Here is a 144,179-nt window from a genome sequence, read left to right as displayed (position 1 = left end):
CCAGGGGGGTGAGCAGTCACATGGTCAGGAAGTTAGTTGACAGCACAAACGTTTGTCTTAAATGTTAAGGGTGTACAATGGACTGAGCACCACCTGAGATTCTTCACAGGCTTTGGGGTCTTTGCTAAAAGCAGGAGAGGGACAAGGACTGAAGCTGAGCAGCATTTATTTAGTAATATTCTCAAGACATCAGAAAAAATTACTATTCAGACTCACCTGCAGTGTACCTGAACTGCTTAACATTACACTGAAAGTGACACTCACTTTATACAAAATACCAAAGACCCTGAACTCAGGTTTGGTTGGTCAATCTACAGGTGTGAAACAAGCATATAGGGAGAACTTATAAGGCACTTGGTTTTCTGGAAATGGCCTCTCTGGAAACACTCTGGTGCACTAATGTAATACACGTACAAAAGAAGACAAGACGCACTGGTTCATGCAATTTAAATTTTCAAGTCAAATCTGGATAAAAATGATATTGATTAAAACCTTCAAAGTTTGATTAGGTTTATATCACATTTTTGTTTACAACATTTAATGACTGCAATTAGGTGTGTAGCTACAATCTACTCTCAATCTATAATAAACTCTCTGTTAAACCCAGTCAAGCATTGGCGTTGGAGCTTTACAGCTGCCATCTTTGAAAATATTTTTATTTTTGCAAGACATAAAACATCCATCAGATTTCCCCAAACAGCACACACAACATAAATCAAGAACTGATTGCTTTGCCAATATTTACCTCACTATCTCTACTTCCCAGACCAAACTGAGGTCACACACAACATATGCTGCATAAGCTGACAAAATTTCACACACATTTCCTGCTCTGTAAAGCCACGTAAAGATTAATTGCGATAGTCTTGGAGAAGGCTGAAAAAAAGTTGGACCTTTTCTTGAGTTTTTGCGACTTTGAAATGTGATGGAAAAGCAGAGCATGATACATTTCACATTCATGTTACAATTTACATTTGCTTTCAGCCTGAGAAGCACATTACTCTGAAAGTCTACAGTCACCACATTTAGTGGGATTCAAAGATTTCACTACGTTTTCATATAAACTCAATATACACTGTAGCTGTCTACTTTGTTAGGTACACCAGCTCAACTGCTTGTTAACGCAAATGTTCATCAGCCAATCACATTGCAACAACTCAATATATTTAGACTTGTGGGCGTGGTCAAGCAGCTCTGTTGAAGTTAAATCCAACCATCAGAATGGCAAAGAAAGGTGATTTAAGTGACTCAGAATGTGGCATGGTTATTGTTGCCAGATGGGTTGGTCTGAGTATTTCAGAAACTTCTGATCTGCTGGAATTTTCCCACACTACCATCTCTAGGGTTTACAGAGAATGGTCAGAAAAAGAGGAGCTATCCAAAGAGCAGCAGTTCTCTTGGCAAAAATTGCTTTGTTGATGCCAGAGGTCAGAAGAGAATGGCCAGATAGTTTTGTGCTGATAGAAGAAGAAGAAGAGCCTCTCTGAATGCACTACAAGTCACCAAAGAACGGGAAACAAAATTGGAGAACAGGATTGGAAAAACATTGGCTGTTCTGATGAGTCTCAATTTCTGCTGCAACATTTGGATGGTTGGGTCAGAATTTGTCGTAAACAACATAAAAGATTGGCTCATCCTCCCTTGCATCAACAGTTCATGCTGGCGGTAGTGTTGTAATGGTGTGAGGGAAAACTTTCTTGGCACACTTGGAGTTCCGTCATACCAAGTGAGCATCGACTAAACACCACAACATGCCCGAGTATTGCTGCTGACCACGGCCATCCCTTTATGACCCCAGCGTACCCATCTTCGTGCCCCTAACATGCCATGTCACAGATCATCTCAAACTGGTTTCTTGAACATATCAGTGAGTTCACTGTACTCAAATGGCCTCCATAGTCACCAGAACTCAGTTCAAGAGAGCACTTTTTTGGATGTGAAGGAATGGGAGATTCCCATCATGCATGTGGAGCAGAAAAATCTGCAGCAACTGTGTAATGCTCTCATGTCAGTATGGACCACAATCTCTGCTTATTAAAGTGGTTGGTGAGTATATACCAAACAAATCTCTATTCAGTTTTGTTAAATGTACTTTTTTACAACTGTAGTTTTGCATATTCATAAAACTTGTAAAGTCTTTTATTTTAAAAAAGTACTTTTACACATTATTTGCATAACATGTTAAGAAACAAAGATATCAGTGTGTTTTTTTTCTGCCCCACACCACACAGTTACAAAATCGCACAGTTAAACAGCATCACTGACCGTCTCATCCTATTAATAGCTAAACCTTTACACTGTCCTTTGAAGCACAAACCCTGGAAACCACATCAGATATCCACAAGAATCAAAGTCTAAACACATGACTGAAAAAAAGATCACAACACTACAGTACTAAATTAAACATTAACAGTCCCATGATCCTTTGCACTCGTGGAAATATTCCATTCTCAGAAAAGTCAAGTAGAAACTTTTTAACAACGTGTTCTATTATGCAAGTAATGCACACAGCCCAGTAAAAACTAGGTTAAATTTATTAAAACATAATTTTAAATGAGGACATTTACAGTGCACAGTAATAGACCCTTGGTGCTACACTGGCCTATTTGCAGTGTTGACCTGTCGCCCACTTAAAACATTCGGTGGCTTACAAAGCAAACAAAAAAAATTTGAGGCTCAACTGCTGAAATCCTATGACAAGCAAGAGGGAGAAAACCTTTTCCCAAACACTTTTCCCAAACCAATTGTTGTTAAATGAAGGGATGATGCAACAAGGGGAAACATGTCCCAGTTCCAGTTTCTTACTGTGTTTTTGGCATCAAATTAAAATGAAATTATATGTTAAAAATGTATGATTCTCAAATAGATTGACACACCTATTTATTGGCTTTTGTAATCTTAGCATTTAAATATATCTTTTAAATTATTTGCATTTAATTATGTATTTATTTACATTCTAAATGGGGGGACAGGGTCGTAAATCAAGACTTTTTCTTGATTTAATCTTAAATCAATTTAAGATTAATCTTTTCTTTTCCTCCCTAACAAATCACCTCTTAATCTATTATACATTTTAGTGCAACTTTTTTTACTTTCTTGTAGCTGACATATTTATATGTGAAAGCAGTAAGAGTAAGTGGAACTAAAATCATTAATGTGTTCCACTAAGCTCTGGAATTTAACCAACATGCACGCTATAAATGCATGCTATCAAATTGGTCTCTGAGCGTGGGCCGATTGATGTAAAATGCAGGCACATGAAATAAATAACACACACACACACACATATATATATATATATATATATATATATATATATATATATATATATATATATATATATATATATATATATATATATATATATATATATATATATATATATATATATATATATATATATATATATAAAAATTTGTGGGTCTAATGTGGTGATTTGCTTCTAAGAGCATCTCATAAAACGTCTGTTTTTTACATTCAAACTACACCTTATCACAACGCAAAATATTGCTGGCATGGGGTCAACTAAGTGTGAGTTAAAGCTTCCAAACGGGTGTCACAGAACAACAGACACTACACTTTTTCCTTCCCTCAACCATTTGTCTCCTGTTATTTATTTCATGTGCCTGCATTTTACAGCAATCGGCCCACGCTCAGAGACCAATTTGTATTTGCAGGGGCAGTGGGAGAGAGGAAGTGACTTGCTAGACAGCACTTCCTTAAACCCGTCTCCCTGTCTTGACTGTGGATGGCCTGAAAGAATAGTCAGGAACATCTGGAATATGATAGTCCCTTCATACAGCCACATCTGGAGTACAATAGCCCTCACACTGAAGTTACAAAAACACAGTAGCAAGCTGAAAAGCCTCCTCGTCGTCCCGAGGCCGCCTTTGTTTTCACAACATGGCATTAATGTGCTAATGGGGGGTGGGGGGGGGGGGTTTCAATAATGTCTAAACCCAGGGGAAAACAAACAGTGGTGGGTAGGAACATACTTGTCTTTCAGTGAGGTCGAGGTTGACAGCAATCTCGTAGCGCCTTAGTCTGGTTAGGTAGTTGTGGTGGGCGAACTCTGCCTCCAGCTCTCGGATTTGCTCCTTGGTGAATGCCGTCCTCTCCTTCCTGGGCTTGCTGCTCACGTCTGACTTGTAATTCCCATCCTGGGACTCTGAAACCAAACACCACACAGGTTTGTGTTGCACTCAGAGCAGATTTATATGCAGCAAAAATAAAAATAAGGCAAATGTTACGTGGCAGGTGCAAATCAGCAGGGGGAGAAAAGGGGCAAAGTAAGAGAAACAGTGAGAGCTGTCAGTCACACTTTATTGTTCAGACATTGTTTATGAATACTTTAAGTGGCTGGAAGGACTCGTGGGCGGCAACACGTGTGTCTGCGCGACGGCAGCTGTGCTATTACAATAGGCTGGCTCTTTTACTGTCAACATGGATGTAATTTGGCTTGAAGAAGTCTGCTGCTCCAGCTTTAAATTTTATATCAGGAAAGGAAAAAGTGTCTGAAGTGCTGCTATTTGCATTTATTTTGATCCTATTATTTTTCAACTGTGTGTCTTTTGATTGCCATTAAGTTTGCAGTTTTCAGAAAGCAAATATACTGCAGTCATAAGATCAGATGTTAGATATGTAAAATCCAGGAAGCTGCAAATGAACGTCTTCAAAAATGCATATATCAGTAATACAAATATGGGCAAAGTGGGAACTTGGAACAAATTATGCACTTCCTTAAAAAAATATAAATTCCTAGCTTGTGACATCTCCACTTTAATTCATCATGCCAGAAAAATACTTTTTGTTTTGGTATTTCCACAAACTTTCCGAAGAAAACACATACGGCTCATTTGCCCTCCAAAATTTTCCTATTGTGAGCAGTCTTTGTGGTTTCTCTGTTGGACACGCTTCAGTTGCACATTGCAGTTGAAGGCAGCAGCGATTGCATGCTAATTCATCTGCGGTCCTGTTCTGTCGTGTGTGTTAATCCAGCAGGTCTACGTCAAGCCAAACTGTAAATAGGCATGCAGCTCAGAGCCAGACTCACAAACGGTGCAAAGTGTGAAGCCACATAAGAGAGGAAACTTCAACTTTAACTCAGATTTGTCCCATCGGGGACCCCTGCTGGTTCTGTTTTCCTGTCATAAAGAGAATCTTCCTTCTAATTAAGTGTATATTTTCTCAAGCAAAATAACTCCCTTGAGTCTGAAGAGAAGATGAGAGGTAAACTGAAACTGCCCTACAAAAGTTATATTTGTATGGTAGTCACACAGTTTTAGAGCCAAGGACAAACAAAACATATATAAGACTGCAAGAATTCCCTCACGGGTTTTATGAAATGAAACCGATCATTGCTTGACCCGCAACTTGTGTCCAGCTCCCCCTTGACCTTGCCTTTCCCTCTCTGTAATTTCAGTCCTTTTGCTACAGTGTGTGTCTTATTGAAGCAGGCCTTTCAGATGTGTTCATCCACTCTCTCTGGTAAACACAGACATTGTGTAAAGAGAAATAAAAGTATAACAGAGCCAGCTGCTCCAGACCAATAGGCCTGGAGCTGAAACAAGCGGCGAGCTTTTATGACCCAGCCACTACACCACAGCAATTAGGTTCTCCCTGTAACTTTCATCTCTCCACAAAAAAGCAGGAATAATATGAGAAAAATACATGCACCCAGACAGGGCACATCGTTGAGGGTTCCCAAATGAACTTAGCGCATTACAGGAGTGACGCTTTTAAAAAATAATGTAAGATTGGATGGATAAAATAATGATCGGGTTATTTTTCTTATGCTGGGAACATAAGCACTGGTTGTTTTCCCTTTACTGAAAAATGTATTTATTTTTTTAAATTTTATTTTTATGCACAAAAAAGGATTCAAACACATCAACGATGCCGCAATGTTTTTCTTAAACTGCTTTAAAAGAAATTTTGAATGCCAGCAAAACGCCTTCGGCACTTCACTCGTCTGTTTTACAACTCTGCCTCAACAAAATAAGACTTGAAGCACCTTTTATTGTTCCCCACAGAAAATCTAGTAACTTTTAAAGGACGACCACTCCCTTGACAGTACTGTGCAAATGTGACTGAGAAACTCAGCAAAGGCCCTCTGCCGTCACTGCAGCTGAAAGTCTGCTGCAGGTTCCCCAGAAACCAGACACACGGACTCATCTCATTAGCTGACCCTCCGTCCTTCCTTAAGGAAACATTCACAGTTGGGTATTAAAGACAGAAAGCCGAGAAGCTTCATATTTGAGCAAAAAAGGGGGTAAACTCTAGCATGGAAGTGAGCTCTCGGGTTTTGTTATTATTTCTGTATCTAAATTCAGGTTTCGCTCAAGTTTCTCGTCCAGATGGTGAAACCTAATCAGAGCTCTATCTCATGCAACAGGCAGCGCTCTGATATTTAGACAGCTGAATGAGTCAGCAGCCTAGTTAGCCCCAATAATCAGCATGATTGGTGTTAGCATTGGGAGAATGCACTGCACATGTAATGAGTATGCAGTGACTATTGTTGCAGAGGAAGTGGGATCTGGAGGCAAGGGCTCAGTTTTCCAGTGATTTGACAAAAGAGGAAAGGGAGTAGGAGGTAGAGTAATGACTTAATGGGTTAAATGTACTATTTCAACATTTTGCATGTGGACAACTGGACATTTAGTGCAAAGGAAAATAAAACATTGAAATCTTTGTCTTTTTATGTTGTAAAATGGCAAATATTTCAGTTCACTTATGGAGTTTCTAATAATCACCGCAGAATTTGGATTGAAAACTAAATTAGTGCCAGTGGTGTTTTGTTTTGTATTATTATTTAAAGTCAGTCTGAAGTTAATCCTGTTATATTTCCCCAACTTTTGGTATATAAACTTGTTGTCAGCTACAGCAACACCCAACCAGTCAGAGGGAGAAAAAACACACTCTCCAAGTATCCTGTGGAGATGTGGGAATATCACCGGTCAACTGCGGATGATGCACTGTGAGTACAGAGACCTTATCCAAAGGGTGCAGGATTAGCAATGACAGGCTGCAATCCTCAAATGGAAACAAACTGGCAAGCAGACTTTCTGTGAGAAACTCTCACTGATATCACTTTGCTAGTGAGATTTCTTGCGACCCGACCCCGGCCATTTGTCATTGTGTGATTGATTATTGTGGTGCCTGCAGGTTGCAAAGGTTTTGCAGGTCATCAGCTGGTTTAGCATCAATTTAAAAATTGTATTAAAAAGGTGTTTATTTATTAATGATTTGTGAGAAGTGTGCTTTTTATAATTATCTGTGGTTTTGAATTTTTAAATACATTTGTATGAATGAGGCCCGATTTAAGAACAATAAAATGATTATACATGCATAGTTCAAGGGTGATTTTTGGGAGAATCACAAATGTAAAATTTAACAAAAAGGTGTTGTTAAAGCTCACTGCCCTCGGGACCTTTACTGCACTGAACATACAACTGCCTGTAGATAAAAATAAAGGAAACTTGTAATGGTCTTTTAAATTTTATAGGAATTAAGTGGTGTTTTTTTTTTGTTGTGATAATAAGATCATTTAAAATCAATGAAAAAAGATCAAATATTAATATGATTAGCTACATTCATTTTGTAACAGTAGGAAGTTCCCTATCTAAACTTGGCCTTTGTTAAACATGACACTCAAATATTTTCACTTTCATTTTACTTCAGTAAACCTGCGATTTCTTTTAACTGCAGTTTTTAGTAAATGAAAACAATTTGCGTCCGCCCGGTTGTTTAGTGTGCCATGAGGCACCGGTGTAGTCTTTTACAATCCATGACATTAATTCTTTACTGCCCTCTTTATTCTCAGCTCTCTAAAAAGTGTCGCAACAAACCAGATGTGATTTTTAAACAAAACATGCCAGTAGTCAGATGTGCCCGCACACTTATGATGTGGCCTTTGCTCCACGCTTCAGTCCGCCTGTCGCCTCCTGCCTTGCTGCGTGTCAGCCGGCACCTACAAACTGCTTTCCAGACGTTTTTTTGTTTTTGTATCAGAGCTGCAGAATTCCCAACAGTCGTGCTGTTGAATGATTTAGAGTGATGTGTACAGATGTTTCTGTTATTCTTGAGCTCTGTGTGGAATTTCTTAAACGCTGATATTTATGTTAAAATGTTTATCCAAGTAAAATAATGAACAAAGAGATTTTAGAAATGCCTCCAATGTATTTTACATGAAGTCTCGGGTTGTGCAATGTGTCAGCTTTAAAAAACACACGAATGAAATCTCTGCCTTTAGAACTGCTTCACTTCTCGCTTCAGAAAATCCCAGCTTCTCTTACCTGAACTGTCACTTTTCCTCTTGCCGTTTCTCTTCTCGGCCTCAGCAGGTGACAAAGTCTGTCTGCCAAAGTCTGCAGGCACACAAGAGGCCCCTGTAGGGGTGCTGCCACTGCCTAGACTGGGGGTGCTGGCGCACATACTGGGCCCACCGGGGTGGCCCAGGTCTGAAGGCGTGGGCCCATTGTCGTGGGATGAGTGGGAGTGTGGGTGGCAAAGACTGTGGCGAGTACTGCTGCCAGGTGACGGCATCTGCGGGATATGCCAAGATGTATGGTGCTGAGGTGGGTGGTGATGCTGCTGGGAGGGCAGGTGGCCGCGGTGAGGGTGGTGGTGGTGCTGCCCAGGAAACAGGCTGTCGTCACCCGGGTAGCTGGAGATGATACAGGGCGAGGGTGAGGAGGTAGAGGAGGAGGACGACGAAGAGGCCAGGTCAGGGTAGGAGACGTGGTCCGAGCGTCCGTGAAGCGCCAGGGGAGACTGGGTGAAGGCGGGATGTAGGGCCTGCGCCGGGGCGTGGGGGCTCCGCAGGCAGCCGAACAGTGTGTGATCCATTGTGTGCAAACACACACACGGCCCTCCAGGAAAGGCGAGAAGGGCAAGCGTAAGAGGCAATGTTACTAAATCAACCAAAAACAGAAAGATCACAAGCGCATATCCAAGATGCTTCCCTTTCTCCCTTGACTATCCCAAAACTTTTCTCTTCAGTTACAAAAAAATAGTCAGAGCAGCAAGTAAAATGTGTTTTGAAATGGGTGTCCTGTGGTAATCCAGAGCATGCGGCCAGTTGCCAGGCTGTACAGGATAAACAGTTAGCCCAGGACAAGTTGCAGCTGAGTCTCTCAGATGTCAGGAGGAACACGGGACTGGAGCTCTAGGCTGGGAGCAGAAGGAGGTTCCTAGGAACTGCAGAACGAGGGGAGCCAGCGCAGGGGATGTTATAAATAGGGTGTAACGTGAGAGGGAGGCTGGGTCATAGACTGCATACGCGCTACTGACCACATACATATGATCACCCTCCAAAAAGCACAGCATAATAAATCTGTACTATTAAAATGGCTGAGCCTCAGGAAAGAAGGCAATTTATTTTGGACTTGGATCTGACCTCGGGTGGCCATCTTTTTTCCTACAAGAAAACAGCCTTAATGGTTCATGGGTGGGGCTGGGGGAGGGAGAGGGAGGTCGTATGAGGGGAAGGGAGAGAGTGTGAAGAGAGATCGAAGGAGAGGTGTCAGGGGTTAACTCAGCGTGTCACCCCATCTTTGTCAAAAGTTGGTGGTAGTGGGCAGGATGCTTGTAGCATCCATTAAAGGTCACTTTAAACCATCACTATCACGATCATGTGATGTTAAGAGAGCTATTTTGTCACTGCGATGCAGACTTGCAACTTATTGGCAACAAATATGAAAAGTTTGGTTCCAAAATAAGTGTTTGAGTGAAAGGAAGGCTAACGTTTTGCCCATGCTAGACTTAGAATGACCACGGTTCCTTTTTAATGTAGTGTAACCAATCATTTTGTGAATGTGACTTTTTTTTGGAAATGGTGTTTATCTCATTTTGAAATGAAACACATCATTAAACCGATATGGATACATTTCGACTTTTGATACGAGGTCATGAAGGTCACGAATCTGCTTCCTGAAATAACAAACTTTATTCCACTATTTTTTTATCACCAATAATTGCTGTGGCAAATGTGGAAATGCTATTGTATACAATTTTAGATGCCAACACATTGTTTTTGTATAAACTATGCTTGTAACAAATTCTCTCTCTCTATATATATATATACATTTATTTTTATATATATATATATATATATATATGTATGTATATATATATATATATATATATATATGTGTATATATATATATATATATATATATATATATATATATATATATGTATATATATATATATATATATATGTATGTGTGTGTGTGTGTGTGTGTGTGTGTGTATGTATAATATTAGTATGTGGAGAGTATTCGAGTGTAGAAAAGGAAATGAACAGAAGGAAAGTTGTTCATAAATTCTTTGCTCCTAACATTAGTGTCTCTCTTTAAATTTGTTTGGCTATAAAAGAAAAGTCATTCTTTGTGAGAAGTAGGGGAAAAATAGCAGCTGGAAAACAGCTGTGAATGTGTCACTGGTTTCTTTTATTTTCTCTAATTATTCATATCCAGAGCTCAACTAAAGCTCAAATAAAATCAAATAAAATTCATTTATTTTTCTCCTGTCAACCTCATTTAAGACAGAAAGTCTTGGAAGAAAAAGATGAGACATAATAATGATTTGTAGCTGTATGGTATTGACCTAATGGGGGAATTATAAAAATGGTTCTATGCAATTAAATTTTCTTAGTCATGTAATTTAAAATGTAACATCTATTATGTAATGTAATCATATAATAGAATTAAATTGTAACTTAAGGGTTTTACATTTTTGGTGAAATACAGGTGAATAATCATCTGATAGATATCTCCTTTCCTTCCTACTTCTGTTTTCTAAAACTCAAAAGCACACTTGCACACTGCCCGCAGTATAAATGAAAAGAATACACAGTATAAATTAAATCAATATAATCTATAAAACAAAATTAAAAGTCAAAGCTGCTTCAGAGCTTTCATGGCTCGGCCAGGTTTTAGAGGGAGACGGTCATGATGACTCCACGCTCTGGGGATCCAGTCAGGCTGTGCCATGGGGCTCTGTGAGCCGCCTGAGAAAGGAAATTAATTCCTCTTTGAGGGAAAATTACTTTAACAGATAGCATGGCGGAGGCAGGCTGTAACTTTGCCGCTGTCGCTCCCCCCCAGTCCCTCCAAAGCCTCTGAAGGCAGCAGAGGCAGCGCAGCAGAGGAAAGGCACCTTAGGTGAGTGAGTGTCAAACTCTTCTACTGTTTATCTTACAAATTAAGGCTATTAGCAGGTTAGCCCAGGCTATATATTTGCTCAGGGTCTTGAGCAGGTATTAATACACACGTGTTTCCAATCCTATTGCTGGTCTCGCTGCACCGATGGCCTGTGGTGTGGGTGTTTTCAGTCGGTCCGAGTCTTTGGCCCTTGTGAGCTTTATGAGGCAAAATGTTCTAGTGTGTGAATAAGTGCGAGAGTGTTGGTGTGTAAAATAGGGATACACTCATAGTTAAAGCCGACATCTTTTATTGTTAAAAAAGAAGGATCAAAGAGTCTTATTGCCCTCATAAAAGCAATTAAATATTTCAGACATTTATATATATTTAATTAGCTTTTCTTTTTTTAAATTAAATGTAATCCCTGACACTGGTTACATATTGTGCCTTTAAGAGCACCGAACCCTAAAAGTAAACGTCATTAGTTTGTATTCAGTGAAGATTTTCAGTGTTGCATGATGGTTTAAATGCATTTTCAAATGTGTTTCAACTCTGAAATTAAAAAAAAAAACCCAACTCTTATTTGGAAATAAAAATGGCCCCATTTGATGATATTCTGAATACTGGCACAAACCGTGGTGCTGTAAATCCACCGCTACCTGTGTTGGCCTCCAAAAGCACACGTTTGTCTGACTTTTAATGTGATGACATGTGACATGACGTTTTAAGGTGAGTGTGTGTGTGTGTAAAGCATAAAAAGTTCAAAAGAAGAGGCTACCAAGAGGCTGTGTTTGCAATGATCTTAAAGCGGGGCTCGGGACAGCATGTTTTCTCTACAGTAGACAGAAACTGAAGGTAAAAGACCTGCTGCTCAACCTGTGGCTGTCAGTCAGTCCCACAGGCAGGACAGATTACAGCAACCACAGCTCAGTGCCACCGTCACCAAAACAAACATGCAACTACCACTTTACTCCTTTTCTTACACTAATTTAAGGAGTGTGTGATGGTGTTTAAAGTTAACATCGTCATTTGCTGCTAAATTACCAAACTTTGTCTAATTGCTGAAATGTTACCAGCCAGCAACAGTGAAAGTTCTGGCTTTAGCCAAAAGATAAAACAGTGAAAAAGTATATCTGCATTTCTTTAACATGTTATTAAAACTTCTAAGGGTTCTTTTTTTCTTCTTTTTCTTTTCTTGTAGGCAAAATACAAAACAGAGCAAAAATTAGAAGAAAAGAATAGAAGGAAGTTGTGTAGTTGGATTTAAAAGCCCCTGAGAGCCTGGAAGAGAAAAATCTCAACTGGAAATGCAAATAGGCCAATACAGAGGTACACGGATAAGCACACAAGCAATGATATGATCAAAAGCAAACAGAGCTAACAACAAAAATCCAACAGAGCCATAAAAGAAATAATGTGTTGAAAGTTTGTTATACGCATTAAAGAAATGAAAAAATGAGAGAAGGGTAACTGTATGTTTTCATATTTCCTTTATTCAGCATGTAAATTAGCCTTATATGGCACCTGGAAGTGAACAAAGATGTTTATATATTTGTTAATATGTAACAAATATGTCGTTATGGGGCTCACGTGTTCAAACACGAATTAGAAAAACACAGACGTAATAATGTAAAATATCTTTTTTAGGAAAAGTTATAATTGCTGCCTGTATGTCCACATGCAGCAACTTTAGAGTGTGTTACAAAACACTATATATTTATATACTGCATTTAAAAAGAAATCTGCTGGCACACCAGCTTACCAGACTTTATGATAAAACTAAATCCTTTCAGTTATTCTTGCTGCCACTTGCTGCACTCAAATCCCCAAATTTAACGGGCCCGGATGTGTAATATGCTTCACTACAGAAAAGCTTTGATGCCAGCTCTCTCGGCTTCGGAGTCTAATATGAGCATTTAAAAAGGCCCAGTGTATGCGTAATCAGTACTAAAGATTTTCCTCTTGTTTTAGTCTCCGGCTAATATGGAAACACTTCAGAGTGTATAACACTCAGTGAGCCTCTAAAGCGTGCAGCCAAGTACAGACGTGATAACTGAAGTGTCTTTGTAAATAAGTAGAAACCTGCAGAAGTTAGAACACTGATTTCTCCTGACCCAAGATGGAGTGAGTACAGTGATTTTTTTTAAATAAATTGTATTATTATCTCTTTTAAAACAATTGCAAGCATTAAATGTGTTAGAAGACAAGCAATTTTCATGATTGTAATCAATAGAAAATCACTTTAAAATTAGTAGCAGCAAGTAGTTTTTACTCATTTTTGTCCGGCTCCTTAACTTGAACATATTTTTAGGACTCAGATTCTTAATAAGGAGACAATACTTAAATGTGCTACAGCTTCGTTGACAAATACCATATCACACTGAGCTGATTTTGTGAGTAATAACAGAACAGGGACAGTGGCTGTGTCGGGATGAATGTATGCGGGTGGTGTGGAAGCTGTCGTCGCTGCTCATTTCCTTTCAAGCTTCAGCCGCAGATTTACAGCAGTTGTCAGGAATATTGTCCGTATGCAGGATCGCGGGATGTCAGTGATATATGATGAAGAGAGACAGTAAAAGTTGTCTCCGTTTACAGCTCAATTGCATAAAGGGAACGGCAGCCCTCTCAGGGAGTGACAGTGAGACAGCATAAAGAAAAACCTGTGACGGCTTTAAAATCATTTTGTCATTTTCATCTGACTAACTCTGGCTTGAGATGGGCAAAGTACATTTGTGCTTTTACTCGCATGAGATTCGACACATTTCTGTTTACATGATGGGGAAAGAATGTTTTGTTTAAACTCTGAGAAGGAAGGTTTTTCTGCTTAAAATGCACTTGTTAAACATAAACCTTTTTACTTTCAAAGTATTTTTTTTAATATTACTGCTGCCGGGAACATTCGCACACTCCACTTTTTCCTGTTACTTTTGTTTTGTTTGAAAAAATGATTTGGCTCCTTTGACAAAAATGTACAAAATTAATCTGATAGATTCAAAACACAAGCTAAAAACAGGCTCATTTTCTCCCCCCGAAAAGGTGTTATTTCAAACATAACACAGCGCTGATGATAATGCCTCTGCCAAAAATGTGTCTCTAGAGTCTGTTATGCTCCTCTAATGGTGTCATCTAACTCACTTGCTGCTCTTAGGTGGCCATTTTCTGTGTCTGTAATGGCCGTGGACAGCCGGGGTGAGATCATCATCTATAATGGGGGGGTTGGTTGGAAATGCCTGGTGTGATGGTTCCCCTTTGCCTCCAGCTTGAAGGAATTGGAGCCTGAGTAGACGTGTGTGATGCTGTGCAGGGCCCCCGCACCCAGTCAGACCACACCTCAAACAGCCCGGGGTCGCCACACTAAAACCTCCATTTAGATCTGGACCCAGTACAACCGCCAAAACCAAAAGCGGCACCGGCTTCAGCCAGCCGCAGTGCTAAGCTCGTTTCCTCCCAGACTAAATTTGTAAACGCCCTCCTTCATTTCACCCCCTTCACACTCCTCACCATCTCCAAACGAGTGGGAATGGTTGCCAGGCGGGGAACAACTCCAGACTTCTCAATTTGTGAACCGGCCCATTAGTGATTTTTTATTTGTTCGATTTGATCGCCTGCCCACCTACCGCCCAACCAAAACCACCCTGCACACTACACTTCCTGCTCCACACTATAGCACATAATGCTGCAGGCCTGGTCCAGTCGCTGTGGAAGAGCTCTGGTCGTATTGCATCACTCTAGCATCCCTCTGATGGTCCAGCTTCAACATGCTGTTTCAATAAGGCAAATCATTCAGAAGAGTGAAGTCAACCTTTTATGATTTAACGGCTTCCTTCTCCCTTTGGGTTCTTGGGGGTTTCTGGACGATTCCCAGAGAATTTGTTCCGTCGACTTACCATACGGGGGACCGACTTGTTTTCTGACTAATGCAAGTCAACGTGTTAGGGCTGGTAAATCTCATTAACACCTAATCCAGTGCCATCGGTCTGATTTCTGCTCAGCATCATCATTATTTTCATAGTGGATCAATGATAGTTTCATTTACAACACTGTCTCTTAGAAGCTACGTTCATACAGGACTGATTTGCAACAGCTTTAGAAAAAAACTATTACATAACGCAGAAATGTTGTTCAATGAGTTGCAAAACTGTTGGTGTTGAACTTGTTTATGGGTGATGGATTTCATTTGCTTTCTTTCAAAATACCCTCCAGTGAAACATCCTTCACTACTCAGCTTTTGTACTTTTGTGCTCAGGCACTGGCACCTCTTGGATATAATTAGAAGGATAGTGTGGTTTAACAGGGAAAAATGTCCACAGCAACTTCAGCCAAAAAGATGATCTTTTCCTAACTTTAGTCTAATCTTTATTACCAAATCAGAAATGGATGGGTATGTATGCATTGGTAATGTCATCCAGTGAATCAACTCCCAGGTTGGTTATACTTGTACTTTAACCTGGTGCTCTAAAAGCAGGCTTAGATCACATTTTGAAGCTAATGATAATAAAGTGTAAAGTACGGCAACATTGCATTTGAATTTGAACCAACTTTTTTTCACTTCCAGTTGTGTAAGTAAGGTCAACATCAATTTTCATTTTGTCTTTATTTCAGCTGTTAAAGCATTTTTTTTTGTTCTGTCCCGAGTAAACCTCTTGTGTAGGGTGTGTGGGTGTGGCTGTGATTGGCTGATGTCTTACCCTCCTGTTAGCTTTGTTGCACCTGTTAAGGTGGGACAAATAACACCAATATCATCATTAATACACTTTCTTCACATTATTTTTCTTTCTTCACATTTCAGTCTGACCAGATGTCTAATCAATCAAAATAACTGGAAACAGCTGTTTGAGTTTGAAGAGGAATTAGCTGCATTTTATTTTATACAGCCTGACAGTGCCCCACGTTCTTGTTTTGGTGGATATTTATCAATGAAAATAGCACAACTTTAGGAACAGAGAAATTACAACAAGAAAGTAAAAAAAGTGAGACTTATTTCATTAATATATTTGTACATTGTGATTAAAATATGTCTCTTTGAAAATCCTTTCATCTTTAGCATGTATCTTTGTAACATATGTCTGACATATTGTTCCTTGCATGAGTTGTTCTTTTTATCTTTCTTTGTCTTTTTTGTCGAATAATTAGATTTTGGTAAGTTTGTTTGTTGCAAAGGTACTACGTAATGGATGTCTGTGGGATTAAATGCCATTTTGCCATGTTTTTACAGCCGCACACTCTACTGGTGGTCTGAATAGTAAGAGCTCCGCATGTCTTTGCATTATGATCAAAGCAAATTTGTTGGTTTAAGCTTTTGATCATGAGCATCTGCAACACTTTCAAGTGGTTTTAGTCTAGAAATAGAAAAATGCATGTAGAATAGCAAGATAGACTGCAACCATAGCATCAGTCTTAAAATCCAAACTGAATACGTTGCTAACATAGTTCAGTCACTTCTTGTGCTGTGATTATCAGCCGTATTATATTCACTTACACGTACGTGTCTTGTAGTTGTATTATCGGTGTGTTTGACTTTATATCCAGTGTGTAGACCACACTGTGTCTGATCCATCCTTACTACCAAATCTCTCCACACTGTGACCTGAGGACCTATAGGTCCTGCAGCCTTCCTGTCCATAAGGTCACAGGAAGTGCAGCAGGAGAACAGTGACCTCCACTGGTGGGTTATGAAAGTGATCTGCATACATATGAGTGTGATTTTCATGTTGAAACATGGCAATACAAAGATAAATGAATGTGTTTTTTCAACAACAAGACACCCAGCACTGTCTTAGTTTCCTGTGTTTGTGTAAACATGTGTTGCTTATACTGAGCTTTTCAATGTGAACCCAGTAGCAGTAAGCACTCACACTCCATGGGTGGCTGGCTTTTTTTCTCTCTCTGTAGCCTTTCCCCTTTTCTGCACTTTCAGGTGGCGTCTGGGCTGGTTCTACCTTGTGGTCTAACTGAGGGCAGAAAATATTATTTGGTGCAACTCTGGCCAAAACTAATCTATTTTTCCTCGTTGGGAGAAGAACGTTCCAGTTAAGTGAACAGTCACCTGAGATTTTTCCAACTACAGAGTCTCCCTCAGTTGATTTGAATTCAGTAAAATAAAGCCTTTAAAACCGAGCACTGTGATCTAAGCCCTGCTTCAGAGTCCTTTGAAAAACTCGCTTGTTTGTTTGATTTTGACAGAACAATCTAACCAAACGGACTCTACAGCCACACATATGATATCTAATCAATGCATGTTGCTTGGCCAATATGATCAAGCCCTTTTTGGTAGCACCAAGTTACCCATGAACACCTTGGTTAGTGGTGTAGCATGGTTCAGTCAGTTCATGCAAACTTATCTCAGGCTCCCATAACAGAACCAACTACATCACTCTGATCCAGAGACTCCCGAGACTCGGGCAACTGGTGGGATTTTTTTGTCTTTCTGTTCCTTTCCTGATGACAGACTAAAATATCTTACATGGTGGGTGTCACTCCTGAACCTACGGCATTTAGTTCATTTTAATCAAACTCTGGTTCATTTGTGCAGTAATCGCACTCGCACTGATTCCTAAGAATTGTTTACTTCTGCCAATGATTCATCATGAACTACAGTAAGGTTGATGCTCCCGTCACAAAACTCGCATCACCTCAAAAACGTTTTTCTTTTCCACTGAAGCAGATGTTGTTTTCAAACTCCATTGCATTATATTTCACACCTCAAACTTTCTGTAAACAATTAAACAAATTAAAGTAAACTGCAATAATTTACAGGTTGCAATAAAATAAACTGCTACCTCTTTTAAATAACAGGAAATAAAAACATTGTTATGGTGTAATATTTTACGTGTAGTTTTTTTTTTCTTTACTGTGTAATAATATTCCACATTGCTATCAATTTTTTCAAAAAATGTCTCTCTGTGCAAAATAGGTTTAAAAACATAAACAACTGTGGGATACTGTTTGTCCGTGATTTGGACAGCCCAGCCCAGCCCCCCACTTTGGGAACCAATGGCTTAATTTAACAGTTCATTGTGGAGGTGGAGGCCTCTGACTCTGGTGTGGTTAGGCCCACACGGTAAGTTACATTCCTGCTCTTTCCTTTCACAACATCGGACTTCTGCTGAGCAAAGCAAAAATATTGGGACCTGCAAGCTGTCAGCTGTGGAGCGGAGGCATTGGTCAAATGTTGAAATCGTTCCTATCTGCAATCCGCCAGACAACTAAACTCCAGACAGGCAAGGTGGTCTCTGTTTTTTGGTCACTTCAGGTTTAACCTTACCTACTCCCCTGGTTCTTGCAGAATTAGACCTGATGCCCTCTTATGAAAGTTTTGTCCAGAGGCTAAACTTTTGGAACCTAAAGCAATCCTACCACCATTCCCACTGTCGCCAAAGTGCTTGCTCTGAGGGGGTCATCTGATTGTTGGGGTCTTCTGTTTTCTCTGTGTTCATTTAGTGTTTTTACCTTAAAATAAAAAAATGCCTTGAGGCAACTGCTGTTTATAAAAATAAACTTGGACAAATCTTCTAAGTCGGCTCATCTTTTGGTCTAAATAAACTTTCAACCTCCACTAAAACGAGTAACTTCCTAGTTCAACATGTTTACCAGTTACATAGACATTAGAGGACTTCAGTTAATTTCTTAGGTGTGGAGAGTCTTTCCTTTAGCCTTTAGAGCTATTCTGAGTTTGACCTCTGGGTTTCATCCTACAAATAATGGCGAGGACCTGGACGCTGCTTTACAATGTGTTTTTTTCCTAAATCCTTCTGTTTGGAGTTCACAGTTACCCTGGATCAAGTGCGCCAAACATACTACTACTACTTTGCCACCAGACCCTTTGAGACCTCCCTGGGCTACTGGAAAATACTCACCTGCAATCCTGAGCTGGCATGTTATGTTTTCACTTACCTGAAACTCAACAGCCTCCATACCCTCCACTGCTTCCTGTATTTCCTGAAAAAACTCCCTATTCTGCCTGTTCTGGGAAAAGAAAGAAAGAAAAAAGCTCAAGTACTCAAATCAAAATCACTGCTAAAAAAAACCCTCAGTACTACTCTGGCCATAATTAATCCATTTCTCATCTCTGCTGTCTGGAAGAAGACCATTTCTGTTCTGTTAAAAGAGGCTCACCTGAGATCCCCCCCCCCCCCCCCCCTCCCCCTGATCTGAATTACAATAAAAGAAACCTTTTTGAAAGTCTGTGGTCTGGCTCATGCTTCAGAGTCCTTTGCAAAAGTTACCTGTATTGGTAGTGACACACATGGATCCAAATAGACATTAAAGAATATCAACTTGGACCATTCTTTTATGTTTATATAGAAAGGGGCTCTAATTTTAAGCTAGGTCTTGATATTTACACTTAACTCATTTCTAATCCAAATTAATAGACAGAAAATGCGGCATCGGCTAGTGAGCTCTGGTATTTTTTGTTGTGCACTATGCACGCTTCTCTAGAGAGAACAATATTTCGATTTCTGGCCCTGAGTGGTGGTGGAAAATATTCAGATCATTTACTTAAGTAAAAACACACCACCACTCATCTCAGATTCAACCTTGATAGCAACAAAATTAAAGTTCCTACAGGCACAATAGCCCCTGATAGTATTACAGTTCATTATTTTATCATTTAGACTGTTATTTTTCATGTACAGTTAACTGAATAAGATATTTCAACACAATAACACAGCAATATATGACCCACAATTGAGATTCTTATTCCCCTAGAATTAAATGGAATTTTATTACTTTTGTCAAATTCTGATATAATTATATTTACCTACAGATAGTTATCAGTAGCTACACTAGAATAAAGGGGTAACAATTCAAGTTTTTACAGGAAAGAATAAATAATTGTACTGCATTTCATTTTAAGAAGTCATTAACCAGGTGTTTTACAGGAAAGAAGAAACAAATTACCCCAAAGTTATTATCAGAGTGCAATCGGATAGTCAAAAATCATGCATTCCAAAATAATGCATAATTACAGAGGAAGAGTAGGAAGCTAAATCGATCCATAAGACAAAAACGACCTTATCTACAATGTGACGGGGAAATATTGTCGATTTTTACACTGAAACATATGGAAGTTATGACTTAAGTTACTTACATTACATTTTTTTTTCTTTCCTATAAAACATCTGACATTTCTCATGCTATAAAGTTATTGACAGTCTCATTTGTGTCTGCAAAATCTGAATTGTTACCACTTTATTTGAGTATATCTACCAGTATTAAGTATAGGTATTTGTATGTAAATATATTTTAATATATTAGTCATGGACCGTACTTTAAACTACTACTGAAATGTGCAATTATCCATGAAAATGACTAAGCTGGCTGACGTTTCTTTTGTCTTTCGTTTATGTTTTCAGTTTTTTTGAATTGCTTTCCTTGTTTTTCTTTACACTGAATGGCCCAGCACATAATTTCATTGTATTTTGGGTATAACGATCATTAAAGCGTCTGGACTTCTTTAAGTTGCTTGAAGACGTTTCACCTCTCATCCAGGAAGCTTCTTCAGTTCTGATCCTGAATGGAACTGTTGAAATATTCTTGTCTGTATCCTACGTTCATTATTTATATAGATACCTGCCACTGTAGGCAACATGTCCAGTGTCTGTTGAAGACACTGAAGTTTAGATAGACTGAAACATTATAATTACTACATATTTTAGCATGTGAGAGCTTGTCGTCTCTGTCACAATAATATCAGTGAAATTAAAATGTGATCATAAGCCTAATCTTAAACCCATATTTTAAAAGTAAACGTTGGCTTATTCCACTATATATTTGATGTATTGGATTAGATCTTTTATAATACAATATTTATGTGAAGGTTGCCAATCACTAAAAGTGCAAATTGTTAGATGATTGTGAAGAGATATAAAACGTTCCTCCTCTGGCATCTCCTCTCTGTGTTCTGACTGAGCTGAAATTCCTCACTCTGCTCAGTTTACATCACAGATTGTTTTCTGCTGAAGGCATGTTTAAAAATTCAACACCGTTTGCTTGACATTTATCTGCCTGCAAATAAATAGCGTGTCTCCCCAGCAGCTCTTGAGTCAAGGGTTATTGCTGCTCGGTGTCAGTCTGATTTAACTCTTGCCCAATAGAAACCCCGTGACCTCTGCATATTTTGCACTCAGAGGGGTCACTGGCTGAGCCTCCCGGGAGCTGTTCTGCTCTCGGTCTCCTCTCACGCTGGGAAGTGGAGTTCCCAAGCATTTCCCCTGACTGTGGTCCAGAACAATCCCAAGTCGTCGCCCAATCAAGAGACTGGAGAAACAGCCTTTTAGCTTTGTGGACATGACGCATGGCCAGGACAATAGGAGGATACAGAGGCATGCTGTAAGGGTGCAAATACCAGCAGGGTTAAATAGGTTGTCATACAGCGTAGCATCGATTTCCTGAATTTTATGTGGTGACACTTTAAGCCAGCTGAGGTCCTCTTCATGTTTTGCCCTATTAAAAATGATGACCCATAAAAGAAACCCTGATAATATATAAAATGTGTTGCCCGTGGATCGTTTCCATGGGGAGTCACGCTATAAACTGACCAGAGCTGAGCCTTTCTGTTGCCTGCGTGTCGTGACATCTGTTGAAATCATAGCCCTGTATTCAACAGGACCCTGTCCTCGTCCTGTTTGCAGTTGCTGTGGAAACAGGGTAGTGTGCAGGAGGTAGTGCAGGGTTTGGTCCAAGCTCGCTGGGACTGAAGAGGAGGCGGCGGTTTGGACGGGATGGACTGCATTCAGTTCCAGGGCTTTCCAGAACCTCCCAGGGGCTTCATTAAAACAAAAGGAGGAGGCGGAGGAGGAGGAGGGACTTCCTGTTGGAATGCAAGAGACCAACCATGACCGCATAGGAACTGCAATGTTTAATGTGCACTGAAGGACTACACTCAACAGTAATATGGTATATATCTCTAAAGATAATGATACCTACTCTGAGCACAAACCTGCTGTAATACAGAAGTATAACAACTTTGACCTCTAGTGAGGAATAGTAAGGATTACATAATTATCAATTACACCTATTTCATCTAAATTTAAAGTCATACATAAACTAAATGCTGTGTTGGATATATATGTTGGCTCATAATCGTCTGTCTTTCTCCTTTTAAAGTAATCTCCTGGCACCTCATGCAGACTCATAAGTCACCTTTTTTCACCTTTGAAGGCAGGGCTGATTAATAAACTTTTTGTCGTACAATATTTGCAAATTATTTAGCAGTTATTTTATTGTATGCTCACACACTGTTCACATGCTTTTTTTGTTGATTTAAAGCTGCTTCATCATAGCCGCTCTTAAAACTTAAAAAGGACCATTCTTTATTTGTTGTGTCACAAACCACAATCAGCTAATCGTTTCTTTACAATCTCTGTGAGTCTTTGGAAGAATTCAGTCATCAGCTTGAAGATAGTACACTGAACAGCAAATATTTATTTCAGTGTAGTTGTTATAGCAGTAACATGATACTAATTATCCTCTATAACGTTTGTCATTTTATAAACAAGAGTCATCGTTTGTCTAATGAAATGCTGTTAACATTGCATGGCCTTTGTTTACACTTTGTTTGCTTGAGAGATAAAAAGTCTGCCTCAGTGGCATCTGAGCCTAATAAATTCTGGTATTTTGCAGACAGGGAGCCAGGTCCAAAAATGAAACCAGCCATTGGAACACAATCCTGTTTGGGCCCAAGTCTTGGAAAGAGTTTTGTAGAATTCAAGTGAAATGTGACAGTACACTAAGTTTTCCACTAAGCCCTTGGCAACACTTTCTAATCCTGGGGCATTAAATTCTGCCATCCTGTTAGATGCTCCTGGTGTTGTAGGGAAACTAAGAAGATGTTAAGTAGTGCTCTGCCAAATGTAGACACTCATTGATACTGGGTCTATTTACATTAAGCCTTGATTTTACTCTGTTGTGGACTCGGACACAGACAGCTGGATGGCTGAGTAGTGATTCCTGTTATACTTCTTTGAAGTCCATTGTCTGGTGCAGCCTGCACGGTTGTTAGAGGGGTGGATGTGGGCTAAGATAAATGTTGGTGAGTTAAGCGACCATGATTTGTGTTTTGCACTTCATTTCACTGCTTTTTGCTTTTGTCATCACTTGCAGTTTATGTTTAGGTATCACAAAATACTTGGTTAGTTTGATTGGTTGAGTTAAAGTGTGGCCCTTCACAACATTAAACCTACAGGATGAAAAATAATCAGTACCCATCAAATTTAAATGGGATGCCTAGGGATCCTTTAAAGTACAAGCGTCCATAAGTGACAAGCAGAGAGTGAGTTACCTACCTCACTACAGCTCGCTTTTTGTTCACTACAGTGTGAGAATGAATGAGAACAGGCAGGGTGCGGTCACCTTGTTCCAGCGATTTCCTATAATTTATGTTCCAGTGCATTTGGTATCACAACATAGGGCTGCACAGAGGGGAACACACACATTTTAACAGTTTCTCTTTCTGCTTTTTTTCCACCTTCCACTGTGAGCTGGTTCAACTTAGACAGGTGCAACAGCCTGTAGCTGCAAGCCTTCACCAACCATAATTACCCGTTATACACTTTACATGCATTCTGAGGGTGTTCATGCTTTGTTGTCCTGCAGTATTGACCATGTCAGCTTGATAGCTTGATGAGTAGCTTGAGGGGGACAAAAAGGGATTTCATGTTGCTGTTTTCCAAAACAAAATGAGCCAGAAAGTGAGAGGCAGAAACATCAATACAGAGCATTATTTCATGATTCACTGGTGATGATAACTACATATACTCCCTGCAGATATTTTGTAGGACATTTGAGACAGAAAATGTTGCGTGCTTGTGCAAAATGTGATTACACAAAGCTTAAAATGACTCCATACTAAGATAGAAAATGGTGAAAAGGAGAGGAGAGCCAGAAAGGGAGAGAAGAAGAGAACAACACCTGGGGTTTGACAGTTGCGTTACTGCAGTTCATCATCCGGCAGGAAACAATGGGGATGTTGTCGGTCTGAAGCAACAGACTCACTCAGGAACCAGAGTGGGAAGCCTGCCACTTTGGATCCCAGATAGTTTTCCATAAAATTGATTTACGTCTCTATTTTTAAAGCTGCAATGTCAAGAAAGTGTAACAAGAAAAATAAAACGGTTCACAAGTCACACTGAAATTAAAAGCAGTGGGTGTAAAATGCCTCGGCCACCGTGACCTGACAATGTTCCTGCAAACCACTGCAAAACCATCAAGGCCCTAAAAAAAAAAAATCCCATCACTGTGACAGAATTGGACATTTGGATAAAGACTGGTCTTGAACAAAAACTCACTGTTACTGTAATTTTGGATGTTCTGTGAAATGAATAAATAAACTCTGAATAAATAAACTCTTTAGTTTAAAATTCATTATGTGTGTTTGCTGCATGCTTCACAGCTATTTGCCAAGTATACAAACAGCTGCATACAATGAATTCCCTTTGAGGTAACTGTTTATTTTTACTTGTCCATCACCAGATAACTTTCTCAGCAATTTGTCCAAAATTCCGCTACATTCTACAGAGACCAAATTATTACAGTGCAAACACAGAGAGGAGGTACAGATTACATGTTGGTGTACATGACACATGCAAGATAGACTTGACTAATACTGTGAGGATAATGTGCTAATACACCATAAGACACCATGTGGATGAAAAAGCGTGCTAAATGCAATGTGAAAACAAATGTTCACCTGACTTTGCATGTGAAGTGAAGTACACTCTCACTGTTTCCATGGAAATTAAGAAGAGACATAGCAGCTGGTTGCTGATGCACATGCATCTTCATTAATTGATCATGAGCATGTGTGTGACTGGCTCTATAAAAGCAGAAGGTTTGGCATTTTGCTGGTCTGGAGCATTCAGGTGTATGGCTTTTTGCTTCTCGTCAATCTGGGAAAGGTTTAAATTTCCAAGAATTTGAAGTCTAGAAGGGAAAAAAGATTATTCACGAGTGGAAAACATTCAAGACAGTTGCCAGTCTTCCCAAGAGTGGATGTCCCTGATACTTCACCCCAAGGTCAGACTGTGCAATCCTCAGAGAAACTGCAAAAAACCCAGAGCTACAGCTCAGATTCTACAGGCCTCACTTGGCATGCTAAATGTTAAAGTTCATGACATAAAGCCCTTTTCTCTCTAAGAAGAACATAGCAATACATCTTAGATTTGCAAAGTGACATCTGAGCAAACCAAAAGACTTCTGGAACAATGTCCTTTGGGCACACAACACCAAACTGGAGATATCTGGACATAAAGCACAGCGTCACATCTGGTGAAAGCTATCAGTATATTAGCTGATAGGCTGCCTATCAACACAAACACCTCATATGATGATGATGGTGATGACGACTGGGGCACATTGCAGTCACTGAGTCAATCATGAACGTATTCTAGAGTCTAATCTGAGATGATATGTTTGACAGCCAAAGATTTATAAGTGAATAATGAGCATTAGTACAGCAGCAAACAGAACAGCTGAAAAAGAAAAGAGTCAAGTCAGTGCAGTTTGACTCGACCGTTGTGTGAATGCCTGCAAAACTCAGTTAAGTGAGAGGCTGTCATGCAGAAAACCATAGTTGAAGTTAGTCCTCCCTTTTTTCAAATGTTGCTCTGACCCAACTTAATTATCACAGACATTTTGACTTGAAATGGACGGATGGGGAACTACAACCCTTTACTAAAAACATAATATCATAATCAGTTTGCTATCCAATCTTGAGTGTGGGCAACACAGAGACAGGTTACCTACCCCACAAAAAATGGGCACTCTACATCAGCTGATGGCTCAAATGATCTGCATCCAGTTAATGGACACTATTTAAGGCACCTACCAGCCGTTTCTGCTCATTTGCAGGCCGCTTTGCACCGCTACCCCAGCTCCTCATGTTTATGCTGTGTCCGACTTAACAGATGTCATCACTGTCGTCACCGAGGCCCGCTATGTTGCCGTAGATTGAAACAATCTTCTTTTGACTATCAAACTTTAAGGGCTTGGTTGGCGCGGACGGCTGGCATACAAAACGCACAACTCCAACACCCGAGAGCTAGGTTCGCCTCACTTGTGTGGTTAGATTCATGCAACAAAGTCACTATAAATTTTCTAGTTTATGTCTCCATTCCTATTGATTACTTACCCTGTCATTTACAGATATATGTTATCGTGGAAAATGGCCAAAAAGAAGTCCAACAATACAACAACAAAGAAACACAAAAAGTCAGATAGTTAGACAAACGTCAAAGTTAACCAAACATATCTGAAAGCAAAAAACAAAGGCGGACAGTTAAATTATTACCCAAACTATCCAATGTAAACATCCATCCTAGTTTACAGACCAACTTCCTGCTTCACGATCATGTATTATAATAAGGAATGACCGTACTGACAAGTGCAGTTGCTTTTATTCTGTCTCCAAATGTGGTTAAAATGTGGTTTAGATATTCTAGCTAAACTTGGATTCATTACAACATACCTGATTGTCTGTTTGTGTTTCTTTTCCTGCTAAACCATGTTTCCAAAACTATGAAAACACAACATACGACCCAGTTTATAATGAACCAAAACTATTATTATAGACAGTCTATTAGGAAAATTGCTAAAATTTTCACCCCTGAACCAGAGTGTGAAAGTTAAATGAACATTAGAAATATCACAAAGTGCAGCTGTTTGTGTGATCACAGGCTCCATTTTCTCTCCTAATGAAGTGTGTTACACAACCATGCCATGTTTATCTTCCACCTGATTGATCCTTTATAAAGCGCTGATTACATCCGACTAATTAGGGAGCGCTGAGTGGGAGGCAGATCGCACACATTCACACTCAAACTTGCAGGAACACACACAAAGTTTAAAGACAAAAGCACAAGTGCATGTGCAAACGCACACCGGCGCGCAGATTTATGAATTAACAAATAATGAAAAGTGCACAAGCGCTCACTCACACGTTGCATGGATATATTTGCACTGATTCCCTGCCTCAATCTCACACCCACACAAACACTAACATACACATTCCTTGATTCTAGTTCTCCTGGGATGTGTTTACATGCCACCATCACTTCGTGGTCTGGCGTGAGGCATCGAAAGTGATCAGAAGTGGGACCAACAAAAAGCCGGGCCAAGCCAGAGAGTAAATAAGTAATAAATCTATCCCACATCAGCGGAACGTTTCACTGTAAACACGCTCTTAAAAGCGAGCGTGTTGTGGCATCCCGTGCTGATGGGAAGATGGCCGACATTCCTGCTGCTCTCCACAAGAAAGAGCAGGCATAGAAGAAGAGCTGTGAGTTTACGGGGGTTTTGGCCAGTTTCTCCAGAGCATCTGGCCGCTTTAATCACAACAAAGCACAATCAGTCAACGTCAGAGAGATTGAGAGGAGGAGTGATGAGGGGGTTTGGTCCGGGACTTACAACGTGTGAGAAAGAAGGAGAGAGGAAGACAGGCTGTTGTGCCAGAAACTGTGTTGCAGCAAAAAATGTTTTCCTCTGGGATCCCTGCGATTATATTATAATGAGGGAAATTAATGTTCAGCCCACTGTAAACTGAAAGCTTCCACACATAACCAATGGATATGTGTGGTTTATAATAATATCAGAAAGGAGCATGTTTGCGATTTGTTCTGAGGAATCGATTCATCATTTTAATCACAGTTTGTGAAATGTACTCAAAATATTTTTTACTGTTTGAAAAGGGGCATGTTCTGTTTTTTTCTTCGTTTTTTTCCATGGTGACAAAATCAAAGCTCTGGGGAAACGTAAGGGGTAAACAAAATTTTGCACAATGATTTTTCCTGTTTAAAAATGAAAACCACTGATAATTCAGCTGAATTAAACATATTCTATTGAAACAGCACTATTAGTGTTTGCCGCTTCTGTCACATTAGTGAATGGTCGCCTTTTAACATAACCACCAGACAAAAGGAACAATTAGCCTTAGTTTGGAGCCACTTGATGAATCCAAGTCAATTATCCAGCTTTCTTGTGACCATCTTTTGGTCTCTATCAACTCCTGAGAAAGACTTCTGACTCTTTAGTTGTGTCATATGACAGCTAGTGCCAAATTATTTAGTCTGCTGTGTGGCATGATGGATATCAGCTCATTTGACTCAACGTCGTATGAAAATGTTATGCAAAACATTTGCTATTTATTTAAACCCTAAATCACACGTTAACCATCTTAGTCGTGAAAATCCCCAGAACGTGAGCAAGGTTGAAGCTTTAACCAATGAACTAAATGTATTCAGTTAATTATACATCATTTATACTGGATCTGATAGCCTATCAACTTGTCAGGAATAGCCAGCTCTAGAGCTAAGTCACATATCTGAGAGCTGTTCGCCATTACGAGGATGTATTTCCCAGCTGGTTAGCAAGTGGTTCCTGTAAATCTGACTGCTGCACCAAAAACCTCCTTACGATTGTTTCGGTCGCTGGCAGGTTGCCATAGTCACCTGCAGTTTGCATGGAAAATACTGATTTTTCTGCAAACTCTCATCAATGACGAGTAATGTTCATGCCTTCAAAATAAAAGTTGTGCCTAAGCATTGATGTCAACTGTTTTCAAAAGTTGCAGCTTGTACTTTGTACTAAAAGTCTGTGTTTCTGGCTTGTGTAGCAGTGGCTGCTAGCGACCAAAGCTGTCCCGAGGAGGTTTTTACCAACTGGTTTGGGAATACAAATTTCCATAATGACCGGTGTCAATGACCAGTCTCTAGGCCTGCGTAGTTGTGGCCTTACTAGTCCTAAGCTGACCTTATGTTGACATACAAGTTCAAGGTCACATGACTGCAAAATCTCAAAAGTGGTTTTGTACATCCTTTTGTCCTTTGTTTTTTCTGGTTTAAGGCTTGAACTGGCCAATGTGCATCAATAATCATAAGGTTTGGTAGGTCTTGGAGGCACCTTGTGTGAGGTTGATCGCACACTTCTGAAAGTGGAAACAGAAATATATCATTGTGTACAGCCAGGCTGCTGAGACAAAGATTAAAAAGCTCATTCAATCAAGAACTTTACATGTAGATTGAAGTGAAAATGATTGATTCATTTAAGAAGCGATTAAAAAGAAATATAGACAGAAAGGTTTAAAAAAATGAAGTAATAAAGAAAATGAGCTCGTAATATTAGGCTATTAACCTACGTATTATATAAAGTTTGATCAAATACAGGACACAAGTCCAAAGTAAAGCAAAAAGAGATAAATAATAACAAATGATTGAGGGAAAAGAAAAGCCTTTATTCACAATATTATTTACTGTATATTTTTTTTCTGTATGTGGAGCAGGGAAATTATTTTACTGCTATTGTTAAATAATTGTCATCATTACCATTGCATTAATAATATAATCTGGAGTTTATATTGCGTTTAGAGGTTTAAACAGTGTGTCTTTCAGAAAGGCTAAAAGTAACAGGACAGGAAACAGGCTTGGAGAGTTTTGCAGAAGTGAAAGTTATTTTGAGCAGCAGGCTAAGACGAGGCTTTAACAATGTAACAGATAGCTTTAAGATGGCCTTAAGATGTTTATGATGATGTTAATTTTGTATATCAGGTGCAGTTATGACTATTTTATACACAATGCATATCTGTGCTTATTAAAGAGTTGGAGCTCGGTCAATTAATTGGGGGTTGGAAGCTTTGTTCGGCGCGATGTCCGGACAATCTATTGTGCAAGTGACTTGGAGCCATAGAAGGAATTGCAGTACATGCTTACAAAACACTTATATATCAGGTCATTTCATATTAAGGTTTTAGTAGAAGTTCTTGGTTAAAACATTTATTTAGTAGAAGACATACATATAGTCTCAGTGAGCCTCTGGTCTGGTGAAAGGTCAGAAGTGCAACAGGTGAATTGAGAAAGAGCATTTGAGGACGAGACACAGACAGTTAGTAGGTGAAGAGGTGACACAAAGAGCATGTGAGGTCAACATACACACACACATGAGTTAGATTTATTTAGAGGAGAGATTAGTCATGTCTCGGTAAGAAAGAGGAACAATTCACTTTAAGACAAGAACGGAAAGTACCAGCCATGAAAATAGAAGATGATCTTCTGGGTTAAAAGTCATTGTGGTGTTGATCTGATCTATGTATAAAATGTATCTGTGACGCATGAAGGGGCGTCAGTAAATCAAACCCTGATGCTATAAAATATCTGTTCATGCTTTGAGGAAGTCGAAGCTCAATTGCTGTCGGCATACAGAGTTGTCTTCCCACACGTGTGTATTCATTAAAAATCATTGTTTGACCAAGATCCTCTGGACCAATGGTGGTTTGTACTCTCCCTCCTCAATTTTGAACCTTAACATTTGGGGGCTTCGTCCGGTGGTTGAGGAGGGAGAATTGGAGGTGTAGATGGAGAAATTTGTGGTCTGAGGTGGTTTGTTTGTCTATTGTTGAATCATGCAGCCTTTGCAAGGAAAGATAAAAAACTCAGCTGACTATAAAAATGTTCTGTTATTCTGTTACGGGTCCGATGTTATTATTAATTTCTTATTTTTATTCTTTACAGTCTCCTCAAAATTCAGTTTTGCTGATTAAACAAGTGATGTTAAAAGAAACCCACAAACAGTTCAATGTTGTCCTTAAAATTGTATTACAGTGTTGCTGCTATTTAATATTTTAAACAATATCATACCATTTAATTTTTGTTGTGTTTCTTTTTCTGAATTCACTTGTACCAAAGCATATTTGCACCACTGAGTACATTTTATTTTATGACATTTCTTTGTAACTGTGAGTGAGACTGTTTAGCAAAATAAGAAAATCTTGACTTAATCTGTATATATACACTTGTTTAATTCTGCCTTTTGGAAATGTTCTGGCTGCGTTTTGCCTCTGTGCTGTAGACAGATTCAAGGGGTCACATATAAGCATAGCGATCATTTTACTGGTCAACATCAGGTCCATTTAATAGAGATGGAAAGAAGCTGGGATTTCTGGGGGAGTTGAAAACTGATCCCTCTCCCACTTGTAAAAGTTGCACACTTAACTGGACGCATGCAAGGAGGTGAAATTGATCGTAGAAGAGTGGGTGTGAAATATATGCGCAGCGCTCAGCCACCTGGAGGTGCACACACATGTGAGTGTGTGCGTGCGCATGCATAAAAACGTGAGTGACATCTAAGACACCTTGCAGGCTACACACACACACCGCTGAGAGCTGGAGGTGAAGCGAGGAGCAATAACCCCAATAACTTCTACGGCTCAAATTAGAGGTGCACTTTTAAAGGGGCCTCCCACGCAGCTATCACCACGTTCACTACTGAAGACCCTAATTATCAGCTTCGTGAGCCCTGAGTTCACTCCAGATACTGAACCTCATATGTCAACAGACAGGCGACCACGCCCCCACCCTTAAGAATGGGAACACTATCATAAAAGGCCTTGATGACATAAAACAAAGCGATTGACTTTGACGTGGGAGGAGATTTTAGCTCATTTGGGGTTTTTCAGAAAAGGGAACCAGCTCTGAATTGATCTCGTGCTTTACGGCCTGCCCCCCCCCCCCCCCACTAGGTTCCCTGGATTTATTTCTGCGTCTGTAGAGAAGGACATAAATCATCCTCGGACTCTCTTTCTTCTGCTCCCTCTTTCTTTTTTGCCCCCCTTCTTTCTCTCTGAAGCGAGGGATGTGGCTGTCTGCAGCACAGAGTCCGGCTCTCTCCCCTCCGGAAGAATTAGGCCCACAGACATTACCACATTGTATTTTGCAGTGCATAGTTTTTCAAAAGGGGGAACCAGTCTTGGCTCCACCACAGTCCCAGTCCTGCGGGCCCCATGGGCCTCTTTCCCTCACTCTCTAATTAGATTAGCCGGGTCCCCAATCTGGCAACCCAGGGCTCCAATCTGGCAATCCGGCTACCTTTGCGGCGGAGCAATATCTGCTCTTAAGAGGAGGAAATGACCTAAATGTTGGTCAGTATGGTATTCTGTTACACCCAATGGTGTGCTGACAAAACAACTTGGGTAATGAAGACGTTAGAGGGCAAGGGAGAGAGAAGGGAAAAGAAAAAGGATTTACAGCCGAGCTCTATGAAAAGTGCTGGGCCAACCGAAGGCTTGTGGTTGGGACAGCCATTTTGGGAGGAGAGCTGGCAGCTGAGGGAGCCATCACAGGTCGGGTGTGTTCCAAAATAGCCAATTAGGTGCTTAGAAGCTGTTGCATATCAATAAATACCACCAGAGCATGTCGCTACTTGGAGGTGAACAGTCAATTCGCATGTGAAAAGCAAAAGTGGATCTTTTAGACAGGACGAATACTGAAGTCACTGAAATATTACCTTTCTGTCTGTCTTTTCTGTCTGCTCTTGCGCAAGTGCTTCAGCATCTTCAAGTGCCTGACCAGAAGGCCATAAAATATCACAGCAGCATCGGAAAGGAAGTCGTCAAGCCAACTGATGAAGCCAAAGTTAAAGCCAAGGATATGAACAATTTAGGAGCCTGAAAGTCTTACAGGACACTGTATTTCTGTCAGTACGAATGCTTAACTCACTGCCAAAGGAGATGATTAAGAAATGTAAAGAAAACACGAAGTGAGTCTGTGCATAAAAAGAGGGGGGAAAACTGTTAAAAGCGAACGAGGACAGTCAAACAGCACAGAGCTTCCCGCAGCGAAACACATGTGCGGACAAGACTAATCCAGCAGTGCACTAAATTCCACAGGCAGCCATCTAGATGGGACGTGACAGTATAAAACAGAAGAGAACGTCTGGAGATTTCACTGACAGGAAGTGAGTGCTGTGAATGATTTGGCCTCATAAATCATTTTTTGGGGAGAGATGCAGGGAGCTTCCAAAACCGGGAGTCTTTTTCATGCACAACTGATTAGTTGATCCCTCAAAAGGTGCTGCGCAGAACGGTGTTGTGTGTGCATGTTGCAGCTCCCACGCTATAACACAAATCAAGATGTTATGGCAGGTCGCGATGACTAACTTGCTGTTGTTGTGTTTGAGGTTTTCGTTGTGGAGAAAATAGTTAGAGTCATTCACCGTGGCCCGGAGGGAGCCGAGGGAGTCCTGAGTCGGAGAGACATGTTCATGGGAAAGATCAAGGGGGAATTTGTCTCTACGGTGTACTTAGTCTGTGAATGCATGTGTGTGTGTATGTGTGTGGGAGTGCAGCTGAGTTTGAAATTATGGCCGCAGTAATTCAGATAAATTTGAAAACAAATCATTTGTTCTTTGTTTGGGACAGCCATTCACAACAAGCTTCTGTTTTAGCTTCTTTTTAAAAAATTCTCTCTCTATAAAAGTTTCATATTGTGGTGGGTTTTGTTTTGTTTTAAGCGCAGAAAAAAAACTATATTTAGACACAAATGAACAACCCTGAGACGGACGGGTAAAAGCTTGTCGTTTGCCAGGTAGCACAGATTACAAGGAGAAGAAAGAGCCAGTTTTACAGGCAAATGTTAATCAGGACAATTCAAAAAGACATTGCCGTACAGCTCAGAGTAGATAGGATGCATCCAGATAGGATGATGAATGGAAATATACTGCTCTTTATGGTTGATGACATTGTGAACACTGGAAAGGCAGAAGTCTGAATGCTTTTAGTGGGAAGTTACCAAAACGACACTGCACCTTTACCAATCTAATTTCATTTGGATAGGTTTTGAAGAAAAAGAAATCAGTATATGTGTCTTTACGTCTTTTATTGGGGTTACAAAAATAAGCACCTGATGGTCTGAAAGAGAAAAATAAAACCTATCTCCTCCTTTCATGGAGTTTTTAACACTATGACTATGTCACATTATGTCATATGTATTCCTTTTCTTCCAGATGTTATTACTGCAGCCACTGCTTTCATTCAGGCTTTCCTGTAGGACCAAATCTTGAAAGCTGCTATTTTGGGGCAATTTAAATTGGAAGGCCTTACAAAAATTAGCAGTTCTTGTCAAAAGTAGGAAAACTCTTTATTCCTAGTAGAGTAAGGCTTAGGGATAGCGGGTGTCTGCTTCATCCGGTCTGGGTGAGGGGAGAATGGAGAGAGAAGCACTGAGGCACAATAAACAAACACTGGGCACACTGATTGGGCCAACCACAGATCAGAAACGTGCCGTTTCTGAGGTGGAGAGCTATGGAAAGCAAGAACCAAGAAGAAAAAAAACACAAACAGCAGAACAGAGAGAAGACACAAAGTTAATGATACGGTAGTGTGCATCATTGGAGGTCCCCTGGAAACTGAGGTTAGGAAAGAAAGATTTACTCCTAGTCTTAAAAGTAAACACATCAAAAGAGCTGATTCAACAGGAAACAAGCAGGCCTGCAATCTCATGGTTTGTTTCAGATCAAACATGAAGTGAAGTTTTCTTTTGGTACAAATTCCACGCAAAGGCGCAGTGATGACACAAATATGGCTGTATTTTTGTTGCTCTGGGTGACAACGGCAGAAGTGAATAGAGATCTTGAGTTCCCTCAGACCTCTCTCTCTCTTGCCACGTCCTTCAGCTCTCTTGGTGGAGACCAAGGGTTTCCCAAGACAGCCAAGAGGTGTAATCTCACCAGCGTGTCCTGAGCCAAAATGGGGCCTCATCTCCCTAAGATATCCCTGAAACACCTGACCTAGGAGGTGCACAAGAGGCAGCCAAATCAGATACCTGAACCACCTCAAGTAGCTTCTTTTGACGTGGAGGAGTAGCAGGTTCTACTCTGAATCCTTCCCAAATGACTGAGCGCCTCACACCCTATGAAGAAATCTAATTTAGCCTGCTTGTATCAGCAATTTCATTCTTTCCATCACTCCCAGAGTGCCAAAGGTGAAAGTTGGAACGTAGATCAACCAGTAAATCAGCAGCTTCGCTTTCATGCTCAGCTCTCTGTTCACCACAACAGACCGGTACGCCATCTGTATCACTGCTGACTCTACATCAATCCATGTGTTAGTCTCGTGCTCCACTCTCCACTGACTCATGAACAAAACTCCAAGATAACAAACTCGTCCACCAGGTGGGCACTCTGGCCTTATCCAAGTGAAAACTGTGACCTCGGACTCGGAGGTGGTTTTGCTCCCATCTGTTTCACACTCCGCTGAAAACCACTCCAGCACAAGCTGGAGGTCATGGCTCAATAAAGTTAACAGAACCATATTCATCTGCAAAAAAGGAGAAATGATCTCTCGAACCCACCAAACCCAATACCCTCCACCCACAGGCTACACCTAGAAGTTATGCCCAAGGTCATGAATAAAATGTTAAAATTTATTTCAAAAAACTATTGTGAAACAATAGCTTGATGCTATGAGATTTTCTCATAGACTATGGGGTTTTTATGATGCTACTGATAATAAGAAATTGAGGACTATATAACTGCTGCCAGTTGCCGGCAGCTGGATCTGCTGGATTCAGTTTTGCTTTGTTATAAGAGAAAAAAGGGAGAATTTGAATAAAAGAGAGCAAAATTGTAGGACACTCTGAAAGTTTGCTATTGTTACTTAATTCCAGTTACTTAATTCTTTCCATCACTGGAAAGAAGTAGGTCACCTTTAGCTGTTAGGGCTGAACATTTGGTTCCAAAATGGTACAAAAGAAATTCAGTGACTCTGTTTGCATGAATAACACAAAAAAGCAAACACTATGCCCTCTGTCGCCAATCAGAACATAGTTCTGCTGGAGGTTTCTTCCTCTTAATAGGAAGTTTTATCTTCTCACGCTCACCTAGAGCTTGCTCTCAGGAGGTTGTGTGATTGTTATTGTTGTGTCTTTACAAAGCCCCCCGAGGCAACTATTGTAATAAACGACACTGAATTGGATTGAATTGTGTCCAGTCTGAACACACTGTAAGAACAAAGTGCTCTTTTTGGAATAACATGGTACTTTGAGCTATTTACAAATTCAACGGGGCCTCTCAATTTAGCAGTTGAGTGATTATGAGGATTCTAAAACCAACAAAGTGAAGCTAATATGGTTTCTTTTTCTAGTTCCTGTTAGTTTTCTTACTACAGCATTTTCACCAAGTTGAGCTGTTTCAGAGACATTAGGATATGTTGATTTAAAAATAATTATTGTTATATAACCACAATCAACATAACTCTGCTCCAGGATGTTCCTAATTATAAAAATATTGTGACGGTAAAAGATTTTTGCACATTTGCTGCCTGTCATAATTAGTTACTTGCTAAAAGATGAATGGGTTCACCTTTTTTAGTCCCTCTTAAGGCTGAATTGTTAAAAGGTTAATAGTTGTGCTTGTTGGATTCAAATTACCCACTGCTAATTAAACAGGCAATCCAACATTTATTAATATGGCCATGTGGATTATTACAGTGTGTGTTCACATGTGTGTGTGTGTGTGTGTGAGAGAGAGCTGTAATGGATGGACGTCCTGTCTCACCCACTGAAGGTGGGCTTGATTGAATGCCGTCGGAGGAGTTGAGGAGCAAAGAAAACAACCCAGGAGATGAATGCAGAAAGGAGCCACCGAGCCCTGCTGATATTTCATCATCTGAATCATGTACAGAGCTGCAACATGGCTGTCAGCATGATGGAGATCCTATCGAAGGGTGGGGGGGCTGAGCTCGCATCACAAAAGTCAAATCCACAGCTGCTTCCAACTAGCTCGGCTCTGCTTCAGCTTCAGATCCATTCACTGAACTTTACTGGCATCGAAAGCAACAAGAAATCACGTAACTCCAGATAAAGCATCTTTTTGTGCTAACTCTAATTCTGTTCTAATATGAGCTTGTATCAGCAAGTGTTTCAGTAGCTGAACCATAAACAATCAGTTTCTTCCTTCATTCTTTCTTTCTGTCCTCACTGTCTTTCCCCCCTTATTCCTTGTTCCCTCTTCTTTCTTCCCATCATTTCCTTCCCTTTATTCTTTTGTTCTTTCTTTGTCTTTTCTTCTTTCCTTCATTGCTTTTATCTGTCCCTTCTTCCCAGTTACTTTTTTCATTCTTCTTTCTTTCTTCCCCTCTTTCCTTCATTCTTTCCTATCATCATACTTTGTTACTTTCCTTTGTTGTTTTTTTCACTGTTGCTCTTAGCGGCCACCCTCATATGTTTTTTTCCTTCATTTTTTTTAATTTTGTCTTCACTTCCAAATGTTATTGCTTTTCTTTCTTGCCTGCTCCACCAAACTATTAGTATTTCGTGTTTTTTCTTTCTTTCTCTGTTCCCACTTTCCTCGCATTTTTTAATCATCTTTCTTTTGTTTCTCTCTTTTGTGTCTCTTTTTCTTCCCGTCAAGCGTTTTTTTGTTCAATAAATGTTTAGGCTTTATTGTTCTGCCCTGGCTTGTTTCTTTAGATCATTGCTTCCTTTCCTTTGTTCTTTGTTTTACATTTATTTCCTTCTTTTTCGTTTTTTCAGAAATCTCTTTATTCATTTTTCTTTTATTTATTTTTTGCTCCTTGGATTTGGCGCCACACCCCTGCTTTCTTTTCTGCCAAAATCTTGTTTTTGATTCATTTCCTTCCATCCTTTCCTTGTTATTTCTTCCTTCTTTCTGTCTTTTTATGGTTCATTAAACCTTTCTTCCTCTGCCTATAGTTTCTTTCTGTTTACTCTGCTTGCTTATTATTATTTTCACTACCCAAGCCTTTGCTGTCCGATCACTATTTCCTTTTCCACCCTTCAATTGCTCACTTCACTCATTTTAATCCCTAATCCTCTCATCTCTCTTCTAAATAAATAGTTTTCACATTCTTTCATCTGTCACATTTCACCTGCTCACCATTCTGGACATCCTTGTTTATAACATCAGACCCAGAAGAAACCCTACAGAGATGTACACAGAAGATGAGTCATTCCCTCCTCTGATGGAGCACCCATTAACCCACAGCACCCTCCGCCTCCAAACACAAATAATCAGTGCTGATGTGCGATTGCGTCCTCCCACTGCCATAATTGAAGATAATTGTTGGACCTAATTTGGACCAATTCTCCCTATTGCTAAACTCTTTCTTACATCTAATCCCTCTTTCTGGCACTCGTAATATACACAATGTTTGGATGTCAGACCTGCTGACTGATAGAGTCTGCAAAGAGCACAAGTAAACACTGGATAATGCCAGTTTTTTTGCTTAGTTTAGTTAGAAATGACAGGATCTAAAGATTGTGAAGATTAATATAATCTATTCACGAGTATATGCAAATATAAAATGGAGAAATGGCATCCTAAGAAGCAAATGAAGTTGCACTCCCTTTGTTTGTGCCGTAATCTGAGCCTCTCTATGTTTTGGTAGCTGGTCTGGCCGCCCATGCATGCAAATAACCTTCGCCATGTTTATTAAGAGACTGAAGAGCAACTTTCTACTGGGTCAAATAAATAAATCAGTCAATGCATGTGCACCATTTCTCTTTCTGAGTGTCTGCTGCTTTGTTTTTGTATGGCCGTGGTATGTGATGAGCAGAGGAGATTCAGATGATGGGATTACATTACTATACATGAAATATGAGCTTCACAACAAATATTATTTGGTCTGTCAGCCAGGCGGACACCGAAGGTTTGTGATTTGTAACAAATCACAGCCTTTGAAGGTACTGATCTGTGCTGGTGTGGACTAATGGTTGGGGATGGATTTTAAGCATACTGGCACAGGTCTACACACACTTTCTGGCTGTAAATGAAATGGAAAACAAAGTGTGGTTGATATGGATGTTTCTTTTGCCCTGATGTGCTAGTGCACTTATGTCAGAATGTTGCACAAAAGCAAAAGGCACTCGTCTTTGCCCTTGATGTTTGAACCAATACCAGTATCGGGTCATGGAATTTAGTATTTGTGCTTTTTTTCAAATAAAAACCTGTAATTTTTCTCTCACATCTGTGAGGTCACTGTCACTGTGTTTCAATATACACAATATAAAATAGGAATGTTAAATGATTAATTTTTATGGTTATTTACTAAGGTTTTGGATAGAAAATGTTTGTTTGCTGAAGTGGCGTGCTGACTAGAAATGTCAGTGCAGTCAGCTAAAAATGTTACGTTAAAATGTCAAACAACACAGTGAAAAAGCCTCATTTCTCTGACAAGCTCTCCAACTACCTAATTAATGATCAAAAGAACATATCAATGAAGCTGTTGATGTCTCATTAAAAGTTTCATCATCATCCTTGGGTTCGATTTCTTATATGTTGGTGATATGCTAAAGTTAGCTGCAGGTCCTTCTAGTAAATTTGGCTTCCAGGTCATCAAATACGGAAGATTCTCAGCTTTTAGATACACGTGTGTTTGACAACAGCTTCGAGCTAAATAGCCAGATATTCCCTCCAGGAGTTGGTTGAGGCCAAAACTGAAGCCAAATAGAAAGTAAATACTGAATTTCATCCACTGGACATAAAAAAAACCCACACAAACAAGTGAACCAGGTGAATTTTGTTTATAGTTGTGGTTGGTTTTATGGGTGCTCTACAAACGTTATGCTGCTCCACACAGGTGGAGTCAGTTCATCTCAATGTCAAGCGCAAAACATAGGATATGCTTTTTTTCAGCTTCAAATAGTTGACATTAGTGGTACATGATGTGTCGCAAACATTAGCAAATCAGTTTGTGCGCTTGATTTAAATATTCTCCTCCCCATCTGAGCCTTGAGAAGGAACTCCTATAAAATACATATGCAACAGGGTCAGTTACAAAAGTAGCAGAGCTGCTACCTCTCACACACAATCTTGGCCTTGTGCTTTTTTTGTTAAAACAGATAAGACTTCTTTTTTTCTTTTTTTTACACCAACGCCTAGTTTATGCTTGTAAATACGGTTTTGTGGCCAAGACATATTTCTGCCCTCTAGTAGTCAAAAATCCCTTTAAAACAGCTTTAAGTACAGACTGGAAATAAAGTTTAGTATTACCTTTTTGAAAGACTTTTCCTGTAAAACATGGTTCAAAAAATTTTTTTTAATTTAGCACAAAACAATCACAGTCAAGTTGCTTATGTTGGAGTTCAGGATTTCACATTCAAAACACACCAAAAAAGGCTAATATCATCTCTCTTTCCATTCTTCACCTAATGTCAAAGAAACAATACCAAATAGAACAAACATCAATTTACAAAGAACATTCAAGTACATTTTATTCCTAGCATTTTACAAAAAGTGTTTTTCCACTCTGCCATCACACACATTAAACTGCAGGCTTTGAGTGAATGCTCCAGTAATAATACTGTAGGACATGACTCAGAACTACTTGTGAATCCAATTTTGACTTTGGCTCTTTCTTTCTTTCTCAGCATTGGATTCTGCTGCATTACCTCTGTGGCTAAGAAAAAAACCTTAATTTGAGCATACTAAGTAAAACGCTCCCTTCATCTGCAGCGAGCTGTGGCAGATCTTCACAATATTGCCACTCAGCACCAGGTGCAGTGGTTCACCACAGCACCGCCATGCACCCCCAGACCTGTCCACATTCGTGCACCCTGGGTAGCTACTCGAGGCTGCATCGAGCAGAGCATCAGATGAAGCCTCACAGTGACTGACTGAATCTCCATTTCCACCAGAAAGTTTCAGACGTAGCTGTCAGCGAGATCCCACGTCCTGCTGAGTCTCATTTTTAAGGCGAGCCTCAGCTGTGTGTGGAGCAGTGACAGCTCGGAGGGGGAGAAATGTGGAATTCATCTAGCCCTCAGGAACAGTCATCTTGGAGGGATGGAGAAAATATGTAGGAGTGGGTACGGGGGCTGGAGAAGACAGCACAATAAAAGAAATACAATAGAGCGAAACCTGCCAAATTCTACTGTACGGTAACTAAAGACGCAAGACTGAGTGGAAGTTATTCCCCCGCAATGCTGATCGCTGTCACCACTTTTTAATGCTGCAGCATTTGCTTGTTTGCATTCCAGGACAAAGAGGATTAAGATACAGATAATAAATTTCCTGTGAAAGTGCTGAAGAAGATTAGAAAACATTAAAAGACTTAACTCGATTTTTTTATAGTGACCAACAGATCCAAAGATTTCCCTCTGTTCTGCTTACTGAAGTCTTTAAACTAAATTACCAAAAAAATAAATTAACTTAGACTAAACTCAGACTAAATAAATTAGTATTATCTTTTCTGTTAAAGGTTTTGATGATCCTGTAAACGTCTACTCTTCACTCATATTTAAGGGTTTGTTTTTTTATTGCTACATCCATGTTTTTAAAAGGATTTCTTGGCCTCAAGAAAACAATGTATGTGCAATTTTTACAATTAGGAACTCAACAGAGATCAAAATATGTCTTGAAGTGAAACTGTGGCACTGAACAAAAGCAAAAATAAACTCAGAAAGGTGATTTTATCATACACAGGAGAAAAATACAATGAAACAAAATTGCCTAACCAACTTTTTTTTTTAACAGTAATATGCTTTATTATGATATCAGCTGAATCACAGGTATGTTAAACACAAGACAGCATTCATTAAACATTTTCAGAGTGAATTTTAACAAATGAAATACAGATTTTTCTGTTATATGAGACATTGCTGGACATTGGGTGCACAGATATAGGCAATTTGCACAACACCCTAACTGAAAGCTGAATTTGCATCTTGTGCTTTAAAAAATGGGAAAAACTTAAACCAGGATGTCCAAAAGACTTGAAAACAGCTTTGAAAGTGCAACATAAATGCACAGCAATAGTGTCACTGAATTCCCCCGTTCTGGAATTTCCCAAGATGACTCTTTGATGTCTGTAAGCCTCCCCTCAGAGCACCAAAATCACAGCTTAGCTTCCCGGTTTCTTTATAAACTCTCTCCATGATGTTTACGCTGCAGTGTCTCAGGGGTGGATTGTTTCAACATCCGTCTGTTACCGTAGTCTGATGACTCTTTAAGGGAAGCATAATCTGAGTATTATAGCACCTTTTATTGCAGCTTGAATGTGACACAACAAACTTGCATGCAGTTGTTTGCATTTGGCGGTTTGAGCAGGGAGCATTTGTTTTAAATCCACCATGAAATTGAAACATAATATCCAGCAGATGGCACTATTGTCCACAGATGTTCCTCTTAGGGTTCAGGTGCTCTAATGCGAAGTGACTTCATGTGCCTCTAATGTTAGTGTTGCATGAACTAATGGGAAGAAATCAAAGTGCTGCAGCTGCTGCTTTAGGGTTTTTACTACAGCAAAAACAAACACATGTTGAATCCAACAAATCAGAGTTTGCTTTACAGTCCAGGATGCCAGACATTGTGGGTTTGCAGTGACTTAACAAGGTCCAGTTCTTGAACACATTCATGCCTGCATTATTTTACTTGGCATCTCATCTCACGGAGCTTCCTGACCTGTCCAAACCCCTCATATTCTCGGTCTGCTCTTTTGACCTCCTCGCTCTGTTTGTTTTCAAGTATCCAGGAAGGAGAGCTTTTTTTGTACTTTTTCTCTCTGTCTCCGTGGCCTGTGCTTGGATTTGCAGAAATACAATTGTCACTTTTACTCTAATCCAGATTTGGGAATCCTTTGACTGGGATGAACTGAGACACCTGGAACCTAAATTTACAGACGTCCTATTTGCTGTCACACACTGTACAGGCGTTAAGGGGGAAAAAAATCTGGTTGTTCAGACGGGTACAAGGCAATAATCAGAGCTGTGGTTGGCTCAGCTGGCTGACCTACAGACAGCCAAACTGTGGGATCTGGATTTGGTCTTCCTCTCTGTAGCACCAGCAGTGGCGCTATCTAAACAGCTCCAGCCAAGGTTTGTGTCTCTGGTTAGCATTAAGTTAACTGGACACAGACAGAGCACATTACAGCAGCTAAAACAACCAGAACTCATCCAGTCTGGCAGCACCTACAACCGTAACACTGTAGGTTAGTCACAGGCTGAAGAAATTAAAGAACTGGATATGTTTTCTTCTCATTTTAAAAAATAAGATGCAAAGGAAATGTTAAATGGATCAAACTATTACAATCTCGATTCAAAGAAGTGTTTTTAGCCTTTCAGTAAAGATTTGAAAGTAGAGAGGGGAGAGCTAATGAGGATAGCTTTTCTGTCCACTTAGTAAAACATCTTTATGAGTTTCAGTTCAAATATCAGCATTAAAATATTGAATATAAACCAGTCAGAGAGACTTAACACAACTGGGACTTAGGTCATATACTAAATGCTAAATTGCTGCTGCTGTTGTTAACTTGTTCTGTTTTTCTGCCTTATCCCTTGTCTGCATCTTGTTTTGCTAGTAGTAATTCATCTCTATGTAATTGTGTTTGACTGTAGTGAAACATATTTTTCATTGGCCTGTTCTTCTTCTTATTTGCAGTTATTTAATGGGCCGTTATCAGAATCAGAATCAGAATCAGAATACTTTATTGATCCCTGGGGGAAATTATTTTTTGTTACAGTGCTCCATTTTAAACCAACATTAAGACAAGACAGACAATACACTAACTAAGAATAGTACAATATATACATATATATACATACATACATACATACATACATACATACATACATACATACATAAGTCACTCATAAATAAATAGTTGGAAAAGAAACATGTGTAGTTGTAGCAGCAAACAGTGTGTTAAGTGGATGCGTTGTACAGGGAGATGGCCACAGGCAGGAATGATTTCCTGTGTCGTTCAGTGGTGCTTTTCGGTAATCTCAGTCTCTCACTGAACGTGCTCCTGTGACTGACCAGCATGTCATGGAGTGGGTGGGTGGTTATGTTTTATATAGTCCATTTAATTAAAAGGGACAGTGGTCATCAAATAACACCCTGAATTAGCCTGCAGGGTTTTTAACTACTATTGTAAAAAGATACACTTAAAGGGCATTTATTCAAGTATTTACACAGGACAGATTCACCAAGTAAACGGTGTAAAAGAATATGCAACAGCTCTCCAACACCATAATAGATTTTATCTGATAAATGACCAAAGTACAGTACAGAAATGCCACAAAAATGTGCAGTTGCAAGTTTAAATAACTAGAAAATCCTCTTTCACTATCACAAAAGTACAGGTTTGTAACAAGCCTGACCAAAAAATCCAGCATTTCTTAGTGAAGGAGGTACAATCTGCCTTTCTGCAGACAGAAAAGTAAATCCAGTGTCTCCCTCTAGTGATGGAAGTATGTCTAAACACCCAGACTGAACTGGTCTTCAAGTTTAATCGCTCTGTCCACCAGGTGTCAGCATACTCAAACAAATTCAGTATTTACACATTAGTTATTCTGTCATCCCATCCAGCTTGGCCTTCTCTCTCCTGCAGTTTCAGTCATTCAGACTGATTTTTCACACTCGGCCTCACCCACCTTCCTCCCACTGTAAGATCAGACCCCCCCTTTTTTTCCACATGTTTCACCACAGCTGAATCATGTGGCCTTTCTCAATAGTTTGATCCTATTGTGTGTCTCTGTTTCAAAAGAACAAAGAAAGTATCCTTTTTGTTTAGGGACTGAACTGAAATTAGGACAGCATGTCTCCTGTGAAGGTGGGAAGTGGTGGCTGTATTAGGAGGAGCCAAAGCTGTCAGTTGTTGAAGTTGATGTAAATGTTTCACCAGCTTCACATCAAAGCATCATTACAGAAAATGCATGTTTTACATTTTCTGTAACAAAAACTGAAGAACTTGATCAAAGGTAACTGATTTTTACAACTAGGGAGAGACTAACATGGTAATAATCATGTAATAAAGTATTTAAAAAAAACTATAAATAAAATACTATTTATAGTATGCACAGCCCTTTATGAGGAAGTGTAGCCCAGGTTATTTGTTACAACTGAAATATACGTTCCCATGAACACATCACATGCAAGCAATTAAAAAACAAGACAGCTTTAAAAAAACACACTTGCGTGTGTGTGTGTGTGTGTGTGTGTGTGTGTGTGTGTGTGTGTGTGTGTGTGTGTGTGTGTGTGTGTGTGTGTGTGTGGTTATGTCTGTTAAAAACATGAAGATTGTGGGCTGCAGATTTCACCAACAAACAAGACAACAACAAAAAATACTCACCCAAACAACACAAGTGAAACAGGAAACCATATGTTCTAACCACATTTTTTAAATTAGTTTAAATTAGAACTAGGTTCAGATTATTGTAAGAAAGTGGCATTTGGCTGTGATGGTAAACTTTGGGGTAAAAAGCCTGGCAATACTTTTTGTTTGTCTGGCACACAGCAGCAACGCATGGGTGAAGAACCTTTAGTCAACATTTGAAAACTGCTCATTCAAAATGACAACAAAGTCAAAGCTGCACCTATCCAGGCCCCCGGCAGATAACCTGCCAGGTCTGAAACGCTGAGATAAGTGAAGATAGAGAGTTCTTGAATACTCAGGAGTGCACCATTACTCTACTCACCCAGCACTTAGAGGGATTTCAATTCTACTTCTGCCGCTTCTCTGGATGCAGATTTTGTCTTCATGGAGTTTGATGGTTTCAGCTTTTCAGTGAAAAAGGCTGCCTTCTCCTGCTGGTGGATATTAAGTTGATTGATGAGTGGAAACTGGAGTGAACCAACAGAATAGAGTTAAGAGATTTAAAACTAGAACAATGAGCCATTAAAAAAGTAAAAAAAATCTCCAAGAGGCTCAACGGTCCAAAAGAAAAAAAGAAAAAAGGTAAAAATTCTTTGAGGATTAACATTTAAGAAAAAAGAGGGGTTGGTACCTCAGTTTACATGTATTATACATCTTTAGACAAAGGTTTAAACAAGTTAGTGCAGCCATGCAACACTTTAACAATCTTTAATTGGCATAAGGAGAGAAACTCTGTGAACGGGTTCTTTCTGTTCATACATAAAATAATGCTAATCAGGCCCAGATCTCAACACATTAATAATGCATGATCTCTCTGCATCTTTAAAAACATTCTCCTCCACCAAAACACCAAAAAGTGAGTATCTGCCAGAAGATTTGTGTTCATCCCATAATATGAGCTCCAGAGACAAGTCTGGGTTTTCGTACTTTTTGCACTTTACATATTGTAGCTTGCAGCTCTCATCACATGTCACTGCGGGTTACGGTTGCCACTGAACTGAAATATAAGTATATGTTTTGAGGAGTTCATTACAGGGATCTGAACGCAAAGACGGGGCTTCTCTCGCCTCAGGCGACTCTCTATCAACAGCTGGAATTCCAGCGAGCTGTAGAGGAAGGAGAAGTGCAGGAAACTGGAGATGCCCTGGAAGTGTGAGAAGTGTATGCAAAACGGCCAGGTCTTTGTGACGACCTTAGGAATGTTCCGGCTTCGACAGTCTTTAAAGGCTCTTTGATGTCCAAGGTTGTTTTTCCTTCTCGCCACTCTGGTGACAGAGAATGAGCCTGAGAATGACTCACATTTTATATACACATGAACATCCTCTGTGCTTTAGCACATGCACATGAAAACTTTAATGACTCATTTGTTAAATAATCTATTAAATAATATAAACTGTGGTTACTGTGTTTAATATTTTCCATTTAACATTCATTAGTAATGTTTTTGTGCTGTTGCTTGGGGTCCACCGCATTAGGTGCCCTTCCAAACCAACTAGTCTTAAGTGGAGGTGGGTTTAAAGTCCAATGAGGAGTATGCACTAATAACCACGATCCGAGAAGATGCAGCACCTGTTTTGTGTCTAGTTTAGAGAAAAGTCCATGCACGTGGAAAAATTAATTAATTCAGGATGGTTAAACTAAATGCAGATATTAAAGAAGCACAAGATCAGATTTTGCATGGTTGGATCTTAACACGGTTCCAAGTAGACCTTCAACATGCAACAAGAACAAATGGGAGTGAGAAGAACATTTTTTTGAGCATGCAATTTATTGAAAACAACCCTTAAACTGAAACAGGGTGTTTTACAGTTGTTCAAAAATTTAGGGCCACACCTCCAAAACCCCCCGTAAACCCCCCAAAACAGAAACCAAAGTTCCAAACATCAACTCAGTAACGCCACCATTATTGTTGATCACTTCAAAATTTGCTGCAGCATGCTTGATGCGAGCGTTTCTATGAGGTGACTGGGAACATTTCTCCAAGTGGTGAAGACGGCCGCACGAAGGGCTTCTACTGTCTGGAGCTGTTGTCCATTTTTCAAAACTTCCCTTGCCATCCATCCCCAAAGGTTCTCAGTTGGATTTAGATCAGGGGAACACACAGGATGGTCCAAAAGTTTGATGTTATTCTCCTGGAAGAAGTCCCTTGTCCTGCGGGCAGTGTGTACTGTAGCGTTGTCTTGCTGAAAAATGCAGTCATTACCACACAGGTGATGGCCCTCAGTCATGAGGGATGCTCTCTGCAACATCTGGGCATCGCCAGTGGTTGTTTGACGCACCTGCTCCATTGTTCCACTGAAAGAAAAAGCACCCCAGACCATCACGGCGCCCCCTCCACTGTGGCACATCTCAGGTGGGATCTGCTTGTCATGCCAGTAATGGTGGAAAGCATCAGGACCATCAAGGTTAATTTTTTTCTCATCAGAGAATAAAACTTTTTGCCACCTTTCAATGTCCCATGTTTGCTGCTCTCTTGCAAAGTCCAAACAGTCAGTTCTGTGGCGTTCAAGGAGGCGAGGCCTTTGAAGACATTTTTTGTTTTGAAGCCCTTCAGTCTCAGATGTCGTCTGATGGCTATGGGGCTGCGGTTGGCACCAGTAACAGCCTTAATTTGGGTCAAGGATCGTCCAGTGTCTTGACAGACAGCTAATTGGATCCTCCGGCTCATTGCTGGTGAAATTCTTTGGGTCTTCTGCTTGACTTTTTAGTTCTGTAACCCTCAGGATCATTAAAGAAATTCCAAATGACTGTCTTACTGCGTCCCACCTCAGCAGCGATGGTGCGCTGCGAGAGACCCTGCTTATGCAGTTCAACAACCCAACTGTGTTCAAAAAGGGAAAGATTATTTGCCTTTACCACCAGAACGTCGTGACAGTGTGACTACCTGGCAGAAAGTGACAATGAATCCACATTTTTATACAGATTTGGCCTTTTAAAGACATGTGGTCTTAACTTTCGATCAGCTGTAAAACAGCCTGTTTCAGGTTAAGTGTTGTTTTCAATAAATTGCATGCTCAAAATTTTTCTTTGTCTCATTCCAATTTCTTCTTGTTGCATGTTGAAGCTCTACTTCAAGCCTTTTTAAGATCCAACCATACAAAATATGATTTTTTGCCATTTTTCAAATGGTCTTAAACGTTTGATCGGGACTGTATTATAGACAGTAACTGTATTAGATGTACAAATGTTAAAACTGGACTGTGAAAAGGTGAAGTAAGTAGCCTGGCATTTTTCTTTCTTTCTCTTGTTTATCTGTGGGAAGGAAAGGCAGTAGGATGCACTATAGAAGACATCCTGCTGGGAATTTTTGGGTTCTGGCTTTCATGTGGCTATGACTTTACATACCAGCTACCTGAATGTTTCTTTTAATTGTGCACCATCCTGATGTGAAATTAGCCTCCTTCAGAATACTAACACACTCTGATCCACTATAAATATTGGTCTTTTGAATGGTTTGAGAAACATTACACAGAAAAATGAAGGTGACGACTTAACCTCCAAATTTCCCCGATATCAATCTGATGAAGCATCTTGGAAAACATGCTGGAAAAACATGTCTGATCCATGGAAGTCATACCTAGCATCTCAGAGGATTTAAAGGATCTGGTGGTTACTTTTTGTTGCTTCATATCAAAAGTCATCTTCTGAGGATTTGGAGTCCATGGCCTAACAAATCTGACCTATTACAAGGGCTGTGAGGTGGGGCCACAGGTGGTTTTAATGCTGAAGCTGTTCACTATAAAGGCCGGTGTTTCTGGTTAATCTTGTTAAGGTATGATTTCAAATGGATTTAAGAACAAAGCAAAGATGGAATGAAAATGGAGCAAAGTCAGGGAACATTTTTATGGTGTTTCAGGACAGAAGCCCAGCATGAACACTGCAGCACAAACAAACCCCCAAGATAGGGATCCCAGTACATCTTAAGAGGCTGTGACTCTATTACTGTTCTGTCCAAGAGACAAAATTCAAATTGAATGGCTTTGGAGAGAAGAGGACCTTCACAGATGCACAAAGCAATCTGTCTGAACACAGAAATCAAGACATAAAGATTTTACCAGCTACAGTATTAACATTACCTTAACTTTTCAACCATTTTGAGCTAAAGAGAAAATCCAAAGGATCCTGTAAGATCTTTTTTTTTTTTTTATTTTACAGCCAGTAAAACAATACATCCAGGCAGCCTGTATGATACTTAGATGATGAAAGGTTAAATATAAAGAAATACCAATCTGCTGTCATTGATATCTACTCTGTTCTTTATTCCCTGCTGTCAGTTTTCTGTATATATCCATGGAAGAGCAGGGAAGCTCCAGAACAAAGCTGCACTGCATAATAATAACATACTATTAATGAATGCTAATTATTCCAAAGTCTCTCCAAGAAGAACATGGGATTCCACCAGCTCACCAGAGTTGGCTCACTGAAGGAAACACGAGCTTCTTCTGCACTAAGCGGCTTCACCGGAGGGCGTCACTGATGCATGTGGTCGCAGGCAGACTTCACGGACTTCAATTACCAATCAAGTTTCTCTGAAAACAGTATTAGTAATATCTACTCTCAAATGTTATTTTTTTTCCTGACATCTTTGAATGACTTATGTTCAAGAAAGACTCACAGAACAACACAGATTTGACATATTCATTGTTTTATTCAAGTACAAAAATATTAGCAGCTCCGTGTTCATGTTTCAGTCATAAAAAGCTTCATCCAGTGGTAAAGGCAGCGAATTTGACACCCAGCTTTTTTGGCATACGCGCTGCAGTTCACATTTCCACAGTAATAATTCAAAGCGATGTGGCCTGTTATTGCATATCTGTGACAACCGCAGCAAAATAACTCTTAAAGCGATTAAAAACCAGAACTGAACTGATCCGACAACAAGAATCATCTGCAGCCAAAGCGCCACATATCTTAATCATCAGTGCGACAGAGCGACACTGTTTGTCTGGGGAACACAAACTCTGAAAAATAAAAAATAAGCCAACTGATGACATGGTTCTTTTTTACTATGATGAACCACAACAGTTTTTTTTTTTTATATACACATGCACACACGCACACACAGATAAACAGGCCAACAACAGAGAAAAAAGTCTCTTTTTCAGTCTGCTTCTTGATGATCTATACATTTACACATTTAACCTTACAGTAATTGATTCAAGGTTACAAAGAAAAGTCTCAGACGATCTCATCCCAGGAGTGTTCATGAGTCACAGCGTGGTTTCCAGTTGTGCTGATTCCTTCATGCCTGCAGAAGCTGTCCCACCAGGGCAGGGCTCCTCTCCCGAATTAAGGCTGACGCGATCTCGGCGACCCGCGACGCTGACCTCTCCCAGTGCTTGGTGCCAGAGAGACAACAGGAGGAGAAAAACAAAAGACAGTGAGGTCATTTTTTAAAGAACATTCAATTAAAACAAGACAACAACACACTGCTAGTGTGAATAAAGTCCCAACATAACAGTTCAAATAACCATTTGTTCACTTTTATGTCTCTTCTCAGGAGACATGAGTGTGTTTAAGTCATCACAGGGTTTGTAACCTCAAAACTTCAGCCAGAAGCATCCAGTGAGCATTAGCAGCCAATTCAAAACAGTTGGAAACAATGTTCAAGCACACCCATGTTGTTCCACTTGCAGTAATGACAAAAGAAAGAAACAGATCTGTTAGTTGGATTTGTAACATCAGTGGCTTGGCTGTGCTCTGCTCTACACAGACACGAGTGACAAATTCGATGTTTAAAATTTACACGCACGCTTTCCACAAGAATTCCCCTAACGAGAGAAAAATCTAAACACGGCATGAAGTGCGTGGTATTCTGAATTCACCACTTTAATTTGATATTAACAATCGCAAATTCTGGTGGTGGATTTTCTCGACTAGCGTGTCAGTTTCACAGCTTGTTCAATCAACAGCCGAAAGCAATTTTCAAAAAAGGGCGAAAAGATCAGAACGGAACAGAAGTAAACCAGTTTCTTTTTTCAGAAATGTGGTCAAGCTCTCTTAATGTGAACCGATAAGATCTCCTTTGATATTTATGGTGCATGATATTGGACAGATCTGCAGTAAACCACACGTTCAGACAAAAGGAGACCAGTTTGGCCCTTTAAGGCGGGCTCCACTGTTGTGGTTGTTTTGCTTTCGTGATTCCTCTCGTCTGTATCTGTTTCTTTTTTCTATGCAGACCGCCTGCGCAATGCACTTTAAATGGTTCTCACTCCCCTGATTTCATTCCTTTTAGGCTGCATTGACTCCCTACTTTGATTTAGTTTCTTGATGACGTCAGTGAGTGACCTGTTTTCCATTTTTTCAAAGGGAATGGAGTTCAAGGAGCTTCGCTTTTTTAAAACCATGGCTTGTTTCCTTACACAGATTTATGCTTCATGCTCAACCTGCCCTTTTTCATATAGAAACTGTGGACTTCATTATGGCTTTTGATGTAGCTGATGTAGCATTAAGCATTAAAGACAAATGTGCAACAACACGCAGCAAAGAGTATACTCAGAACACAAAACAGCACACACAGAGAGAGAAAAAGAAAAGCAAAGGTCTGGAAAAGATTAAATTTTTGTAATGCAGTAAAATGTTTTCTACTCAAACACCAAAAAACATTCATGTTTTTTGTTTGCTACAGCACCTGCAGCTTATGGCTAAAAACCACCTCCTTCATATTGCGCAGCTCGCCCTCGTGCTGACAAATCAGCACTGAACTGTTGAGGCTGGGGGTGGAGGCACACGTCAAGACCCCAAAGGATCCAGTGTTTCCCAGCAGATAATTAGACTGTAATGAGATCTTTCAGCTCCTCACTTTAGGGACTGCCACTGCCTTAGTTTCACCAACATTATCTCAAGCGTCACCTCCTGTCACACTAATGCTTTGCATTAATCTTCTCTGTTGTCTTCCTCTTTTCTTTGCATGAAGCTTTTTTGAATTTTTTAACTATTGCCACCATCTATAAACCATGCATCATCCTCTACCTTGACTACCTCTTCTCCTTGCATCTTCACCTTTCCAACTGTACTTTGTCTTGCTTCTACTTTTGTTCCTCTTCTCTCCATTGCATACCTTCAACCTACATACACCATGTTACCATGAGTTGAACAAAGAACAAGATGGCTGCTAGGGTGCAGACACACGGCTTGGCAGGTCCTGTGCGTTTGCCAAAAAACCCACCTAAAAAACCATCTAAAAACCCCTGGATCTTGACATCAACTTGTCTTTTTGTTTTTATACATTTTTATCTTCTGTGGAGTTCGACATGTCCAAGAAAGCTGGATAATTATACCACTTTCCCAGCCAAATGGAGTCAACATCTTTTGTTCACAAGATTCTTGGATTTTGGTCATGCCAGACCACCCCCAGGTAAACATGAACAATCAGATATACCACAACTGTCGCTGGAGATTCTGAAACTTTTTCTGATGCTACTTTTGGCTGGTGATATAGAACTAAATCCTGGACCTAATTCAAACATCAGTGATTTGGACTGGCTACAACTAATTAGCCTAGTTAGCCTAGGCCTGCCTGAGCCTCCATTTCAGCTTCCTGGGCCTCCATTTCAGCTTCCTGGGCATCCACCTCAGCTGCCTGGGCCTCCATTTCAGCTAGCTGGGCTTTCACCTCAGTTACTCGGGCCTCCACCTCGGCTGCCAGGGCTTACACCTCGGCTGCCAGGGCTTACACTTCAGCTGCCCGGGCCTCCACCTCGGCTGCCTGGGCTTACACCTCAGCTGCCTGGGCCTCCATTTCAGCTAGCTGGGCTTTCACCTCAGTTGCTCGGGCCTCCACCTCGGCTGCCAGGGCTTACGCCTCAGCTGCCTGGGCCTCCAACTCAGCTGCCTGGGCCTCCATTTCAGCTTCCTGGGCCTCCATTTCAGCTGACTGGGCCTCCACCTCGGCTGCCTGGGCTTACACCTCAGCTGCCTGGGCTTACACCTCAGCTGCCTGGGCCTCCATTTCAGCTAGCTGGGCTTTCACCTCAGTTGCTCGGGCCTCCACCTCGGCTGCCAGGGCTTACGCCTCAGCTGCCTGGGCCTCCAACTCAGCTTCCTGGGCCTCCATTTCAGCTTCCTGGGCATCCACCTCAGCTGCCTGGGCCTCCATTTCAGCTAGCTGGGCTTTCACCTCAGTTGCTCGGGCCTCCACCTCGGCTGCCAGGGCTTACGCCTCAGCTGCCTGGGCCTCCAACTCAGCTTCCTGGGCCTGCATTTCAGCTTCCTGGGCCTCCATTTCAGCTGACTGGGCCTCCACCTCGGCTGCCTGGGCCTCCACCTCGGCTGCCTGGGCTTACACCTCGGCTGCCTGGGCCTCCATCTCAGCTGCCTGGGCCTCCACCTCAGCTAGCTGGGCCTACACTTCAGCTGCCTGGGCTTCCACCTCAGCTGCTCGGACCTCCACCTAGGCTGTCTGGGTCTCCACCTCGGCTGCCTGGGCCTCCACCTCGGCTGCCTGGGCCCCCATCTCAGCTGCCTGGGCCCCCACCTGCTGTACCCAAACTACAGTCTCCGGTAAAGGGTTTCTCATCATTAAATGCTCATAGTATTGTCAACAAAAGGACAAGAAATCCTGCTATTAAAATTTACAGAGGAACAAAGATCTGCAAGACATTTAATCAGGCTAAAGTAATCTGGGACACTAAAAATAAACCAAAGGGGCTTCTATGTGGACACATTAACATTCGCAGTATGTTACCAAAGCATGAGCAACTGGAACATATTCTAAGCAATTCCAATATTTCTATTTTGGGTATCTCTGAATCTTGGCTCACAAGTTCTTCTCCTGAGTCTGCGGTTGTCTTTCCAGAGTACACAGTATTCAGAAGGGATAGAATTGGAACAAGAGGAGGAGGAATACTTGTGTATGTAAAATAAACACCTGGATTGCTCTTTACTTAGTTCACCAATAGATGTCGAAATAGAACATATTTCTGTTAAAATCACTCTTTCCCCAGAAATGTCATTTACGTTGATCTGTTTATATCGCCCTCCTTCAGCAAAGAATATTTTTTATGAACAACTACAGATATTACTTAAATATCATGCTATAAATAATAAGTCTAATGAAATAATTGTAATGGGAGATTTTAATGTCAACTGGGACTGTGAAAAGGACAGAAAAACACTCAAGGACATAATGGAGACTTTGAACTTTACTCAACACATTGAACAACCCACAAGAATAACAAGACACTCTAAAACTAAAATAGATCTGGTTTTCAGTAATAAGCCCGAGCGAATTATTAAATCTTATAATTTTATCACTGGTATTTCAGACCACAATTTTATATTATTTTCTAGAAAACTTATAAAATCACAGGTTAAGAATGACTTTCAAAGTTCATCTAATAGGAGATCCTTTTATGAATTCATACCAAGAAGTCAGCGACAAAATGTAGCAGAAGCATTAGCATCAGTTAACTGGGAGCCTTTATTGTGTAGTGATGATCCACAATTCTGCAGCAGTCACTTCACTGACATTGTCAAGGATGTTATATCAACATACTCCATTAGAGCTCGACAAAAAATAAAGACAACATCTAATTTGCCCTGGTTAAACAAAGAGTGCAAGAATTTAATGAAAACAAGAGATCAATTACTAAAGCAGTTCCTGAAAACAGGTCTAACTCTGGATAGACAGAGATTTACTTCATTGCGGAATAAAGTAACAAGAAGTTTGAGACAGGCCAAAGCAAAATTTTTTATAAATATAATTGAAAGAGCCAAAGGTAATGGTAAAATTATCTGGCAACACTTAAATAAATTACTTGGCCGTCATTCAAACAAAAGTAAAAACACAATTGAACTTTATGTAAATAACTCTATTGTTAGAGAGCCTCTATCTATTGCCAGTAACTTAAACACTTTCTTTATTTCATCTGTTAAGGAGATCAGTCAGAGCTTTGACTCAGTCATATGCTCTGATAATGTGAATGATGTTGGTCAAAATTTGTTCACCATCACTCATATTTCAGACACTGAAGTTGCTAAACTAATTACAGGTTTAAAACAATCAAAAGCACTTGATGTATATGGTATTAACACAAACTTCCTAAAGGAACATATGGATTTTCTTGTACGTCCAACAACTCATGTTTTGAATATGTCTTTCAAACACTCCATTGTTCCAACAGATTGGAAAATTGCTGCAGTTACACCAATTTTCATAGCAGGTGTGAAGACTGACATGGCTAATTATCGCCCCATAAGCATACTCCCGGTCGTATCTAAAATAGCTGAGAAGTGGGTGGTTAAACTCCTCACTGCTCACCTAGAAAACACCCAACCCTCATTACATCCATTGCAGTTTGGCTTTCGGGCACATCACTCCACAGATACTGCCCTGTGTATGTTAGTGGAGAACTTGAAGAGCTTGCTGGACAAGAGTCCCTGTGTTGGAGCTGTATTTTTAGATCTGAGGAAGGCTTTCGACTCTGTAAACCATCAGATATTGTTATCCAGATTGACTCGGTTTAATATCTCCAGTCAGGCTCTTCAGTGGTTTGCCTCATATCTCTCACACAGGAAACAGTGTGTGGTGTTGGATGGGGTTAAATCTCCATATTTAGACTGTGATACAGGGGTTCCTCAAGGATCTGTTCTTGGGCCCTTATTGTTCTCTCTTTTTATCAATAACTTACCTGAAGTCTGTCCAAATATATTTACTCAAATGTATGCAGATGATGCAGTTATATATACGCAAGCAAATAGTGTCCAGCAGGTGGCAAAAGATCTTACAGCTGCTTTAGCATTAATGCATAGCTGGCTGGAGGACTCATGCCTAATGTTGAACACCTCAAAAACTGTCGGTATGTATTTTTCAAAACGCCCCTTAAACTTGAAGCAGTCAAACATATTCCTGGATGGAGTAGAGCTTGAATTAGCTCCAGAATTTAAATATCTTGGGGTCATTCTAGACCCAACATTGTCCTTCAAGAGTCACATAAATAAAGTGTCCCAGGTACTTAAATTAAATAATCGAAATTTTAATCATATACGTAATAATTTAAATATGAATGTTGCAAAAACTTATTTTTACTCAATGATCATCTCTCATATGGACTATTGTTTGACATCCTGGTCACTTGCTTGTCCAACAAGACTTAAAACTATTGAAAACATTTATAAAAGAAGTTTAAAACTACTTGACAAAAAACCGACTTCCCACCACCACTGTCATGTGTTAAAAAAACATAAATTACTGAACTTCAATAACTTAGTGAAACTTAAAAGAGTGAGTTTAATATATAAAGTCTTACACTCCCTTGCTCCACCACCACTAAAGCAGTTCATTAGGCATAAAGAAAGCTCAGACAGGACCACTCGAGCTACAATCCGAGGAGACTTGTTTATACCCCACAGACGGACAGCATTTGGGCAGAACGTCCTTTCTGTCCAGGGTGGCCATCTGTGGAACAGTCTTCCTCAACCCATTAGAGAATGCTCGACATTCAATTTGTTTAAGGCAAAGGTTAAAAACTGGTTATGGACAAATCAAGTGTGTGATCATGTATAAGTTGTATAGTTTTAATGTTTTATTTGGGAACAGAATGGTGTGTATGTGTAAGTTTGGTGATGGAGTTTTTATTATGAATGAATGATGAATTTTTATGAATTATTATGTCTATTTTTATGCTTAAGGACAACAGATGGAAATTAGCCCTTGGCTATAATCTGGTATGTTTACATTCATGTAATTTTTTTTTTTTTTTACATTTATGTTCATTAAACTGCACTGTCCTAAATAAATAAATAAATAAACCCCACCATGTTCTCTTCCACCTGCTCAGATCACAATGTTGTCTATGAACATCATAGTCCACAGAAACTCCTACCTGTCCTCAACTGTTCACCTGTCCATCACCATCGCAAAGGAGCTCAGAGCAGATCCCTGATCGAATCCTACTCCCACTTTAAACCCATCTATCACTCCTACTGCACACTTCACCACTGTCTTACTGTGACTTCCTTGTGCAGTATCACAGTTCCTCACTTGGCACCCTATTATCTGTGCAATTGATTCTGACCATCTCTATACCTCTCAAATACATATCAGATCCATCTATCACTGCTTATCTGGGTTTAGGGGCAGCAGTCTAAGCAGAGACATCCAGACCTTCCGCTTTCCGGCCACCTCCTCCAGCACATTTAGGGGGACACAAAGGCACTTCTGAGCCAGCTGAAAGCATATCCTGGGGGTGTCTCAGGTCCTCTTCCTGGAAAGGACACGACTGGAACATCTCAAATACTCGGAGGTGCCCAGGAAGCTCTGAGTCCCAAATGGCCAGCTCCTCATCCCATCTCTGAGCCCAGACACCCATAGGAGGAGGCTAATTTCCAATGCTTGTATCCACAATCGTATTCTTTCTGACACTACCGCGAGGTGAGTGTAGGAGCAGAGCTCAACCAATGAATCGACTGTTTTGCGTTCGTGCTCAGGTCTTTCTTCACCGCTACAGAGTCCACATCATTGCTGACACTGCACCAATCCATCAGTCGATCTCCTGCTTCACTTTCCTCTCACTCATGAACAAGACCCGGTGATACTTAAACTCCTCCAGCTGTGGCAGTAAATTTGTTTTTGGCCTGAAGTGGGCACATCGAACTCACAGAGATTGCAATAAGAAGACATTGTGAGATATCGCCTGGATGTTCCCAAGAAAATATCAGAGACTATACTGGGTCCAGATGTTCTTCTTAATCCTGGTACTCAACTCATGCATAGTGCAGAGGGAATTTTCTGCCTTGGCAGAGGTATGCAACCCTTGTTATAATAAGTAATCACTAGCTCAGCCCTTCAACCTTTAGTTACTGTCTGTAAAGCTTTCCAAAACATTGCACATATTTGCAATGTTTGCGGTGGAAGACATACCACCAAAAGCTATATAATCCACTCAACATATTGTCACTTAGAAACCCACCATGCTTTGTTCAGGAAGTCTTTATCATTATTCCCACTTTCGCTTGTCTTGTTTAAGATCCAAAAACAAACCTATCAAAGTGCAATACTGTCAGACAAAAAGAATGGTCAAACCTACAATGCAGAATCCAGGTTTTAGTAATGGCAAATTATCCCTTACAACAGATTTGAATCAGACTTGCAGTATTTCAGCAAAATAACACCAACCAGGCTGACAGCTATTCTCCTGGGTCTGCAGCCGCTTTCATCAGCCAACTCTCAAAATGAAGGGTTTCTTAGAAAGGAATAAAAACATTTAGGAGGGCTTTTCACAAAGCTTTTAATTTTCTAACACCCACATAGAGGAAAATAAAAATATATTAAAAATATATCCTGCTAAAATGACAAATCATCTGTGATTTGTGATCTGGAACATCCTGTTTAGCACATATTTGGACCTGGCTTCTAAATACATTTAGTATTACAGATTGGTGTCGGCAGTTTAACGCATCTGGAGCAGAAAATAAGCTTTCTGTCATGGTCCTGGGCCATGTGGGCCCAGTATTCTTAGTTCTTTGTATTTTTGTATTTCGTTCCTTATTTAGGCCATGTCTTCTGAGTTGCCCTGTTGTGTTGTTCCCTAAGTGTTTTCCCTTCATGGCTCTCTCCCCCCTGTGTGCCCTCTATGTATTGATGAGCCCTCGTCTCCCTTTGTGGTTGTTTCATCTCCAGTCGTTGTTTCATGTCGGAACCTCTGTGCCTCTACATGTCATGTTCAGTTCACCCCGCCCTGTCTCGTTATGATTATCAGTGTCACCTGTGTTCCCCGTGTGTGCCCACTTTCCTCGTTTACCCTCTGTGTATTTCTGTCTGAGTCTCCCTCTGTTCGGCGTCGTGTTCTCCCTCATGTTGTGTGGATCTCCCTGTGTCTACCTTCGAGTATTAGTTTACGTTTTTCCGGTTTAGTTTTGCATGTCCTGTATTCTGTCCTGCCAGCATTAAAGCTGTGTTTCTTAAGTTCATCCCCGTGTTTGTGAATATTGCTATTGGGTCCTTCTCCTGCCTGCCACACAACGTATCATGACAGAAGAACACGACCACAACATGGACCCAGCAGTTCACAACCCCTCCGCGGACTGACAGTACGACGCGACCGTGCCGGACCCAGCGACACAAAGACTGGAGATTGTCCGGACAGTGGAGTCGCTATGCGACAAGTGGCTGCACTGTTCCAGTGAGGAGGAACGGGAGGAGTTCGCCCGCCAGGTAGGGGTGTGCGTGTCTGTGTTCCCCTGGTTATGGGAGACGCTGCACCCCCTCGTCAGCGACCTTCTCGTCTCCGCTCTCCGACTCCGTCCGCAGCAGCAGCGGCCCGGTGGGCGTGCACCTTCACCAGAGCCGTGCCATCGCGCCGTTGCCCCGCCGCCTCATGAGCCAGTGGCGGTCAGAGTCGGAACGGTGAGGCTCACCACGGACACACCATTGGCTCACACTTCATCAGCTTCCGCATCTTCGCCACCGCCTGCCTGCACGGAGATGCCCGAGGCTGTTGACTTCGGTGAGGAGGAGTGGCAGCAGGTGTTGCGGGCTTATCGGGAGGACGAGCTCCGGTGGAAGCCCTGGCTCATCTCGGAGCAGGACCTCTCACCTGCTGCACAGCCTACCAGCCGCTCGCCGTCTCCAATCCGCTTAGACTTTACTTCGCCTGCCTCATTTCTGGCAAGGATGTGGGCGGACGACCGGGAGATCGCCGCTACATCACCCCCTGCATTGGTGCCATCAGCGCCCATCGCGCCAGCTACCAGAAGGGGGCGGCGCCGGCGCCGCCGTGGCACCGCATTAACTCCGGAAATCATGGAGCCCGGTCTCTGTGAGCAGCAGCAAGCAGCTTGCACCCACGTAGAGGAGGAGCTCCGGGGAAAGCCGTGGCCTACCCCCGATTGTCAGCACATCTTTCGGGGAACACGCCTGGCTCTCGGGGGCCCTCGGAGCCGCCAGGGTCTGCAGCCTCTCACAACTCAGTTAGCTCCCTCGCAGCCCTTCACAGCTCAGTTAGCTCCCTCGCCGCCACCCTCAGTTCAGTTAGCTCCCTCGCCGCCACCCTCAGTTCAGTTAGCTCCCTCGCCGCCACCCTCAGTTCAGTTAGCTCCCTCGCCGCCACCCTCAGTTCAGTTAGCTCCCTCGCAGCCACCCTCAGTTCAGTTAGCTCCCTCGCAGCCACCCTCAGTTCAGTTAGCTCCCTCGCAGCCACCCTCAGTTCAGTTAGCTCCCTCGCAGCCACCCTCAGTTCAGTTAGCTCCCTCGCAGCCACCCTCAGTTCAGTTAGCTCCCTCGCAGCCACCCTCAGTTCAGTCTCCAGTAGCTCCAGTGCCGCCTGTAGCGCAGGCCCCAGTAGCTCCAGTGCCGCCTGTAGCGCAGGCCCCAGTAGCTCCAGTGCCGCCTGTAGCGCAGGCCCCAGTAGCTCCAGTGCCGCCTGTAGCGCAGGCTCCAGTAGCTCCTGTAGCCCAGTCCCCGATAGCTGGTCAGCTTAACATTCAGCCAGGGGTCTCAAATCTCTCTGGCTCTGCATCAGCTCCTGCTGGGAGCTCGGATGAGCTCATCCAGGACTCCGCGGCTCCCACGCCGCCATCTACCTCGTCAGCTGGAGGGTCCGAGGGGCCCGTTCAGCCTCCTGTCTCCGCTGGAGGGTCCGAGGGGCCCGTTCAGCCTCCTGTCTCCGCTGGAGGGTCCGAGGGGCCCGTTCAGCAACCTTCCTCGTCAGCTGGGGGTTCGGGAGAACCGCACCAGCCTCCTGCCACGTCAGCTGGAGGGTCCGAGGGGCCCGTTCAGCCTCCTGTCTCAGCTGGAGGGCCCGAGGAGCCCGTCCAGCACCATGCCACATCAGCTGGAGGGCCCGAGGAGCACATCCAGCCACCTTCTGCTACGCCTGGTCCAGCCTCAGAGCCTTCGTCTGCTGCAGCCTCAGAGCCTTCGTCTGCTGCAGCCTCAGAGCCTTCGTCTGCTGCAGCCTCAGCCTGTGCTTCGCCTGGTCCCGCCTTGACTGGTCCCGCCTCGACTGGTCCTGTGCCCACCGGGCCTCGGCCAGTACGCCTGACACTGGAGAGCCGCCGCCGCTGCCTTGCGCGCGGCCGGCCCCCTGAACTGCTCCGTCGTCTCCTTCGCCGCCGCCGCTGCCTTGCGCGCGGCCGGCCCCCTGAACTGCTCCGTCGTCTCCTTCGCCGCCGCCGCTGCCTTCCGCGCGGCCGGCCCCCTGAACTGCTCCGTCGTCTCCTTCGCCGCCGCCGCTGCCTTCCGCGCGGCCGGCCTCCTGAACTGCTCCGTCGTCTCCTTCGCCGCCGCCGCTGCCTTCCGCGCGGCCGGCCCCCTGAACTGCTCCGTCGTCTCCTTCGCCGCCGCCGCTGCCTTCCGCGCGGCCGGCCTCCTGAACTGCTCCGTCGTCTCCTTCGCCGCCGCTGCCTTCCGCGTGGCCGGCCTCCGGACCAGCTCTGCCACCTGTGCCACCCGCCTGGTCGGCCCCCCGACCGTGTGACCCGTGAACTCTGGTGCCTGTGGGCTCTGGGTCGGCCCCCTGAACTTTATTTTGACTATGGTCATGTGCTCCCGTGTTTTCTGTTGTTTATTTTGTTTCCCGTTCTGGTCCCTCCGTCCTGGTCCCCCGCCTCCCGCCCTGGGTGGGTTGTTTTCTGTTTTTGTTTTTGTTTCTCGGGTTTGGGCTGTCGGGAGCCAGCCCTTTAGGGGGGGGTGATGTCATGGTCCTGGGCCATGTGGGCCCAGTATTCTTAGTTCTTTGTATTTTTGTATTTCGTTCCTTATTTAGGCCATGTCTTCTGAGTTGCCCTGTTGTGTTGTTCCCTAAGTGTTTTCCCTTCATGGCTCTCTCCCCCCTGTGTGCCCTCTATGTATTGATGAGCCCTCGTCTCCCTTTGTGGTTGTTTCATGTTTCCCCAGCCCGTTATGTCTGTGTTTTCCCCGTGCTCTCTCTCCTCCTGTCGGAACCTCTGTGCCTCTACATGTCATGTTCAGTTCACCCCGCCCTGTCTCGTTATGATTATCAGTGTCACCTGTGTTCCCCGTGTGTGCCCACTTTCCTCGTTTACCCTCTGTGTATTTCTGTCTGAGTCTCCCTCTGTTCGGCGTCGTGTTCTCCCTCATGTTGTGTGGATCTCCCTGTGTCTACCTTCGAGTATTAGTTTACGTTTTTCCGGTTTAGTTTTGCATGTCCTGTATTCTGTCCTGCCAGCATTAAAGCTGTGTTTCTTAAGTTCATCCCCGTGTTTGTGAATATTGCTATTGGGTCCTTCTCCTGCCTGCCACACAACGTATCATGACACTTTCTGTCACTCTGTCCTTTCTTGACCTTAAAGCCTAGCTCCACTAGCCAGCTTGTGCAGGGCCTGGATGGGAGTGCAACGAGGTGTGAGAGCGATGAGCGTGGAATTGGGCCTGACTGTGGTTAAAGGGAGCAAGAAAACCTGGGATCCAGAGCTCCTAGAGCACTCCTCAATAATCAGAACCAGCAGGAGGAGGAATCAGATGACATTGATTTTCCACACCAAGAAACTGAAGGGGGAACTGAGGTATTGGAGTACAGATCACCAATTTTAGCTTCATTGATTAAAGTAACATAGGTGAAATGGAAGAAAATAAATAAATAATATATGGAATTAAAATATGATGAATGGGCTCCAGAGCCATTCTGTCATATGCCACCGCTTCTTAGTATGCCTTTTGATTTTTCTGAGGAATAAGATCAAGGGTGCCATTTTTCTTTATCGTGTACCCAAGCCATTCTTCTGTGGTTTAATCAATGGTACAATGAAACGAGGAGATTGGGCAGTACATCTGTAAGCAGTCAACAGAATGTGGCTGATAGCACAAAGTTACTCATATAGACTAAGGAATATGCACTGGTTCATCAGTGCGAGAAACCGAAAGTTTTGGTAAATGTGATTGCGTCTTTTCATTGTTTATTAGATGAAAGCATTCCTTCAGTTGTTATCTAAAACCAATTACATGTTCACACGGAAGGTTTTTGAAATGCTACATGTGTTTGGATGATCTGAAATACTGTGGGTATGATAAATGTGATGAGCACGATTATCAGCTGATTACCACCCAAGTGTACGGGACGAGGACCCTGGGAAAGTAGTTTTCTAGAAAACTTATAAAATCACAGGTTAAGAATGACTTTCAAAGTTCATCTAATAGGAGATCCTTTTATGAATTCATACCAAGAAGTCAGCGACAAAATGTAGCAGAAGCATTAGCATCAGTTAACTGGGAGCCTTTATTGTGTAGTGATGATCCACAATTCTGCAGCAGTCACTTCACTGACATTGTCAAGGATGTTATATCAACATACTCCATTAGAGCTCGACAAAAAATAAAGACAACATCTAATTTGCCCTGGTTAAACAAAGAGTGCAAGAATTTAATGAAAACAAGAGATCAATTACTAAAGCAGTTCCTGAAAACAGGTCTAACTCTGGATAGACAGAGATTTACTTCATTGCGGAATAAAGTAACAAGAAGTTTGAGACAGGCCAAAGCAAAATTTTTTATAAATATAATTGAAAGAGCCAAAGGTAATGGTAAAATTATCTGGCAACACTTAAATAAATTACTTGGCCGTCATTCAAACAAAAGTAAAAACACAATTGAACTTTATGTAAATAACTCTATTGTTAGAGAGCCTCTATCTATTGCCAGTAACTTAAACACTTTCTTTATTTCATCTGTTAAGGAGATCAGTCAGAGCTTTGACTCAGTCATATGCTCTGATAATGTGAATGATGTTGGTCAAAATTTGTTCACCATCACTCATATTTCAGACACTGAAGTTGCTAAACTAATTACAGGTTTAAAACAATCAAAAGCACTTGATGTATATGGTATTAACACAAACTTCCTAAAGGAACATATGGATTTTCTTGTACGTCCAACAACTCATGTTTTGAATATGTCTTTCAAACACTCCATTGTTCCAACAGATTGGAAAATTGCTGCAGTTACACCAATTTTCATAGCAGGTGTGAAGACTGACATGGCTAATTATCGCCCCATAAGCATACTCCCGGTCGTATCTAAAATAGCTGAGAAGTGGGTGGTTAAACTCCTCACTGCTCACCTAGAAAACACCCAACCCTCATTACATCCATTGCAGTTTGGCTTTCGGGCACATCACTCCACAGATACTGCCCTGTGTATGTTAGTGGAGAACTTGAAGAGCTTGCTGGACAAGAGTCCCTGTGTTGGAGCTGTATTTTTAGATCTGAGGAAGGCTTTCGACTCTGTAAACCATCAGATATTGTTATCCAGATTGACTCGGTTTAATATCTCCAGTCAGGCTCTTCAGTGGTTTGCCTCATATCTCTCACACAGGAAACAGTGTGTGGTGTTGGATGGGGTTAAATCTCCATATTTAGACTGTGATACAGGGGTTCCTCAAGGATCTGTTCTTGGGCCCTTATTGTTCTCTCTTTTTATCAATAACTTACCTGAAGTCTGTCCAAATATATTTACTCAAATGTATGCAGATGATGCAGTTATATATACGCAAGCAAATAGTGTCCAGCAGGTGGCAAAAGATCTTACAGCTGCTTTAGCATTAATGCATAGCTGGCTGGAGGACTCATGCCTAATGTTGAACACCTCAAAAACTGTCGGTATGTATTTTTCAAAACGCCCCTTAAACTTGAAGCAGTCAAACATATTCCTGGATGGAGTAGAGCTTGAATTAGCTCCAGAATTTAAATATCTTGGGGTCATTCTAGACCCAACATTGTCCTTCAAGAGTCACATAAATAAAGTGTCCCAGGTACTTAAATTAAATAATCGAAATTTTAATCATATACGTAATAATTTAAATATGAATGTTGCAAAAACTTATTTTTACTCAATGATCATCTCTCATATGGACTATTGTTTGACGTCCTGGTCACTTGCTTGTCCAACAAGACTTAAAACTATTGAAAACATTTATAAAAGAAGTTTAAAACTACTTGACAAAAAACCGACTTCCCACCACCACTGTCATGTGTTAAAAAAACATAAATTACTGAACTTCAATAACTTAGTGAAACTTAAAAGAGTGAGTTTAATATATAAAGTCTTACACTCCCTTGCTCCACCACCACTAAAGCAGTTCATTAGGCATAAAGAAAGCTCAGACAGGACCACTCGAGCTACAATCCGAGGAGACTTGTTTATACCCCACAGACGGACAGCATTTGGGCAGAACGTCCTTTCTGTCCAGGGTGGCCATCTGTGGAACAGTCTTCCTCAACCCATTAGAGAATGCTCGACATTCAATTTGTTTAAGGCAAAGGTTAAAAACTGGTTATGGACAAATCAAGTGTGTGATCATGTATAAGTTGTATAGTTTTAATGTTTTATTTGGGAACAGAATGGTGTGTATGTGTAAGTTTGGTGATGGAGTTTTTATTATGAATGAATGATGAATTTTTATGAATTATTATGTCTATTTTTATGCTTAAGGACAACAGATGGAAATTAGCCCTTGGCTATAATCTGGTATGTTTACATTCATGTAATTTTTTTTTTTTTTACATTTATGTTCATTAAACTGCACTGTCCTAAATAAATAAATAAATAAATAAACCCCTCCATGTTCTCTTCCACCTGCTCAGATCACAATGTTGTCTATGAACATCATAGTCCACAGAAACTCCTACCTGTCCTCAACTGTTCACCTGTCCATCACCATCGCAAAGGAGCTCAGAGCAGATCCCTGATCGAATCCTACTCCCACTTTAAACCCATCTGTCACTCCTACTGCACACTTCACCACTGTCTTACTGTGACTTCCTTGTGCAGTATCACAGTTCCTCACTTGGCACCCTATTATCTGTGCAATTGATTCTGACCATCTCTATACCTCTCAAATACATATCAGATCCATCTATCACTGCTTATCTGGGTTTAGGGGCAGCAGTCTAAGCAGAGACATCCAGACCTTCCGCTTTCCGGCCACCTCCTCCAGCACATTTAGGGGGACACAAAGGCACTTCTGAGCCAGCTGAAAGCATATCCTGGGGGTGTCTCAGGTCCTCTTCCTGGACAGGACACGACTGGAACATCTCAAATACTCGGAGGTGCCCAGGAAGCTCTGAGTCCCAAATGGCCAGCTCCTCATCCCATCTCTGAGCCCAGACACCCATAGGAGGAGGCTAATTTCCAATGCTTGTATCCACAATCGTATTCTTTCTGACACTACCGCGAGGTGAGTGTAGGAGCAGAGCTCAACCAATGAATCGACTGTTTTGCGTTCGTGCTCAGGTCTTTCTTCACCGCTACAGAGTCCACATCATTGCTGACACTGCACCAATCCATCAGTCGATCTCCTGCTTCACTTTCCTCTCACTCATGAACAAGACCCGGTGATACTTAAACTCCTCCAGCTGTGGCAGTAAATTTGTTTTTGGCCTGAAGTGGGCACATCGAACTCACAGAGATTGCAATAAGAAGACATTGTGAGATATCGCCTGGATGTTCCCAAGAAAATATCAGAGACTATACTGGGTCCAGATGTTCTTCTTAATCCTGGTACTCAACTCATGCATAGTGCAGAGGGAATTTTCTGCCTTGGCAGAGGTATGCAACCCTTGTTATAATAAGTAATCACTAGCTCAGCCCTTCAACCTTTAGTTACTGTCTGTAAAGCTTTCCAAAACATTGCACATATTTGCAATGTTTGCGGTGGAAGACATACCACCAAAAGCTATATAATCCACTCAACATATTGTCACTTAGAAACCCACCATGCTTTGTTCAGGAAGTCTTTATCATTATTCCCACTTTCGCTTGTCTTGTTTAAGATCCAAAAACAAACCTATCAAAGTGCAATACTGTCAGACAAAAAGAATGGTCAAACCTACAATGCAGAATCCAGGTTTTAGTAATGGCAAATTATCCCTTACAACAGATTTGAATCAGACTTGCAGTATTTCAGCAAAATAACACCAACCAGGCTGACAGCTATTCTCCTGGGTCTGCAGCCGCTTTCATCAGCCAACTCTCAAAATGAAGGGTTTCTTAGAAAGGAATAAAAACATTTAGGAGGGCTTTTCACAAAGCTTTTAATTTTCTAACACCCACATAGAGGAAAATAAAAAAATATAAAAAATATATCCTGCTAAAATGACAAATCATCTGTGATTTGTGATCTGGAACATCCTGTTTAGCACATATTTGGACCTGGCTTCTAAATACATTTAGTATTACAGATTGGTGTCGGCAGTTTAACGCATCTGGAGCAGAAAATAAGCTTTCTGTCACTCTGTCCTTTCTTGACCTTAAAGCCTAGCTCCACTAGCCAGCTTGTGCAGGGCCTGGATGGGAGTGCAACGAGGTGTGAGAGCGATGAGCGTGGAATTGGGCCTGACTGTGGTTAAAGGGAGCAAGAAAACCTGGGATCCAGAGCTCCTAGAGCACTCCTCAATAATCAGAACCAGCAGGAGGAGGAATCAGATGACATTGATTTTCCACACCAAGAAACTGAAGGGGGAACTGAGGTATTGGAGTACAGATCACCAATTTTAGCTTCATTGATTAAAGTAACATAGGTGAAATGGAAGAAAATAAATAAATAATATATGGAATTAAAATATGATGAATGGGCTCCAGAGCCATTCTGTCATATGCCACCGCTTCTTAGTATGCCTTTTGATTTTTCTGAGGAATAAGATCAAGGGTGCCATTTTTCTTTATCGTGTACCCAAGCCATTCTTCTGTGGTTTAATCAATGGTACAATGAAACGAGGAGATTGGGCAGTACATCTGTAAGCAGTCAACAGAATGTGGCTGATAGCACAAAGTTACTCATATAGACTAAGGAATATGCACTGGTTCATCAGTGCGAGAAACCGAAAGTTTTGGTAAATGTGATTGCGTCTTTTCATTGTTTATTAGATGAAAGCATTCCTTCAGTTGTTATCTAAAACCAATTACATGTTCACACGGAAGGTTTTTGAAATGCTACATGTGTTTGGATGATCTGAAATACTGTGGGTATGATAAATGTGATGAGCACGATTATCAGCTGATTACCACCCAAGTGTACGGGACGAGGACCCTGGGAAAGTAGCAAGAATGCCGGGTGTCTCTTTGCAAATGGAAGACAGCTACGGCTATTAAACCACAACTAATCGCTCAATTATAGAAGTCTGTCTTCTAATAGACAAGCAAAAAAACCCCCAAACATTTTAATTTGAACACAAAAACACACAGAAAAAAATCAAGTCAAGATCACCAAGGAGGATCAAAGTTTTAAGCCTGCCTAAGACCCAGTGCTGAATTATTTCCACTCCAGATATGCAGCCTTTGAAATATGAATCACGCTTCATAAAACATCATTATTAAATCCAGTAGTTTTCTTGCACAGTGGAACACAAATACGACTTTAGCTCTTCACTGACTCGTGGCACAGCTTTAAGTAGTCACAACTGCCACTCAGGCTTCAAATGCGGTTGAGGAAAAGGCATAAGAAAAAGGGTAGAATTACTTACTACAACAACAAACTCCAAGCCCTCAGAGACATTTGCATATTAAACTGCTTTCAGGCTGAAATCTATATGACTTAAGTGTGAGGAACTTGCAAACTGATGGAAGAGCCGCAGTTTACTCCAGCAAGTAGATTTTCTTGACATACAAGAGCTGGTATGTCTGTTTAGCTGCCGCTGGCGGGGGTGCCACAGCTCGTGTCTCCTCTTTCCACTGTGGACCATACAGGATGAATAAAGCAGCTCACTGGCTCATTGTTATGGGCACGCAAACATCCATGAGAGGGATTACATGTGTTGGGACAGATGCCTACAGAAGACTGAACACATGCACAGACCGCATAGACACTTTAGTGTGCATGAGCCTATGCATGCGCCCACATACACACACACTAGGAGGTGGAATGTGATCCTGGAGGATTTGCATGTCTCCAGATCTTCATCATCATCAGAACCCATGTCCTCCAGCGTTGACTGAGATGGTTTTCCACTGTTTCAGACCCGGCCTCTCCAGTCGTATGTAGATGAATAAACCAGTTAACTCGAAGCTGAATTTTTCTCACTGTGGCAGAGCTGAGATAAACAGACTGGGAGTGGGCATTTGGACTGACATGAGATGAAACCTCAAGCCAAAACATAACTGAGCCCCCGTGAGACGAAACCCACAAGCAAATTAGTTTGATTGATGGTCCTTTATGAGCTAATAGGCACTCCTCACCTGTTTACAATGTGGAATTAATCATCAGATGTTCCAAAGGCAGAAAATCCACATGTGCCAAAGTCTAAGTGCAGACAGCAGGAGGGTATTTTATTTTATTTTAAAAGGGCTGGATTTTACGAGATTCACTTTATTATTATTATTCGTGAGGGAACCTCACTTTCCACTTCATAATGATTAACTGCCACAAATCCTCACTTAAAGCCAAAAGTATCATCATTTATTCACATTAGTGGAAGGACGATCGCTAGTGTATGTCATATTAAATAGGAAAGCAACACATTTACATTTTGAAACACTTTTTCCCCCCAACACTGTCTGCTACATCCATTAGTGACACGTCCAATCTCTCGGTGGCCAAAATGGCATTCATGTAGTTTTTCTTCACAGATTTTATATTTTAGAACAGAGAGAAAACAATATATGAACTGGTATCAAGGGGAAAATACCACTGGATACAAACCACAGCTGGAGAGAGTTGTGGAGAGCTTAAGGGTTTTCTTTTAATTTTTAGGCTTGTGCTACAAAAACGCGGATTTCAGCTGCGGCAAGCAGGCCCATTAGAAAATTAAGTTACAGCTTTGTTTTGACACATAAACAATGCGATCTACTGTATAATCCTATGACGGTGCAGTAACTAAAGGGAAAATGTTCCCAATCATTCCCATGTGTACAAATGCAACACATGCAACAGGCCTGTTATTCCACACGGCAACCGCAAGTTTACAGAATGGAACTTCAATCATTAGCTTCTATTTTTGCTTACTGTTTGAAGGAAAGATTTTGACAAGTCGTGAGGTGACAGGTCTTTGAAATACAGTGGGGCAAAAAAGTATTTAGTCAGCCACCGATTGTGCAAGTTCCCCCACCTAAAATGATGACAGAGGTCAGTAATTTGCACCAGAGGTACACTTCAACTGTGAGAGACAGAATGTGAAAAAAAAATCCATGAATTCACATGGTAGGATTTGTAAAGAATTTATTCGTAAATCAGGGTGGAAAATAAGTATTTGGTCAATAACAAAAATACAACTCAATACTTTGTAACATAACCTTTGTTGGCAATAACAGAGGTCAAACGTTTACTATAGGTCTTTACCAGGTTTGCACACACAGTAGCTGGTATTTTGGCCCATTCCTCCATGCAGATCTTCTCGAGAGCAGTGATGTTTTGGGGCTGTCGCCGAGCAACACAGACTTTCAACTCCCGCCACAGATTTTCTATGGGGTTGAGGTCTGGAGACTGGCTAGGCCACTCCAGGACTTTCAAATGCTTCTTACGGAGCCACTCCTTTGTTGCCCGGGCGGTGTGTTTTGGATCATTGTCATGTTGGAAGACCCAGCCTCGTTTCATCTTCAAAGTTCTCACTGATGGAAGGAGGTTTTGGCTCAAAATCTCACGATACATGGCCCCATTCATTCTGTCCTTAACACGGATCAGTCGTCCTGTCCCCTTGGCAGAAAAACAGCTCCATAGCATGATGTTTCCACCCCCATGCTTCACAGTAGGTATGGTGTTCTTGGGATGCAACTCAGTATTCTTCTTCCTCCAAACACGACGAGTTTATACCAAAAAGTTCTACTTTGGTTTCATCTGACCACATGACATTCTCCCAATCCTCTGCTGTATCATCCATGTGCTCTCTGGCAAACTTCAGACGGGCCTGGACATGCACTGGCTTCAGCAGCGGAACACGTCTGGCACTGCGGGATTTGATTCCCTGCCGTTGTAGTGTGTTACTGATGGTGACCTTTGTTACTTTGGTCCCAGCTCTCTGCAGGTCATTCACCAGGTCCCCCCGTGTGGTTCTGGGATCTTTGCTCACCGTTCTCATGATCATTTTGACCCCACGGGATGAGATCTTGCGTGGAGCCCCAGATCGAGGGAGATTATCAGTGGTCTTGTACGTCTTCCATTTTCTGATGATTGCTCCCACAGTTGATTTTTTCACACCAAGCTGCTTGCCTATTGTAGATTCACTCTTCCCAGTCTGGTGCAGGTCTACAATACTTTTCCTGGTGTCCTTGGAAAGCTCTTTGGTCTTGGCCATGGCGGAGTTTGGAGTCTGACTGTTTGAGGCTGTGGACAGGTGTCTTTTATACAGATGATGAGTTCAAACAGGTGCCATTCATACAGGTAACGAGTGGGGGACAGAAAAGCTTCTTACAGAAGACGTTACAGGTCTGTGAGAGCCAGAGATTTTCCTTGTTTGAGGTGACCAAATACTTATTTTCCACCCTGATTTACGAATAAATTCTTTACAAATCCTACCATGTGGATTCATGGATTTTTTTTTCACATTCTGTCTCTCACAGTTGAAGTGTACCTCTGGTGCAAATTACTGACCTCTGTAATCATTTTAAGTGGGGGAACTTGCACAATCGGTGGCTGACTAAATACTTTTTTGCCCCACTGTACATGGGGAAGAAGAGGAGAGCATCAGTGGACCACACAATAAGCGATCCTCAAACTCTCTACTTCTAAATGCCACTGATGCAATCAACCTTTCCATCTTAAAGAGCACGCAGCGGCACTTCTGCCACACAAGAAGGGCCAGCTTTGATGCAGAAAGGTTTCAGGCAATTAGGGCTTTTAGCTGTGATAATTTGCACATCTCTGTCATTCTCATGAGAACCTGGGCCCTCTGGTCCACTCATATTCCCTTTATAAAATGCCAAGAACCAGGTCCTAATATAAAAACAGCTTATGGAAAGGCTTGGCACTGACCCCAAGCTAAGAGAACTGGAAAGAGTTGTTAGAGTCACACTAGCTACCATAGCTAAAGTGGCCAAGAACATCAGGAGAGTTTTTATCACCTCTTTTCATCATCCTAATATTTTACTGTCTCTGCATTTTTCTCTGTGACATAAAAGTGCTGTAGTACAAACGGCTGTAGGATCCACTTGAGGGCAGTATCATTACTGGCATTGTGGCCAGACAGCGTTCTCCACTCTGGGAGTCTTAAAAGTCAAAACCATCACCTAATGTGAGCCTCGGTGAGCAATGCTCTTTAATAGAAGTCATTTCTCAGGAAAACTCTTCCCAAACGACCTGCCTTACTGAATCCCAGTGATATAATACTGCTAAAAACACCCAGTGCTTTTAACACAGAGAGGATAGTGTTTCAGGGCTTCTGACAGCTCGTCCCTGAGTGGGTATTGTGGTCCTCTTGCTCTCCCTCCTCTCCGTGTATCATTGAAGACAGGCAGTAGCTAGGGGCTAAACTGAGAAAGGAGAGGGGGATAACAGGTTCAATTACTGGTCAGTCTGATTAGAGCCCTGAATGTTACACCACCAATGTCCTGTAGAGATTCATTGATGTAATCAGGAGCTGTGGCAGAATGACTAACTCCCTCTACTGAAAGCAGCACCAAGCAATACACCAGTACAATACATTTTATCTTATTTTTTATTCTTTGGTGTCAAGTTAATTTTGGAAACTTTGGGATTTCTTTTCGGATATAATTTGACAAAAGTTTCTGTGGATTGGTTTAGTGGATTTGTTTAGCAGCATATAATTAGCGACACATTGAGCCAATAGACTGGTGGGTTATTGGGATTAAAAAAAGTAGATGTAGATGAGAATATTAAAACAGTTAAAACAGTAATAGTGAAGAACTGTGTTACAGAATTTGCATGAAGATTACAGAGCAGTTCAAGAAAAGAAATGTAATGGGAATGTGCACAAAGCAGGAAGAAAACTGAAACGTTTTGCCAAAATGGTAAACTTATATTCAGCTCTAGCTGGAGCATTAAGAGTACTTTTAGTCCAGGCATCAGTATTAAAATGTAGTTTTAGTGTAGTTTTAGGCTACACGTCATACTTTTTTTCTTCCATTTAAACTACTCCCTTTGTTTGATCAACATAACCCACAACAGAGAGTATTAAAAGTCCTGGCATCGTTTTTGCATTCTGTGCTTAAAAAAACAACATAAATCAATTATGAAGATTAATTTATTTTCTTGCACATAACATTTCAGATCCATGGTAAATTTGTGCTCTACAGGAAGTTAGAAATAATACATGGAAGTGATAGAAGAAAGAGCAAGGAAAGGAAATGTATATAATTGTGATCTGTACCAAGACGTGCAGTTTTATGTGAAAGCTAATGTTCAGTTTTGCTGCTTGGAGAAAAGATAGTAAATCTAACTGAAAGACAAAAACAAAATATGCAACGACAGGAGATAAGAAGAAAGGAAATAAAACTAAAAATAAAAGTATTTCATATCAGTAAACATACTTTCCAGATATGATAATGACGGGGATACTGACCGCAGCACATTATGGGACAAACGAACAGAGGCTCTATCTTCAATCTACTGAGATGGAATGAATAAAAGATGACCAATAACTGCCAAACTTCAGTCAGGCACTTGGATTAAAGTGACAGGAGACAGAGAAGAAAGAAAACGCTCACACACATACATCCAAATATTAGATTTAGATCCAAACAGTGCTAATATTTACTGCTGAGCTTCAGGTCTAAACAACTTTCAGAGTATATATCAGGCTTACACTGAAAGTTCAGCCATAAATTTAAAAGCCGTCTGTATCCAAGCTAAGAGACTGGGACCTAAAGCTGACAGAGATGACAGTGACATAAGTATTATTTCGTACTTCTCAGAGATGAAGCGTCTCTAGGGAGTGTGTTTTTATTGAATTTTGCTGAGGTATTTAGTGTTGCTGCCTGAATGTCTGTATTTTAGATATTCCCATCATTCCCATTCTGCCTCACTTCATCTGAAAGGGACTATAATGTAGGAAAATGAATAAGTCTGTATCCCGCCCTACTTTTGTGAGGCTTCCTCAGACTTTCCAAAAGTCCAAAAGAGCTGACAGGTTAAAAAAAAGAACTTTTGTCCTGATAACTGCCTTTTGAGATCACATTGAGAGAACAACTGCTGCCACACAACCTTTTCACGGTACACTGGAAAAGCTCTTTCAACAAGGGTTTCCAAAATATCCTGTCTAGGGGCATCCGTCGGGCAAACAAAGCAGTTTGTTAGTCATGTTCCATGTGCGACTTCTCCTTCTGTGTACCCTCCAGAGAAAAGGAAAACTCTGCTAAGAATGGGACACTGAGGTGGTCTGTATTTCCACCGGAGCCCTTCAGTGAGAACTTTTTGAACAAGCTCTGGTGAGAGATGACTTTGTTTGAATTGAACTCACCGAAAGACAGACCTCAAAACAGTGTGCAAGAACAATGGATCCTTAGTTGAGGAGGTATGAATGCATGAAGGCATGGGTGGGGAGTTATGAACTGGGACATACCAAATCCTCCGTGCGCTGAGAGAGAAGAACAAGCGCACACACACTCGCCACAGAAGCCTCATTTACTGATCACATTGTATCACTTACAGAAACCCAGGGAGGCTAAATACACTCCATATCGCAGGTCATCTGAGGTCAGCTGCAGGTGCAGGCAGATTTTAGAAAACAAGACATTTATTACTACCTGGGTTTTCAGCAGCATCCTGGCCAAGACTCGGTGCCCTCACTTCCATCGCTAATGCTAAACATGCAAACATAGGTGCAACACAATGTTTTTATACTCCTGTCAAAATACCAGTGTGCTGCAGACTAAACAACAGGGGGATGCTACCCATGTGGTTTGAGAGATGAAGAGTGAACAGAATTGCTACAAGAAACTGTTAAGAAAAATGTTTTTACACAAGGCTTCGTGAGAAAACTCTTGGAAAAACTCATTTTGCAGTTTTAACCAGGCAAATTCAACATGTCAGCTGTGGAAAATCGTCGGTTGGGCACATAGACTGTATATAGAGGATGGCTGCAGATCCAGAGACATAACATCATAGTTTGTGGATTTGCATTTTGATGCTTCAAATGGCCACTGTCATCTTGAGGCTTTGTAGCCAGAAGTGGCCGTATTTTGGTGAGTGGGTTCAGTGCTAGCACCAAGAAAACTGCATCAATTGACTTCATGGGTGCACACAGAGCTAGGCAATAAAACAATAACATAATTATCATGCAAAGGTCCTAGCAATATAAACATAAGTTGTACAATGTTGCAGTATATTTATCATATTTAACTTCTGACAGGAAAAAAATTAACCTTATGTTTATATATCAAATTAGGTTTAAAGGGGAACCTTTAGGGTTAACAGAAATAGTGATTTGATTTATATTGGGATACATATCGATATCAGTTTACATGAGAAAAAGTATTTTTTATTTTTCGGAGGAAAGCAATATGGATTTTAATCCTCGTTTCTAATTTTCCATAAGGACTGATGAGGACGGCCACATTTTTACCAACCTCTTGGGGCTTTCTGCTCTACTTTTTTTGGTCTGAACTTGTTACGTGCTGTTCTACAGCTATTTTCAACCATAAACAGCCACGCAAGCACGTGTGCCAAGGTCTCTGCAAATAAAAGCACGAGTAGAGTAAGAAGGTGAGTGGCACAAAAACAAACCTTGATGAGGTCCGTTAACTGAAAGCATAATTTCAGCAGAGCTGCACTTCCCCACCACATAACTGGAAGTAAACTGAAACCAGGACTACCGTGGGTGGTCAGAAAGGCCTAAAAACCAAGTGGCAAAACAAATATACATGTATGTTCGGCTCTTTCTCTGCGTGACTGAATGTTTACAAACTCATTGTGAAGAACTGGCTTAAACCGATCTTCCATAAGAATAAACTCTCTGTTTCAAATATATTCCCTCTTGGAATGTCATTTTCCAATTGTCTGCAAGATTCTCCCTGATTCAAGACACATCAACCCAAACACAACGCTGCTGGTCTTTTTAATCTATGAAATCAAAGCTGAGTAAACACCGCTTTGGTATGTCTAATTCTTTGAGCCAAACTCCAGCGGTCAAGTTTCACACATACCAACACACATCTGGAGCACTCAGCGTGGAAGATCAAGCTTGATATTCTGCACATGTCAAGGCAGTGAATGGCTCGACCCTAACTCTACAAATACATTACTAAGAGGGGAGTGATCCCAGGCTTCTGTCTTTATGGAGATGTCAGGATTCAACTGAGGGAGCCAAGTGCTCTCATCCACTTTTCCAGAAGGATCTTAAAGTAAAAACGACATAATTGTCAGAAGAAAGACAAGTACTTAGACAACAACAGGGGAAAAATTATGTGAAGGGGCAGGGTGGATACTGAACTTTTACTCTCTGAACCCACTGAAAGACCTGCCAAATGTGTCTCAGAAACATTTTGGTAACAATAAACAGATTTGTGTAATGCCACGTCATTTCTTATCTGTGTTGTTTTCTGCACTGTTTGGATTAAGTTATATGATGTTACTTAGTGTTTATTATTTTAACTCACAATTTATCTCTTATTTTCAACTGGACTAAAATATCAGAGGAGACTACTGCATGCAATCGTAGGTTATAATTGAATACATTTATTAACGTTCCAACAGAAAAATTAACACCAGACACCAGTCACATCTAACAGAAAGGTTAGCAGTGAGCGGAGACAGCAACCATCCTTGATTTCTCTTGACCCTAACAGCAGGCAAACACAGAGATGTCACGAAAAGAGCTTCACTTGTTTGTTTCTAATGTCTGGTGATCCACTTGCTTCTTCTTTTTTTAAACATCAGCTGTAGTTGCCATCCAGTTATTTCAGTAGGACTACTATTAGGCTGGTATTTGTACTAAAAAGTACCAGTAAGAACCAAAGTAGTTATAATAAAATTTGGTATATATTGTGATTTACTGATCTCTTAACTTTTCATCAAGTCAATTAGTCCTGGGTAGTATTATGGCATCTAGCATAGCAGGATTTTTAGAAAACAATTTTATCTTTAAAACCTTAAAAAAAAAAAAACTTAGACACTGTTACTAATGGGCGAAAGTAGGAACGTTTGTGTAGTAAAACAACCCTGCACATTCCTGGCTACATTTACTTCATTTTTTTGACAAGCATAAATACCCTTGTTTGCATCGATCATCAATCATAATAGTTCCTAAACGCTTTGGCTTGATACCAGAGCCACTGCCGCCCCTCAGATTTATCTGAGGGGCGGCAGTGGCTCTGGCGGAATTTACCGGCAGTCATTCTTAAATGATTTTTTAAAGAAAAAATCATTTAAGAACGCAAAGATTTTGTGATATGTGGTTAGTAGAGATATCCAGTTCACTGAACTTGTTTTCTTTTATCCAATGCTCTACATCGCCATGAAAAACCATTCTTTTATTCGGCACAGAATAACTGTTGGATTTAGGATGTGAAATAGTCAGGAGTGAGCTGAAAACACAGAGACAGCAGCCTTCCCTAATCTCCCCCCGACTTCAGCAGGAGTACAACTCCACGGGCGTCACAGCAAGATTTTCACTTGGTCGTGTACGGTTTCACCTGTCTGCCTTTCAGACCCAGATCTGAACAGGTAGAGGAGAATAGGCCTATAGAGTCCTCTTCTTTTCCTCTTCCCTCCCCTCCCTCTTCTCCTTTCTCTCCCTCTCTTTTCTTCCTGGCCGGCTAATCTCTTCTCAGGTTTAGGGTTCCCGGTTCGGGCTCTTTGAGGAGGAGGAAATATGGGGTTGGGTAAACATCAGGGCTCTCACTGCAGGGATTACAACACCCATATATCACTGAGACAACTCCCTTTTCAACAAATGACAAGTCACCAGGACCCTGTGCGAGAAAGGATCCAATGACACTTCCTATCAACACAGCAGACACCGATAGCATATACCGTCACCGTTTTCACAACATCGTGTTAGTTTATGAGGATCCGGTGTCTTCGCATTCTCAGCCAACGTCTTCAGATCGGTTTGAGGTTTTCACACATTGTTGCACCTGATGTTTGGCTTGTGGGCATCTTCAAAGAGGCAACAGCACAAACGGAAAAGAGCTCTAGAGAAGCTCTTTGATCCTTTCAGAGAGAGTGCTGTTCATTGCCCAAAGACTCCATTTCACTCTCTCCTGTTGACAAAGCGAAGTACCATGCATGGCAACGTGCTGCTGGATGCATTGTGCTTCAGCGGCTGGGTGTTATAAAGTAAAACCACAATCGGGCCTCATTTAAGAAAAACACACTTTTTATCCAAAAAGACATCACCGAAGGTCAATGAGGTGGATCAGTTTTCCAACCTCACTGGGACGAGCACAATTCCATGTGCTCATGCATTTTAGCTGTCAGAAGGTTAAAATTCAATTAGCCAAACAGCTTTTCTTTTCCAAAGCAGCGGGTGCGTCCAATAATTCCTCAGTGCGATGCATAATGAGAAGTGAGGGACACTTAAATGCACTCCCCAGTTGTGCTTTTCACTTGTGTGCAGTTGACAACGAGCAGTCATGTCAGAGTAAAGGATGAAATCATTTAGGGAGGAACAAAAGGCACCCAAAATTTATGGACGATTAACAATGATGCGTGTAAAAAAATTGGAAAATAGACACTGTGGTGATGCTACACATGTTTTTACTATTGATGGCAAATTGAGAATAAAGCTACAACATCTTAAATTTATAAAGCGTTGTTACGTTTTTTGTAAAGTGTTTATATAAATATTTTCACTGGAATGTGGCTCTAATATTCACATTTCTCACAGAACAGTATTCTGGTCAGCAGTATACAGCACCACGTTACTTTGTAGTAACATCCTAAAGGTTAAACTCCACTGAAGAGAAATTATAACTAAACACATTCTCATAATGTACCTGTTCAGTTTTTCTATAATGAATCCTTGATATTTTCATTATTATTTTTAATTTTCAAAACCAGCATTAGTGTTTTAACACTATGTCCTTACAGATTGTTTACTTTAAAGGATTTTTTTGATACTCAATGATAATGCATTGAGGAAATTAATGACTGGTTGCGCCACAATTTTCTCCAACTAAACAAAAACAAAACTGAAGTAATAGTCTTTGGCGCCAAAGAAAAACGATTACAGGTCACCAGAGAACTTCAATCCATACATCTAAAAACCACAAACCAGGCGAGAAATTTGGGTGTAGTGATGGATGCAGACCTAAACTTAGAAAAACACATTAAGACAATAACAAAATCAGCTTACTATCACCTCAAGAATATTTCAAGGATAAAAGATCTGATGTCTCAACAGGACCTGGAAAAACTAGTCCATGCATTCATTTTTAGTAGGCTTGATTACTGTAACAGCATCTTTACAGGTCTACCTAAAAAAATCAGTCAGACAACTACAGCTCATTCAGAACTCTGCTGCTCGAGTCCTCACTAAGACCAAAAAAGTGGACCACATCAGTCCAGCTCTGAGGTCTTTACACTGGCTGCCTGTCCGTCAGAGGATAGACTTTAAAGTTCTGATGCTGGCCTATAAAGCTCTGAATGGTTTAGGACCAAAATACATCAGTGACCTCCTGACCCAGTATGAACCTTCCAGATCCCTCAGGTCATCTGGATCCGGTCTTTTATCAGTTCCCAGAGTCAGAACCAGACACGGAGAAGCTGCATTCAGCTTTTATGCTCCTTATATCTGGAACAAACTCCCAGAAAGCCTCAGATCAGCTGAAACACTCAGTTTATTTAAATCCAGGCTGAAGACTCACCTATTCTCAGCTGCATTTGAATAAAGCACCAAATCCACACTTTTAAGCTTAAATTTCAAAACTTACACTAACTACTGATCTTATCTATTTCTGATTTTATCTGTTTTGATTTTATATACTGTTTTGTTTGTTTGTTAAGCTTAAATTTCCAAACTTACATTAACTACTGATTTTATCTATTTCTGATTTTATCTGTTTTGATTTTATATACTGTTTTGTTTGTTTGTTTGTTTGTTTGTTTGTTAAGTGGGTTTAGAGCTCTGGGTAGCTCCCCAGCTGGGTCTAGACTGGGTCTAGAGAGTATTTTAAATTCAGGGAATTTAAAATAGAAAGTAGCTCGTCCACAGAAGGACTGGTAGCTCCCCTTACGATAAGGGTTCAGATCGCGCGAACAGGTGTGAAATGTGTGTGTTTAGTTAGTTTGTTTGTTTGCTTGTTTTAATCAATTTTAAATCATGCTTTTTATTTGTTTTTGTTTCTAATGTCTCTGTAAAGCACTTTGAATCACCTTGTTGTTGAATTGTGCTATACAAATAAATTTGCCTTGCCTTGCCTTGCCTTACTAATTGCAGTATTAGCCTGGCTAATTATCAAGTAAGTAAAACTCAAATTTTTGCATAGAATAAAGAAACGTGTTGACCTATGAACTTAGACTTTGCACTTTGAGCTTTAGAGTTTAGTCATATTTCTACTATTAGGTAAGCTAAGCTAACCTACTCCTGGCTGTAGTTTTAGACTGAACACACCCCTTGTGCTGATCTTCTTTCAGTAAGACAACAAGGAGGCAAAATTAAAATGAAGTAAATTAGTGGTTTTTAGACACCAAAATGAGCCCAAACCTTAAAACAACAGGTCAGCAAAAAAGCATCAGCAGTTTTGTAGTTTTTTCCCCTCCGTGTATATATGATTTTTTTTACACAATAATTTATTCTGGTTGATTTGCTGTCCCCTAGAGCAGCTATCCATCTTCTCCAGGAACACCTCAGTGCTGATAATACAGGAGTATAATCCTTCATCATTACTGTTACACACATTAACAGTAGTCATAGTTCAAATTGTGACAGATTGTGTATCTGATTTGTACAACATGACCTCATAATACTGCACAGGAAAGCACCAATTGTGAAATTTTGGGTTGAAATCAATACGGATGTGTAAAAATAACAATTTGGACAGTGGCTGAAGAAATACTAATTTTGTTCATCTTAAAGATAATAAAGGACGAGACAAGTCTTTTGGGTCCTTATGTGATTTACTTTGGACATTTAATCAGCACATCAGCCCTACTTGCAATAAGCTGATTATTGGTTACTGGCAATAGTTTAATAAGCAAGATAACCTCCATCCAATCTTAGGATCCAGGACAGCCAGGCATTCTCTTAGCGAGATAGAATTTAGACCACTGAGTTGTTTTGTACAGAATGGAAATTGCATGGTAGTGGTGAAATTTCTACACATACACAGAGTCATAAAAAGCAAAAAATGCACACTAACTATGTTTAATAATAGAGAGCAAGCTATCAAGTGTCACAGGGAAGATATATGTATAAAGCTGTAGACAGAGGCATAACTAAATGTTTGCAGTCTGCACTGGCTTCCCTTACAAAGACATTCTGAGAAATCCAAACAGGAAAACTTGACCTTTCTTTGCAAGGAACAGAAAATGCAATCCAGACCATGTTGTCATGGGGAAAACACAACATGTTCGTCTTCATGCGACCAAACTGTAGACATCATAATTCTCTGGATGACAAACTTCTGAAAATCATGGCAAAGATACTAACAATAGTTACATGTTCACTCATGTGAATTCATGCCACCCCAGCTTCTTTTTTAATGGCTCTGTTTATTTAAAGACTAATAATCCACGTGGAGCTAATGAATCTTTCACTAATATTAAAATCAAATTAACAGCAATGTTAATAGTGGTGTCTGCTTTCAGTCAAAGACATGCAGCAAACTTAGGTATAAAAGCAATATTCATATAAGGTGTACGGCTGATGGAGCGTGTGTTGGCAGGCATCGCCGCAAGTATGAATAAGGACATCTGGGAAGAATTATCCTCATTATAACAAAAAGCTATCAGTGATTTATAGGAGGTTGTATTCTGTTGTTCCACTATCTCATAACGATAAGAACTTTATCATGGCGAAATGCGCATTATCTCTGTCACTCCCTTTCCCTTTCCTCTTTTCTCTCTAAGGAGTTAAACAGGATGACTAATTAACAACTTTACTCTTCGCAATTCTCAGGAAAACCATGATATCCAACATCCGATAGTAGAATCAATCTCACATGTGGGGCAGCGACATTTTGCATGCCTCACTACCGAGAAAACAAAACATCTCTTTTTAATTAAACAACAGTGCGGTGTCAAGACCTGATGCGACATACCATCTCACTGACCATGAACAAAACCAGCTCACCCATCACATTTTTCTTCTTCTTCTTTTTCCTCTCACCAATGTGAACAAACCCGACATGCTCAAACATCCTCTTGCCTGAGGCAAAGAGGTTTTTACCATTTATTTGTGAAGTGATGCAGCTGCCAATTTGTCAGGAACATGAATCACAACGAATGTCATATTTAAGGCCAATAACGTCTTAGGTTTGCTTTACACATCTGGCCCAAAAACAGTGATTTGATTTGATGGCTTTAGTAGCATGAATCTTGATATTTCTCACTGTGGGGGAAGAATAATTTTTCCTTATATAATCCTGCAATAAGTAAGAAGTCAGATATGGATTTCAGATCAAGTCTGACAGTCACATCCATCCTAATGACTCCAGTACACATTTGGAGGGCCTTACATAGGATCCCCACATCAGGTTAACTGTTGTGACTTGGCCTACATGTACTTCATTCGAACTGCACAGTGCTTTGGACCTAAAGCACCTCTGCATATTTTTCATCCCTGTCATTCAGTTCAAAAAACAACTCATATAACAGAGGATTTAAAGTTTCTATCCATCCTCTTAGTCGCACTACTGGGCACATTTATTCCAATGCAAATGAGGATGTGTGTGCATCCTAAAATGTACAGATGGCTGATATAAGACAGCAACATTACCTGAAAGACAAAAAGTCAGACAAGACATTGGAACTACACAGTTAAAAATTACTTTTCCACTGCTTTAAATTTGGCCTTTCTTAGTTGTGCATTTCTCAATAACTCTTAAGTTCACTTTAAAAAGAAATAAAAGGAAGGAATGGAGAAGATGGAGAAAAGACAACACTCTTACCTTTGACTGTTTAAGCTGGATGCCATAGATGAGAATATTTCTGTGCTTGGCTGTTGAGGCCAACTCCGTGATTGCCGTGGGTGCTCTCTCGCTGACAGGGAGCTCATCAGTCCTGCTGAAGTGCACCTATCAAAACAAAGACCACCGCACCCAATCAGAAAACAACTGCCAATAAAGAATAGCAATTACGCCCCATTTTGGAGCAATTACAGGACATTGTTCAAGCAGTAGTTTAAACATGTTGCAGCTCAATAGGCTTATTTGTTTAGGGCTATGTTTGGGGAAGTTCGAGGAAGCATGAGCGTCTGCTTAGAGTAAACAGAGGTTGGTTGATACACAATCCTGTCTGAGGATATAATGACTCTAATTGAGTTGTAAATCTTATGGACCTCTGGGGTTTATTTTCCTCAATTAGGGTAGCATAATCCAGATACAATGGTTCAGGTTACTGTGTCATCTCTATGAGCAGCTAAACTTTAGTCGATTTCCATAACCATACTGCTGACAGCAACTTAAATGGAGATTTATTCCTTTCAATTATTCTGTCACATATCGTAAAAAACTGCGGCAGTGAGATGCAATAGTCAGGAGAATAGTTTCAAAAATGTCAAGACATCTGCTTTAAACGTACAATTATTGCACTCTCCTTGAATATCAATCAAATGTTGGTTGTCATCAGCTGAAGTTCCAACTTGAAAACTGATTATTCAGCACATTCGCAGGGGTAGGACACCAAATTGTCTTATTCGGGCCAAGAATCCTCAACGGTGAGCGAGCTCATGAAGAATGAGAGTATTTGTCCTTATTAGACTGGATTTTACCAGAAATTAAAAAAAACTTGAACATAGACACTATTGTTATTGGGCACCTTCCATAATGACTTAGAGGGGATGCTAAGCTGATGTAAAATATACTTGAAGAGCCCCCAACAACCTGACAATCAATCAAGTACAAGCTGCTTGAGTGATAATTATACAATAATAATATTATTGATATTAATGGTAATAAACTTCAGGCAAATGTTTATCATAGATTGGTGATTTCTTATAGCGTAAACTCAACAGCAACATTTTTTTTCTTTGAAATGTCTTGCTCAAGGCCATAACATCTTAGACTAAGTAAAACAAAGTGACCTCCATTATCCGGTCTCCTTTACTCCCCTTGAGGCTACCACCATCACATGGATAACACCAACACTTGAAACTCTATGATCCCTCAGTGATCACTACCATGTGATCAAGCCTGGGATAAATAACGGGGTGCATATGCAATCTAATAATAGCCCCAGGCAACCCCCCCCCCCCAAAAAACCCAGACACTCTGGTGCAGGATCAAATCGCTTAGGAGGACTGCCTCATGTTTTGCCGTATTCTCAACTTTCCAGGCTGAGTTTATGCACATTTGAATGTTGACGAAATTAGGTTAGGCATAGATGGGGGGAAAAATGACAGATGTGATTTACTTTAATAGAATACGCTTTAATTCTCCCTTTTGGTTTTCCCCTGCAAATTTCTAAAGGCATTTTTTATATTCCAATCAATGAATCAATCCTTTAAATAGCAATTTGGTAACAAAAAATAATCTGAAATCCAGCGTGGTTTTATAATTCACAGTCTCACTGTAGATCAGAGCATCACTGCATGTTACATAAGGAAGTACTAGGTCTATATAGACTGATAGAATACAATTACAGGAGCAATCAAATTCTAATAACTTCTATCTTCTTCATGTAATAAGAAAAGGACACCACTCATTAATACAGCAGCATAGAAGACAACAACAAAAGACAAAAAAGTGACAACAGAAATATGCAGCAACCAGGCTCCTTTAAGCTGCCAACAGAACTCTGATCTACTGAACCACAAACTCTGATGTTTGGAGCCCAGTCAGCAAATTGGGCTGTTGTTTGTGTTCTGCAGGTCCTTCTCATTGGGCGACAGTGCTGGAGCAACAGAGTGTCACTCCACAACACAAAAGATGGACTAGTTTGGGATTCAACAATTTCAATCCTTAACTCTAGTTTTTGTCCATAGTTGTGTTTTTTGTCTTTTTTTTTTAACCATTTTTGTGCAAAGGGGGGGGGGGGGGGGGGGTGCTAACATATCATCTAATGCTAGAAGCTTGCAAATTGCATTCAGCAGTAAAAAAAAAAAAAAAAAAAAACAGATGCAGAAAGGCAGACAAGTAACAAACTGATAAAACACTAGAATTTCTCTTTCAAATCCCAGACTGCTTGGACAGGCTATATCACACAGTAAGCTTTGTGTCTTAATTGTTTAATTAAAATTCAACCTAAAACTACCTAGGAGGCACAAACAGCACAAATATGGTGGCGAAATCTAGTTCAGCGATTTCACCACCAAGAAACAATACTGCTGTTTATGGATGGATGGAGTTACTAAAAATATCCGCCTCAGTAGAGTTGTTGGAAGGTGAAAGCTATCCATAGAGTCTCCAAAAGTTGATTCTGTTCATCTGGACGTAGCGTTTTCAGTGGGAGAGACGTTTAGTCACTCAACCAAGTGACTTCTTCAGTCTCAGCTGACTGCAGGTTTCCCCAATCTTATAAACGGTACATTTGCATAATGACTGAAACCAGCACCACTGAAGGAACAAAGGGCTGGGAGGTCAGTTCCTTCATCATAATTATGAAAATTCTCATGACCATTGATCAACAACCACTGATCAATGGCCATGAGAACCATTCACAGAGAGCTGGGCAATGGCTGCAATCACATCACTGTATGATGGCGAAAGATGTACCCTTAGGCCCCCTCCTCAATTCAAAGATGGTCTTTCCCTTTTCACGTAAATGGCCTCCTTGACTCCGCGCTCAAAACAGCGTTCCTCCCTGTTTATAAGATTGGGGAAACTTGCAGTCCGCTGGGACTGAAGAAGTCACTTGGATGAGTAGTTAAATGTTTCTCCCACTAAAAACGCTACGTCCAGATGAACAAAATCAACTTTTGGAGATTTACTTACCTGGATGAATGAGCATGCATCAAGACCTATCCATAGAGTCCTGAGTTCAATTCCACCTGAGTTCAAACCTGCCTTTCTGTGTGCAGTTTGCATGTGGGTTCTCTCCGAGTACTTCAGCTTTCTCCCACAGTCCAAGGACATGCAGTTAGTGGGGGTACGTTAATTGGAAGCTCTAAATTGCCCATAGGTGTGAATGGAGGTGTGAATATGAGTGCGAATGGTTGTCTTTGTCTATGTGTTAGCCCTGAGACAGACTGGCAACCTGTCCAGGCTGTACCCTGCCTCTCACCCCAAGACAGCTGGGATAGGTTCCAGCCCCCCCCCCCTGAGAAGGATAAGTGGCAGAGAATGGATGCATCTAAAAATGTTTTAATTGCTTTAAAGTTTGGCATTTAAACAGTGCAGTCTACAAGCATTGAACCTCTTTATGAGATAGCCTCAAGTGGCCTCCCAAGGAACTACAGTTAATTAATTGGCTTAATTTTTCATCCCTGGAGGTTGCAGTTTGGTGCGCAACAATCTTTATATGGGTGGTATACGTCAAAGTAACATCCACATAAATCTCAGGACCCAAGGCTTCGCAGCAGAACATTGCATTGTAACAAGATGATCGATGTTATTCACTTCGCCTGTCAGCAGTTTCATTGTTGTGGCTGATCGGAATAAATGTTAGAACAGAATAAGATTAGGATGAACTAGCAACATTTACCAGTGAGAGTTTTGTGGGAACCTGGTTTGTTCTGATGTGGAAGGGAGTCAATCCCATTAAACCCCACAGCTTCAAACCGAGTGTTTACACATCTGAATCTATGTGCTTCAATCTTTATTGAAAACTAACACAAGTAAGAACAGGGGCTTTAGCGGAGCAATTCTGCATGACATCTGGCTTGTTTTGTCACAGAAATCAGCCTCTGTGGGTTTATGTTGTTCTCATTACCTGGCATTGTTTTTGATGCTGGCTCTTTGTTTTAGATGAAGAGTTACATTTTCCAAATTAAAAAAAGTAAACAAGCCTTTCACAAACATTTAAATGTTTCCCAGAGCAGATTAAAGCAGTTTGTTCTTTTTTTCCCTCAGTGAGCTCTCAGGTTAGTGTAGCTCTGGTGGGATCAGCCACAGTTTGAAGGAAAGCGAGCCGTAAGAGAGGTCGTGCAGAGGTGCTTTCAAGGGAGGTGTAGAGTTTCCAAATAGCTACAGAGCTCCAGAAGGGACGTGAGGTGGACCACAGGTTAGATTTTTACAAGCAGAAAAAAAAAAGAAAAGGTTTTCAATGCTATGCAGTACATGTACCTCAATGAAACTTAATCTGTGCTGCACCAGTTGTGTGGGGAAATGACACTGAGACATTATATGCACAGACATACAGTAGTTTATATACTGTATGACTTTAAGGACATGTTATAGATTTATGAGCTTTTATTTATATATTAAAGAGACAAACTTGTAACCCTTTAGGTGGCTTCTCTAACAAACACACAACTGCAAATAACACACCTTTAGTCCTCAAATGGTATTAATAGCTCGTTTAAGAAAGAAAAAAAAGAGTACATACTGAATACACTACATATAAAAAAGAAAAAATGTTTGCTTAAAGAAACGTCAAACCTGTGTGCTTTGAATTACAAGTGAGTTGAACTGTATGTAGATATCCAAGAAAAGAGAGTGGCGATGTATAGAAGGCTTGAGTAGTATCAATTATAACAGTTTAAACTCCCAACGGTATGAATTTCAGTACTTGAAAAAACAGAACCCCCTAATGTTAATGTATCACAGTTGATGTATGCAGTTTTTGTGAGTTTGAGACTTTACATCATTGGTATCATTTCTTGGATGTAGCAAATATGATACAAATTAAAACATATATGAAAATTAATATTTAATTGGGTTTAAAAAAACTTGTTAAGATGCTACGTTTGAATGCTTCAGTTTAAAAAAAATGCTATTTTCTGTCAATTTCATGATTCAGGCTTTATTAAAATGGTGTGGAAAAACTGTATTGTGGCACTGGAGCAGTTTCCACTGGTCCGACAGGAAGCTGAGCTCAGTGAGCTGGGAAAAAGTGAGACTGCGAGTAGTTATTTGTAAAAGGAAAATGATTCAGTCCCATTTGGATCAATTTTGGATTGAATCATGATGATAACAGTAAGTCAACACAACACAAAGCTATGCTGCAATAGGCTCAGGCTCCTGTGGGTCTTAACATGTTGCACAGAGCATTTGTTCAGCACTCACCTCTTTCCATTCACTGCGTGTGTATATATAACACTAATCTACGCTGTTAACTTTTGTCTTCTCGTTCGAATAGTATGTTTTTTGTCCTCATCTCTCTATGCACTCTTCCCCCCCCCCCCCCCCTTTCTTTTTCCCTTTACCTCTCAATCCAGCCATAGTAGACAGCTGGCAGTGGTCCCCTCCTGTTAAAAAGAAACTGAACTAAGTATACCTAGAAGCCTTTTTATTGTACTAATGCACTGGTTATAACATTTGTATGATATAGCCTATAGCTTTCATTCTCTCCATCCATCTGTCCAATTTAGTAGCCTAACATGGATGTCACTGGACAAGTTCTGACAGTTTGTTGGTCTGGGGCTTTCAGGTATATATTATAACAATATGTCAAAATCTTCCAAGGAGTGGACGTCTCAGCATATTCTCCCCAAGGTCAGATCATACAATGTTCCGAGAAAATGCTATAAATCTCAAGAGCTACATTTCAGACACTAGAAACCTTGGTTTGCATGTTAAATTATAAAGTTCATGACAGAACAATTAGAAAAAAAGACAAGTACGAACAAGTATGCCTTTTTTGGAAGGGTTGCTAAGCCTCTTTTCTCAGAAAAGAACATGGTAGCACAACTAAGGTTTGCAAAGCTGCGTCGAAACAAAGCACAAGATTTCTGGAACAATGTCCTTTGGACAGACAAGACCAAAGTGGAGATGATGCACAAAGCCACATTTGGAGAAAAGTCAGCATATCAGCACAAACACGTCTTGGGGACCTTAAACTCTGTTTACCAAATTATTTAACAAACAAACGTGAGGCCATCTGTCCAAGCTAAGGTTTGGCATTCCAACAGTACAGTGATCCCAAGCACAACAGCAATCTACAACACAATGGCTGATTTCAGTCCATCACACTGAAGTCCAGACTTCATCCAGATTGAAATGCTGTGATAGGAACTTAAGAGAGCTGTGCATGAATTAATAAAAAAAAAAAAAGTGGGACAAATTCCTCCAAAATAATATGAGAGACTGATAAAGTCAGTCAGAAAATGATTACTTCTAGGTGTTGCTGTTAAAGTTGGTTCTAAAAGTTACTGAATCATGGTTGTTCCAAATGTCATTAGACCTTCTTCATGCCTCGCTGGCTTACAACATCTGAGGCAGCAGAGATGGGAGAAGGAAACTATTGTCTAGTTTCAGTGAAGCAAAAAATCATACAGGCAGCAGAATTGACTGTGTAAATAATGCTTGACATTGATAAAATAAAAATAACTTGTTAAACCAACTAGGATTTTTTTAAGTTATGCCCATTTATTTTATATGTCTATTGCAATAACTAAGCCAGTGTGCACACTTCTTATGGATACTTCCTGTGGATGCTTTCAAGGCAGGACTGTACATAACAGAATCAAGAGCAGGTTTTCCAGGTTCTGTTAACTAGATTCCTGAACTGTATTTTGTTTTTTAGGTACACAGTTTGTAGGAGTTAAAAAGTTGAGAATGGCAATGATGACTTAAAAAATGATGCGTTTTCCCCACATAACTGCATGCAAGAGCTGCTGTGCTGTCCCTGTAATTGCCAGCAATACATTCTTTGTCTTTTAATGGTTTACAAATCTGACAACAACAAGAATACACGAGGTCCCAGCAAGGAATGGAAACAGAGTTGTGGGGGACGTAGAGTAGATTTGTATGTGAAATCACAGTAAGGATGGCTGCATCTGTCAGTGAGTGCACCACTTGGGTCCTGACTGAAATATGTTAATAAGTTCATGCCCTGAAATTTGGCATGAACACTCGTGGGCTCTAGAGGATGATTGTTACTGACATTTTCCTTTAAAACCACCGAAGCCTTTGACTTGGGTGGTTTTAGTCAAATGTGTCAACAACATTTGGATGATTTTTCATTAAATTTTAGAGGCTTTAATTTCTCCTTGGGTTTTTCATTACATCTCAGTTTTTACACCCCCCATAACTTGTCTTCCAGTCCAGGAACCTAGAAAAATGCCACACTAAGATGATGGACATGGATTAGCACTCTAACTGTGAGATGTACGGTTATAGGATCTACATCTCAACTCACCCAAATAACAACCACCGGGTGGAGAAGAGCTCGATTTTCTGCCTCTAAAGCCACAAGTATCGCCTCCACTTCAGACAAGCATGAGTGACTGACCTAAAGACCAAAGACAAAAACAAAAAAATTCATGACTACTTACAGCGGCATATTTTACTTTCACAGAGAAGTTGTAGAAAATAGAATAAGAACTTACAGAAACTTGGATGAAGTTCCACTCCTTTAACAGACACCTGGCGTTGTCTCCCATTAGATCTGGGACGATGTCCAACTCCTGTGAATGAGAGATACCCTCATGTTAAATATTCAGCTGATGTATCTTGCTTGACTGATAAGATTTAAGGTAGGTCCACCAGTGCCAAGGTCCTAATGCATTTCATATAGAATGACTGATCGACTCCAACGCTCAAAGGTCAAGAGGCTTCTGGTTTTTGTTTCAGCCACTATTTCAGTCATCTGTTGCGAGAGTACATCCACCTGCTTTTCTGCCATGAATCATTCTATGATTACAGAAAAAGGTTATTAAAAAAAGGAAAAGATTTGTGCCTAAAGATCACATAACTGAGTGGCTTATTTCCATCAACTGCAGTCAGAAACTTATTAGAACAAATGAGACAGGGTAAAAAAGAAACTATTTCTGGGCTTCTTATACTTCTGAACTGGCAGAAAAATTCTGTCATACGCAAAAAACGGGAACAGCAATCATACGTAAGCCAACTTAAATTTCATTATGCTGCAAATTGAGTTGAAGCCGACATGCAGCCAAGAACTGTAAAAGCCTTTTTACTTAGAGAAATGAGACATTTACGTTCTGATCTTTTAATTTTGGCTCTGGCACACAAATAAAATGAGGCAACTGGATAGCCCACAATGTCCATTTTGAATTCATTTTTGTTGTTTTCCCTTAAAAATATAACCTGTTACTATAGTGTCAAACATTCAGGAAATAAACACAGAAATAAACATTCAAAATCTATGTTTGGCATTGAGATGTCACTGTTCTCCTCATTAAAGTAACTGAAAGTAAATGAGAATGTGAAATGGTTATGGGAACCATATGCTCAATGGTTAATTGTTCTTGAAAGATAACTGCCCCCAGCTTCAGGAGGAAATTCTTTTTGGTCCGACATGCCGATTTGCAGGGTTCTAAAAAAAAAATCTGACATGATCTAAAACAGGTTGGCCATGAAATCGCAGAGTAGACGTGTTTATTTTAGTTTAGGCCTAGAGAGCCAAGAAGCCACAGAACCCCAAACACCAAAAAGACCAGTTAAACAAACCAGAGACATACGGTTAATACGGAATTTAAAAGTGTTAAGAAACTATTCTCATTTTTATACAAATGTGTATATATATATACACACACACACACACACACACACACACACACAGTGGGGCAAAAAAGTATTTAGTCAGCCACCGATTGTGCAAGTTCCCCCACCTAAAATGATGACAGAGGTCAGTAATTTGCACCAGAGGTACACTTCAACTGTGAGAGACAGAATGTGAAAAAAAAATCCATGAATCCACATGGTAGGATTTGTAAAGAATTTATTTGTAAATCAGGGTGGAAAATAAGTATTTGGTCAATAACAAAAATACAACTCAATACTTTGTAACATAACCTTTGTTGGCAATAACAGAGGTCAAACGTTTACTATAGGTCTTTACCAGGTTTGCACACACAGTAGCTGGTATTTTGGCCCATTCCTCCATGCAGATCTTCTCGAGAGCAGTGATGTTTTGGGGCTGTCGCCGAGCAACACGGACTTTCAACTCCTGCCACAGATTTTCTATGGGGTTGAGGTCTGGAGACTGGCTAGGCCACTCCAGGACTTTCAAATGCTTCTTACGGAGCCACTCCTTTGTTGCCCGGGCGGTGTGTTTTGGATCATTGTCATGTTGGAAGACCCAGCCTCGTTTCATCTTCAAAGTTCCCACTGATGGAAGGAGGTTTTGGCTCAAAATCTCACGATACATGGCCCCATTCATTCTGTCCTTAACACGGATCAGTCGTCCTGTCCCCTTGGCAGAAAAACAGCCCCATAGCATGATGTTTCCACCCCCATGCTTCACAGTAGGTATGGTGTTCTTGGGATGCAACTCAGTATTCTTCTTCCTCCAAACACGACGAGTTGAGTTTATACCAAAAAGTTCTACTTTGGTTTCATCTGACCACATGACATTCTCCCAATCCTCTGCTGTATCATCCATGTGCTCTCTGGCAAACTTCAGACGGGCCTGGACATGCACTGGCTTCAGCAGCGGAACACGTCTGGCACTGCGGGATTTGATTCCCTGCCGTTGTAGTGTGTTACTGATGGTGACCTTTGTTACTTTGGTCCCAGCTCTCTGCAGGTCATTCACCAGGTCCCCCCGTGTGGTTCTGGGATCTTTGCTCACCGTTCTCATGATCATTTTGACCCCACGGGATGAGATCTTGCGTGGAGCCCCAGATCGAGGGAGATTATCAGTGGTCTTGTATGTCTTCCATTTTCTGATGATTGCTCCCACAGTTGATTTTTTCACACCAAGCTGCTTGCCTATTGTAGATTCACTCTTCCCAGTCTGGTGCAGGTCTACAATACTTTTCCTGGTGTCCTTCGAAAGCTCTTTGGTCTTGGCCATGGCGGAGTTTGGAGTCTGACTGTTTGAGGCTGTGGACAGGTGTCTTTTATACAGATGATGAGTTCAAACAGGTGCCATTCATACAGGTAACGAGTGGGGGACAGAAAAGCTTCTTACAGAAGACGTTACAGGTCTGTGAGAGCCAGAGATTTTCCTTGTTTGAGGTGACCAAATACTTATTTTCCACCCTGATTTACGAATAAATTCTTTACAAATCCTACCATGTGGATTCATGGATTTTTTTTTCACATTCTGTCTCTCACAGTTGAAGTGTACCTCTGGTGCAAATTACTGACCTCTGTCATCATTTTAAGTGGGGGAACTTGCACAATCGGTGGCTGACTAAATACTTTTTTGCCCCACTGTGTATGTATGTATATATATATATATATATATATATATATATATATATATATATATATATATATATATATATATATATATATATATAAACACATATATATATATATAAACACAACTAGCTGAGATGCACTGTGTATTCTGACACCTTTCTATCAGAACCAATTTCCGCAATTTGAGCTACAGTATCTAGTCTGTTGGATCAGACCACATGCTTCACTTCCGATATGCATCAGTGAGCCTTGGCTGCCCATGAGCCTGTCACTGGTTCACCACTATTCCTTTAAACAACAAGATGGTGACCACAGAATTGCTCAGTTCCAAGATTTAAAAGAGGAATCCAACTTTTATGAATAAAACAGACTCCATCTTGAATTAATACCTGAATTGGGTTTTTTTCTCTAAGGTACAAAAAGAACAAGGTACTCAGACTTACAATGTGAATTCTTTTACAAAGCTTTTACTTTGTAACATTATTGACTGGTTATTTTTACTGTCTTTATGATACTTATGTCCAATTCTTACATAATTTTTTGTGTAAGAATAATACATTATTTATTATTTGTCTCATATGTCCAAAGTGACTTGTATCGCATACTCTTATCATTTTCTTTTCTTAAACAAAGTTTATGTGCTTTAAGTCCAGATTCCAGCATGAAAGGTAATTATTATATCAGACACAGGTACTTACATATACATATACATATTTAAGCTTGTGTTTGCATCAAGATGAAACATTAACAACATCTGCAAGCTACAAATACTGCTGACAGTATGAATATGGTACGTTTATTAAAGCTACCAGACACTTTGGCCCTAAAATATATTCAAAGATCAATCATCTAGTCTAAAAAAAACAACTTGTTGGCAAATTGCAAGCAAAGCTTAGAACCCATTATTTAAAACTATCTGTGGCTGACAGCCAAAAAAAGCACATTTGCTGGCACACTGTCTGTCCAATCATACTACTTGTTTTCTGTCTAAATGACAAATTCTCTTGAGTTGAAAGTAATTATCAAAAACCTTCACTAAGCTGATATGGATCTGAGGATTCCCTTTGATGTGCACAGCATATTAAAATAACAACATGTGTCAAGATTAAACGATACCAGGGGGAAGAAAGAGGAGATAATTTGATTTGAAAAAAAAAAGTTTAATGTGTTTTTTCCTCCCATAAAACATCTACTTGTCTGTGTCAGTCTTTGTTTCGATTTTACTCCAATCAAATACTGAAAATGTGTTTTTAATAAAACAAGAAAGCAATTGTCGGATATTTAATGACACTGTTCAATGCAGAGTAATTTTCTTGGAAGAGGTTAAGGTTTTTATCACAATGTTAACTTTTTTCAGTGTATTTAGATGTGGTCACTTGAAGGAAACAAACACTGGATATACTAGACACAAAAATATTTGTTTCATATTTAGTAAAGTAGGTTAACCTCCTAGGACCTGGTGTCCACATATGTGGACATCACATTTTGGGTTGTCTAGACCAAAATACAAAATTTTGCTCTACAAGGGCCTGATATCCACTTACGAGGACGTTATACTACCACTGTTCTATCAAAATTTAAAACGAACATCCTCATATGTGGATCTAATTTTTCTCGGAAACAAAAATCAGGTAAAAAAAAAAAAAAAAAAAAAAAGTAATTCTTTGCTTTTACATTCATCAGGTCCCAATCAGCCCAAATAGCAAAGAGAAAAAAAAATGCATGCCATGAAAGAGTTTGGGTCTTAAGAGGTTAAACAAAGGCATGTGTGCGCTGCATATCATGTCAATGACAGTATTAAGTATTTATAATGACAAAACCGCTACATTGTTTGGCCAAAATAACCACACTAGTGTTCACCAATCCAATGTCACAAACGTGGGTAAATGTTAGTATGGAAAACAATATCTGGGAATTTAAGAGCAAGTGCTTCTATTAAGGTTTTAAACATATTCACACATTGGTGGTGGTACGGTATTTTTAGGAGTTAACATGAGAGAATCTTCTTTTATACATTTTTTTAGAAATTTAAAAAGGAATATTTCACTCCATAACTGAATGCACATAATTGTCCTGTGTCCCTCAATAAAACATATACATTGTATGCAGACTGTTTTGGTATGAGCTTCCCAGTTTTGCATCTGTAGAGATATCAATCCTTTTCCTGAATTTAATTTTGAAAAACTCAGCAACAATGTCTCTTTTCAGAGCTCGTGGCTCATAAAAATCTGAACATTGCAATGAGCAAGTTCATGGGAGAATTATTTTTCATACTACCTACAGCCACCACAGCTAGATAAGACTGTGGCTCAGGTGTGGGGTACACTGCAAGTGTTTACATTCTATCACACTGTCACAACCACAAGCTTCTCGTCATGGTTAGGTGCACGCTTCATTCTTCACTCTTTGGTTTCCACATGAGATTACTCACATCAAGGTTTACCACAAGGTACCACTGAGCTCCATTATATTTAAGAGATGCTCAGTTTTGGACATCTCTACAGCCAGTAAAACTGGGCAACTAACACTTAAAACAAATCTAGAAAGACAGATAGCACCACAGGCCAGTGGAAAATCAGTAAATGTGATTTTGAGGTGAACCGGCCCTTTAAACTGCATCAAATTGATCTCTTAGATAATATCCTGCTGAAAGAATCTCTAATCATATTTTTACTTGCACGGTCTTTGTCTCTTGTGCACACATGCTGCCAAATCATCCACCTGCACACACATATCCCACTTATCCCTGTATTAGATTCAGGCAATGGCACTGGGACAAAGCTAATTCTTCATCTTCCGCTTCTTCCACTTGCCTTTCATCTCCCCCATTTTTCTTCCTCCCTCACATACTCCCTGAAAAGGATGTATCTGGTTCCGAACACGTGTTCCGGAAAAAAACACAGCCTCACCGGCCACCTAAGTACAGACTGGAATAGGTCTAATCAGCCGATCCAAGGAGGAGAAAACATGACCCCAAATCCATCTCTGGGGCCCATTCCAGCACCAGACAGCAAGATCCGCTCGTTCTGACACCAGCTAAGGAGGGACTTGGAGCAAGTTTAAAGGAGGATGAACAGTTTGGATCACTGACAAATATGGAATCATGACTTGCAGCTTGCTGTGCCACTGCACTCCATTGTCTGCAGTAATGCCCAGCGAATATCTATACCACATCAAAAAATACAGGAAAAACATTACTAAACATGTATAGATGTGTAATAACTGATGGATGTGAAATTTCAGTGTATAATAAACACTATGAAAATACATTTGATGTAAATACGCACGATTCATAGTGTAAGAGAACTGATGAGTCAACTCTTCTTCTTCAACTGCTTAAAGCACGCATGGATTATTTTATCCTAAAAAACTACTATTTTTTTCATTCCCAGCTGCTGCAACTCAAACAATGTTAGAGCCATAATTATTTGCTTATGTGGCAGAGATGGAAATCATCTCAAACCCTGCGATGTAATACCAATACAGTACTTCACTCATGATACAGTATAATTGGGATTTTTAACATTCTGTGATATTCGAGTATTGAAAAAACATATATTTCTACTTGTCAATATCCGTTTTATCCAATAAGATACATTTATTTCACTTCAGTTATTTTTTTGCTACAAAATGATATTGTGAACCATATCAGTCTGATATCAGTGTGTGTCTGAAAGGGGTAAAGCTGGCAATTACCTGTAGCCTGTTTATGATAATATTGCAATTAATTGTGATACATTTTTGAAAGTCACAAATTTGTTGTAGTCTAGTCCAATCATCTTTCTCCTGGCCTTCTTCAGTTCAATCAGCGTTCACACTGTGTACTTAAAATCTCACTGCGCGTCTGCCATTTTTTTGCCCTCAGCACCCGTTTTGCTCTATAGTTATGTAACTAGAATACCATATTATATTTTACAAGTATTCATACTTTTTAAAATTATACGTTTTTTTCCATCTTTCTCTTGCTTTAAACAAAATATATTTTATACTAAATTCTTTGTAGATTTGGAATCATAGTGTATTTTGGTTTCATGTAATTGAATGTTGTAAATTTGTTTGTGTATTGGGAATGTAAAAGCCACAAGAGACAAGGGTTGAAAATTAGCAGCAGCTCTAAACTGTGCAGAAACTAATGACCGCAGATCAGTTTCATGCTCAAAACTGGAATATGTGAAAGTGCATTGCCTCTTTTAAATAAATAAATGAATTGAAACCTACTTTGCTGCATCAATTTTTCCCGCAACACTATTTTGTGCTATATTAACAAAAAAGACAAGGTATGGTACGCAGACAATGTAGACTATTTTTAAATTGAGTTAATTAACTCTTGCTTGCTAAGAAGACATTTACATTTCTAATTTATTAGGCAACAATGATTTGTTTTCAAATCAACAGTCGTCCATTGCAATTGTTAATTTAAGGTGTTTGTTGGGATCAAATAAGTCAGCTATTTAACTGACCACTTTGTTAGATATATCTGTTCAATTGTTTGTTCAATTGTTCAATTTTATTGGGTGACATATCTAGTCATCCAATAAAATGGAAGCCAGTCGGTGTAGTTAGTTCAATAAAACATGTGGACATGGTCAAATCGGCCCACCAAAGTTCAAATTGAGCTTGAGTCTGGCATAGTTGATGGTATCAGAGCGGCTGCCCTGAGTATCTGAGGAACAGTTGATCTACTGAGATTTTCCTACAGATCCATCTCTGGAGAAAATGGTCAGAAAAAGCCACTTCTCTGGATAAAAATACAATATTGAGGCCAGAAGTCAGAGGAGAATGACCAGACTACTTCAAGCTAATGGGAAGGCAACAGTAACTCAAATAACCACTCATTACAACCGAGGCATCCAAAATATCATTTGTGAAGCAATTGGATTAAAGCAGCAGAAGACCACACCAGGTGGGACTTCTGTCAGCTAAGAGCAGAAAACTTCTAATAATTGAAGAATGGAAAAACTCTGCTTGTTCTGATGAGTCTTGATTTCTAGTGGTAGGGTCAGAATTTGATGTAAACAGCATGAAAGCATGGATCTATCCTCAATTGGATCAACAGCTCAGGCATAGGGATATTTTCTAAGTACAATTTGTGTCCCTTAGTTCCACCTGAGCACTGCTTAAATGACACAGCTGAGCATCGTCGCTGTCCGTGTCCATCCCTTTATGACCAAGGTGTACCCATCTCCTGATGGTTGCTTCCAGCAGAATAATGGACAAAGCTCAAAAAGTCTCCAACTGGTTTCTTGAACATGACAATAAGTTCTCTGTACTCAAATGGTCTCCACAGTCACCAGATCTCACTGGTGGAGAAGCAGTTTCTCATTAGTAATGTGAAGCTGACAAATAATTTGCATTACTGTCAGACCTGCCGACAGACCAATAACAGTCATCAGTGGCTATATGCAGACAACACATCCCGATAATTAATAATAAATAGGTTACTGTTTATAGGCAAGAAAAAGCAGCGAATAACCGACGATACAGTTCGAAATATTTGGCTTTTTTAACAGTTAGGTAAGGCTAATCAACTTTTTACTTTTTATCCCTGAATATCACTGCTGGCGAAGACAAGCAATAAGTTGAGTTCACCGTCAAAGTCTTCAAAAATTCATCTGAACTCATTGAATTGTTTTGTACAATAAACAAACTAAAATTGTTTTATGCTCATTTGCAAACTATGCCTATTAGTACAACAATGTTTAAAATGTTTAAAATGGTTGACTGTAGGTTTATTACAGTTGTTTCCTACTGGATATCCCTCTAACTGGATACTAAGAACAGTTTATTTTGATTAAAAGTAATTTGCCACATTTGTTTATTTGCCTTCTTTTCAAAATCCAGGTTGTTTGAGTTACCTGTTACGTGGCTTCCTCTAAGGAAACCCAACGGTTGTTGAGGTAAGAGGAGAGTAATTCATATTTGGAGCCTCTATGTGGTCTGTGCTGTCAGATGTCCCAGATTGTCACTCTTTTCTGTTTTGCACATGGACACTTTACTCATTGTCTATCAGGAACAATTTTACAAACTAAATAAAGGATGTTTGCTATATGGACTGAAGGCAACGTGGGAATTTGATGTGCCCACAAAGTGACTACAAGTTAAGGAGAAGGGGCATCTGCTCTCCTGCGTGCAGAGTCAGAGGAGGAGGCTGGGGCTGTGGGGAGGAAAGTTGCAGGGTGTGGAAGTCCCAGACAGGCTCCATTAGAGGTGTGACCACAAATGGCAAGTTTCACCACTGGGCCACCCAAGTGGAGCTCGCATAGAGTTTATGGGGAGATTTGAGGTATATGACAGGAGACGGATACGGGTGAGATAGAGGAAAACATAATGGTAAACTGGTGAGGCTCTACAGTTTTGTTGTCATCACAAACAACACTTGAATTAGCTGTTACTGCCCCGTACGTACCATATCCAGAGCTCCAACAGCCTTCCGAAGAGCATCTGCCAGGTTCACAGCTTCTGCCAATCCACCTGTGATAACGCATGCTGATCGTGATAAAGTCTCTGAAAGAGAAGACGTGTGATTTTAAAAACTCCTCCACATAAACAAAAAATGGCAAAACTCTGAACGACAAATAAATCAATCTTGGCACATTACAAGAGGTGCACTTGAAAAATTAACATGACTGCACCACAACCTGGCTTGCCTGGAAAACAATTAGAATTTGAGATTGAATATAAATTATCAAAACAGCATTGACTTAATAGTAGCTACAAAAAAAACAATCGGTACAGTTATCAGTGATGTGTAGTAAAATATACATCACTGATCATTTTTTCTCGAGAGTTATTTCTGTAAATTTACATCTTTGTTGTCAGTTTGTGTGGGAAAACGTAGCTTATAGACACCCAGACCCTCAGCTACCCTCCATCACCCACTGGACATGGATAAGCAGCAGTTACAAATAGGCGGCAGTCAGAGAGAGACTCGCCCCCAGCTTTTGGCCATTCCTGTGGGGAAATGTGGACTGACAAGCAAATCGACAGCTTTAGGTTTCACAATCAAACAAGTCTTCACTACAACAAACCAAGCCCTCACTTTTGCAGATATTGCACCAATTTCTCATCTCCTTCCCTCATTTGTAAAGAAAAGCAGAAGATACCTGAAATCCTCTACTTGAGTTGTCTGAATCAAACTGCACTAAAATAAGGTAGGATCCATACACTTTGCCATAGTTTCAAAACAAGAAAATAAACTTACTCAAAGTCAAAGTTCTTTCCTCAGTATGAAAATGAAAGATACACTTGCAAACTTGTTCTACTTTAAAAGCTTATCGGGAGAGGCGAGCACCAAATGTAATACATAGCTAATTATGACATTACACGCTGACACAATACTGCGCTTCTTCAGGTGACACTTTATGTTTGGTAGTAATATGCAGTGCTCCCTTATTCGCAAGGGTCTGCCAGCCCGGGGCAAACAACATATTACTTATATTGCACGCTCAAAATGCTAAAAATAGCTATAAAAATAGCACTGTAGACAAAGCCTGATTCCTACTTTTCATAGTTATGACAATTAATTTATAGAAAAAAGTATTTGTGAAGTTTTATTATTTTTCCTGAATTCATTAAAGTTAAAGCTAACAAATACTGAACAGCAGCAAGTCCAACATGACTACCTCAATTTGACTTTTATCTTAATTTTAGTGATGGCAAACAGCGTCACCTACTGTGTTGTGGGCCCTTTGAGGATTCAAAGGAGGACTACAAATCAAAATTAAAAGTCCATAGATAGAAATAACACAATTTCACTGTGACATTCATTCCATTGCACACTACTGCTGCAGCAAAAAAAAAGTAAGACTAAATATATTGTTGTTATTTGAAAGCCTTCTGTAGAGTAGCCATAAATGTTCAAACAAACACACACACACTCTGTGGTGGCTCTATGCAATCACACAGAAATGCAAACACAAATTGAAGCTCTCGTCAGTTTCTTGTACTGACAGATATGAGAACTTTTTTCCACGTCCTTTCTAAAAATCAAACAATGAATTCATTCACTTCAGAGGCTCTGAGAATAATCACTTATGTCATCATCAAACAGGTACTTGTTGGTCCAGGTGCTGGCGGGGTGAAATATAGTGCTGTGTTTATTTCCATTTCTCTGATTATGATAGTCTCCCTTGTCCTGACTTGCTTTCTATAGTACTCACTGACTGTGTAAATCCACAGTGTTCATCCCAGGCTAAACAATACTACAAAGAATTTCTTCCTTTGAAAACAATAGCCTATTTTAATTCAATGTCACCTATTCACAACTCCAGACCACACAAAAAGAATGTAGACACTCCTACACTGCTTATTTCTGACCATTTAACCTGTGTGAGAAGACCTAGTGGAATCAACCATTCATGTCTACCTGTCAGCATACACATTTTATATAAGTAAGAGGATGAAAAACTATTGTACTTTGTACTGTACATACAGGAAGTTCTATGAAAGCATATCCACAAAAGAAACTCACCTTTGATAATGGACTCTGCGGCAGCCAAATCCCGTTTGTAGGTCACCTGGAGGACAAAATAACTTGGGTTTATCCAGTCAGTTTACCCAAATGAGAGAAAGGAACGTTTTATTTATGGAGATCTGTGCACATTGTTTCAGTTTTATGTGCAGAGATTTTCAGATATCTGCTCCCAGAAACTCGCTGGAATCTTATCTGTGAGCTACACTGACAATTGAGCTGATTATGTTGCTTTTTAAAGGTTTTCTCAGATTATTAGAAATATTCTCTGAGTAAAATTAATGTGTTCATCAAATACAAAACAAGCCATACATGTGTTTTTCCAAAAACAACAACAACCCGTTTAGCTTCAATCAATGATTTGGACCTCAGATTTGGACTTTCCTCCAGTTTTTATGTCATGATGCACTTTCACATCTCTAAAGATTATTCAAATGAGACAATATGATAGTAACTCTGTAACTTCCAGTGGAATAAGCAGCATTTTAAGTATTTAGAAAATTTATTTGACTGAAGAAGATAGCACTTCTGTTAGTTTGCCATAGAATATGTTCCTACTTTGAAAGTAAAACTGAGGTGCTCAAACAACACCACAAATGTATCCCTTGTGCAAAAACAATATCATCTGAGACTACACTCTGTTTTGTAATGCATTATCTCACAGTTTCATAACACATGTACGATTCTTGATTTAGTTTTTGACTCCATAAATATTCAAACTACCTGCTAAAAAAAGGGTTAGCGATCCATCGTAACTCTGACTCAGTGGGTCACTGTTGTGCTGCTTTGAGCACCGCAAAGTAAATTCAACCTGTTATAATGGAGCAGAGCCTTCAGCATGTAAAACCAAATTGCCTTCATATCAAGTTAACATTACGTCTAACTAAAAAAACACACGTCAAGAATGGATCACACAGAAAACTGAGAAGAAAACGTTAATACAGTAGTTAGCCTAATTTCTATATGCTTATCCTGGATGTCACAGTCAATTTATGTGTGTTTCCTTTTTTGCCAGCACCCACAAACTTTCAATTCATGATTTATCTTTACTCATTTGATAAATCAGTGGCATGCAGTTGTGCTAGCCAAAATGTCACAAAATCCTCGATCCCAAACCCAAAGCAGGCCCCTGGCGAGCTCACCTTCCACAGTGTTGGCGGACCCTCAATGAGCTTGGCATTGGTGCCACAGTACTGCAGAGCCAGATGGAGACACTCTGTGCCAAACTCGAAGTCTGACTCACTGCACTGCAGAGGGGACACAAGAGAGAGCAGATGCTGTGGACGGTCGCTGACACCAGTGTATTTCCATCAAACTCAGCGGAATGAAGGTACCACCACAGTGTATGCTCTGCTTCACATAAAATATGTTCTTACTAACAGATTTTTACAAAAGTTTGAAAATGTTCTGTTTTGTAATCCTCCTTTTACCACAATCTGAGTTGAGTAACAGGACGATTACTCATATTTAAAGAGCCAGTAAAGGACAAGCAGAAACCTCAGGGTTGAAAAATGAATCCAACACATAAATGTCAAAAACTGCAATTCCTCCAGCTGGACACTTGAGGCTGCCTGACTTAGTTCCCATAAACTACCAGGTTAAAATGCCCAACTTTAGAGCAGAAATAAGCAGGTTTACAGGTAGGTATGGGTAGTTTCCTACTTCATAACATTTCATTAAGAATATTTCAGTGAGTAAATTATAACTCACCAGTCTGAATGTTGTTGTTAAGGTCTCTATTTTTGTTAGATAAGGGTGTGGACCACTTTGATTAACAGTCGTACCCACAACTCTCAGCCTGTGTTTGTGGTGCTGGGGCCTTTGGAAGCTTTCTTAATTGAATTAATATAGTGCGCTTTGAAGTAGAGAGCATCCAAATAGTATGTGCTCGAATCTTGCACCAATTAGCAGGTACTGCCAGCAGCAAAATATGGTCATCTCTACCTTAAAAAAAAAAAACCCACGGCATTGTTAAAACACACACTTATCCAGTCCTTTGATGAAGTCATCATGGCTACATCCATCTTTTAGACATAATCTATAGTAGAGGGGCTAAAAATATTAGATTCATGCCTTTGTTGTGAAATCTCAGACAGTGACTGCCAAAACCGTTTTCACCATGCCAGCTAATATCAGAATTATACCAGACAAGAGCCATTTTCAAGCAGTCTTTGTGAAAAGCAGCCCATGCAGAAAGCAAACAGCATTACTTTTCTTCATTGATCCAATCTTCAACACCTACAGTAAAACAAATGTTGCCTAAATCAAAACAAAAAGCTTGAAGAGCAACCACTGAGTGGCTTAATCAATCACTTGTTGTATTGTTTGGAGTTTTAAATCATATGTGCTGCCAGAGAGAAATATCTTGTCTTGGGACATCAAAAACACATCCAAACTGTTTATCCTCTGAGGAACGTGAAGAATTAATTAACTCAGTAAATTTCACATCAGCCAGAAAATTTGATTTTTGGCTTCTACTATTGTTCCCAGTATTTGTGGACATGTGGTCATTATACCTTGAGATGCTTGTCCATGGCCTATGGGGAACCTAAACTTGATTATACCAATTACCAAAATCATAATAAACAACCCCCTGGAGACATTTCATTTCCAACCCAAATTTCCTAGAGATTTTACATGTAGTTGTTGAGAAAGTTCATTGTGCACCAAATTCTTAAACTAGCGAACTAAATGATGACTTCTACGATTTCTACGCTAAGCAGAAGCACCAAATGTGAAACAGTTCTTATAGATACTTCTTGCGTTGACTCTTTTTATTGGTTTGAAAGATTTTAGTTAACTTAGTGCACCTGTGTTTAAGAATTATCTTACATTTTTATTACTAAAAGACTTCAGGTACAATCTAATTTATTATGTACTGCTGGTATGATGTGCAAATTGCTAAATAAGGTACTTCTTTCCTCTGGGCGCTCCTCAGATAAGTTGGCTTTGTGCAACACAGGTTAGACGTTCAGCTGAAAAGATTTCCATATCTGGAGCCTTTTATTTCACTCTCCATACTGTGACAATGTTTACACAGTAAAGGTTTCATAAAACAAAGCTGCCGTCACCACATTTTTCAACGGATGCTTCACAGGACGTTGTTTTCTTTGGCTAATGCGCTCTTGGAATTGTAACCCTCTTATCTTTCTGAAATAAGATTTAAAATGTGCAACACTGGTTTCATCAGGTTCATAAGACATTTTCCCACATTGTTGTGGGAGATGTGAAATGTTTTATTTGCTGCTGAAGATGTGGTGTACAGAGGTTCTAGAGGAGCTTTTTTTGGTTATTTTGTCGAGGTTAAAAGGTTAGCAGGCTCTGAGGTTTTCGCCTGAAAGAAATTCCTATAACAATAAATAAATTGTTAAAGGAATGACCAAAATTGTACGTCTCACAACTGTATCTTTTTTACACTGCAGTGTAAGGACTTCAAAGACTGGTGGATCTTAAAAGTAACCTAGTGAATCGGGTTTTTTGGTTTGAGTTTTATAGTTTAGGGATTTTTTGTTTGCAATTCAACTTAGCTTCCAGAGAGATTATCCCTCTTTCAGTTTAGTTTTCATTGTTTTGAAAGACTTTAGCTTTAGTTTTACTCTTATATGTTACAGCGTGAGTTTTAGTTTAGGTTGGAGTATACGCTACATGGAAAAAAGCATTGGCCATCTACACATTACGCCTACAGAAGCTGCTTGACAATGGAAACCCATGCCTTGAAGGTCCCTGCACACAGTTTTATGCTGATGTTAATACCAGTGTAGGATAGGATCTCTGCAATTACAGTGTTACCAAAGTCTTTTATTCCCTGTATGCTTCAGCACTCAGTCACTCTGTAACTCTATGTGGTCTGTAGAGCTGGGCGATATGAGATTTTTTCATATCACGATATGTTTTTTTCATTTCAGGCGATAACGATATCTATCACGATATAAGCCAAATAACTATATTTGTAAGATTTAAATGTGCCGTTGCTCACAAGTAAAATGTGAAATAATCAGCAGCTTGTTTTTAAATATTTATTTCCCATAATAAGTTCAACAGGGTAGATGTACTTAAGGAACATGAGACTTTTTCAGATAAATAAAGGCAAATATTGCAAACTACACAAAAGGCAGCCGCTAAAGTGTTTAAGTTTCAAAATAGAACAAACGAAACAGACTAAATTGTCAATTCCACTTAGAAACAAAATATTAATTCTAAAAATAAATCTTAGTTTGTTTTACAGAAGAACAGACAAAACTGACTAACTTTTGTCAATATCAAGTAAACTGAGAACTAAAAGGAAATTCTCAATCTCTCCTTGTTGTATAGCTGAGCTTTTCAAACAGTTGTAACAGTTACTTTAGTCTGACAAAAGCCGAATGATGAATTAGCGCTTTCAGTCAGAGACTGAGGCTACGTCCACACGTACACGGGTATTTTTGAAAACGGAGATTTTCCGTTTTCGTTTTAAAAAATAATCCCGTCCACACATAAAGGGAGAAATGAAAGAAAACGCTGCTATGAACATGCCAAAGCAGCAGGTGGCGCTAGATTCCTAACTGTGCAGAAATGTTGGCCAATCAGAAGTCTAGAAGCCTCGGTGGGAAAAAGTAAACAAAGCTGGGGCATAGAAGCAGAACCGAGTCGTATGTGTGGAGGGACAGTAACTGTGTGTATATGTAAGCATTTAAACACTGCAGAGAGTAGAATTAACAGTATTGTAGAAATTCATTTCACCGAAACAATAACGTGGCGCACAGTGTGACGCATGCACCAGTTTATTGTATTTCCAGACTTGCTTTCGGCACAATTTACAGTGCACGCTACTCTGTTTTTTGTCAGACTTGAAATAGCCGAAATACCTTCACACTACGGAACTTCTATGGCTCTTCCGTTCGACAATCTCTCCGGCGTTGGAACCATCGTCTGTTTTCTCTTCGGTCACGCTCGGTTGATTTTTCTAGTCGGCACACTCATTTCCTCCATTATGCGCTGGCTCCATTACCCGCTGGCTGCTTCCCAAACAAACACACGTGCGGCTTGGCACTTGTGCTGTACGTAACAAGTCACGCGACGTGACGCTGCGGCTGTGATTGGTTCGGCTCTGCGCTACTGAATTTGGATCGGCTGACCTTTTTTTTTTTTTTAAGAGGACAAGAGCGGCGAGGTCTATCGCGATAGCTTAATTTCTCTATCGAGTAAAAGTTATATCGCGATACATATCGTTATCGTTCTATCGCCCAGCTCTAGTGGTCTGTCACTTCACTTACACAATATATTACAGTACCACACCCAGATTTCATGAACTCTGTAGACCAGTGGTTCCCAAACTTTTTTTGCTAGGCCCCCCTTGGTTTTACAATAAAAATGTTCGCGCCCCCTCACCTTTCAAACTCCATTGTGGTTTATTTCACACCTCAACCATTTAGTAAACAATTAAGCAGATACAAGTAAACTGCAATAAATTAGAGGTAGTAATAAAATACATTACTAACTCTTACAATACGTCCACACCTACATGGGTATTTTTAAAAACGCAGCTGTTTGGGTCTTTCGTCCACACATAAACGGCGTTTCGAATCACTGAAAACTGAGATTTTTTAAAACTCATTTTTTGCGTTTACGTGTGGACGAGGAATACAGAGTTCATCACGCAACGTCAAAGGTATGTGCCTCTTTTCACGTCACGCTGTGCGCCACGTTATTGTTTACATGAGATGAATTGCAGAATGGCAGATAGAGACAAAATACTGTTAATCTGACTATCTGCAGGTTTTATATACACATGCAGTTACTGTTCCTCCAGACTGCATGGCTAGGTCACTGAATGTATACACCTGCAGCAATGGGACTGAAAAGACCTGAATTCAGAGATTAATAGGTGCTGTAATTTTGTCCATGTAGTGTAGTTTTCAGCGGCACAATTTAAGTGTCTGAAAACATGGATTACATTAAAAATGACTGACTCACAGTAATGTAAAGGTCACAGTTGCAATAAAGATAATCACTAAAGCCTCCTCAGGATGGTTTTCTTGTTTTGACTAAATTGACCGAGACTAAAACTCAAGTCATTGTCTATACATACATTTAATTTTAATTAGCTATCTTAAGAACACAGTACTGTTTTACTTAGTTTTTATTATTTCAGTTTAAAAAATAAAAAGTTTAGCTTTAATTAGGCAAAAAAGACCTTGGGTTATAGCAAAGAGTTGCTTAAGAACACATCCAGCAGATACGAACCAACATTAAACAGCACTGAATAACAATATCAACTCCAAGGAAAATACTTCCATATTTAGCTGCTAAATTCTTCACTAACTGTGTCTGCTTGCTGTTTGGGTCAAAGCAGGTAAAGTGCAATGGGTTTATATGAGATTTTTTGCTGTCTGTTGCTGGAAACTATGCTGATTAGAGCAATTAGACTAATGTTCTAGTGTTTTTATGTCCTTGTTACTCTGTGTCATTTCCCTCCCTAAACTCATTAGAGTTAATTTTACCAATGAATATTTTATTTGTGCTTTGCTGGCTCCGTTTCTGAAGATCACATGCAAGTTTGGATTGAGGCGATGAGGTTTTCTCTACTACAAAGACAAATTCAGGCTACCTGAGATTATAGCAGGGTAATATTTTATCAAGCTATAAAAGAGAGGGGAGTCTTTTATATCTGGGACCATGGAACTGCAGAGAGAAATTACAGCAGAAATATGCTCTTGGTTTTGTGGTAATTTAACCTTTAGCATTTTCTCCTGGTACAAAGGCTCTTGCTGGGGACTGGATAAAGTGTCCTCCCTTTTGTCTTTTCAGCCCTGAGTTCTTCTGCTTTCAATAGATGTCACGCTACAAATGAGCAGCTCTAGAGATTTTTCATGTGCATGTCCTAGAGTCTTAACCTGACAGATACCTTACACTTTCCCTTCTTTTGAAAAGTTTGAAAAGGAGGCGAGGGGGACGCAATCTTACTTGACCTCCTTCTCCAGTGTGCCTTGAAAATACTGCAGAAAAGTGAGCTCATTTTCTGAGAAGGCCAAAGCCAACAGGCCTCTCAGAGCAATCTGAAGATCCATGTGTGCCAGGAGTAAAAATAACTGCAGACACACGGCGCTCCAATTTAAGGCATACTTAACGTCTTAGCTCAAAGTTTGCCGTGCCCTTGAAAAAAGTGGCTATCGGAAGAACCATCTAATGAAGTAAAGGTTGAAATAGCAAACTGGAAGCGTCTGAAAAATAAATAAGGTCAACTTCATCGACTTAAGTTTCACATTTCGTTGGCCCACTACGTTTTAGCAATAAACTTCTGCTTTCAGAGAACAATTAACGCATTTACAGTTTACGTCAGCGTATAATTCTTTCCATTTTTCAGGTACACATAGTAAAACACCCTATACATGCGAGAACATTAATCTGAATCCACCTAGATGTTCCGTGTAATTTCAGTCCTATGTTACCATTTTTCCAACTTAGCCTTTGTTCACTTTTGTTCCACAAACTAATCTTCTGCACTGTGGCAGAATATAATCGTGTGTGATTTCTTTCCTAGATGCAGATGAGGCCAAGAGAAAGTGATAGCACCCATGCCACAAGCTCTTCAAAGTGAAACCCTGCAGGTTCTGGCATATCAGCTGAACCATGAAGGACTATAAGGGTCCGTTATGATGTATGGGAATCATAAAGCCCTTTGTCATCCAACTCATGTAAGCTTTAGTGCATAAATCTCAATATGTCATTTTAGAAGATTTCCCAGATGGTTTTTAGTAATTATTTGACACCACAAATAAGTCACACATGCCTGCAGGACTTAACCATCTATCCTGTGATATGTCTATACAAAATTTATACAAAAATGTACTTTTACTTTTTTCATCTCAGGCAACAAGCTCCGACTGCGAGCATAGAAGGACCACTACTTTCTATTTACATGCAGCAGCAAATCAAAAGGAAGTTTCTTAAAAGATAGGGGAATCCACTGGAAAATCAATGAGGTTGGGCTAAGGAAATTTCTATTGTTATTTATAAAGTTGCGACAATTCTGTGGCATCAAGTAATATTTTCTCTGGTTGAAAATACCATTGTACTAACAGCTAAAATTAATCTTTAGCAAAACAGTCTAAGGACCTTGGAAAGAAAAGTGTCTAGACTTCTTCAGATTTCTTGAAGACGTTTCATCTCTCATCCAAGAAGCTTCTTCAGCTCTAAGAGCAATTGGTAAAGAGTCCCAGATTTTAAGCCCTATGGGAGTGTCCCCCGAGAGGGTCATGGACCCCCTATTGATCCTCTACCACACACAAGCCAAGGTCTGAAGATCACAATCAACCAGGGTTTCAAGTGAACCCATTGTGAAGTCTAGCCCCACCCTATCATGTGATTTCCTGAGGTCAACAGGCCCAGGATGTGAGTGGACATTAAGGGGTCTGAGCAGGGATCTCAAAACTGGATTATAGATGGCAGACAGTTGGTGCCGTAAACCACCGCCTCTGTTCAAAGATGGCCGTTCACAGTGGACATAGATGGCTTCTTTCACTCGTCTTTCAAACCATATTTCTTCTCTGTCCAAAATGTGAACGTTGTGTATGAAGTACAAGGTGGAAAAACAAAGACCAAAACTGGAAGAGATAAACTGTGGTTAAACATCAATATTTAAACTGATGTGTACCCTCAGTCACCTTTGAAAGTGGGGTGAGGAGCCAGCCTTCACAGAAAAGAGCCAAATATGGTGAAAAAGGCACACAGTTACAGACGCTCTGTCCTGAAAGGAATTACAAAACAAACTACAAGAAAAAGAAAAGCTCAAATCCAGCTTGTTTTTCCACCTCCCACACTTGACCAATCAATGTGTGAAGTGGGTGTTACAGAAATGGTCGCACACAGACCTGTGTTTACAGCAAGACTTGACAGCCAAGTATTTCGTATTTTCCTTTTTGTAAACTGAAATCTTAGCTAAATACAGAATGTCAGGTTTCTTTTTATCGTGCATATAACTGCATCAAACCAGAAAGACCCAAAACAAGATGCCTCAAACAGCCCATTTGTTTGTTAAAGATACATCAGAGTATAGGTCCTACCCTCTGATAGGCCTGAGAGATGACATCATATGTAAATCCTTGAGGCATCTCGCTGGCTCTGTACTTGGCTCTCTCCAAAGAGTGGTCTAGGTAGCCCTCGGATGTGGTGGCGATTACTGTGGAAACAAGAGGTCGGATAGCTCCCGCTGCCTGTTTGGACAAAAGACAAAGCATTTAGGTTAACGTATTTGTGCTCAATAGTTCACAAGGACAGAATGTATAAGAGAAAAAAGAGAACAAGAAAAGCTCTGTAAACAATGAAGTCAGTCCCAAACTATCTTCAAAAGAACATGAAATAATTTCATGCTATAAAAGCAGTGTTATCTTGAGCTCTGGAATGTAATTTCACAGTTAGCATGCATATGTATGGAACATTTCTGCATACATATATACCTGACTGCCATAAAGCTCGCTGTAAAAACTATCACAGATGCTTCTAACAATTTTTAACTCATTCACTGCCATTGACGTCTATAGCCGTCAATGGCAGTGAATGAGTCAATGGGTTTAACTCATTCACTGCCAATGGCTGGCAGTGAATGAGTTAATAGTTTTTGAAGGGAGACTAGAGAAAAAACAAAAAGCCTTTTACGAGAAAGCATACTGGGAGCACACTGATACATATCTATCAACATATTCATGCAAAAATACACAGAAAAATTAAAATATCTAGACAGGAAAATCCTCAATAAGACAAGGATCACATTTGCTTCCAAACGCATAAGTAAGGCACAATTAAATCCAAATATTTAAGGTAAATGTCGTGAATAAGTACATTCACATGTACACATACTTAGACACACTCAAGGGAACCAAAAATATTCACACAAGGCAGTGTGCAATGAGCTGATGGTGCCACAAATCAGTCTGACCAAATACTGTGTGACTATACAGTTCTACAGAACAGAGAGAGGAACAGACAGAAACACTTAAAAGAGGAAAATCAGAGTTTTTCTAGCACATGCAGTTACCTTCCATCAAAGCAAAAGTCTATAGTGAGTTAATGTCAACGCTTTAGTATAACTTTTGCCCTTTATGATCAAAGTGTGACCTTTAAAACAATATTACTAAACATGTACATGAATCATGAAATATTACTATACAAGTAGTAAACTGGCCTTCACTTCAGATATTTTTTCATCAAATAATTCTGATTATTTTTCAGCCAAGAGTGAAAATTTCGAGGACAGAACATTTCCTTGATCACATGAGCTGGCAGCTTCACAGTAACAATAAATCCATCGTAACCAGAACAGAACAGCCAGAGTACGCACTACACACTCTGCACTTCCTCCCTTGGATATTTAAAATAATAACAACTTCTGAGATAATATTTTCATCTCTCTGTGGCAGATTGAAGACAGACTCCAAGAGTAGGCATTCAGCAAGCCTGTGTGGAAGAAACAAATGAAAGGAAAGCAAACATGTGTTTCTGCATGTTACACACGCTGTTAGAATCAAAATTAATCTGTTACGTTTTAGTAGAGACTGGCTTTCTATCATGAGCGTGGACACAGGCAGGATAATGAAGACCAGATCGCCCGCTGTGAATGCACGTCACATAGCACGCATGGACTCTCAGAAACACCACAAATGTTTGACCTGTGTAAAGGAGCGCTTGCTTTTTTCATAACCTGTGTGACCTCTCTCAGTTTGGGTTCTTCAATCATGACTCATAATGGAGCTAATCTGTGAGTTTCTTCATCAACGAGGCCGTGGCTTCGGCCTAAATGTTTTCTGCATGTTACCAGTGACATAAACACCACCGCCAAGAGCAATGGAGCTGTCGGTCTCATAAACAGTTTATGAGAAGATGGATTCATCTGGTTTTAAAGGGGTGAGTGAAAGGTGCAATCAAAAACACTTTGGTTTTTCTTTGACGGGAGAACTTGAACTTCTTGTATTTTAGTGTGTGGCTAACTTTCTTGTACTCCTCACAGAAAAATAAAACAGCAGGATGTCTGATGTGTTTACACCATGTGCTTTAATTGGCCTTCTCTGGTTTTCTGCTAAAGCACAAGAAAAAATGAAGTATGCACTAAAGTTGCAATTTCATTTAGGTACGCTTTCCAAGCGTGAGGAACGAGTGGCTTTCGTGGTTTTTCCTCTTTTTGCAGGAGGATTAAGATCTTTCTCTCTCCTGTGATGAAAACAGAGGTTTCCTGAATACGTACCAGATTTTTCATGATATGACAATTTCTGAGATTTAAATACACAACTATGCACCAGCAAAGTGAAACTTGCCGAAAGAAATCTGTGTGTTTTACCTTACTATAAAGATTATTTAATTTATTCTGACTTTATTCTGCCTTTTACTATATATATATATATATATATATATATATATATATAAATAATTTTTATTATACAACATTAATATTAACCATATTAACATTGCAGTAATGGACAGGATTACATTTGAGAAGGTTGGAAGTTGTTTGTTGTGGACGCTGGGATTTGTAATGAGTTATGGGATGTGTCGTTCCTTTACTGTTAAACATAAATATGTCTTTTTTAAGTCATAAGTCACCTTGCAGTTGTTTTTTGTTGTTGTTTTGGTTTAAGACTTAAAATTCATAGATTTATAAATTTTTTATGTTTCAGTGAAGAAAATCAATGGGAAATTCACCTCATTCATTGGGGAATTCAATTAATGGGAAATTCAGCTAGAGCCACTAATAGTCGTTCTTCTTCTAGGGCCCTGTGCTTCGTACGTCGCTTACTACATCCAAGATCAAATGAAACATCCAAGACCAAACCATCGCGCTAACCGTGAGCTCGCTAATCCGGTTCCCCGAACACACCTGCTGTTGACGATTAGTACAGCTGGATGAAGTAATGTGCGATCACTGGGTGCCGTAAAAGGGGATACGCATCGATAGCAGAAACAGTGATCGGCAACCCTCTGATTGGTCGGCAAAAATGTCGAAGGAGTGCGCTCGGCTCGGTATTTTTCGGCAGCAGAGCAAGAACTCCTGAGTGAGGGATTTCAGGAGTTTCAGAGTTAAATCAGAACGCAAGGGAACACTGCAAAGGCTGCAAAAGCAAGGAGAGAGGGCTGGCAGAAAGTTGCTGACAAATTAAACTCGTAAGTAATTTAATAATAATAATAATAATATATTGGATTTATATAGCGCTTTTCAAGGCACCCAAAGCGCTTTACAATGCCACTATTCAGTCACTCTCACATTCACACACTGGTGGAGGCAGCTACAGGTGTAGCCACAGCTGCCCTGGGGCAGACTGACAGAAGCGAGGCTGCCATATCGCGCCATCGGCCCCTCTGGCCAACACCAGCAGGCGGTAGGGTAGATTTATTATATTACACTATATTATCCAATATTATATTACATTATATTATATTATAATATGTTATATTATATCCTCTTTCACATTAGAGCCACAACAGGACCCACTAGAACATGGGAACAAGTAAAAGTGAAATATAAGAATATTCTATAGAATGGTAATATCTATCACTTATATTGCTTTTCGTCTCTTGGAAAGAGACCCTGAAATAATCTGTTTGTTTGTTCATAACAGCAACCAAGAAAAGGGCAGAGCAAAAAAAGACAGGTGGTGGTCCTGCACCCCCTCGTCAACAAGTTGGTTAAGTAAATAATACCCTCACGGGGAAATCGATATCTCTCAATGAGCACACTGTCGCGCTGAGCTAAAGGATCCTGTCTATCCCGCAATATACGCTGAATTCTGAGGACTCTCCTTATCAATCTTGCACCTTCCGCAATGGGTGGCTCGCGTAAACGGACAGGACATGGCTGCGACAGGCTTCCCAAATCCACCTTGGCTTTTATAGCCGTGGTCTCTCATCTTGATTACACGAAGTAATTTACAATTACTACTCTGAAATATGAATTACATCTGTAATAATCACATACATGTAATAGAATGTTAATAGTACATTTCCCTTTTTTAGGAAATGACCTGTATGTATCTGTGTGACATCAATAAAAGGATCAGGTGCTGCATTATCTTTAGTTACATTGATGTTATTTATTTATGGTGAAACAGTGGTGGAATATCGCTGTTGCTTTCGTATAAATGAAGCGGACATACCTGCGTGGCCGCGATCTAATCCTGTTTACATAAAGTGAACCTGCTCCCGAGCAGGTTTACGCTTACGGCTCTGTTGCTATGACAGCAAGTCCCGGATGAGCTTCGGGGAACCGAACGATCCAGGATCACGCGAAATCGTCAACAATCTAATCCAGCTAACTTACTTAGCGAGGTACGAAGAACAGGCCCTAGGTGTGTTGTTTACGACAACAGAGAACACGTTTGTAATGAAAATAACTGTGTATGCTCAGCAGACACTGGGTTTCACCGCAAACCCAGTGTCTGCTGAGCACATAGCAGACACACCAGTGGTGTCCAATCCTGCCTTCAACCTGCCATCGCTGTTAGATACACTCTGCTGTTTTGTATGCGTTTACAGTCATGTGGTACTTAACCTTCACATCTAATGACATCTGTCCTAATGATGCCACTATTATTCAAATCAAATCAAAATGTATTTCCATAGCACATAATAATACAACAAAGTTGACCAAAGTGCTTCACAGTCGGTCAGAGCTATAGCATAAGACAGAATACAAAAGAAACAGTTAAAAGGAGGGCAGGAAACAATATGACAATTGTTTGAAACAAAAACTAGCCACGAAATAACATACTAGTTTGAATCAAAAGCCCGACTAAAATAATACGTTTTAAGACGCAATTTAAAAGACTCGGAAGAACGAATATAAGGAGGGAGGTTATTTCAGAGTCTGGGAGCTATGACTGCAAAGGCCCGATCACCTCTGGACTTCAGACGAGACCTCGGTTGCGTCAGGAGCTTTTGATTGGAAGATCTAAGTGCCTTGTTAGGGATATACAAATGAAGGAGTTCGCATAGATAGCTGGGAGCCAAATTGTTTAAAATTTTAAAGGTAAGCAAAAGAATTTTGAAATTGATACGATAATCAACGGGGGGCCAATGTAGGTTGGCTAAAACTGGTGTGATGTGGGCAGAATTTCTAGTACCAGCTAAGAGACGCACAGCTGCGTTTTGAACTAACTGGAGCTGGTGAATAGAGGAAGATGGGAGGCCCGAGTAGAGAGAATTAGTAGTCTAATTTGGAAGTGATAAGAGCATGAATGAGCTTTTCAAGGTCCTTCAAAGGAAGTTATGGCTTTGCTTTAGATATCTGACGCAGCTGGTAGAAACTGCTTTTTACCACAGAGGAGATTTGTTTCTCGAGTTTAAAAGAGCTGTCCAACCTTACACTGCTATTAATGTAATGGCAGTGTAAGACTCAAAAGTGGTGGTGGCAGGACGGGTAGAGAAGATGGAAACACCATAGAAAAATGAGGAAGTTTTGTTTTAGAACCTAGCTTTAAGTAATGACTCCTTCCTAGTTGACGGTAGCACCTTCAGATATCCTGTTTTTGTCATTGTTTTTTTGACGTGATTTATGTTTGACTGATGTTTATTTTTAAATATAACATTGTTTATATGTTGGTTTTATGTATTATACTTTCCCAGTGGCTCTTGTTTGTGTTTAGCTGATTATTCAGGACGTGCAGTTTAGGTTTGTGGTTCTATGTTTGGGTTAGTATTTACTTTACTATTCTTAACAGTTGCTGTTTCCATTCTGTTCCTCCAGTCTTGTCTCTGTTTTCTTTTGCCTTTTAGTGTTCCACTGCCTTGCTGTTTCCATGTTTAGTTGTTTTATTTCCTGTTTTATTTTGATAGTGGTTTGTTTGTATCTTGTGTACATCTACTGTATTGTGTTTAACCTTCCCCCTGCTCGTTGTCTAGATTGCTTTCAGCTGTGTTTAGTTCCCCATCTGTTTCTCCTTCCCTCGTTACCTCTCATGTATATATTGTTACAGTCTTCCTGCCGAGCTGTGTGCTCCCTAGCTCTGTATTCTTTTCCCTATAGATAAGCGAGTCGAGTTAGGCCGAGTACCTTTCCTGTATACTTTGCCAGGTTTTCTCCTGCAGAGGCTCGGTGGTGGACAGAGTCATTCCACTGACTGATCTGTGCAGGGTTTGCATTATACCTCAAGTAAGCCTGAGCGTCATCTCTCTCTACCTCCTCGGAATGACACCTCCAGGTTTCCATTTGTTGTTTGCTTTGATGCCCAGACCACCTCACTTACACTTCACTTATCTATGCCTCCATGCCACGACTTATACCTCTGATTCCTCAGATGTCATGTTTATTATTTTTTACTTTTGTAAATTAAAGTATTACTGGCATCACAACCAATGTTGTCTTCCCTCTTTTTTACTGGCTATGAGCCAGCTTGTGTACATATTAACATTTGAAGATATTTTAAGAACAATCATTACAAGGCAGAAGCAAAAGAGGAACATACACACAGAGGATGATTACATGACCATGTAACAGATTACTCCAGGAAAGGTCAGATTTGAGGTGCTGGAAATAAGACAATCTAAGGATGAAAACTCTGTTCCAAACAACACACAAAATAAGCAGCAAATGTAACAACATGTTGGGTGGATTTCAGGTCAGGTTCCAATACGTGATTAATCTTTTAAATATTAATCATTTTAGTCACACTAACCCCTTGTTCCTTGGCAGCCATTGCTATCTTGCACAGAAAATCCTCCTCCACAAAAGGCCGAACAGCATCATGTATGATGACAACCTTCGGTCTGCCCACTGCTGGCCTCTCCTCCTCACCCAGAGCCAGGACTCCATTACATATCGACCTGTGACGCGTCGAGCCTCCTGGCACCGCACGAACCTTTCTGTGCTTAAACCGCTGGATGATGTCCGTCATCAGGTCCATGTTTTCTTTGGCAACAGCGACCACAATGCTTTGGATCCATGGCATACTGCAAGAAAAAGAAACATCAGCTCAGAAATGCCTGATTTGTAAACTGAGCCCTCAGATGGAGAATTGGGACTGCAAGTATTCAAATATTTATACCAGGTACCGGAACAGCTTCTTCCCCACAGCTGTCAGACTCCTGAACTCTGCCTCCTGACATCTGACCCACGTTAAACTCATGGACTGAACATACACACACCCACAATGGACAACTGTACCCTCAAACACAATAATAACATGGACTGAACCACCACTCACAACCACTAGCACTTTATATAGCCTCTGTAGAAACTATCTACACCCTCACTTATCTTAACTGCACTACTGTATAGCTCTGTGTAAATAATCATTCTGTACATTCGATAATCTTTAATCCTACAACTGTTTACAACTTGCATAGTTCCCATTTCTGTATAGCTGTATATCCCAGATTCTGTAAAGTTATTTATTTCATTTCATATTCTGTATAGTTTTTCATATTTATATCCTGTTCATATCCTGTACATAGCTTGTACTCACTACAGCCTGTACATACTTATAGTTATAGAATATTCACAACATACTTCATACCGTGTACATTATAACATACCATAATAGACCCATTTCTGTAATATACTCACATATCTATATTATTGCTAATATATATTGTAATATATCTATATCACTAAGCACTTCTGGATGGATGCAAACTGCATTTCGTTGCCCTGTACCTGTGCATGTGCAATGACAATAAAGTTGAATTCTATTCTATTCTATTCTATTCTATTTAGTATTTTTTAGGCTGTGTAATGTGGAAAAAGTCAGGAAAGATTTGAAAAGTTCCCAAAACACTGGATGACATTTTCTGACCACTTAAACATGTATAATATAAATATGTATAATATTTATATGACAATTAACACGCTAAAAATGCTTGTTTTAATTTTATTTTAGCTTAAAGTACTCTTATTATTTAGTAAAACATATGCATTTGGGTAAAAAATTGTATAGTTGTTTCTCTTGCAAACAGTTTACATTAAATTCACATACTTGACTTAAATAGGAAAGTAGCCCCAAGAGACCGTTAGCTTAGCATGGAGAAGTGAAGTGGGGGGACTAGTGGATGTCCACTAGTTCAAAAATCTGCCAGCCAGCACCTTTGTTTTATAACTATAATGTATCATCTCATCTTTTATAGAAAATTAAAAGCTTTGGATCTTAATGTTAAACCAAGCTAATAAGGTACTACCTGCAGCTGTAGCTGATTGTAAAATGCATGAAAAACATGAACAAAATAAAAGTTCTGGGTTCAAATAAGCCACTTTTTACCAGCAAACTGGCAGCCCCTGACCCCTGGCAGCCTCCCTGTAACCTCGAGGAGGGGCACACAGGCTGTGTCTTTTCTGCTTGTTAATTTTCTGACAGGCACATAAACTGACAACAAGCTAGGAGACACATCAGATTTCAAAAACCAGCTGTCTTGGTATTGTTGTAATGGAGGTCAAACAATGATCACAACACAGAGTAGCTCCATCTTTTCATCACTTTAGTTATTGAGCCAAAAATCTGTAGAAAATATGTTTGTTTGCTGAACAAAAATACCCTAATGCTTTGACAATCATAAATTGAGTAAAATAAAAAAATTGAGTGAGCAGATTTTACTCCTACAAAGGTTAATAAGTCACAAAAATGTCTCTGGTGTACCAGAATGAGGCACCAAATTGGACAAAGCATGTGAAAGGGTACAAACACTTAATGGACTGTTATAGGTTGAAAAAGAAAGGTAGAATTAACATGCTAGAAAAGCTGAAGGAGCATGACAGAGAAAAAGTTATCAATTGACCCCCTCTGCCAGTTGTGCAAAATTTAGCTAATCCCAATATGCATGCAAAGAAAAATCTTCTGGAACAAAAAAAAATATTATGCAACTTATTTCCAAGTAATTATTTTCCTCATACTGCATCAGTACATAGGGCTGTTCAATATAACGATATATATCGGATGACGACATAAAAACTTCTATTGTAAAAATAGAAGTTCTACAGTACACCTGATCTTAGGGTTCAGTCGCCTGCAAAGCATAACATGTATGTATGCCACATCTGCACATCAAATAGAGGACTGCGTAAAACAAGTGACCAGATTTAGATTTTTTCAGTACAGCTCCTTTTCAAATGGATAGGGATGACTGCTGTATTAGGGCTGAAAATGCATGAGTGGGAATGAGATATTTTTCTATTTTAAATTATTTTCATAACTAATGGAAGCCAGGAAATGTACTGAAAATAGAAATGATCCACAATTTTTGTGCATATGTCACAAAATAGGAGAATATGCCCACCATATTTGCTGAAGCCAAAGCAAATACTCAAATTGCCAAAGCTGTTTTCTTTTGAATTAGAAACCAGGATTCCCCCCAATTTCAGTATTTATATATATTTTTAATATGATTATTAATGAGCAATCAGATATTGACTGTACTGTGCACTGCGGGGGCCCAACGATTAAATATTGCCCATGGGCCACCCGAGCCACTAATCCGGCCATGGTGGTAGTAGCTGAGGCATTTTTCCTTCTGTTTCCGTGTCTCCCTAATAACTAACGGGGATTGAATCTTGTCGCCTCTCCTATCGTAGACGTTTCCTACCTCTCGAAAGCCTGAATAGTGTAGCTTATGAGCGGTCTGCCAAGAAACGTGCAGAACTGTTTTGGTGTCTGTAGTCCCGTTCTTTCTCCGGTGCCTCCGGCAGGAAGAACCACCGATACAGGGAAGTCCACGCAGCGTTCTGCCGAGTGGTGGTCGCTCTTCCCGGCCTCGCACATTGTGAAAATCCGGGGATGAGCGGGCCTGTGCGGTTCACAGTTATCACCCCGCGTGTTCATATTACTGACCTCAATATGTTTACAGATAGGGGTGTGAGGGGTTTCACTGTAGGTTACTTTCCAAAGCTATCCATTCCCTTCTGATGGGCGGGGTGGGTAAGATACCGAAAACGTGGATGGAAAAGGGGGAACCACCGCTGTGAAGCGGGCAGATTATCGATGGCGAACACTTCCGGTGAACGCTTCAAAATAAATATAAAAGCGTTTGAAAGTTGCAAATGTAAAATTTATGAACTTACAACAGCTCGTAGAGTATTTATTTTGATTTTAAAAAGTTAACTACACTTCACAACAGAGGATTAAAGGTAACAGTTTGTGAACTTCGCTTTGTGAAGTTTATGTGACTTGAAGAAAAGTAAGAAAACAGTGTTTTCCCTTTAATATGTGGTCCTTAAAGAGGAAAACGCAGGATGTAAAAGAGAGAACTTTTAGAAATACTTACATTTGTGCACCTATAATGTACTTTTTATTCTATGCATTCATTTGTACGTATGTCTTTCTGGTTTCCAAAAAAGTCCAGGGGATTTTTATTTTTGATTAACACAATTAGCCCGGTAATTCCCTAATGTTAACAATACTCAAACTATTTAATTGAGTCCAGAAGCATCATAATCAGTTTCATCTACTGTTCTTTCATTTATTGTTTGTATTAGTATAATTTAAACGTTACGGTGTTTAATTTCCCATTTTAGTAACGTAGTAATTCCAAAAAAGAATTATGGGAAATATTTGCTCCTGTCCGCAGGACCACTGGTCAGGACTGGGAGGTCCTAATTCCTGAGATGTTTCAAGACCATTTACACTGCAGATAGGTGGAAATGTGTTTATGGCAGAAATCATGCTATATGCCAGTGCTGAATCCATCCAGCTTTCTTACCTGAAAAATATAAATTTATTGGTGCATTTTATGTCCGAGGCTTTTTAAGTTTTAATGAGAGCCCTCTTGAAGATGAAACACATCAAACCAAAAATTCCTACTAGAAACAACACATATGATTAAAAAAAAAAAGGATATTTATTTCATACAATGTTATTTTTACACGACTGATTGATGACAAAGCTTTTTCCAGAGGATTCACCCACATGCTGACTGCACTTAAGCCACACTTATCAGGTTCGCTGCCAAATAAAATATATTACATCATAAATCTTACATGGTAAAATTTTATACAAATGGACATACTTTATAAAGCATGAATTTTATATATGTACATCTATTTACACAATATTATTTTAAGATGTTGGGTAGTGTTTATTGGTGTTGGCGCTTCGTTAGTTAAAGATCTCCATCTGCATATCAAATGACTATATGAACACATGCACAGGGCTAGAGGACAGTCTATGCATGGTTCATGGCTGGAGAACATTCTGCAGACAAGTCCTGGTCATATTAGCTTTAAGCATGTGGATTAAAATGTCAAGAAAAGTTCTCAGAGTCCTGCTTGGAGTTCTTCATCATGGTGAGGAACCAGTTCACATAAATCAAGTCCCAGTCACACACATATAATCCACAACTGCTGTTTCTGGATGTCGTGTCTTAACATCACTGAGACAAAACTTCTTGAGGTTTAGAGTCACTCTGCATGTTCAGTGTCTCTCAGGGTTCAGTCTCGTGCCAGTTTTCACTCAGCCTGTTCTTCCCCGACCTTCTCTTGCTCTTAGATTTGTGTTTGTGGAGAAGCCTCGGTGGCGACAGGGCCGACTCCTCAAACTTGTTTCCGGATTCATTCTGTTGTCTCGAGTACCTCTTGCACTTGCAGGAGGTGACCACTGTAATCTTGTAAGTTCTTGTGCTGCCATCCTGGCACTGCAGCTGGATGCGCTGGGTACGGGTCTTGTCATTGACGCACCGCCAGTCCTGGTTGCTGCTCCGTCGATTCCAGAACCTTCTGCCATGGGTTCCGCCAATCCAGTTTTCCAGCATCTGAGCTGGGAGACACTCGCCTGCACACACCAACTCCTTGATGGGGTTGATGCTGGTGCAGTGACCATCAGAGATGTACTTAGTGGACCTCAGTTCTCTGCATCCAATTTGACTTTGCTCTGTAGGCAGAAACAAAGACGTGTGAGAATATGAAGAAATATATGTAGGCAGCTAGACAGAAACTGGGCTGCAACAAATTATTTGACTATTAGTTACTTCACAGATTTCTTTGTGTACTCTTTTTGAAAGTGAAAAATAAAAGCAGAAGATTCTCACAGTTGCAAAGCTCCAATCAAGTGCTATACTTAGAGTTTTTGCTTTCCTTGCAGAACAATTTTGCATCTCTAGTTTTTGGTCTGATTGAAGATTACCCCCATTGTACTAGTCATAAGTCCTTTTGCAGCCTCTGGCAAGTCACACGATACAAGAGGAGCACCCTGACATTTCTACTTCAGTAATTACAGCACTGTGAAACAGAAAAACTCTCTTCTTTAAATCTGGGAAGCGGGTCTACTTCTGTACAGCAACATTATTCTCCCGTAGGCTACAAACAGTGTCCCACTGCTCTCCCCTCTGTCACTGTAACCCAAGCTTGAGTCCATTGAAACAACTCCATATACAATGCCCTCCCTTCTCAGTGACAGTGTTTGATGAATGAAGGAAGGCTCCAGCCTGATCTCTCCCTCCTTTTGCCACTTCACCCCCTCCCCCTGTTTAGTAATCCGCCACAATGGTATGGGAGAACACTTTCATCCAGTCCGCTGCTCGGCCTGATAGAGCCTTGCATCCCTGTCTGGACCCCAGCCAATCAGGTGTGTGTTACACTGAGCAATATATCACTGGGGAGGGGGGGGGGGGGGGGGGGGGTTGGTGTGCTCAAATTCACTGCATTCACTGCCCATCTTTCCCTTTTATAACACCCCTAAATTTGCTCCATGTCTTTCCAGTCTAGACACTCCGATAAGCTTCCAGTCATGTCTGCAAACTGGTGATGATTTAGTGTAAAATAATCCCTTTTAAGAATGTAGGAATGTGTAAATGGGAACAGTATGGTGATGATGGGATTAAGTGCCTGATTAAAAGACATTTGATCTTTGTGGTTTAAAAAGCATTATAACCTGATCTTCATAAACTGGTTTTAGTTGTAGTTGCAAACACCTTTTCATAGAGAAGAATAACTAGATAAATTAAAAACGTTCAAGCTTCTAAAGATGCAAAAACAGTCTACAATGTGCTAAAGGCACACATGGTAGGATATATTCGCATATCATGCGAAACACCTCCAAACATCAGAAATTTACAATAAGCAATTTAAAAAAAAACAACACATTCTGCAACAAAGCAGAACCTTTTTCTCTAAAGTAAGTTTAAAGCAGAATAAACTTCATTGCAAACTCCAAAAATACCAAAGCAGAGGAGCATCCTCTGGTCCTCTGAAACAAGATGCGTCCCTTCACTCCACTCACCGCTTCTGTCGTGCGCCGCGCTGCCCGCTCCTCTCCCGCCGGTTCGTGGACGGTTCATGGAGACGTTGCTTTGGACCTCCGGCACCGGGGCGCTCACGTGAGAGAACAGGAGCTCCGTTGCGTCGTTCTTGAAGGCTTGGCAACTCCTCAGCAGGATGCAAAACAAGAAGAGGGAATGGCAAGACTCGTGCGCGCTGAGATGCATGGCTGCGTTTGGGGACAGAGAGAGTGTGTAACGTTGGAAACGAGAAGCAGTCGCCTCTTATAAGCGAACCGATGCTGAGGGACACATGTGAGGGCAGTGGGTTTTATATAGCCCGCCCGCCTCTCGCTTTGGCAGCTTCTCAGGTGCGTTTCATCGAGAAGATTTGATTGGTCGCCAAAAGTATACCCCAGTAAGACAACCCCGCCCAGTTTTTTATTTTTCATTTTGGAGAGCTAAACAGTATGCAGAAAGGGTGATGAGCATGATGGGATTATGTGAGCAGTTGGCACATCAACAGGTTTTGCTGGTTCACTTAAACATTCAGATTCAGTTTGGGCTAAATTAACAAACAGCAGTAAACAGAAATATAATGCTCCCAAGTTTCCACAGCTCTGACCTTTATCGGCATAAAAACTAATTTCTGACTCAGCCAAATAAGAACAGCAATTACAGGCACAGTGTGGGTAAAACTATCTTTGGGATTTCATTAAAGAAATTTCATCATGATTCAGAATAATTCTTTATAATCTCATTTGTCATACCAGAATCAAGTGAATGGAAACAAGATTACAAGTTTGCATGTATTCTTTGGAGACGGCGTACCAAAATCAAATATCAGAGAGCTTAACCTTTAATTTAATCTGCTACAGGAGGGCAGAAAAGCCAAGAAATGCTGATTAGATTGGAAGTCCATTGCAGCTTTTTGTCTGAATTTGAGTTAGCTGAATGCAATAGTTTAGCTATACATCTTAAATACAGAGAATAAGTCAAAACAGATAAATCATATAAAACTTTTCCATTCTCGAGAAAAGGCAGCTGAGTAGTCAGTCCTTTTTTATTAGAGATCAGGAATGATTCTGACTTCCAAAACGTTCTTAAATCAGATTTGTTCCTCTGCTTAAGAGGAAAAAAAAAGGGCTCTATTGTGTGCCAGTGTTTTGAAGTAATAGTTTCACTGAGGTGTCATACAATAAGACTGACTGCTACTGGGTTCCCATAATAAACAGATTAGCTTTTAGTGACTCCTGCTGTTGATATTATAAAAAAGCAAAGCTGGTTTGTATCAGTGTATCCTTTAAGTGGCATGAAGGGGCATAAGGTGCTTAAAAAGGTGTATGGGCCACTTTAAAGGTGTATGGGCCACTTTAAGTCCAAAGAGGAGGACAAAGTATTGATTTAAATAAACATTTTTGACCAATCAAAGTCAATTATTTGCTGCTTATTCGTACAGTTATAGTTTCTAAATCAGTGGTTGCATTTTATTCCAGATTACTTCAACTCTGAATACCATGACTGATTTCTGTTTGCTCTAATTAAATATTATTTACTAGATAATAATTTCTCAGCAACACAAATATTAAAATATTCCAGACCTGCACTGGATATACAACATAACAGAGCAGTGAAAACCCAAATTGGTTAAATGCGCTTAAGTGTGAGCATCATTACATAAGTTCTAAAACACATATAAATAGTGTACCGTTAGTAATTGCTTATGTTGGCGGAAATGCATCCTGGAAAGCAATCGGCAGCAATGGTCCTTGTTGGGTGAAAGTCTTATACCTTAAATTCTGAGGCTTTTTTTTTATGTCAGCTGAAAAAGATGTAGAAATAATTCATGAAACTCTTAATGCACCTGTACAGCTTATATGGTGCTTCCTGGGGTCATTGGTTGTTCCACATCTTTTATCATCACACAGTGTTTGGGAAGCTTCATGGCTCCCCAGAACCAACCAAAACCTCTGCCACCACACTGCCCAGCTTAACAGCCCCTGCCTGCTGGCCCCTGTGGATGGCTGGCTCATTAACAACAATCCTCCTCATGAAACAAATGAGCGCCATGTCTGACCTTGAAGTTGTTTTACCAACTTTGACTGTAATTGCTTCTCCAGGTCAACTTTCAGCTCCCAATATGGTGCCATTACTGCGGTCATGGCAGCTGATATTGGCTTTCCCAAGCTCTTTGGAAAGTGGTGGATTTCTTCAGTGCAGAGCCTCTTCCCAATGTAAGTGATATCTGCTAAAGCCATCGGGACTTCACTTCAGGCCAAACCTGCTGATTCTTACCAAGTACAAAAAAGTACCTTACACGAAGTGGTCTGTATAAGGATGGAAGAAGAGAAAAAGCAACAGTTTTGATAGTAGCTATGGGAGGCTCAGGAACGTCTGTGTTTTCAACACAAACACATAAATGGTGGATTCCAGTTGATTCCAACTGCGCCAGCAGGGCGCAGCTCATCTAGTCATGAAAAGACTCTTTGGTAGAGGTTCATGGGAAGATGGCCTGTGATTTCCTCAAAGTTGCTAATTACTCCTAAATGTGATGATTACAAGTGAACACAATGGCAATGTAAATATTAGCTTATAAACATCATTACTGATTTGACAAATTAATAATTATACCTGATCACATGGTACTACAGCGAAAGTTTTAGGGTCATCAAATTTTAGGCTCATCCTGGGAAGATCATAAATGTCTGTGCTAAATCTGTTCGCCTCTGCATATTAAATGAGGGTTACAGGAAAGCTGGAGCCTATCCCAGCTGTCATAGGGCAAGTTGCACGGTATACCACCTTCACATAGAGACAGATAACCATTCACACCTAGAGCAAATTTAGGGTCACTGATTTACTCAACCTACATGTCTTTATACAAGGAGGAAGTTCAAATAACTGGAGGTAACACAGGCTGGCCAGGCTCCACACATAAAGGCTCAGTCTGGATTTGAACCCAGAACCTTCTTGCTGTGAGGCAACAGTGCAAACCATCACACCATCTCCATGCTATTTCATGGCACTCATACAACCTCAATTGTGAACTTAATGGTGGCACGAGAGAAGCAGGAGTCAGCAAAGCAAAGTCAGTATAATTCACAATGTGGCATCCATCCATCTATCCATGTGCGTGTGAATTTGATTTCCTAAATTACAGTGAAATTTAAAACATGAGACAAATCCAAACTGCATGCGGCTGAAAAATATATACTCTGTCCAGAATAGGTAGAGTCTATAAAGTGGACCTCATAATAATGAGGTCTGTGTATGTGCAGAGTCCCTGTGAGCCAGAATCTCGAGATTCAAACTGCTCTAAACTCTCAGTTTTACCCTAAAAAAAAATTGCTCTTGGCTATTTATCATGTCAAAGAGTGGATGTCCCTTATATGATAACCTCAGGCACACAGCCTCACCCACCTGCTGTTCAAACCTTCTTTTTTGTGAGGAGTAGCCAAAGCAGGCTTAAAGGAACGGTGGGCTTAAAAAAACATGAGCTAAAACAGCTGGCTTCAAACTGTGCATGAACTTAAGGACTGAACCAACATTCAGTATAAGCTACATAAGAATGGTGACTCATGCTCGTCTAATGAAGTCCGAGAATAAGAATAGAGTTGAGCTGGAAATGAAAATAATGGATTAATTATAATAATATGCTCTTTGACTCTAAATAAAGGTAAATATGACTGAACTATGAACAATTTTACAGCATGTTCTTCAAAATAAAAGAAAAATCTAACCTCTCTGACTTTCTGTGTTCCAGACCAATCACAGAAAGTTTTTTTAAAAAAGGAAAAAAATGCATCACTCATGACTAAACCTGATAATTATAAGTGCAGATGAAAGTGCTCGTCTTCAGTAGTGATACTAGAAAATTAACTGCAAACGTCTGCAAGGCTGACGGTTAAAGACACCGGGTTAAGCTGTACCTCCTGCTCAGTTTGTCACATTAGACATACTCCACGTTGGGACTTGCCTTGAATTCAGTGATGAAAGCTGATACTGTGTGTGGGTAATTTGCTGTATCCTCCCTCTGCCGACCCCTCAGTTCCTGTCAGTTACACGTCTAATGATTCAAGTGCCCAGACTAACTGGAGTCTTTGTATGTTCGCTGTACAAAACAACAAGAGATATAATTACTTTTGTGGGGAACACTCAATCCAGGCTTGTCTTACAGATATGAAAAGCGGTGTCATGCACAGGCACTAATTGTTGCTCATGTGAATGAAAGTTGATATGCAAGATCTCTTACCTGTTTGCTTTTATTATAACACAAACACTTTTTAGGGCTGGTCTCCCTTTTCAGGAGAGACAGCCTGAGGATGTCATTCTTCTGCTGAGTGAGATGGAAGAAATACTCAGATGGACTACGATGTTAAAAATCAAAATTTTCCAAATTTGTTTAAAAATTAATAAGAATTGTCAAAAATTTAGGAAAGAAGTGGGTTAGGATGGGCAAATTAAAGAATGTAAGAAGGCAGAAAGGCAGAAACAAAAGGGAAAGAGAAAGAAGAACGATAAAATGGAAAGGAAAAAGGAAATTAAGAAGGAAAAACAAATAGAAACAACATTAGCAGGATGAAACGAATATCAAGAGACTTGAGAAAAACAAATTAAGTAAAGTAAGGAAAAATAGAAATGGGAAAGATAAAAGGAGAAAACAATGAAGGAAAGAAACAAGACAAAATAAGGGAGGAAAGTAAGAAAAAAGTTTGAGTGAAAAGAAAAATTTAATTGTGCAGGAGAGAAAGAAACGTTCATAATGAAATGGTTTTCCCAGTTTGTGAGAAAGACGTTGACTGGCCTGCTCAACACCTTTCAGGATTTTCTAACATGATCAATGCTACTGACTACATACAATTCTCAAGACAGATTAATATGACTTTGGAGATGGACATTAAATTGGAAGCTTCATTCATGAGTGGTGTTTTTGCAGTGTAGTACCACACCTGCATAAATGTAATTCCTTTCTATCCCTTCCGCAGGTGATTGGTTTCTGTCATTAAGCTTGACACTGAGCTTCTGTTATTGTTTCCTCTCTCTTTTGTTTTTCCTCAAACAGGAACACCGGGGGCTCATTCACTCTACTTCCGAGAGAAAATAAAGGACAACGTGGCCAACTCTTCTCAGAGGACTATTTACACTTTGACGCCCCTCTGAGCTTCTTATGGGAGTGGGTGAAAGCCGAAGGGTAAACATGATAGGCTCTACCTTTTGTGTCCTCACCATATAAAAGAAAAAAAAAAGGTGAGAGCGACTCCCTCTCTGCACACGCTCTAACTCAGCAGCAGGAACACGCTTCCCCCAACCCTCATGGGAAATGAAAGGTGGCCGGGTTAACAGCATATTGACAAGCAGGAGTGTGTGCATGACCAGGAAGTGCCCGTATGCAGTAATGAGAGGTGAGGCGAGGGCAACCGGAGGGGTACAAAAGGTATGCACAACACCTGGAACAAAGCCAAGAAGGAAGGGTCAATGTGGCAACACAGTTTGGAAAAGTTCTCAGCAGAAGCTGAACAAAACGTGGCTGGTGTCTCAGTCACTGCTGTTCTCTCCCGAGTTTACCTGTCTGGTATTTACACTGTTATTATTAGCAAGCACTTGGCGACACTGGGAAGAAAAAAATTCCCTTTCAAAAGGAAGAAACAACCGGAAGACCCAGGCTCAGGGAGGGGCAGTCATCTGCCATGACCGGCTGGGAAGACAGCATAAAACACACACTTTGGAAGACGGCAAGAGATGAATAATAACTAATGATTAAATGAAATGATGTTGAAATGAAAAGAGTTGAGTGAGCACTCAGTCCATCATGGGAACTCCCAGCAGCCTAGGCCTAATGCAGTGTAACTAACGGAGGATTCAGGGTCACCTGATCCAGCCCTAAATTTCAACATCATAATCCCGGATTACACAAAAAGATAAAAGAGAATGTGACAAACGAAATTTATGGAGGAACACTGGCAGGTCCTCCGAGGTGCTTAGAACAACAAGATTTCATGGTGTCATAGTGGAATCCAATACAGAGTTTAGCCAGTTTGCTTTTTACACTTTTGAAATGTTATAGTGAAAAGGAAAGGTAGAAAACGCCAATGTAAGGCAAATAAATGTGTTGTTATTTGTGAGTTTTAGAAATGCTGCTAGCTGTCTTAAGTTACCATTTATAACAAGCTGTTTTTGCATTTCAAGCATTTGTGGTAAACAAAGCTAGTCAGCTTCTGTATGTATAATACAAACAAAAGAGGGGGAGTGGTATCACTCTTGTCATCATCATGCTTCCCACTGACAGTTTTCATTTTTATGCAACCACTTTACAATCAGCCTGTTCCAGCTGATAAAGAAGATTATGAAATGTGATTGAACACCCATCAAATTGACCGCAAGCTGAGGCTATTTACAGTATATCAGTACTTTGATTAATCAAAAGCGATTAAGTCAATTAAGATTAGATTGAGAATAGATGTGACCAAACACAAGTTCCTCAAGAGCCATAATTTCAGTTTTATGTATGGAAGTCTATGAAGGACTTAAATAAAATAATAATGTAAATATTTGTAAATGAAAATGATTATTAAAACTTTACATAGACATATTTTCTATTTAAAATATTTATGTAATGTTGAAGATGTAACAGTGTAGCCTGATTTTACATTTATGCAAGTAAAACTATTTCCAACAATGTGAAGACGAGTGAGCCATGACAAAGAAAGAAATGTAGAACAAGTAACTTAGCAAATTTTCCCGTTGTCAGTTTCACAAATGGGTTTTAGTGCTCTGTTTCATGCCCAGTCACATTAAATAACAGTTAACTGTCTGAGAGCATAAGAGACAGTTTCTACTTATGACTAACAGACACTAAACATAGTATCTGGGGTCAAAAAGCCATCCTTGTTGCACACATAGTTCATGCAAGCACGTTAATAAAAACAAACAGTCAAATTTCAGATAAAGTAAATGGGAAAAAAGTACTTTAAACATGACTTTCCACATATGGAGACTTAAACTGTTGTTACTTAAATGTGAATCACTGCACTAAGTGGCTGAAATGCAGCTGGCGATAATAGAAAAATCTGACTAATCATTTAGGTTGCTGCATGTACTGTGTTAACCTAAATGAATTCTACTGACTTTGCCACTCAGGTCTGGTGAAGCATTGCCCTCTGCTGGATCTCTGGCTGTCCTGCAGATGTTACAAACATAAACTCTTTAACCTGTGCAAAAATGAACAAAAAGTGCGTAAATCTCCCACAGCCCTATGAGAGAAAAACCAACAACATCACATATCACAATCACATATTTTTTTTGAAATAGAAGAGCAACTTTTGTGTTTGTTGTGATTTCAACAGGTGTATCCTGGCAACAGGTGTGCCTTGGTCAGGAAATATAGCAGAAGATGGAGGTGGGCAAGGTGAATCGGCTTTAACCTCAACACCACTCACAACCATTTCACAGCCATCAATGTATGTTTTACCCCTTTTTTTCCTTTTCCTACTACCCACAGGTCATCGAAGACTCTCTCCAGAAGCGTGGAATAAGAAGGGACTGCGATGTTTGTCAACTCAGCCTTGCCACAAAGTAAGAAAAGCATTTACTTTTCTAAAATATATGTATATCTTTAACTTACAGAGGAAAAATTTCCAGAGATTATTTAGACGGTTTGTATTGTGTTAAACAGAAAACTCACCAGTGTTCCTGATTTATCAAGATTTCACTTTCTGAGGACGTTGTGGCTGAACAACAACAAGGTAATCTACTTACAGCTTTTTTTTTGCATACAGGATGGAACAGACGATTAAATTTATTTCTCTCTAATTCTTACAGATTAGAGAGCTGAGCTGCCGTTCCGTCAACTGTTGCTTGACTGAGCTTTACCTTCAAAATAACAACATCAAGTCTGTCTCAGGTTAACCTCTCATTCTCCCCTGAATGAAAAAAGAGACAAACAAAAAACAACAACAACAACAAAAAGAAACACAAACTCGTAATTTTTACTGGGTCAAAAGAAAGTCTAATGGTAGATTTTTTTTAAAATATGCGTATAATATATTTTTCTATTTTTACTCACAGTTTGCAACATATTTAGTTAGGTACTTTAATTTTTAGGTGTTGAAACAAGTGCTGCAGTCTTTCTTTTAAGAAAGAGCATCACCTGAATTACAAGAAAAAATCATGTATATAAGGTCCTTATTAAACTAAATTCTGAAACTCCCTGAAATACTGGGGGAGGCTACAACACATTTGTGGCAAACACTTTTGTACTTTTATTTTGAAATAATACATAGTTTCCTCTGTTATAACAGTCCCATCTTTTTAATGATTTAACATTTAACAATTTATTTTCTTTCATATATACTTACTTATGTATTTTTAGATTAGTTATTTGATTTTTTTTTTAAAGTTACTACACAAATCAGATGAATATAAAGTGGTGAAAAAAACATTTTACTCTAATGTGCTGGAATTAATGCTTAAATTATTTTTAATTATTAAAAGTAATTTTTCACCTCGACATGCACATTTGTGCATATAGATATGCTGTAGGGACCTGAAGAAAAAGTTCTAGAAAAGAAGACATATGTAGTCATGACTTTTTAAAACTTTCTCTCCCACACAGGTGCTCTAAGTCATCTGACCTGCCTGCAAATCCTGTTTCTTCACAACAACTTGATCAGAGGGTTGGAGGACACAATGCACGAGCTCAGGAGGATGCAGCAGCTCCAAAATGCCAGTGAGTCCTGAACCATCAACCACACCCATCACCGATCAACAACCTGGCCTGAGAAATTCTGTTCATGCTTTAAAGATCCATTTGCAAATGTGGATGTTTGACTATACTGTGTATTTTAAAATGCAGCTTTTTTCCTCAATCCCATCTCTCATGAACTTGGCTATCGCCAACATGTAATCCATCGCCTGCCCTCACTCCAGATCTTAGATGGAAAAGGTAAAGATGTTGAAATGTTCTGACATATCAGACACGCGGTTTGTCATTACAAACACAGGAACTGTCTCTGTTGTGTTATTAGAAGTGGAGCCAGCAGAGAGGAAGACGTCGTTCCAGATTTACAGTCAGGATTGTCACCGCATCCTCCAGTCTGTGGCTTTTGGAAGATGCCAGTGATAGCTTCCTAACTTCCTATGCAAGTTCAGTCATTACACAGTGCAAAGTTTCTCCTCCATTCTCATTATTTCTGTGATATGTTCAAAATAGAGCAAAAGGTGCACTGCAAACGTAAATTTGAATAGCCTAAAGTACCAGTAAACCAAAACAGTGAAGGATTGAGACAAAAAAAGAGCTACAACTGAAGATTTCCCCCAAGACCAATAACAATCACAGGAAGTAAAAGTAAATCACTTTGTGTCAAAATGTTATTTGACACAAAGTGAGCCACAGATGACCCCAGAGATGAAAAGAAATTAAAACAAATGTCAAACAGAATAAAATGCAAAATGAAATGATAGATGCAAACTGGCAGTAACAGTTTGTACAGTCATCTTAAGTGTGCACTAAACAAGAGAGTTTAATGGGTTAATGGACAGGAGAATGTGGTTTATGTCTGCTGAACAGGATATACTCAGACTTGATTTCAAATCAGTAGGAAGCGTCGCATTTTAACCAGTTCTTTCCTGGACAACATACTCGGAACTACAGATTCCTTGTAAAAGATATTTCCATGCTCTTTCACATGCGTCACTTCTGGATGTTAAATACCACCAATGGAAACCATACAGTAAAGTTACAGCAGCACAAACAATGTGAGTCACATATATACTTGATGTTTTCATGCTTGGTCCTAATTAGCAAAGTTAAAGCTAACAATTACAGAATAAAAACTGATTTATAGTCCAGTTATCACTCAGAATATATCATACATACATATTTCCACTTTATTCTGACCAAAAAAACTCAAAGTAATACACTTGATAAATAATACCAGCACTCAAAGAACTTCTCAAATTCACCCGTTCACAAATTTGCACATCAATACAGCTCATTATTCTATTCCTTGAATGTCTTTACCCCATCATGGACTCATACCTAGATCCATGCATTAGGGGGAATTTGAGTTTTAGTATCTTGCTCAAGGACACTTTGGCATGCATACTGGATAAATCGAAACACCTTCTGATTAGCAGAACCGCTCTGCCTCCTCGTCCATCGCTGACATTTATGCTTATGCCAAAATGATTTTCCACGTCTTTACTAAACTATGAAAAGGTGTCAAGTCCCAGAATGCATCTTGGTAACTTTTAATGTTTATAGGTAAAAGTTTAAAGTGTTAATTGGCATTTTGAACAATAAAGGAAAGCTATGCTGAATATGTTTGTCAAGGCCTCAGGAAGACTCGAAACAAATCAATAGGGCACATCGAGCACAGCTGGAAACACAAAAGTAATGTGCAGTTTGTGATGATTTGTGATCAGGGGCAAGTGTGTTTCACAGGATTTACATGCTATCGATTGCACTAAACACACCCTGATAATTTCAGGAGTGAGTGAACAAACATAAATAAATACACTTAAAAAATGAGAATCTACAGCATATTTCAGTGAAGTTGGTCTCTGTTTAATGTATTTGAAGTCACCAGCTCTCAGAACAATCACAGCATTAATGAACTTGATATTTTGACTTCAGCTTCTCTAATAATTCATGGTGCACAACAAATGAAAGAACATCAAAACTAAAACAGTGAGATCTTTCAAGACAAACTGACACTTGCCATCCTGACATGATGTCCTTGTTCAACAGTGGATGCTGGAGTAAATGTTTCCATTTAGTCGGAATTTGGAAAATCCTGAGAATTAAAGTCACATCTCATCATTCACGAAAAATAAACTGATGGCATTTATATTTAAAAATATACATTTTTGGTCAACATTTTTCAGCCATGCCTTTCACTCACAGCTCCCATAATGTTTTCAGTACAAAAGACGTCCCAGAAATACATCAAATAACTGCAAAGAAACAACTCTGATTGGTTACTTCATTCCCACAGTTTGCTACAGTTTAAGGCAGAATTGCTTTCCATAATGGATGTGAGCCATTACGAATCCCTCCCAGTGACGTCTACCAAAAACACTTTAGCCTATGCAGTGTTCACATTCAGATATTATAACAATTCCATATGAAAAGTTAACTTAGAAAAAGGACACAAAGACTGTGGCATTCCTCGGATGTGTCTTGCCGTTATGGTGAGAGTCTTAGATTGTTAATAAATATGAGTCCTTCTTCGAGTCTTTATCTGGCGTTTATTCTTATGGCCAGTTTGCTCTCTATCTGTGGTGTGTGGATAGACCCTAGAGAAGATGGTCATTGTCTTCAACTGTCAGATGTTCATCAGTTGCCAGCAGCTGGGGTGCTTGCAGGGTCTGATGTTACCGTTTCTGCTGCAGTGTTTGAAGGGGTGACCTCACTGCTAGTGTCTACTGAAAGCTCCTGCATGGAGTCTGTGGCATCCTGCACAGCTTTACTCTCCTCTGAAAGACAAACAAGACAAGTCATTCAAACCTATTTTAATCACATGCAGCTTTGTGTTTTATCCCTGATCAACTCTTGATGACCGTCAGTTAAAATTCTATATTAAACTGATCATATTTTAATATAGTCTTTCACAGCATGCTTTTACTGTGAGTTTATTTAAATATGGGAGAAAATTCAAATGAGCTCTTAATTAGTGATGTTATTTTGTATGCCTCCCTTTTTTAAATTTTCTTTTTTTAAGAATGTAAAAAGAAAAGCATAATTTTTTTTAAAATTTGAAAATATTTTTTGTTGTAAATCCATAAGCAGAAAATTAGAGCTTTTAAGGGTTTTCTCAAAAGTGAAATTTAAAGAAAAATATTGAAACATGATGGCTCTATTCACACTGATCCTGAAGCAGACGATTTTAAGTAAAAAGTCAGATATTGATGTTAAAATGACCTTAAAATGGAACTGATTCTACTTTAATAGAACGCTGTCATTACACACATTTTGTAACATTTAACACAGAAGCTACATTTAGTAGCTTCTGTGGGACAAATGTTTGCGTTACTATTTTGTGTGACTTATTTTAGCTTTCTAATGAAGAAAATACCTTTGTTCTGTTGCATCCTCAGTTTGGCTGCTTCTGCTTCTTGTTTCTCTCTCTGCTCTTGGAGCTTCTTGCAAACTTTCTTGTGGGTGAACCAGTGCATCTTTTGGCAAGCTTGGCCACAGTAGATCACCTGGTGAGAAAAAAAAAAACAACAACTTTATTTGTACACCGTTTATGTCAAAAAAGGTAAACAATCCAAGCAGTCAGTTAAAGAAAGGACTCTCAGAAAAGGTCATAATTAAAAATTTCACATCAAATTAAAACAAAGAAACAACAACAGGCTTCATTGTTGAGGTAAAACCGACAATCTGTTGTAGCTCTGACGCTCACCATTTTACAGATGGAGCATCTCTTCTCGGCTCCTTTCTCTCCACAGGTCGTGCAGAACTCTGCGTCCATGAAGCCGACCTGACCGGTGATGGCCTGAGTCAGCACTGACAGAGCTGTGGGGTCGTTACCCTGCAATGATGTTAGAAAGAAAGACACAAATCAACCACCACACACAGCTAATTACAAAATACATTAAGCTTGAATGAAACCTATTCAAAACAAAGTTCTGACTTTTTTTTTTTTTTCATGAAAAGATACACATTGCTTAATTTAGCCTTTTGATCCATTTAGCTTTCCAGTGAGTTGGATTTGCAAACTCACAATCTCTACAGGAGCGATACTCCGCACCAGCTGCTGCAGCAGAGTAGCATCACAATATGGGAATTTGCGAATGCATTCTCTGATAAACTTCTCTTGATACACGGGGAAACCATCAGAGTCCCGACCCTTCAGCAAGCTGGAAAACAAGGATTAGAGGCATTTATAACTGTACAGTGGATGTCATCTCAAAAATAACTTAAAATAATAAAATTCACTGCATTTTGGAATTTTTGGTTTTAACAGACATAGCTCCACTCAGGATCAGGCTTGAGTGTTAGGCTACGTTCACACTGCAGGCGAAAGCGCATCAAATCCGATTTTTTTGACCCTATGCGACCCATATCCGATCATGGTGTGACAGTGTGAACGGCACAAATCCGATATTTTCAAATCCAATCTGGGTCACTTTCGTATGTGGTACTGAATCTGATACATATCTGATGTTTCAGAAAGCGACTGCTGTGTGAACGGTCATGTCGCATTAAATCCGTCTTTTATGTCACTGACACAAGACAGACGCCAATTATCAGCGCCGGAGAAGCGCCCGAGAAGAAATTGCGAATGCTTCCTGGCCATCCGGTGAGACTGCTGGGAAGACAACGTTGGAGAAACGTGAACATTTTATTTGTACTGTATAATCTGCAGATTCTGACAGAAATCTGCAACTATCCTTTGAAGCACCGCTCCTCTAAAACAGCAATAAGGATCATTATTAGGTTATCTACATTATTATGTAAATAACAAAATAACTTAAAGCAAAAATTGGGAAACATGAAGTCCGAAGTCTTTATATTAAGGGCCAGCAGTCAAACAATACGGTTTGCTCTGGGTCTAAACAGAGCGCGTTGTGTGTGACGTCTTCTTTTGCGCATGCGGGCCGCTTTGAGCGTTCACACTAGAGCGCGTTTGCTGTCGCATTTTATTTGTAGTGTGAACGAGCAGACAAAAAAATCGGATTTGATCAAAAAATCGGAATTGAGCTTTAAGACCTGCAGTGTGAACGTAGCCTTAGAGTGGGTAGAATAACCAACAATTCTGTCACCATCAGTGTTGTTACGCTCCATATTGGTCACAACACTGACAAAAACAAATGCCCTACCATGAAAAGCTGCTTAGAAGCATTAAAAAAATTAATTAAGAACACATTCTAACCTGTGCTATCATTACATTTATTTAACACACACAAAAAGCACAGAAAGTAAACACTAGATTATTGTAGGTCACACACCTCTTAAGGAGACCGTCTAGCTTGTCCTCACGGTCTTTGAGGAAGGAGGCACATTTTCCCAGCACACAGCTGATGTAGTGCATCTTCATGGCCAACACCTCGTTCATGTCCTGCTGCTTGATGCACTTCTCACAGATAAGCTCCATCACCCGGCGACATTTGTCCAGCGCCTCCACCTCCGCCAGTAAAGGATTCTCCTTCACCAGCATCACCATCTGGAAAACAAATCAAACACCGCAGTTCTTCTTAGTAAAAGAAATGCAGTTTACATGTCTTTGCTCATAATCTGTGATGTAAAAATCTGTTTTCAGTTCCGTTCATAGCTCCAAGTGCACCACAGGACATCCCTGCTGTTGACCAGTCAATCAGAGCTAAACCAGTATCTGGCTGTTTTTAACTATACCCCATTGCTCAGTGACAAAATGTATTTGAAAGTTTGCTGCACAATGCCCATAACCAGAAGAAATCAGAGTAATATTTGCAAATGAATAAATAAAGACTGCAACAGCACTTTAATCTGTATCAGTGGGTAATAACAATAGCTGCATCAATTATATATTTTTATATCATGACCTTTTAGAAACCAGGGAAGCTTTACCTTGACAGGGTTCAGGTTGGTGCTCATGATGACCTTATGCAAAGGTCCAGCAAGTTTGGGTGGTAGCTTGGGTTCCTTCTCCAAACCCTGAGGCTTAGTGTAGTAATCCAGTCTGGCACGGGAGAAGAAGTTGTTGATCACTGTGACACAATCATGTTGCCCTAAAGAGAGAACAAATTAGTTTGTTCATTTGTTTTAGCACATGTACAACAAATGACCAGTCAAACGGAAATACTAAAGGCAATTCTAAGATTTCTTCAGTGTGTATGGAGGGCACGGATGGTGGAATGTACCAGCTAGCAAAAAATGAAGTGATGTAATCAAAAAAAGTGATCATACCCAAGATCAGTCAGTTCCAATAATTTGTATCTAATGTAGGTCAAGTAGGTAGGTAAGGGATGTTAAGAAAAAGAAATACATTAAAAAAAACTGAAGCTAATGCCAATCTCTAGTTTTTTTTCCCATGCAAAAAGAAGAAAAAAAAATCTGACTAAAAAGGTTTTGTCTCTGTCTTTTTGTCTTTGTGTGTAGACCACTAGACCTAAAAGCTAACCGTTACTCCAAACGTACCAACAAAAGCTGCCATCTGTGCAGCAGTCCTTCCGACAGAGTTAACTACGTCTGTTTCTGCCCCTGCGTCCAGCATCATCCATGTGATATCAGTCTTTCCTGCAGGCACAAAAGAAGGAAAGTCACAACACTTAATAAAGAAACAACTGATTCTTCAGTGATGCTGCTGGAGCGATTAAAACCAACATGCACACACAGGTTTTACCTGACAGGCCAGCAAACATCAGCGCTGTGTATCCATGCTCATGCTCATTACAATTCACATCTGCACCGTGTTGAAGCAACAACTTGCACATGTCTGCTTTTCCCTTGTAAGCGGCGTGCATGAGAGGAGTCATCCCATACTGTGGATAAGACAAAAAAGTTAAGAAAAGCTGCTGATATTTATTGCATTTAAGCAAAGATTAGAAATAAGGAAATATTTACAGAAAAAAATTCAAAACTAATAGATTAAAAAAAAAGGTTACTACAATTGCTTCTAAACAGTTAAAATGCTTGTTTTTATTATCTGTCTGTACTTACCTTCACCATCTGCTACAGGTACAGTAAAGTTAAAAACCATCAAACTACAACCATCTGCTTCTGACAGGTGGACAGGACAAACGTCCTCTAAAGTCCTTCAGAGTGGTGACTTATAATTTATCCTTTTATTCAGCAACACATGTGTTTGACCTTGTCTTAAATAGCTCATCATGTGTGCTCCACAAATACACTGCAGTCCTGAAATGAAAAGACTTACTTTTTAGATGAAACCACAGATGGTGTCTCAGATGTAGTTATTTTACCATTTGAACCTTTTGGCCTGATGATTATATCGTAATTAGAGATGAATGCGATTTTTGTCACAAGGATAAGACACAAGAAATAATATAAATCGATGCCCCCGCCCCCCTGACCCTTGTAAACGAGGTAGAGAGGAGCTTTTGAAAAATGTCCAGTAAGTTGTCAATTTATGACACCAGATTTAGTATCTGTACTCAAAAAAAGAATTATTATTGCATACGCTGTTAATATAAATTAAACGTAACTAAAAATTATCATTGCAAGTCAACATTCGATTAAATACGTAAAAGAGACGAGACAGATAACGTGCTTTGTTACATGTGCATGTTTTGTTTTCTCGATATTGCGATCAGACATACTCTTTTACCTCATCCAAACAGTTGACTCGAACATCCTTACAGCCCAGCAACCTTGAGGCCTCTTGAACGTTTCCTAAAGACAAAAACCCCCTCAGTATTATTTCAGTACACACAACACTACGATTTACAGCTACTAAACTATATTAAATTAAGATTTTTTTTCTAAATTAGTCTGCCATAGTCCAACTTATACACTGCATAATCATTCTAATCTACCATGTAGTTCGGTCCACTTAGATCACGTTTAAAACTCATGTTATCCTGCAAGTTTGCATTAGTGAGGTGGGACTACATTTTAGCCTGAATGATTAGCTTTGAGCTAACATCAGCTATTCACAAGCTTTGACACAGCTAATTTTAAAGTCAACTGCTATTAATAAAGAAGCTGCAAACATGCATCACGGCTTTAACTGCGGTTCAGTTATTTAATTCAGTCACATTTTCTCCAAAGAGCTAACAAGAGCTAACTGCTGTATGGTGTTTTCAGGGATTAGCGTTAGCCAGCTTACCTGCAGTAATAACCTCAAACAACTCCTTTTCACTTGGTGACAAGTCTCCTTTCTTTAAAGCAGACATTCTGGCCAATATTAGCTTCAAACGAGACGATAATGGCACAAATAAACCACCGAGTTTTCAAATAACTCTACACTGTCCGTGGCTCCGACAGTATGCTGATGCTCAGGCATGAAGGCTAGCTCAGAACGAGCTGTCATCTGGAACGTACCACTGCCAACCCCTAGTAGGGAGGATATGTGTCACAGTCAAAAATACGTCAACGTTTAATCCACCGTCTGGACTTTTTGACTTTTTAGAACAATGCAACAAAAAAATCTAAGAAATATGAGGATTAGATATAATGTCACATTTTCTCATCATATGTCACAACAGTGAAGTGCAAGAGATAACACCCCTTTAAAAAACTGATGAGTTCCACAGAAGTCTAGAAAGTTTTTTTTTTTTTTTTTTTTTAATTGCACAGTACAACAATTATGGCAATCTCTACAAAGATTCTATTTTCCCAACATGAAATATTATCAGAACAGGCTGAATTCCAACATATAGAAGATAGATAATGAACAGGAAGTACAAACAACAACAAATAAATAAATAAAAACAAACCCCAAACAGAATCAAAGCAAACAAACAAGCAAAAAAAAAAAAAAAGACGTTATACCTTAGGGGTTTTCTAGCAGATCTAATTCAATAATCATATGATTCAGAACCAGAGCTTGTTTTTTGTCCATAAATTTAACAGATGAGAGGAAGAGGCAGAGTTCTTTGTGAAAAGTACAAAAGGACAGCTTTGTTTTCAGAAAACGACATTTGTGAATGAAGAATTTGCCCATAATAATTATTACATTTAGAACACTTTCAAGCTTCTTTTCTTTTCTTAGAGAACCAAAGATAATATCATTTTTAGAAAATTCAAGTAAATTTGGAATCTTTGGGAAGAGCCAGTAGTGCACATCGTTCCACAGGGCTTTACAGAATATACAATTATAAAATAAATGTTCTGTTGATTCAATATCCCCATCACAAAAAGAGCAAGAATTACTATCAATAGCAAAGCGACGTCTGAGAAATTCTTTGGAAGGGTAAATACCAGAAAGGATTTTGTAGTGGACCTCCTTAGCTTTGAGGAATGGGAAGTTTTAGGTAATTGTTTCTGATCTCTTTCTTTTGATCACCAAGGAACAGATGTGAGATGGAATTTGGATTGGATCTATAAGGGAAAAAAACATTGGTAAATAATTCCCTAATTTGGGAGTTTTTTTAGACTGTTAGCTGTAATGTTATGCCCATTTACCAAGAGTTCAGGGAGGTCAGGGGATCTATAGTCAGGGTTTTGAAAAAGATTATATGCTGTACATAGAATGTTTTGAGGGATATGTGCTCCAGTCCATCAATCCTTTAAAGTGCTGGACACCGATGGTAAATCGGCATCAGACCCTAAATAAATTGTCCTCTGCTGTTATCCATATTGCTTCAGTCATTCTTTGGTGAGTAGACGTATTGGTTACATAAACACAATGTGAGCTGTTTTTTGTCTTATCTCTTGTTTTCTCTTGTCTTTCTTTTTTGAACATTTCTACTTTTTTGTGCTTATGAAGAAGTACAATTAGAACACAAATAAAAGAAGAAAAAAAGACTTGTTCTCATCAAATTGTAAGAAATTGTAAAATAAGTTGCACACACTCAAGCAACATGAATAAGATAACAGGCATATTACTTCAGCACAGGGGATTCTTTGGAATGCAGCAACCATTTATTAGATTTGTCCTTTATTTAGGGTATATAAAGTAGAAAAACAAAAACCTTGTTTAGCATTTTAATCAATTTAGTATTTTGAATGTAATGTTACATTTATTTAATGTAAAGTAGCACAATAGTTAGTATATACTTCGAAGATAAAATAATATCTTACAAATGTGTATTTTGGGACTCTTTGATTCACAGCTGTTTGCCATTCCAGCAAAAATCAATTTACCCTTTAAACTTTCTCTGATATTTTAATTTAAAATGATAAAATAATAAAAAAAAATTAAATAACTGAAAAGCAGAATATAGTTCAATGAAATTAAAAAAAAATCAATGAGAAGACAAAAGAGTTAAAAAAAAGAAGTCTAAGTCTACACAAATAAAGTACCACGATTAAAAAGACAAAAAAGAAAAGAAAAAAAAGAAAAGAGAGAAGTAAAACAAGATAAAGGGAAATAAAATACCTCAATTAATCAATGTTTAAATGCAATCCAATAACAAGCTTAATGTCTGAAAATCACACAAAAAAGTTTTTGCTGTGATGTGTCTGAGGTGACAAAAATATTATTTATGTAGCCCCTCATTAAAATATTTTTTAGATTTGTATGTATTATAGCCCAGTGTTTCCGAACCTCTGTGCCGCGGTACATACGTGAATTGGTCTGTTTGATTAGAATTCTCTTTGCATTTCACTTTATATGCATTTTGTTGATCATTAAATAATATTGTCTTAAAATCTCATGATCATATTTAGGCAAGTAGAGCTAGACGACTGGAATGAAAGTAAATACATGTAATTTCCTCTGAAGAGATTGAGCCTGACTATATGCAAAGTCTCCTGTCTGGATTTAGGTTTGTGACATCAGCATGCAAAGAGCTTCAGGAGAAATCTTGGCACATCCTAGCTCTTTTTCGGGAAGTCCTGATTTAATAGGCTATTTTAGAGGTCATAAACAAGTGCTGAGGCAGTTTTTTGTCTAAGATGTTAAATTCTCCAACCCACGTAGATCAGCCACAGTTCAAATTAATGTTTTTTTGATGAGCTTTCACAAAATAATAAGAATAAAGATACTAAAGACAGGAGACCGATGTGTGTGTTCTTTTTTAAATTTGAATTAAATTTTTAATTTATTATGTATGTGTTTACTGATGTAGTGAGGTTTATGGTGTATGAACTTGTGATGCGAAAGCTTTTTAAGAAAGTCAAAATCTGTAGGCATTTTACTTTTCAGCCACAGTCATGTTAATGGCAAATATGCTAGGTTGAAATAAATTTAGAAGGCTTCATCAACTTGTGGTCAAAAACACTGACTTAAAACAAATGTTGAACAGTAGGTTCAAGGTTTCATTGTCATCCAAGCGCATAAATTAACAAAATAAAATAAACATAAAAATGTGCCACGGTATACAAGAATAAAATGAGATAAAATAAATACAATAAATTACTTGAGTAGATGCAGTGACAGGAAAGTCTGTTCTGATTTGACCTGCTGCATTTATAATAATTTATTTTTGCAAAGATTTCATATATAGAGACTACGTAGTGCTACAAGTTACATACCAGCTTTCACAAATAGGTTCCAGTGGAAAGCTGTTTTATTCTGTTTTTTTAAGGTAATATTAAAGGTAATCAAAGAAGAAAAAAGGGCATTGGCTTTTAAAGATTTTACATTTTAATATACATATCAGTTCACATAGTTAGGATTTACTCTTATTATTATTATTCTAAGACTCTGAGGGACTGTGAAACTGAAAATTCAGATGGTTCAATTTGACTGGGAAAGCAAACTGTAGGAAAAGATCTTGGATGTTTTAATTTCAGCTTTATCGTACATGTGTCTGTTTTATATACAACTATGATACAGGGTGTGGGTAATGTAA

General features: G+C 39.9%; 5 protein-coding genes across 6 annotated transcripts in view; 1 reads left to right on the top strand and 4 right to left on the bottom strand.

Moving 5' to 3' along the window:
• meox2a (mesenchyme homeobox 2a) overlaps positions 1 to 9,193 on the bottom strand; it is a 10,492-nt gene extending 1,299 nt beyond the window's left edge. Inside the window, exons 1-2 of the mRNA XM_085366666.1 lie at positions 8,295 to 9,193; positions 3,996 to 4,168 (exon numbers count right to left, since the gene is read on the bottom strand). Coding sequence (XP_085222792.1) covers positions 3,996 to 4,168; positions 8,295 to 8,847 — 726 coding nt within the window. The 5' untranslated portion in view covers positions 8,848 to 9,193. The remainder of the gene's footprint in view (positions 1 to 3,995; positions 4,169 to 8,294) is intronic.
• Positions 9,194 to 49,691: 40,498 nt separating this feature from the next.
• On the bottom strand, positions 49,692 to 120,534 carry crppa (CDP-L-ribitol pyrophosphorylase A). Of its 2 annotated transcripts, none has more exons than XM_085365875.1 (10): positions 120,174 to 120,534; positions 117,278 to 117,551; positions 110,684 to 110,833; positions 102,785 to 102,889; positions 101,643 to 101,688; positions 99,579 to 99,676; positions 90,388 to 90,465; positions 90,198 to 90,290; positions 82,910 to 83,035; positions 49,692 to 50,356 (listed from the first exon to the last, which is right to left on the bottom strand). In XM_085365875.1, exons 1-10 carry the CDS (start codon positions 120,407 to 120,409, stop codon positions 50,261 to 50,263), a joined length of 1,302 nt encoding a protein of 433 aa, XP_085222001.1. In that variant the 5' UTR covers positions 120,410 to 120,534; the 3' UTR covers positions 49,692 to 50,260. The 2 variants fall into 2 exon arrangements, with proteins under 2 accessions (XP_085222001.1, XP_085222002.1); XM_085365876.1 differs by lacking the exon at positions 49,692 to 50,356 and adding an exon at positions 82,418 to 82,737.
• Positions 120,535 to 122,006: 1,472 nt separating this feature from the next.
• sostdc1a (sclerostin domain containing 1a) lies at positions 122,007 to 124,004 on the bottom strand. The gene is made up of 2 exons (XM_085365874.1): positions 123,800 to 124,004; positions 122,007 to 122,452 (listed from the first exon to the last, which is right to left on the bottom strand). Exons 1-2 carry the CDS (start codon positions 124,002 to 124,004, stop codon positions 122,007 to 122,009), a joined length of 651 nt encoding a protein of 216 aa, XP_085222000.1.
• A 7,162-nt stretch (positions 124,005 to 131,166) lies between these two features.
• Positions 131,167 to 132,894, top strand: lrrc72 (leucine rich repeat containing 72). Its single transcript, XM_085366066.1, has 7 exons — positions 131,167 to 131,181; positions 131,275 to 131,348; positions 131,449 to 131,518; positions 131,595 to 131,676; positions 132,388 to 132,501; positions 132,628 to 132,717; positions 132,800 to 132,894. Exons 1-7 carry the CDS (start codon positions 131,167 to 131,169, stop codon positions 132,892 to 132,894), a joined length of 540 nt encoding a protein of 179 aa, XP_085222192.1.
• Positions 132,895 to 134,338: 1,444 nt separating this feature from the next.
• ankmy2a (ankyrin repeat and MYND domain containing 2a) lies at positions 134,339 to 140,724 on the bottom strand. Its single transcript, XM_085365873.1, has 10 exons — positions 140,549 to 140,724; positions 140,048 to 140,112; positions 139,103 to 139,241; positions 138,898 to 138,996; positions 138,328 to 138,488; positions 137,730 to 137,944; positions 136,502 to 136,637; positions 136,181 to 136,309; positions 135,851 to 135,980; positions 134,339 to 135,251 (listed from the first exon to the last, which is right to left on the bottom strand). Exons 1-10 carry the CDS (start codon positions 140,613 to 140,615, stop codon positions 135,112 to 135,114), a joined length of 1,281 nt encoding a protein of 426 aa, XP_085221999.1. The 5' UTR covers positions 140,616 to 140,724; the 3' UTR covers positions 134,339 to 135,111.
• Between the last annotated feature and the right edge of the window lie 3,455 nt (positions 140,725 to 144,179).

Source organism: Diplotaxodon limnothrissa, linkage group LG11, assembly GCF_057381915.1.
Source record: "Diplotaxodon limnothrissa isolate DT_005_m linkage group LG11, D_limnothrissa_male_GT1.1, whole genome shotgun sequence".
Classification (NCBI taxonomy): domain Eukaryota; kingdom Metazoa; phylum Chordata; class Actinopteri; order Cichliformes; family Cichlidae; genus Diplotaxodon; species Diplotaxodon limnothrissa.
The sequence above is the reverse complement of the archived record's forward strand: the minus strand, read 5'-3'. Positions and strand labels throughout refer to the sequence as shown.

What these genes read in the sequence shown, in the direction of transcription:
- crppa (XM_085365876.1), bottom strand. Translation starts at nt 120,409, where the DNA reads ATGAACACGCGGGGTGATAACTGTGAACCGCACAGGCCCGCTCATCCC. An exon ending in CGCAGAGTCCATTATCAAAG is followed by an intron (nt 99,677 to 101,642) that starts GTGAGTTTCTTT and finishes CTTCTCTTTCAG; the next exon opens with AGACTTTATCACGATCAGCA. An exon ending in CTGTTGGAGCTCTGGATATG is followed by an intron (nt 90,466 to 99,578) that starts GTACGTACGGGG and finishes TCTCATTCACAG; the next exon opens with GAGTTGGACATCGTCCCAGA.
- sostdc1a (XM_085365874.1), bottom strand. Translation starts at nt 124,004, where the DNA reads ATGCATCTCAGCGCGCACGAGTCTTGCCATTCCCTCTTCTTGTTTTGC. An exon ending in CGCGGCGCACGACAGAAGCG is followed by an intron (nt 122,453 to 123,799) that starts GTGAGTGGAGTG and finishes TTCTGCCTACAG; the next exon opens with AGCAAAGTCAAATTGGATGC.
- lrrc72 (XM_085366066.1), top strand. An exon ending in GCAGCAGCTCCAAAATGCCA is followed by an intron (nt 132,502 to 132,627) that starts GTGAGTCCTGAA and finishes TTTAAAATGCAG; the next exon opens with CTTTTTTCCTCAATCCCATC. An exon ending in CCAGATCTTAGATGGAAAAG is followed by an intron (nt 132,718 to 132,799) that starts GTAAAGATGTTG and finishes TTGTGTTATTAG; the next exon opens with AAGTGGAGCCAGCAGAGAGG.
- ankmy2a (XM_085365873.1), bottom strand. Translation starts at nt 140,615, where the DNA reads ATGTCTGCTTTAAAGAAAGGAGACTTGTCACCAAGTGAAAAGGAGTTG. An exon ending in GTTTGAGGTTATTACTGCAG is followed by an intron (nt 140,113 to 140,548) that starts GTAAGCTGGCTA and finishes TTTTGTCTTTAG; the next exon opens with GAAACGTTCAAGAGGCCTCA. An exon ending in GTATCGCTCCTGTAGAGATT is followed by an intron (nt 136,310 to 136,501) that starts GTGAGTTTGCAA and finishes ACATCATTGCAG; the next exon opens with GGTAACGACCCCACAGCTCT.